The 127,581-nt window shown below is 45.0% G+C and overlaps 1 protein-coding gene across 6 annotated transcripts; it reads left to right on the top strand.

Moving 5' to 3' along the window:
- Nucleotides 1–54,358: 54,358 nt before the first annotated feature.
- On the top strand, nucleotides 54,359–126,071 carry ZBTB8A (zinc finger and BTB domain containing 8A). 6 transcript variants are annotated; one of them, XM_033227268.1, is made up of 7 exons: nucleotides 54,482–54,782; nucleotides 55,543–55,667; nucleotides 56,114–56,170; nucleotides 71,949–72,026; nucleotides 113,956–114,779; nucleotides 118,662–118,831; nucleotides 124,194–126,071. In XM_033227268.1, the coding sequence occupies exons 5-7, from the start codon at nucleotides 113,957–113,959 to the stop codon at nucleotides 124,524–124,526; spliced, it is 1,326 nt and encodes a 441-aa protein (XP_033083159.1). In that variant the 5' UTR covers nucleotides 54,482–54,782; nucleotides 55,543–55,667; nucleotides 56,114–56,170; nucleotides 71,949–72,026; nucleotide 113,956; the 3' UTR covers nucleotides 124,527–126,071. The 6 variants fall into 6 exon arrangements, with proteins under 6 accessions (XP_033083164.1, XP_033083158.1, XP_033083161.1 ...); XM_033227270.1 differs by lacking the exons at nucleotides 55,543–55,667; nucleotides 56,114–56,170 and adding an exon at nucleotides 76,907–76,958 and having other exon boundaries at nucleotides 54,386–54,782; XM_033227272.1 differs by lacking the exons at nucleotides 54,482–54,782; nucleotides 56,114–56,170 and adding an exon at nucleotides 76,907–76,958 and having other exon boundaries at nucleotides 55,086–55,667.
- The last annotated feature ends 1,510 nt before the right edge of the window (nucleotides 126,072–127,581 follow it).

Raw genomic sequence — 127,581 nt, 5'->3', positions numbered from 1 at the left:
TAAATGACCTCTGATGTTTTAATGATTTTTCTACCTCATAGTTCAACCTCTCTGCCTGCTTTCTCTAGTGGAGCTATGATCCTCTTCAGTGATTCCGTGACCTATTCATATCACTGGGTAAAACATTTTACATTAGAGATTTCCCTGTAGGATAGTGATTCTCGGTTGGGGGCAATTTCGTGCCTTGCAGGTGGCTACTGGCATCTAGTGGGTAGAGGCCAGGGAAGCTGCCTAACATCCTAAAATGCACAGGACAGCCCCCACAATAAATAATTCTCCAATTCAAAATATCAGTAACACCAATGTTGAGAAACTCTGCGGTAAGATAAAGTAGGATTTTTTTAAGGATCTTTAATCAGTGGACTTAATGTTGTGTTATAATTTAAGCTACCTTTTGCTTTCATAATATTTATTTATTTATTTATTTATTTATTTTTTTTTTTGAGACGGAGTCTCGCTCTGCCGCCCAGGCTGGAGTGCAGTGGCCGGATCTCAGCTCACTGCAAGCTCCACCTCCCGGGTTTACGCCATTCGCCAGCCTCAGCCTCCCGAGTAGCTGGGACTACAGGCGCCCGCCACCTCGCCTGGCTAGTTTTTTGTATTTTTTAGTAGAGATGGGGTTTCACCGTGTTAGCCAGGATGGTCTTGATCTCCTGACCTCGTGATCCGCCCATCTCGGCCTCCCAGAGTGCTGGGATTACAGGCTTGAGCCACCGAGCCCGGCCTATTTATTGATTATTTTATTTTATGTATTTATTTATTTATTTATTTTGAGATGGAGTTTCGTCCTTGTCACCCAGGCTGGAGTGCAATGGCACAATCTCGGCTCACTGCAACCTCCACCTCCCAGGTTCAAGCGATTCTTCTGTCTCAGCCTCTTTAGTAGTTGGGACTACAGGCACATGCCACCACACCTGGCTAATCTTTGTATTTTTAGTAGAAATGGGGTTTCACCATGTTGGCCAGGCTGGTCTCAAACTCCTGACTTCAAGTGATCCGCCTGCCTCAGCCTCCCAAAGTGCTGGGATTACAGGCATGAGCCACCGTGCCTAGCTGACCTTCATAATATTTAATGGGCCCTTATGTTCTCGCAAATTTTAGGAAATAGTGGATTAGTAAAATGAGGAGCTGAGGCCAGATGGTTCACAGCTTGTCTAAGATCTGATTTAGGTTTATAATGTGAAAACTTAGAAAATTCTGACTCATTCATACCCAGAATCATTACTAGGTTCTGATCATTTTGTTAATTTTTAAAATAGCAGAATCACTGGGAAGAAAACAGAATGTGACACCTAATATTTAAATGATTCTCTTTCTTTCGTAATATCTGATTGTTGCATTTCTGGTGGACCGTTTGGAGTTTGTGTATAGGCATTGGCAATAACTAGATCACTGAATTCTATCACTTTTACAGGAGATACTTCCTTTGTCTAGACTATCAGATCATAAATTGGTCCTCTTTTAAATTTATGTTCACATTAGGTGGTCAGTATTTATAATCGCAGTGTCTTTGAGGTTTAATTTGTGGGGTTGGTGATATTTTTATACTAAGTAAATTTACAGTTGAGCCCAACACAGACCGTTAGTGGTTTAGTTTCTATTCTGGCACATTCCACCCAAGTTCACAAAGGGATATTTTTGTCTCACATTAGATATTGCATGAATAGGAACAGGACTCTTACTTGTAATGGAATTCCAAAATGGCATTCTTGGGAAGTTATTTATCTTGGGGGATGAGTACCCCCTTCTCTGAAGTTGAGAAGGAATGTAAATAGGGCCTTACCTATTTCTTACCTAAGAAACGACATAGTGCATCATGATTCTGATCATTTGGCAGAAAGATGCCATTCTGATGTAAATATTTTGGTGGCCACCAGACTTTGAATATTGCTTAAGGAAGCTGCCGACCTAGTGGTCTGCAACATGTTGTAGAATTGAGTATTCTGGTGGTTTTGTTATTGTTCATTGATGTCGTGACAAACCCCAGAGAGAGAAAGGCAACAGGTAGGTCTGCATGCACTGATTCTGTGAGCCGTAGGAAAGAGTGGAGTGGCCTTTGGTTAACTGAACTCAGACTGTTTTATTTGGAACTCTAGATTTTTCTTGTGTGTGTCCTTTGTGCATTAAGAGAATGATCTCTGTGAAGTCTAGTGTAATGGGGTAGGGAGGGGCAAAGGGTTGGGGTGGGTGAGAAGTTCTTATTATGCTCTGTTTTGAGCATTCCCACTGTGCTTCCTGTTGTTGCTGGTCTCTTGTAGCTTGCCTTGTGTTTTGATGTGATCACACTGTCTTCTAACCTGATAAGGCGGCACTTTATTCAGGTGCATATGATGGGCACTGTTTTCATTGATTTCTGTTGCTTTTGTAGTTCTCTCCACTCAACAGTACTGTGTTCCACAAACCTTTCATTGTAGTGCTGGAAATTTGAATTCTTTTCTTCAAATGATGCTTCTGTAGAGAAAAATGAAAAGTGTTTTGGGGTCAGTAGTAGTTTGGTTGGTTCCTAAACATGTCCTAGTTTTAAAAGGTGACAGTAACTCACACGACTGCATGATCCGATGATATGGAAACTTTGTAACTGAAGGAGAACATTTAGCATCTGTCTTGACCCTCCAGGTAGATTATTTTGCTACTGGCAATCCTTCATTGACAATTGTGGTTTTGTGGGGGGGAGGGCAATTTTTATATCCATCATTTGATTTCTGGACGTTTGTCAGTTAATCAGTGGAGGTTAGGGCAGGGATTATGTGCTCTGATGAGGAAGGTTTAGTAGTAACAAGCTTGGGGATTTTGAGGGAAGGCATCAATTTCATATACAGGTCTTGGTGACATGTAATGGATATGGATTATCTGTCATGCAGACAGTGAAGGGTATGGTCAGGATTTTTTTGAAAGTAGGAAAACATACCAAACAGTTTCACATCTTTTACCATCCATAGGCCCTGAGGAGCATCTACTGCCATCAGAAAAACATGCAAATAGTAGTGCAACGCCCTCCAAGGGCCTTAGGCCCAGCTGAAGGTTTAGAAACATTCAAATTTGGCCAGGCGCAGTGGCTCACGCCTGTAATCCCAGCACTTTGGGAGGCCGAGGTGGGCGGATCACAAGGTCAGGAGATTGAGACCATTTTGGCTAAAACTGTGAAACCCCATCTCTACTAAAAATACAAAAAATTAGCCGGGTGTGGCTGGGCGCGGTGGCTCACGTCTGTAATCCCTGCACTTTGGGAGGCCGAGGCAGGTAGATCACGAGGTCGGGAGATCGAGACCATCCTGGCTAACACGGTGAAACCCCGTCTCTACTAAAAATACAAAAAATTAACTGGGCGTGGTGGCGGGTGCCTGTAGTTCCAGCTACTTGGGAGTCTGAGGCAGGAGAATAGTGTGAACTCGGGAGGTGGAGCTTGCAGTGAGCCGAGATGGTGCCACTGCACTCCAACCTAGGCAGCAGAGTGAGACTCTGTCTCAAAAAAAGAAACATTCAAATTTATAAACTGCCACACTTGGCCTCAGATTCACTTAGAAAGATATAGAATGGGAAGTGCTACTTACCAGCAAGGCAGACCAGTTGCCCTTCTCTGAAAGTCTCTGCAGCTGCCTGTGTGGTATAACGCAGGTGCAAGAAGACAGATCTACATGGGGCAAGTATGGGAGCTGCCCCGGCTTAAGAGCCCCTTGCCCCACAGGAACAAGTATTTCTTATAACAGCTTCATAGACATGGCCTCCAGTGTCCCTGTAAAAGACATGCCTGTTCCAAGCAGCACTGTACTTAGGGAAGCCCAGAGCTGAGGCTTCCTATCAGGCGTTTGTAGTTCTCCCAGTCCAGATGCAGTTTACCAGTTGGGTGTTATGTCTACCGTATGTAACATTGCCTAGCAGTTGACATATGTATTTTTATTAGGTTGCCAGGGGAACAGAGCTAGAAAGTTAACAAAAGGTAAAATTCTCATGCAGAAGGGAAAGAGGCTTTGTTAATCCTTTATCAAACACTATGCTAAGCAATTGCATAACAGATATTGCACCTAATTCCTATAGAATATAGCCAGAGGAATTTCCTAGTAAAATATAACCCACTCTAACTCATTTTTCCTTTCTTGAATAGTGTTCTTGGTGCTTAGTTGCTTGTGATTAATAGGCGGTTTGCAAGTTTTGGTAAGGTGTGTGTAAGAGTTGGCTTAATAGTCAAAATGATCGCAGCCAACATACCATGTATCTTTTGGTGTCACTCATAGTAGGCGAGTATAGTATGTAGGGACATTATTGAATGGACATGTCTGAGTATTCCATCAGTCATACTTTGATGGGAGCCTTTGTCCACCTGGCAAACACCAAACACAAGGCTCTTGGTAACTGTGACTCTTTTTTTTTTTTTTTTTTTTTTTTTTAAGATGGAGTTTCACTCTTGTTGCCAGGCTGGAGTGCAGTGGTGTGATCTTGGCTCACCACAACCTCCGCCTCCAGGGTTCAAGCAGTTCTCCTGTCTCAGCCTCCCAAGTAGCTGGGATTACAGGCACCCACCACCACGCCCAGCTAATTTTTGTATTTTTAGTAGAGATGGGGTTTCACCATGTTGGTCAGGCTGATCTTGGCCTGACCTCAGGCAATCTGCCTGCCTCGGCCTCCCAAAGTGCTGAGATTACAGGCGTGAGCCACCACGCCCGGCCTGCTCTTGGAAACCGTGCCTCTTATTCCTGCGTCATGTGGTACTACTCTTGCCTGTTTCTGTTGCTCCCAGCAGATCAATGAGTGAAGATGGCTGGTTATTCATTCAGTAGTTATCAAACAGTTATTTATGGAGTCCTGACTGTATGTCAGGCATGAAGGGTACTTCGGAACCGGCACAATCCCTGCCCTCAAGGAGCCTGCAGTGTGTAATCACAGAGACTAGCAGTTAACCAGTTATAACACAGCATGTTGGGTGTGACAATAGGAACAAGTGCAGGGTACTGTGAGAATGCGTCAGTCGGGTACCTAGCCAGCCACAGAGCCTCAGAGATGCTTTCTGTCTAAGCTACTCTTCCTATCCAGTAAACTTCCAGCTTTGGCATACTATATTTATAAGCAGTTTAAACGGTTGCTGAAATTTCTTGCCTTTTCCCAAACATAGTGGCTTCGGTCACTAACAGTGTTTAAATTACGTGTTTTATTCAGGTATGCAAAAATATATACTATACATAGAATACAGAATATTGTAGTCTTTAGAAAATATGCATCAGGTTTTTTGTTTTGTTTTGTTTTGTGACGGAGTCTTGGTCTGGCGGCAGGCTGGAGTGCGGTGGCGCGATCTTGGCTTACTGCAACCTTCGCCTCCAAGGTTCAAGTGATTCCCCTGCCTCAGCCTCCCAAGTAGCTGGCACTACAGGCGTGTGCCACCACGCCCGGCTAATTTTTTGTATTTTATTAGAGACAGGGTGTCACCATGTTGACCGGGATGGTCTCGATCTCCTGACCTCGTGATCTGCTTGCCTCAGCCTCCCAAAGTGCTGGGATTATAGGCATGAGCCACTGTGCCCGACCGAGTGGTTTTCTTATTTAAAAAATAATATGATTTTCTGGCCGGGAGCAGTGGCTCACGCCTGTAATCCCAGCACTTTGGGAGGCCAAGGCGGGTGCATCACCTGAGGTCAGGAGTTCAAGACCAGCCTGGCCAACATGGTGAAACCCCGTCTCTACTAAAAATACAAAACAGGAGAATCGCTTGAACCTGGGAGGTAGAGGTTGCAGTGAGCTGAGATAGTGCCGCTGCACTCCAACCTGGGCAACAGAGTGAGACTCTGTCTCAAAAAAATGAAAAATAAAAATAATATGGTTTTCTTATTTAAAAAATAATATAATATGTAAATTATTTTTCAAGTAAAAATGAAATAACAACAGATAACTTCCCATTATGTTGATCCAGTGTACTGTGACAGATGAGGAGGAGCCCCACTGCATCTGGAGTGGGTCTTGGCTGGCCATGTGAACTAATTAATACCTCAGAAATCAGGATACATGCCAGGCACAGTGGCTCACACCTGTTATCCTAGCACTTTGGGAGGCTAAGGCGGGTGGATCACTTGAGGTCAGGAGTTTGAGACCAGCCTGACCAACATGGTGAAACCCCGTCTCTATTAAAAATATACAAAATTAGCCTGTAATTCCAGCTACTCAGGAGGCTGAGGCAGGAGAATTGCTTAAACCCGGGAGACGGAGGTTGCAGCGAGCCGAGATCACGCCACTGCACTTCAGCCTGGGCAACAAGAGCAAAACTCCATCTCAAAAAAAGATAAAAAAAGAAAAGAAAAGAAATCAGGATACATACAGGACAGAACCATTAAGTCAAGAGATTTGAAAGTTAGAAGGGACAGGAGAGCTAGTCTAGTCCAACTCCATGTGACAGATGAAATGACGTTTCTAGTTCTCACACAGCTGGTTAGGATCAGAAACCAGGTCCTGTCAGGCCAGTGCTGATAATAGACAGACATGTTTGGGCAGGCAGAAAAGACCATTCATAGATAACATTTGTTTCCCTGGGTATCCATCAGACCAGAGGCGCAGGAGAGGAAAATGCTGTTTTGGCCTCATATGATAAAGTATGCATTGTGTGATAATGGTCTGCATTCTTGCAATGCTTAGACAGGGAGGGGGAAATCACATTTTGAGCATGGGGAGTTAATTTCTTTGTCCTATAATACCCACACATGTCTGAAACAACATAAACCACCATGGAACACACTCACACTCACACACAAAAGGCAAATTAAAATATTCATCGTCCACTTGCTTAATATGTGTTCTGTATTGATTGTAATGTATTCGTTTTACTTGTAAAAAATTTCAAAAGTAAAAATATATATATTATTAACTTGAAGTGACTTTTTCCAACCGCTCTGATTTTTTTTTCTTTCTTTCTGTTTTGAGACAGAGTTCCACTCTGTCACCCAGGCTGGAGTGCAGTGGCGAAATCTCGGCCCACTGCAACTTCCACCTCCTGGGTTCAAACAATTCTCATGCCTCAGCCTCCTGACTAGCTGGGATTACAGAGGTGCGCCACCACGCCCGGCTAATTTTTGTATTTTTAGAAGAGACGGGGTTTCACCATTTTGGTCAGGCTGGTCTCAAACTCTTAACCTTAGGTGATACACCTGCCTCAGCCTTCCAAAGCGCTGAGATGATAAGTGTGAGTCACCATGTCCTGCCTCTGATTTTTGAAATATAAATTGGGTATGATTCAGGGAATGTAACAAGAACAATCTTATTTGAAACGGAAAACCACGTATTTTTATGTCATCAGCCCACATGATAAGATGGTATTGAGTAAAAATGTATTCTTAGGTATTTCTTGACTCAGTGGACTTTAATCAGTCTACTGTAAAAGCTAGTTTTATTTAAAGGTCTGTAATTATATATAAGAATTATTAGCAAAACAGATTAGCCACTTAATCTAAAAATACCTAGATACAGTATTCCCGGTTTTTTTTTTTTTTTTGAGACGGAGTCTTGCTCTGCCGCCCAGGCTGGAGTGCAGTGGCCGGCTCTCAGCTCACTGCAAGCTCCGCCTCCCGGGTTCACGCCATTCTCCTGTCTCAGCCTCCCGAGTAGCTGGGACTACAGGCGCCCGCCTCGTCGCCCGGCTAGTTTTTTGTATTTTTTAGTAGAGACGGGGTTTCACCGTATTAGCCAGGATGGTCTTGACCTCCTGACCTCGTGATCCGCCCGTCTCGGCCTCCCAAAGTGCTGGGATTACAGGCTTGAGCCACCGCGCCCAGCCCAGTATTCCCGGTTTTTAATGAAATATTTATCTAGTTTGGGATTAAAATGAACTCAGGGCCATCAAAAATGCAAATTATCTTTAATTTGGTTAAATCAACCTGGGTGTAAATGGAAATAATCTCAAGCTACATTTTTGTTTTGATTTCTATAAAGTCAGATTGAAACATCCTAGTTACAAGTTTAGAATAGGAGGGGCCTCAGCTAGGTTCAAGAAAAAAAATCCTTTGTTCCTCTGTTGCTTATTTTGTCCTCAGAAACAAATACAATTTAACTGTTTTCTGTACCTTCCCAAATTTGAAGCTGACCTGAATTTGGTACCTGCAAATTTAAAATGGCTAAGGTCAAAACAGTTAAATCAGTTTCTTTAGAATGAGTGTGTTAGCTGGGTGTCGTGGTGTACACCTGCAGTCCCAGCTACTCGGAGAAGCTGAGGCAGGAGGATTGCTTGGGCCCAGAAGTTCAAAGTGCAGTGAACTAGGATCATGTCACCACAACTCCAGCCTGGGCAACAGAATAAGACCCTGTCTCAAAAACAATTTTTTTTTTAATTGAATGAATGCAATAAGGAATTGAGGATCTTCTCACATTAATGAGTTAATAACCCTTCATAATTTAAGTTTAGTTAACTGTTTTTCTCAGGGCAATTATTTTATATAAAATTCTAGTGGATAATTTTATAGACAAGATTTTAGTTAAGGGAAAAAAAAATAACCCCACAAAATAAAGAGAATTATTAGATAGAGCTCTAAACAGAAGACACTTCCATCAAACCATTTTTCCCACTTTTTTGTCCCCCGGTGTTAGGACCAACCATTTAGTTACATGAGACAATTTCTGGCAGACTATCCCAAGCTGGGACATTTTAGATCCTGTGGAAGACGACTGACTACTGTCTGATGAATGGGTAATTGATGATGCAACGTATGGAAAACGTAAGGCAGACAACACAAAAATCACAGGAAGCGCAGCCGTTCTACGTGCTGAGCTCTACAGTTACACACTGTCCAGCAACTCTTGGAAGAAAAATAGAAACCGACTTTATCTCTGCCTGCCAAGTTTGCAAATGGATTAGTTCATTACAAAGGCACTTGTCAAAACATATTTATTAAAAAGAGAAGCCAGAGTTGGAAATCTTGACCATTAAAAAAATAGCAACTGATACCTTGTTTAAGAAGCAAGAAAGCTTCTGTATTGAGGACCGCGCCGGGGATGGTGGAGAATGAACAGACACAAGAGACAAAGACAAACAGAGAACATGGCGGCTGCCCCCAGAGTCTCCGCCTCACTTTATTTATACTCCATAAACCCCACCTCAGCAGAAATAACACAATGCAAAACAAACTTTCTCTGCCCAGATGTAACCTTCTGCTTAGTTCCTTGTCTCTAGGCTCTCCCTCATTTGTCCGCCTTCTTGGCGCCTACTGGAGTTCATTAAAAGTTCAACTGGAGATACTGTCATTGAGCCCTATCTATTCTTAGCATATTGTTTTAATGGCCCCTGCATTTCCCCCTTTTTGTTTTGCCTCAATCCTAGAAAGGTAGCCTATACTTGTTCCTGTGTTTTCCTTTGTTTTTGGATGCGACGGAGGGAGCATCGGATCACCAGGAGAAGTAGACCCAATCCGAGCGCCCAAAGCAATATACTTTCAGAGATTGTAGAAATCTATGTTTTCATCTGGGTCCATGGGTTAAGGGCAGCAAGGCGTTGACCCAGCTCCTGCAGGGTAGCTGTTTCGGACAATACATGCAATTGTTGTCAAAATGTTTCGGAAATGTTTTGAGTGAGTTCTTGGATGTCCAAACTAATATTTTTATGGCCTACTAATAATTTTTGGATTTCGGTCCAATTCTGAGAGACATTAAAAGGCACAGGCGTTACACAAAATTGAGTAGAGTTCCAATCACATTGCAATGTTATCCGAGTACTGAGGACAGTAAGCTGATCTCCAAGCCACGTTAAGGCTTGTTCCATGTTGTCCAATCTTTCAACAAGTTGAGAGTCAATGTTTCGTTGTTGAAGCCACAACCGGTGAGATTGCTCGTGCCATTGCTGCACAAATTCAGCATTTTGTGTGCTTTGATGTAGAGCGAGCCCTGCCATGGCTGCAGAGGAGGCGATGGCGACAAGGCCCATCACCGAGGCAATTATAAGTCCAAGGGCACGGCGGGTCCGCTGGAGGGAAGTCCAAATATAAGTCTCAAGAGGTGATGCCCCCCACGGTCACGTAAGGTTGACAGGTAGCCAAATTTCCTTACGAGTCCTGAGGATATAAATATCCCCAGTAAAGTTGTGCCACCAGGAATGATTGAGGCAAGACAAAAATGTACACGTATCTGTACAATTAACAATCCCCGTATCATTATCCCATGTCAAATTCTCCGCTAATAATAGGTAAGGCTTTCGGACACAAGCAATAATATATTGGGAGGTATTCCGATGAAACTGAATATGAAAGGAGTTATTCGGGTTAGAAAGATTAAGGGACATATTCCCCACAAAAGTACTAACGGCATCACCTGCAGCTAATAACTTCCAAAGATGACCCTGTACTTGTAAAGAGTGTCTAAGATGAGGCATAGGTGGCGACAAGCCTCCTTCACGCCATACCAAGGTTTCATTACCGTCAGTGGCAATACTTTTATTTACCTGGTGCCATTTCAAAGGTATGTGACTAAATTTTGTTTGAAAATCACCGTGCACACTCCAATTAGTTACTTGCAGCCCATTGTATTCTAATAAAATCCGGGGCTTAGTTCCCCGACAGTGCTGCCACTCCAGCACCTCAATATTAGGGGAAACCTCTGGGATAGGACAAAAAGGTAAGGAACTAGGAATAGTCTCATTACTATATACAGTATGGTTATACTGAAAGCTTCTAGTTACAATAATAACAGTATTAGCAGCCACATGGCTATGATTATAGCGAACAGCCCAAGCTTCATGCGATTTCCGGAGACAATGAGGACTATTTCCTATGCAAATGGCAAGTCTTTCCACTCCAAATTGGTATGTGCTGTTTATTATTCCCGTTTCCCGTTCTATGTTGTTCTTGTCCATATAGGGGGACGGCATCCAAGTAGTGTCATTGGTGAAAACCTTAATTTCCGCCTCCCGCCATGCGACTCCCTGATACAAGGGTGGAAAGGGAATATAAGTCCAATATTCATACAAAGCCTCATTAAGGGAAATAAGTCCCCTGCCGAGGCACATCCAACAAAGGAAGAGGTGCATGCTGAGTCCAGTTTTCTTTTCAACAGGGTTTCAATCGCCTTGTAGGAAACCACTCAGGTCTGCTCCCTGTAAGGACAAGAGCATAGCCCCGTCCCTGTTTTAGAACTTGCCCTTGAGCATACTTACCTTCTTCATTAGGATACCAAACCCTTAAATTGTCGGCAGGGACTATCACCGAGGGAGGTGAGGAAAGATGGGTTACGGCAGCGGAGTCCTGCAATTGTCTCCATTGATTCAAAAAATTTGAGGTAAAAAGAACCTTCAGAATCTGGTTTCTGGGGGACTCATTTCCCCCTTTTTGTTTTTGCAGCTGAGTTTTTAAGGTTAAATTTGCGCGCTTAATGATGGCTTGACCTTGACTGTTGCCCGGGATATTGGTGATATGTTGAATATTGTATTGTTGTAAGAAAACTTGTAATTTACGAGAGACATAGGCAGGGGCATTATCAGTTTTAAGTATAAGAGGAATGCCCATGATGGCAAAACAAGCTAAGAGATGAGTAATAACAGAATCAGCTTTTTCAGATGGCAACGGAGTTGCCCACTGAAAATGAGAAAAAGTATCAATGGTATGATGAACATACTTTAATCGTCCAAAAGAAGGGACATGTGTGACATCTATTTGTCAAATCTGATTAACTTGAGTACTTCGTGGATTAACCCCAGGATGGAAAGATGGAATGCTCAAAGGAGTACAAGAAGAACAAGCTCGAATAAGAGAACGAGCTTGTTTATGAGTCAATTGAAACCGTCGTTGAAGGCCAGAACTATTAGTGTGATGTAGAGTGTGTTCTTGTTCTGCAGCCTGCAGGTGGCCGATTAAAAGTGAATCAATCTGAGTATTACCATGAATTAACGGTCCAGGAAGTTGAGAATGAGAACGAAGATGAGTGATGAATAAAGGAACTCGATGTTGGCTCAAAGTAGAGGATAATAAAGAAAAGAGTTTTTGAAGAGAAGTAGCACAAAGAGGTAAAGTGGCCTGAGAAATATAAGAAGTAACATAAACGGCGTATTGAGAATCACTAACAATGTTACAACTGGTGGTAGGGAAATCAAGTAATACCATGAGAATAGCAAACAATTTTCCCTGTTGTATCGAGGGATAAGGATAAAATGTAACTCGAGATTGATGAACACTTCAATATCCAGCTTTACCATTGTTACTAGCATCAGTAAAAATGGTAGGACCGGCTGGGCGTGGTGGCTCAAGCCTGTAATCCCAGCACTTTGGGAGGCCGAGACGGGCGGATCACGAGGTCAGGAGTTCGAGACCATCCTGGCGAACACGGTGAAACCCCGTCTCTACTAAAAAATACAAAAAACTAGCCGGGCGAGGTGGCGGGCGCCTGTAGTCCCAGCTACTCGGGAGGCTGAGGCAGGAGAATGGCGTAAACCCGGGAGGCGGAGCTTGCAGTGAGCTGAGATCTGGCCACTGCACTCCAGCCCAGGCGACAGAGCAAGATTCCTTCTCAAAAAAAAAAAAAAAAAAAACGGTAGGACCTTGAACAGGAAAAACAGATATTGGTGAGAAAGGCAACACAGAATGTTGCCTGAAAAATGAAAAGATCGGAGACTTAGGATATTGGGTAGAAAATTGTCCAACAAATGAGGCGCAAGCAACTTGTCAAGAATCAGAAGTTGCAAGAAGATAAGTAATCTGATTATGAGTGAATTGAGAGATAATTAAGGAAGGATCTCCTCCCTAAAGTTGTCGACAGCGATGCCATCCTTTGATGATCAGTTCAGCTAAACGGTCGATATAAGTAGTCAAGCGTTTAGATGTTTTATTGGACAAAAAGATCCATTCTAACGGCCGATTGGTTTGATGAATCATTCCTGTGGGAGAATGTAAAGTGTGAAACAAACAAAAGGAAAGGGGAACGTCGGGAAGGATATAATGTAAATGGGCTTTTTGAAGTTGTTCTTCTACAAGCTGGAGTTCCTGTAAAGCCAAAGGCGTTAAATGACGTGAGCTGTCCAAGTGACTGTCTCCTTCTTTTTTTTTTTTTTTTTTTTTTTTTTTTTGAGACGGAGTCTCGCTCTGCCGCCCAGGCTGGAGTGCAGTGGCCGGGTCTCAGCTCACTGCAAGCTCCGCCTCCCGGGTTTACGCCATTCTCCTGCCTCAGCCTCCCAAGCAGCTGGGACTACAGGCGCCCGCCATGTCGCCCGGCTAGTTTTTTGTATTTTTTAGTAGAGACGGGGTTTCACCATGTTAGCCAGGATGGTCTCGATCTCCTGACCTCGTGATCCGCCCGTCTCGGCCTCCCAAAGTGCTGGGATTACAGGCTTGAGCCACCGCGCCCGGCCGGCTTTTTTTTTGTTTTTTTTTTTTTTTTTTTTTTTTGTTTTTTTGTGTCTCCTTCTAGAATAGAAAAAAGATGTTGTAATTGATATGTTGGTATTCCTAAAACAGGACGCATCTAATTAATGTCTCCTAAAAGCTTTTGAAAGTCATTTAATGTTTTTAAATGATTGCATCGGATTTGAATTTTTTGGGGTCGAATATTTCGTGCTCCCAAGGTATAACCTAAATATTGAATAGGAAAATCCATTTGAATTTTTTCGGGGGCAATATTAAGTGAATAGAAAGAAAGCTGAGTTTGTAACGCTGCAAAAGCATCTTGCTGCTTTTCTTTTTTTTTTTTTTTTTGAGACAGAGTCTTGCTCTGCCGCCCAGGCTGGAGTGCAGTGGCCGGATCTCAGCTCACTGCAAGCTCCGCCTCCCGGGTTCACGCCATTCTCCTGTCTCAGCCTCCCGAGTAGCTGGGACTACAGGTGCCCGCCTCGTCACCTGGCTAGTTTTTTTGTATTTTTTAGTAGAGACGGGGTTTCACAGTGTTAGCTAGGATGGTCTCGATCTCCTGACCTCGTGATCCGCCCGTCTCAGCCTCCCAAAGTGCTGGGATTACAGGCTTGAGCCACCGCGCCCGGCCTTGCTGCTTTTCTTTGGTGGGTGCAGCAAGAAGAATGTCATCCATATAATGATATAAAAGAACAGAGGATGACGCTTTCGAACAGGATCCAGGGCCCGGTGGACAAATTCTTGACACAAAGTAGGCCTGTTTAACATACCTTGAGGTAAAACCTCCTACTGATATCGAAAAAGTGGCTGAGAATTATTAAAAACAGGGACAGAAAAGGCAAAACGCTCACAATCCTTTTGACCCAAAGGAATAGAAAAAAAACAATCCTTTAAATTAATAACCATGAGCAACCAATCTTGAGGAATCATAGAAGGGTTAGGAAGGCCAGGTTGTAAGGATCCCATGGGTTGAATACATGCATTAATAGCACGAAGATCTGTTAATAGTCTCCATTTACTGCTTTTTTTCTTTATCACAAAAACAGGGGAATTCCATGGAGAAGTACTATGTTCTATATGACCTAAGGATAATTGTTCCTGAACTAAGTTTTCCAAGGCCTTAAGCTTCTCACGTGTTAAAGGCCACTGTTCAACCCATATAGGAATATTAGTTTTCCATGTCAAGGGAAGGGCTTGAGGCTGCTGAACAGTGGCTATATGTTTAAAGACTTTTCAAGGGGATTGTAGCCCATGCAGAACATCATATTCTTGGCAGAATTAGAGACATGAGGAATAGAAACAAAAGCTCCAAATTGTTGTAATAAATCTCGCCCCCATAAATTTAGGGCAATAGGAACAATATAAAACTGGACTTGGGCCGTTTGACCATCCGGCCCTCGACAACTCAAGGATTGAGAACTTTGATACACCTCAGAGGCGGAACCTAATCCGGTAAGAGAAACAGCAACAGGCTGTTTAGGCCACTGTAAAGGCCATTGGTCGGAGGCAATAATGGAAACGTCAGCTCCAGTGTCGACCAAGCCCTGAAAAATTTGTCTCTCTACTTTGAGGGGAAACAAGAGTTTTTGTTGAGTTACTAAGGTTTCCCAAAAAATATGTTTATTCGTGTTTCTAAAACCTCCGGTCCTTTCTTGCCTCCGTGAAGGAAACAAAATAGGGTAGTAAAAGAAGTTGTACAATCCGCTGCCCCTCTTTAAGGGATATGGGTTTATGAGCCTGTGCCATAATTTGAATTTCCCCTTTATAATCAGAATTTATAACACCCAAATGAACTTGTAAACTCTGCAGAATACTACTACTGCATCCTATAAGCAATCCAACAGTATGTGGAGGTAATGGCCCAAAAACACCTGTAGCCAATTTAACAACTCCCATTTCTGGAGTGAGTTCGACGGCTTGTAAAATTGCCACATCAGCAGCGGCGCTACCAGAAGTAGCAGAGAAAAGCTGAGCTACTGAAAATTGGGGGTTAACATTGACTGACTGGCCTGCTGATGCTGGACCCCCGAGCTGCCTGGAAATTGTAAATGAAGAGGGCTTGTATTGTTGCTGGGGCCCCAAGCTGAAGGGCCCCTCTGCAAGTTTCCCGATCCAGAGGTTAGAGGATTATCGTTTTTGTCCACTTTAGAGTGACATTCGTTAGTCCTTTGCCGCAACGACGACAGGGCTCAGTGGGAAGGCTTTTAGATCCTACTTTGGAGGAGTCATTCTTATTAGATAACTTATGGCACTCTTTTTTAAAATGACCAGTCTTTCCACATTGGAAGCAAACTCCCCTTTTTCCCATAAGTGCCTTAGATAAAGCTCCAGCAAACAATTGTGCGTTATAGGCAGCCCCTCCCACTCCTGCACAGGCTCTAATAAAATCTTTTATTTGTAAATTTCCAACAGCCTTTAGAGGACGCAACAACCTCTGACATTCCTGATTAGCATTCTCGAAAGCTAATGTGGTTACCAGGATTTTGCCTGCTGCCGCATTACCCACAGTCTTTATTACAGCATTTTGGAGCCGAGCAACAAAATCAGGATAAGGTTCATTGGCACCCTGCAAAACCTTAACAAAAGACAAGGCAGTTTTTCCCAATGGTTCTACTTTACACCAAGCCTTTAAAAAAAGTCTTTTAACTTGTGATAATGCCACGTCATCGAGTCCAGATTGAGCCGCTACGGTAGCAAACTGACCAGTACCTGTTAATTGCTCCTCTGTTGGTCGTGGAGGATTTCTAGCGGCATTGTGGCGGGCCTGTTTTTTGGCATCTTCCAGCCACCAACTGCGTAACTGAAGCCACTGAGAGCAGTCCAAAACAGCCTTCCCCAAAGTCTCCCAATTAAGAGGCAAAAACGTTCTCAGAGGAGAAAGAATCTAGAAGCCCCATGACAAAAGGAGATTGAGGGCCATAATTAGCAACAGCTGCCTTCATTTCTTTAAGGAACTTAAATTGAAGGACATTATACTGCACATTCATACCTCCTTGAGGAAATTGATCATTAGGGCCAAAAGGTTGCCTAGTAATGGGGAACAATTGTAGAGGATCCTCATCCTCTTGAGAATCCAATACCTCAATTACAGCTTTAGCAGTAGAAGCAGGGACAGCAAAAACCGTGCCTGAACGAGGCAGCATTTCCACCGGCGGTGGTGGTGGTGGAAAACTATCCTCCTGCTCCGCCTTGGGTGCCGATGGGGGTGGATGAACCACGGGAAAAGTAAAAACAGGAGTGGGTGGAGGAGAAGGTTGAGGGGGAGATAACTGCAATTGTAAAATTTGTTGTAGCAATTGAACAACCGGTTGAAGCTCCTTTTGAATTTCTGATTCCTTTTCCTGAGACACATCATTATACAAAGGACCTTCTCCACAAGTTACAGGATTATCTAAAGGAGGGGAAATGGCTATCGGAGACTTCGAAGACTCCTCATCCCCACCTTCCCCTTTTTCAGAGTCTGTCTCTAAGAGCTCCAAGGCCTGAGTAATAGAGGCACAGAGGGCCCACAAAGGTGCCGACATTACATCGCCACGCTGGTGTGCTTGACGAAGGGTCTTAACAACCTGTTGCCAATCTCGTTTATTTAATTGCACTTTAGTTTGATATTGAAACCAATAGCAATGTTGTTCCACATGAGCAAACAATTTCCACAAAGTTTTCTCTTTTGTATCAACCCCAATCGAAAGTAAAAGCCCTTGTAATAATCTCAAATATTCTGAGGCCAAGGCACTAGAATTCCCCATAATGAAAGCTCAAGAAGGTTCCCCTTAACAATCTCCGGGTTTTACCCGCTCCTAGGGGGTTCCCCTTCTTGTTCCCCGCTACTCACCCGTGTGGATCCTGCTCGCTGCGCCACTTATTGAGGACCGCGCCGGGGATGGTGGAGAATGAACAGACGCAAGAGACACAGACAAACAGAGAACATGGCGGCCGCGGGCAGAGCCTCCGCCTCACTTTATTTATACTCCATAAACCCCACGTCAGCAGAAATAACACAATGTAAAACAAACTTTCTCTGCCCAGATGTAACCTTCTGCTTAGTTCCTTGTCTCTAGGCTCTCCCTCATTTGTCCGCCTTCTTGGCGCCTACTGGAGTTCATTAAAAGTTCAACTGGAGATACTGTCCTTGAGCCCTATCTATTCTTAGCATATTGTTTTAATGGCCCCTGCACTTCTGCTTTTTGGAATTGAAATGGTTTTTACGTTAAAGTAGTAATGTACCAGGTCTGTTTATATAGGTCAGTCTTGCCCAGGTTGTATTGTTTTGCTGTTTTTACTTTTTTATATATAAAGAACTAAAATTACGAGAGAATAAATTCATGGATATAATCTAAATCTGATTTCTCCTTTTGGTTGTTTGGCATTCCATTTTTTATATAAATCTTTAAGACATATGTGCATATTTTTATTTTAAAAATTATTTCTGCTTAACAACAGTTTCAAATATTTCTCTTTTGAAGACAGAAAGTTGGTTTAGTTTCAGCAATGTATTGATAAAATTTTACATTTTTTTAAATGTTGAGGCTGGGTTTATTTAAGATTAGCTGGGCTCGCTGCCTGCTCTTAAGAAAAACATGTATAGCCTATAAATTTTTAAACGATTCCCATAATAATATAGAACTGCTAACACTAAATACGTTTTCCATCTGGTTAAAGACTCATTAACTTCATTTAGTAATAGGGAAAAAAACTACTAGGTAGAACAGGAGTTAGGTTAAATCCTGCTTGCTGCCTGGTTTTTTTTTTTTTTTTTTTTTTTTGTAAATAAAGTTATATTGGAAGACAGGCACATCCATTCCTTTTTGTCATTGTTTATGCTATCATTGACGAAGTTGAGTGGTTGCTACAGACACCTTTATCCACAAAGCCTGACATATTTACTATCTGGCCCCTCACAGAGAGTTGCCTACCTATGACGTTGGACGGGACAGGAGATCTTTTATTCCTTATGTAGGGATGATGGAGGTAGAGTAAGTCCCTACTTTGGACCAATCTGTGAGCATCACTAGGATTTAAATATGTCTGGTATGTATGAAGGTCAGTGGAGCGGGCACCGCTGATCTGTATGAAGTTTTTTTAGAGAAGTCACTAGAAGGATCTGGCCAGGAGAAAGATGGTCACTTGGTTCAGCTCCAAGGAAGTATGCCTGAGCCTTCCATTTGAGAGCTATATGCAGAAACTGAGCATGACCTATATAATCTTGGTGAGATGCTGGGAGTTCAAACTGTACTGCTTTGTTTTCTTTAATACTGCTGCACTGCTTTAAACACCTGATGCCAGGTGGGAGGGCAGGGGCATTGCCCTGCAATTCCGCAACACTGCATGTCCTCAGGGTGTTCTCAGTAGAGGTGTGGCCCAGGCAGGGGCAAGAGAGGTTGAGTCCCTGCTGGATGGGCTCTAAGAGTGAACACTAGAGGCAGGTAGGATTTCAGTTTTCCTGACACCTGCAATTTAGCACCAAACCTCACAGAGGGAATCCAGAGAACCTGTCTTGGTCAGGGCACATTTGGCTTCAAGGAACAGACACTCAAAGAAGCTTAAAGCAATGATTCATAAAGTGTGGTCTTGGAACCAGCAGCACTGGCATCATCCAGGGAGATTCTGATGCAAACTAAAGTTTGAGAATAGGCTGGACACAGTGGCTCATGCCTGAATCCCAGTACTTTGGGAGGCCGAGGCAGCCTGATCGCATGAGCTCACCAGTTCAAGACTAGCCTGGACAACATGGTGAAACCCCGCCTCTACAAAAAATATAAAAATTAGCTGGGTGTGGTGGTACGTGCTTGTAGTCACAGCTACTCTGGAGGCTGAGGTGGGAGACTCGCTTGAGCCCAAGAAGTCGAGGCTGCAGTGAGCCATGATTGTGCCACCACACTCTAGCCTGGACAACAAAGTGAGACCCTGTCTCAAAAACTAAAAATAAGGCCGGGCGCAGTGGTTCATGCCTGTAATCCCAGCACTTTGGGAGGCCAAGGTGGGTGGATCACCTGAGGTCAGGAGTTCAAGACCAGCCTGGCTAACCTGATGAAACCCCGTCTCTATTAAAAATACAAAAAAAATTAGCTGGACATGCTGGCGGGAGCCTGTAATCCCAGGTACTTGGGAGACTGAGGCAGGAGAATCACTTGAACCTGGGAGGATTTTAAGAGGATTTGTTTCTAATTCAAGTGAGTGACTTTATGAACATTCTGGGAGAGGAACTCAGCAGATGACCTGGAATTGGAAAGCAGGAGTGAGGCTGCTCCTGGTCAGTCATGTGCCTTTCCCATGTTTCCTGCCCACTTCTCTTTGAGCCTGTGTGGGGTCCCTGGCCACTCTCAGAAGACCACCTTTCTCCCACCCATTCCTCAGCTCAAAAGTGCTGCCCAACCCCGACCTAATCACTGTCCTGTCCTTCAGTCCCAATCTTCCAAAGGAAGTTTCTGCCCAGCAAAAGATCAGTTCCCTCAGATCACACATGACACCCCTTGGGTCAGGAAGCAGGGAGCTCTGACTGAGGATGAGTGGTGGCCGTGGGGACAGGTCCCCTGAGAAGCGGCCCTGGAGAGGGACAGGAAAGTTGACCTGCGTGTCTCCTAAATAAATAAAATCATGGCTAGCAGGAAATTTGAGAGGAATGCACATGATATACTTCCAGGAGCTCCCAGAATTAATGGGGGAAAAAACTGCAGGTGGCTGTAGGGTTTTCCATTAGAAGGGGAGTAAAGTTAGTTATTTGAAAACAGGTGTTCAAACAGAAACTTGTATACAAAGGTTCATAGCAGCTCTGTTCACAATAGCCTAAAGGTGGAAATATCCAAATGCCCATCAACTAATGATTGCATAAACAAAAACGCCACACACACACGTGCACACACACACAGGTGGAGTATTATTCATCCATTAAAAGGAAGTTCTGATGCCTGCTACAACATGGAGGAACCTTTAAAACATTGCTTCAGGTGAGAGAAGCCAGTCACAAAGGACCACATATTGTTTGATTCCATTTATATGAAATATCCTGACCCGGTGCGGTGGCTCACGCCTGCAATCCCAGCACTTTGGGAGGCCGAAGCGGGCGGATCACAAAGTCAGGAATTCGAGACCAGCCTGGCCAACATAGTCTACTAAAAATTAACCAACTTAGTGGGGCCTGGGGGCGGGCGCCTGTAATCCCAGCTACTTGGGAGGCTGAGGCAGGAGAATCGCTTGAACCAGGGAGGCGGAGCTTGCAGTGAGCCGAGATCGCGCCATTGCACTCCAGCCTGGCGACAGAGCAAGACTCCGTCAAAAAAAAAGAAAAGAAAAATAAGGGAGGAAGGGAGGGAGGGAAAGAGGGAGGGAGGAAGAAAGGAAAGAGAGAAGAGAAAGAAGGAAGAGAAGGAGAAAGATCCTGAATAGGCAAATCCATGAAGACAAAAAGCCCAGTGGCGGTTGCTGGAGGCCGAGGGAAGGAGGGAATGGGGAATGACTGACTGCTCATGGGTGCCGGTGCCTTTGGGGCGATGAGAAAGTTTTGGAACTATATAGTAGTGATGGTTGCACACCACGAATATCTTTAATGTCCCTAAGTTGTATTTTTAAATGATATTGTTATGTATTTTACAATTTAAAAATAATCTAATTATTGTTCTTGGGACGCCCGTAGGTCCCCTTGGCAGGAGGGGTGGAGGGGGAATAATTGTGGCTGCGCGCAGAGCGGGCTGAGGGCGGGAGGGCGTCGGGGCTGCCTGGGACCTGCAACCAGCCTGGCAGCGGGCGGCGGCGTTGGGATGCGGGCCACGGGCGCGCGGCCCCCAGACGTCTCCCGGCCGGGAGCGAAGAGGGAGACGCCAAGGCGAGCGGGCGCCATTTGCAGCCTGGGACACAGCAGCTGCAGCGCCGGCTCCGAGGGGTTGGGAGCGGCCAAGGAGGAGGCGCGGGCGGCGGCGGCGGGCGTTGGCGGGCACCGGCTCCCGGCCGCCCCTCCCCGCCCCCGGCCGGCCGGCCGGCAGGCCCCTCCTGCGCACCCGGGAGGGGCTGCGGAACAATGGCCACGCCGCCTTCGCCTCCCGGCCCTGCCCGGGGAAAGGCGGGAAAGCGCGCGGAGCCTCCTGCTGGCGGCGGCGGGAAGGCGGCGGGGGTCGGCAGCGGGAGTGTCTGGAGCAGTCCGGCGCCGCGGACTGCCGGGAGGCTTGGTCTGCGCAGCGCAGGGACTGCAGCCGCCGGGGGGCGGGGCGCGGGCCAGCGAATTTGCAGAACTTCCCTCAGTTGAGTTTTGTCTTTCTCATTTCGACTGGATTCAGGTTCTGCATCCTAGACAGGACTGTCACAGAAGGGCTGCTGCGATCTTCTCAATACAGCACGTCAAGTGGCACACGATTTCAACTTGTCAATTTGTCTCATCACTGATGATGCTCAGTTTTATCTTTAAGATGCTGTCTGTAGGCTTCTCCGCTGTAAGGTCACGCTCACTTTGCAGTTACAGTAAATAAAAGTATTTTGTAGGGTAGTACTTTGAAATTTCATGAATCACCCATTTCTCATCAAACGTTTTAAACTTTTTGTTTTTGAGATAAGGTGTGGCTCTGGCACCCAGGCTGGAGTGCGGTGATGCGATCACGGTTCACTGCAGCCTCAACTTCCGGATTCAACCAGTCCTCCCACTTCAGTCCTCTGAGTAGCTGGGACTACGCGGGTGCCGCTGGCTTTGGCCGCCCAAAGTGCTAGGATTACTGGTGTGAGCCACCGTACCCGGCCCATTTATTTTTTCATACTTATGGATACATGGTTTTCTTTTTCTTTCTCTCTCTCTCTCTCTCCTCTCTCTCTTTTCTTTCTTTCTTTCTTTCTTTCTTTTTCTTTTTTTTTAGCTGATGGGGAGTTCTCACTATATTATATTGCCCAGGCTGGTCTTGAACTCCTGGGCTGCTGCCTTAGCCTCTGGCATAACTTGGCATTACAGGCACAACACTGGGCCTGGCTGTTAGGTTAAAATATGTTGCTGTCATTTATTTTATTTTATTTTTATTTTTTGAGATGGAGTGTCACTCTGTCACCCAGGCTGGAGTGCAGTGGGCCTGGCTGTTAGGTTAAAATATGTTGCTGTCATTTATTTTATTTTATTTTTATTTTTTGAGATGGCGTCTCGCTCTGTCACCCAGGCTGGAGTGCAGTGGCACGATCTCAGCTCACTCCAACCTCCACCTCCCGGGTTCAAGCGGTTCTCCTGCCTCAGCCTCCCGAGTAGCTGGGATTACAGACGTGCGTCACCATGCCTAGCTAATTTTTGTATTTCTAGTAGAGATGGGGTTTCACCATGTTGGCCAGGCTGGTCTCGAACTCCCGACCTCAGGTGATCCACCTGCCTCGGCCTCTCAAGGTTGCATGGGCAACCCTGTCTCAAAAAAAAAAAAAAAAGAGCAAAAGATTTGAACCTCACCAAACAAGATATATGGATGACAAAGATAGCATTAATGATTGGGAAAATGCAAACTGAAACAGCAAAGCAAAATAAAACCACCATACCTACTGGAAAGGCTAAAAAACAAAAACAAAACAAAACAAAAACCAGCAGTAGCAAGCACTGGCAAGGATTCAAAACAACGGAACTCTCACAAATTGCTGATAGGAAAGCAAAATTATACAGTTACTTTGGGAAACAGTTTGGCAATTTCTTATTTATTTATGAATGAATGAATTAATGCATGAATGAATGACAAGGTCTCACTCTGCCACCCAGGCTGGAGAGTAGTGGTATGCACACGGCTCACTGTAGCTGTGACCTCCCAGGGATTCAAGCAATCCTCCCACCTCAGCCTCCCGAGTCCCTTTGACTCTACGCATGCACAAACACACCCAGCTAATTTTTTATTTTTTGTAGAGGTGGGGTCTCCCTATGTTGCCCAGGCTGGTCTCAAACTGCTGGGCTCAACTCATCCTCCTGCCTCAGCCTCCCAAAGTGATGGGATTATAGATATAAGCCACCACCTGGCCATTTCTTACAAATTTAAATGTACACTTAGCATATGACCCAGAAATCCCACTCCTAAGTATTTACCCAAGAGAAATGAAAACTTATATTTACACAGAAATCTAGACATGAATTTTTTTTTTTTTTTTTTTTTTTTTTTTGAGAGGGAGTCTCGCTCTGCCGCCCAGGCTGGAGTGCAGTGGCGGGATCTCAGCTCACTGCAAGCTCCGCCTCTCGGGTTTACGCCATTCTCCTGCCTCAGCCTCCCGAGTAGCTGGGACTACAGGCGCCCACCACCTCGCCCGGCTAGTTTTTTGTATTTTTTAGTAGAGACGGGGTTTCACCGTGTTAGCCAGGATGGTCTCGATCTCCTGACCTCGTGATCCACCCGTCTCGGCCTCCCAAAGTGCTGGGATTACAGGCTTGAGCCACCGCGCCCGGCCGAGATCGCACCATTGCACTCCAGCCTGAGTGACACTGCCATACTCCGTCTAAAAAAAGAAAAGAAGGCCGGGCGCGGTGGCTCACGCCTGTAATCCCAGCCCTTTGGGAAGCCGAGGTGGGCAGATCACGAGGTCGGAAGATCGAGACCTTCCTGGCTAACACGGTGAAACCCCGTCTCTACTAAAAATACAAAAAATTAGCCGAGTGTAGTGGCGGGCGCCTGTAATCCCAGCTCCTTGGGAGGCTGAGGCAGGAGAATGGCATGAACCCGGGGCGGGGGGGGGGTGTGGGGGTGCGGAGCTTGCCGTGAGCGCCACTGTACTCCAACCTGGGCGACAGAGCAAGACTCCATCTCAAAAAAAAAAAAAAAAAAAGAAAAGAAAAGAAAAGAAAAGAAAAACTCTAAATAACAACAACAACAACAACAAAAGACAAAGGCTATGGACAGGAATTTACAGGAGAAGAAATGAACACCTAATACCCAATAACATATGAGGTTCAGCCTCACTGGTGAGGGGAGGATGCAAGTCAAAACAATAGATAGGCCGGGCGCGGTGGCTCAAGCCTGTAATCTCAGCACTTTGGGAGGCCGAGACGGGCGGATCACGAGGTCAGGAGATCGAGATCATCCTGGCTAGCACCGTGAAACCCCATCTCTACTAAAAATACAAAAACTAGCCGGGCGAGGTGGCGGGCGCCTGTAGTCCCAGCTACTCGGGAGGCTGAGGCAGGAGAATGGCGTAAACCCGGGAGGCGGAGCTTGCAGTGAGCTGAGATCCGGCCACTGCACTCCAGTCCGGGCGACAGAGCGAGACTCCGCCTCAAAAAACAAACAAACAAAAAATAGATAGTTGCTTTTTTTAACCAATCAAATTAGCAACAATTGGCCGGGCGCGGTGGCTCAAGCCTGTAATCCCAGCACTTTGGGAGGCCGAGACGGGCGGATCACGAGGTCAGGAGATCGAGACCATCCTGGCTAATACGGTGAAACCCTGTCTCTACTTAAAAATACAAAAAAAAACTAGCCGGGCGACGAGGCAGGCGCCTGTAGTCCCAGCTACTCGGGAGGCTGAGGCAGGAGAATGGCGTAAACCCGGGAGGTGGAGCTTGCAGTGAGCTGAGATCCGGCCACTGCACTCCAGCCTGGGTGGCAGAGCGAGACTCCGTCTCAAAAAAAAAAAAAAAAAAAAAAAAAAAAAAAATTAGCAACAATTAAAATGATTCATAATATCCAGTTGATAAGGTTTTTTGTTTGTAGTTTTTTGTTTTTTTTTTTGAGACAGAGCCTCACTCTGTCACCGAGGTTTGAGTGCAATGGTGCGATCTCAGCTCACAGCAACCTCTGCCTCCTAGGTTCAAGTGATTCTCCTGCCTCAGCCTCCTGAGTAGCTAGGACTACAACCACCCGCCACTATGCCCATGGTGTATTTTTAGTAGAGACGAGGTTTCACCATTTTGGTCAGGTTGGTCTCAAACTCCTGACTTCAAATGATCCACCTACCTCGACCTGCCAAAATGCTGGCATTACAGGCATGAGCTACCACACCCAGCTGGTAGAATATGAATATATATATATACACACATATATATATATATTTTGTTTTTTTGAGATGGAATTTCACTCTTGTTGCCCAGGCTGGAGTGCAATGGTGAGATCTCGGCTCACCACAACCTCTGCCTCCTGGGTTCAAGCGATTCTCCTGCCTCAGCCTCCTGAGTAGCTGGGATTACAGGCATGCACCACCACTCCCAGCTAATTTTGTATTTTTAGTAGAGACGGGGTTTCTCCATATTAGTCAGGCTGGTCTCCAACTCCCGACCTCAGGTGATCCGCCTGCCTCAGCCTCCCAAAGTGCTAGGATTACAGGTGTGAGCCACCACACCCAGCCCGGGTAGAATATTTTAAAAGGCAATTTGTTGGCCAGGTGAGGTGGCTTATGCCTGCAATCCCAGCACTTTGGGAGGCTGAGGCAGGCAGATCACTCGAGGCCAGGAGTTCGACACCATGGCAACATGGCAAAACCTCGTCTCTGCTAAAAAGACAATAGCTGGGTGTGGTGGCACACACCCGTAGTCCCCACTATTTGGAAGGCTGACATGGGAAAATCACCTGAGCCCGAGCAGTAGAAGCTACAGTGAGCCTTTTTTTTTTTTTTTTTTTGAGACAGAGTCTCGCTCTGTCGCCCAGGCTGAAGTGCGGTGGTGTGATCTCAGCTCTCTGCAAGCTCTGCCTCCAGGGTTCACGCCATTCTCCTGCCTCAGCCTCCCAAGTAGCTGGGACTACAGGCACCCGCCACCACGCCCGGATAATTTTTTATATTTTTAGTAGAGACGGGGTTTCACCGTGTTAGCCAGGATGGTCTCGATCTCCTGACCTTGTGATCTACCCACCTCGGCCTCCTAAAGGGCTGGGATTACAGGCGTGAGCCACCGCACCCAGCCAGTGAGCCATGTTTACACCACTGCACTCCAGCCTGGGTGATGGGAGTGAGACCCTGCCCCCTGCCAAAAAAAAAAAAAAAGTTGTTAGCACAGTATGTCAAATTCTAAAATATAAATCCCCTTTGACCTAGCAATTATACTTCTAGTGAGTCTCTTCTGCAGAAATGCAGGCAGGCAGCTGGGCGCAGTGGTTCATGCCTGTAATCCCATCACTTTGGGAGGCAGAAGCATGTGGATCACTTGAGGCCAGGAGTTTGAGTCCAGCCTGGTCAACGTAGGAAAACCCATCTCTACTAAAAATACAAAAATTAGCTGGGCATGATGGTGTGCACCTGTGATCCCAGCTACTCGAGAGGCTGAGGCACGAGAATTGATTGAACCTGGGAGGCAGAGGTTGCAGTAAGTCGAGATCATGCCACTTCACTCCAGCCTGGGCAACAGAGGAAGACTCTGTCTCAAAAAACAAAACACAAAAATTAGCTGGAATAGTGGTTTGCACCTGTAATCCCAGCTGCTTGGGAGGCTGAGACAGGAGAACCCCTTGAACCGGGGAGGTGGAGGTTGCAGTGAGCCGAGATCATGCCACTGTGCTCCAGCCTAGGTGACAGAGCAAGACTCCATCTCAAAAAAGAAAAGAAAAGAAACACAGGCAGGCAATGAGGAAGGGAGGATGGACGTAAGTGGGGAGATGAGGAGCAGGCTGGGACCCACAGGTGCAAGTGGGAACCCCACCGAGATGGACTGGAACCCATGTCAGTTTATACTGCTTCCAATCCAACCTTGCTGATGTGGGTGTCTCACAGAAGTCAGGGCCCTTTGTTGTAGAGCAAAACATGTTCACCTGGCTCATGAGTCAGAGAAGCTGAAGGAGGATCCAGGAGAAGTAGAGAAGTTTCAGGTCCAGCTGCTGCTTCACATCCAAAGGACATGAGTCAGCAGATTTTCTGCCCTTCAAATATCCCCCAGACCTCCCTTATGGTCCACCCTAAAGGAAACATGCAAGAAAGGAAATTCTGGGAAATGTCATTTAGTCCAGCCAAGTTGACGCGCGGCAAATTGAACATATGTGCAGATACATGTCCATTCATCATTGTTCGTAATAGGAAAAATAATGTCCACTGATAGGGGAATAGTCAAGAAAATTATAGTGTATGGTATACACACACACACAATGCATACTATAGAATCCTATGGTAAATATATCCTATATATATACTATGATATAAATATATTCCATACTATGGAATGATATGGTATGTGCACACACACACAGTATACTATGAAATACTATGCAGCCTTTACAATGAATGAGATCAGCTTTTTTTTTTTTTTTTTGAGATGGTCTCATTCTGATGCCCAGGCTGGAGAGCAGTGATCACTGCAGCCTCAACCTCTGGGGTTCAGGTGATCCTCCCACCTCAACTTCCTGAGTAGCTGGGACTACAGGTGTACACCACTATGCCCGGCTAAATTTTTGTATTTTTTTGTAGAGATGGAGTTTCGCACCATGTTGCCCAGGGTGATCTCAAACTCCTGGGCTCAAGCAATCCACTTGCCTCGGCCTCCCAAAGTGCTGGGATTACAGACATGAGCCACCATGCTCAGCCTAGATCAGCCTTTAAAATGAACATGACTACACACCTACTGCAATGGCTAAAATGAATAAAACTGACAACACCAAATTTGGAAAAAATGTGTAGTAACTGGTACTTTTTTTCCTTTTTTTTTTTTTAAGTGTAAAATGGTACAGCCACTTTGGGGGAAAAAATGTGGCAGTTTCTTTTTTTCTGGCTTTTTTTTTGGCTTTTTTTTTTTTTTAATGTGGCAGTTTCTTATAAAACTAAACATATGCCTACTCTATGAACCAGCAATTCCACTCTTAGGTATTTACTCAAGAAAAATGAAAATATGCATGCATAAAAACACTTGTACAGAAATGTGTATAGCAGCTCTCTTCATAATAGCTAAAACCTGGAAGCAGATCAGGTGTCCATCAATAGAATATATATAATCTTGTATATTCATACAATGGAATACTCAACAATGTAAATGAATGAACTACAGTTACAAGCAACAACAGGGATGATTCTCAAAAACATTATGCTGACTAAAATAATCTTTACACAAAAGAGCACATGAATGGCCAGGTGCGGTGACTCACATCTGTAATCCCAGCACTTTGGGAGGCTGAGGCGGGCAGATCACTTGAAGTCAGGAGTTCAAGACCAGCTTGGCCAACATAGTGAAACCCCATTGCTACTAAAAATACAAAAAGCCGGGGATGGTAGTGGGCGCCCGTAATCCCAGGGAGACTGAGGTAGGAGAATTGCTTGAACCCAGGCGGTGGAAGTTGCAGTTAGCCGAGATCGCACCCCGGCACTCCAGCCTGGGTAACACAGTGAGACTCTGTCCCAAAAAACAAACAAAAAACGTGTTTTATAGTTCCATTTATATGAAGTTCTAGAACAGGCAAAACTAAACTTTGTGGAATCAGAGTTGAACAATGTTTGCCTATAGGAAGTTAAGGAAAGAAATTGAGGGGCATGAGGGAATTTGCTGGGGTGATGATAAAGTTCTGGGCTGAGTGTAGTGGCTCCCATCTGTAATCCCAGCACTTTGGGAGGTCGAGGCAGAAGGACTGCTTGAAGCCAGGATTTCAAGACCATCCTGGCCAACATGGCAAAACTCTTGTCTCTACAAAAAAAAAAAAAAAAAAAAGCCAGGCATGGTGGCACATGCCTGTAATCCCAGCTAATGGGAGGCTGGGACACAAGAGTCTGTTGAACCCAGGAGGTCAAGGCTGCAGTGAGTCATGATTCTGCCATGCACTCCAGCCTGGGCAACAGAGCAAGACTCTGTCTCAATCAATCAATCAATCAATAAAAAGTTCTGTGTCTTCATAGAGGTTTTGGTGACACAGGTATATGGATTTTTAAAAACTCAGCAAAAGTTGACTTAAGATGTGTGCATGTCATTGTATGTAAATTTTACCTTGAAAGAAAAAAATATATATAAACATTGAACTTCAATTAATTATATATGTGCCCTTTTTAAGGGGGAAGTATACTGATGCCTGCAATTTGCTTTGCATCAAATTGTATCAAATTTACAATGCATCAAAAAGGAAAATGAATGGATGAATAGACAGAGTGATAGACAGATATGAGATAAAGCAAGTCTAGTAAACTCACGCCTGTAATCCCAGCACTTCGGGAGGTTGAGGCGGGCAGATCACCTAAGGTCAGGAGTTCGAGACCAGCCTGGCCAACTTAGTGAAACCCTGTCTCAACTAAAAATACAAAAATTAGCCAGATGTGGTGGTGGGCGCCTGTAATCCCAGCTACTTGGGAGGCTGAGGCAGGAGAATCGCTTGAACCTGGGAGGCAGAGGTTGCAGTGAGCTGCAATTGAGCCACTGTACTCCAACCTGGGCAACAAAGCAAGACTGCACCTCAAAGGAAAAAAAAAGAAAAAAGAAAAAACACAACAACAACAAAACAGAAACATAATAGTTGTTGTGTAATACTTTGTAACCAATACAGTATAGAAATAAATAAAATGAATTGTGGAAACACTAGCCTAATATTACATTACCAATAATTTTTTTTTTTTTTTTTTTTTTTTTTTTAGTAGAGACGGGGTTTCACCGTGTTAGCCAGGATGGTCTCGATCTACTGACCTCGTGATCCGCCCGTCTCGGCCTCCCAAAGTGCTGGGATTACAGGCTTGAGCCACCGCACCCGGCCCAACATTACCAATAATTTTGGGCAAGATATTTTAGCTAAAACAACATTAGATGAAACTAAGTGATATTTAATGTGATTCCCTTTGTAAAAGTTTTCATGAAAATAAATATAGGCTGGGCACGGTAGCTCACACCTGTAATCCCAGCCCTTTGGGAGGCCAAGGTGGGAGGATCACTTGAGCCCAGGAGTTCTTGTTGGAGGCGACTCTCTGAAGAGTCTATAGGCAGCACAGATCTCACTGCCACCCTGGAAACATAGTAAGACCCTATCTCTACAAAAAAATTTTAAGGCCAGATATATATATAAATATAAATATATAAATATATATATAAATATAAATATATAAATATATATATAAATATAAATATATATATGAATATATATAAATATAAATATATATATATATGAATATATATTCTACCAGCTGAGTGTGGTGGCTCTCACCTGTAATCCCAGCACTTTGGGAGGCCGAGGCAGGCAGATCACTTGAGGTCAGGACTTCCAGACCAGCCTGGCCAACATAGTGAAACCTTGTCTCTACTAAAAATACACAAAATAGCCCAATACACATTGGGAGGCTGAGGCAGGAGAATCGCTTGAACCCAGGAGGTGGAGGCTCCTGAGTGAGCCGAGATCATGCCACTGTACTCCAGCCTGGGTGATAGAACGAGACTCTGTCTCAAAAAAATAAAAAATCGTCAGGCATGGTGGCACACACTTGTAGCCCCAGCTACTTTGCAGGCTGAGGTGAGAAGATCGCTTGAGCCCAGGTAGTTGAGGCTGCAGTGAGCCATGATCATGCCACTGCACTCCACCCTGGGTGACAGAGCAAAACCTGTCCAAAAAAAAAAAAAAAGGAAAATAGTATTTTATCATTTAACAATGGGATACATTCTGAGAAATGCATTATTAAGTAATTTCATCTTTGCATGAACATCATAGAATGTACTTACACAAACATAGATAGTATAGTCTATTATACAACTAGGCTATATGCTATGGCCCTGGGGTCCACAACCCCTGGGGCACAGACTGGTATCAGTCCCTGGTCTATTAGGAACTGGGCTGCACAGCAGGAGTAAGTGGCTGACGAGCAAGCATTACCGCTTGAGCTCCACCTCCTGCCAGATCAGCAGTGGCATTAGATTCTCATAGGAGTGGGAACCCTACTGTGAACTGCGCGTGTGAGGGATCTAGGTTGTGCGCTCCTTATGAGAATCTAATGCCCAATTATCTGAGGTGGAGCAGTTTCATCCCAAAACCATTTCCATCCCTGCCTTCCATGGAAAAATTGTCTTCCACAAAACTGGTCCCTGGTGCCAGAAAGGTTGGGGACCACTACTATAGCCTATTGATCCTAGACTACAAACTTGTGCAGCATGTTACTGTATTGAAAACTGTAGGCAACTGTAACACAATGGTATGTATGTATGTATGTATTTATGTATGTATGTATTTGACGGAGTCTTGCTCTGCCCAGGTTGGAGTGCAGTGGTGCTATCTTGGTTCACTGCAACCTCCGTCTCCCTGGTTCAACCAGTTCTCTGCCTCAGCCTCCCAAGTACCTGGGATTACAGGTGCCCACCACCACGCCTGGCTAATTTTTTTATTTTTAGTAGAGATGGGGTTTCACCATCTTGGCCAGGCTGGTCTTGAACTCTGGACCTCAGGTGATCCACCTGCCTCGGCCTCCCAAAGTGCTGGGATTACAGGCATGAACCACCGCACCCAGCCAACACAATGGTATTTCTATATTGAAACATAGAAAAGGTACAATAAAAATGTAGTATTGGCTGGGCATGGTGGTTCACGCCTGTAATCCCAGAACTTTGGGAGGCCGAGGTGGGTGGATCACCTGTCAGGAATTCGAGACCAGCCTGGCCAACATGGTGAAACTCTACCTCTGCTAAAAATACAAAACTTAGCCGGGTGTGGTGGTGTGAGTCTGTAATTCCAGCTACTTGGGAGGTTGAGGCAGGAGAATCACTTGGACCCAGGAGGGCAGAGGTTGCAGTGAGCAGAGATTGTGCCACTGCACTCCAGCCTGGGAAACAAGACTGATACACCGTCTCAAAAAAAAAAAAAAAAGTATCAAAAATTAACAAAATGGTACACCTATAATGGTACAACTAATGGCACTTACTATAAATGGAGCTTGCAGGACTGGAAGTTGCTCTAGAAGGGCCAGTGAGTGAGCGGTAACTGAATGTGATGGCCTAGGACATTATTGTACACTACTGTAGACTTTATAAACACTGTACACCTAGGCTAAATGCATTTATTTATTTTGAGACAGAATCTCGCTCTGTTGCCCAGGATGGAGTGCAGTGGCACGATCTCGGGTCACTGCAACCTCAGCCTCCTGGGTAGCTGGGTCTACAGGCACACGCCACCATGCCCAGCTAATTTTTGTATTCTTAGTAGAGATGTGGTTTCACCATGTTGGCCAGGCTGGTCTCGAACTCCTGACCTCATGTGATCTGCCCACCTCGGCCTCCCAAAATGCTAAGATTACAGGCCTGAGCCACCGTGCCCAGCCGGCTAAATTTATTTTTTAAAATTTATTTCTTCAATAGTGAATTAACTTTAGCCTGCTCTAACGTTTTCACTTTATACAGTTTTTAATTTTTAAAAAACTTTTATGGCCGGGCGTGGTGGCTCATGCCTGTAAACCCAGCACTTTGGGAGGCCAAGGCAGGCGGATCACGAGGTCAGGAGATCGAGACCATCCTAACACAGTGAAACCCCGACTCTACTAAAAATACAAAAAATTAGCTGGGCGTGGTGGCGGGTCCTGTAGTCCCACTTACTTGGGAGGCTGAGGCAGGAGAATGGCGTGAACCCGGGAGGCAGAGCTTGCAGTGAGCCAAGATCGTGCCACTGCACTCCAGCCTGGGCGACAGAGTGAGACTCTGTCTCAAAAAAAAGAAACTAAATAAAAATAAAAATAATTTTAGGCCAGGTGTGGTGACTCAGGCCCATAATTCCAACACTCTGGGAGGCTGAGGCAGGAGAATTGCATGAGCCTAGGAGTTAAGACCAGCCTAAACAACTTAGTGAGATCCCATCTCCACAAAAAATAAAAAATAAGCTGGGCATGGTAGCGCCCATAGTCCCAGTTACTCTGGAGGCTGAGTGGGGAGATAAGGGAGACCTTATCTCAAAATAAAAGACAAAAACCAAAAAACTCCACTTTTGACTCTTTTGTAATAACACTTAGCTTAAAACACACGTTCTACAGCGGTACAAAAATATTTTCTTTCTTTATATCCTTATTCTATGAGCATTTTCCTATTTAAAAAAATTTTTTGAAACACCATGACTGGCTAATTTTTGTGCTTTTTTGTAGAGACAGGATTTCACCATGTTGCCCAGGCTGGTCTTGAACTCCTGAGCTGAAGCAATTTGCCCACCTTATCTTCTCAAAGTCGCTGGGATTACAGGCGTGAGCCACCTCACGCCTGTAATCCCAGGCTAATTTTTTTACTTTTTAAACTTTTTTTGTGAAAAACTAAGACACATACACACACCAACACACACATACACTAGACTAGACTAGGCCTACACAAGGTCAGGATTACCAATATCACTGTTTTCTATCTATACATCTTGTCCCACTGGAAGGTCTTCAGGGGTAATAACACACATGGAGCTGCCATCTCCTATGATCACAGTATCTTCTTCTGGAATTCCACCTGAAGGACCTGCCTGAGGCTGTTTTACAGAAAATTTTTAAAAATATAACTAGGAGTACATTCCAATAATGATAAATAGTATAGTATTTAAACACACAAACCAGTAACATTTTTTTTTTTTGAGATGGTGTCTTGCTCTGTTGCCCAGGCTAGAGTGCAGTGGCACGATCTCAGCTCACTGCAGCTTCTGTCTCCCGGTTTAAAGTGATTCTCCTGCCTCAGCCTCCCAAGTAGCTGGGATTACAGGCACGTGCCACCATGCCTGGCTAATTTCGCATTTTTAGTAGAGATGGGGTTTCACCATGTTGGCCAGGCTGATCTTGAACTCCTGACCTCATGATCCTTCCACCTCAGCCTCCCAAAGTGTTGGGATTACAGGCGACAGCCACCGTGCCCGGCCCATAGTCATTTATTATCAAGTATTCTGTACTGTACATAATTATGTGTTCTAGATTTTTGTATGACTGGCAGCACAGATTTGTTTACACCAGTGTCACCACAGTGCTAGAACGCTACAGCAGCTACGACATCACTAAGCAATAGGAAGTTTTCAGCTCCATTATAATCTTAGGGGACCACTGTTGTATATGCAGTCTATTGTTGACCAAAATGTCATTATGCGGTGCATGCCTGCAGTTATTGTTAGATGACGTGTTTTGAATTGTGGTACGGGAACTATGGTCACTGGAATAATAAACATATAAAGTATAGGTTTCTAATTCTGAGATGAGTAAGATGAGGGTAAGATCATTACATTTGTTAAGGAGCTGGTACAAATTCACAGGTATCTGTTCTAGCTTCGTTTCCTCTTTGCTTGCCTTTTTTTTGTTGTTGTTGTTTTTGAGAGGGTCTCACTCTGTTGCCCAGGCTGGAATGCAGTGCCATGATCTTGGCTCACTGCAACTTCTGCCTCCCAGGCTCAAGGAGTCCTCCCGAGTAGCTGGAACCACGGGTGTGTACCACCACGCCTGGTTAATTTTTTGTATTTTTTGTAGAGATAGGGTTTTGCCATGTTGGTCAAGCTGGTCTCAAACTCCTGAGCTCAAGTGATCTCCTGCCTTGGCCTCCCAAAGTGCCGGGATTACAAGTGTAAGCCATGACACCAGGCCCCCCCTCTTTGCTTTCTATTAGTCTTTTATTTCCCTGGTCACCAGCGGTTTGTCCAACAGCCTATTTTCCCCTTTTCTTCCAATGAAGAGTCCCACATCTTCATTAAATTTAAATGTTTTTCTCACTTGAATATCTCAGATAACCGATGATCCTTGTAGTTACAGTTTTGGTGATGAAGACATTCATTTGTTCCTCAAATGTATGCAAATTATCAATTTATCATCACTTAACTTCAAACTTAAGCTTTTTTGCCCTGCTTTGTGCAATCAGTTGACTCTATACATTTCTTCTTTCCTAGCTAGAGCAGTGTTAGGCCCTGTCAATAAGAGGGCGCCAGAGAGACACTGCAATAGCAGAGGCAGGGGCTCAGTGGTTTCAGTGTTAACTTTTTTTTTTTTTTTTTTTCCAGACAGCTTCACTCCTGTTGCCTAGGCTGGAGTGCAATAGCGTGGTCTCAGCTCACTGCAACCTCTGCCTCCTGGGTTCAAGCAATTCTTCTGTCTCAGCCTCCCAAGTAGCTGAGACTACAGGCACCAGCCACCATGCCGGGCTAATTTTTGTATTTTTAGTAGAGGCGGGGTTTCACCATGTTGGCCAGGCTTGTCTCCAACTCCTGACCTCAGGCAACCCACCCGCCTCAGCCTCCCAAAGTGCGGTGATCACAGGCTTAAGCTACCGCGCCCGGTTTCAGTGTAACTTTCTTCTTGATCCTACAGTGCAGCTCCATGGGGAATGGTGCCCACCCTGCAGTGAGTTTGCTGGCACCCTGGTGGGTGGCCACAGATGTTCCAGCCCACACCTATGGCACCTCAACAAACTTCACCATCCAGCAGGCTGCAGACATATCCTCTCTGAAGAGGTCTAAATCTCAGTCTTGGTGGGGCATGGGAAAGGAAGTCCTCTAGCAAGTTTCTTCGTTCTTTGAGTACTCTTCTTCAAACTTAAAGGTAATAGCTGGTCCTGTTTTCTTTGCCATTTGCTACATTTGCTATTTCTGTTTATTTGAGACAGGGTCTCACTCTGTCCCTCAGGCTGGAGTGCAGTCGTGCAATCATGGCTCATGGCAGCCTCAACTCCCAGGCTCAGGTGATCCTCCTGCCTCAGCCTCCTGAGTAACTGGGATTACAGGCATGCACCACCATGCCTGGCTAATTTGTTGACCAGGCTGGTCTCAAACTCCTGGGCTCAAATGATCCTCCCACATCGGCCTTCCAAAGTGCTGGGATTACAGGCATGAGCCACCATGCCTGGCTGTATTCCTGTTTTCTTTGGAGCTCTGTTTCCATTTTAGTAGATAACTACCTGTGCTGGTCAATTTTGTGGGTCAAATTGGAGGGTGTTTTGATGAGATTAACATTTAAATCTGTGAACTCTGAGTAAAGCAGATTGCCTTCCATAACATGGGTGGGACTCATCCAATCAGCTCAAGTCCCAAATAGAACACAAAGAGCAACCTTCCTGAGGGGATTCTCCAGCAGACTCTGTGGACTAGAACTGTACTGTCAGCTCTCCTATGTCTCCAGCCCGCCCACACTGCAGATTTGGATTTGTGAGCCTCCATAATCACATGAGCCAACTCCTTGTAAGAAATCTCTCTTGGCTGGGTGTGGTGGCTCATGCCTGTAATCCCAGCACTTTGGGAGGTAGAGGTGGGCAGATCACCTGAGGTCAGGTATTCGAGACCAGCCTGGCCAATATGGTGAAATCCCGTCTCTACTAAAAATACAAAAATTAGCTGGGCATGGTGGTGGGTGCCTGTAATCCCAGCTACTTGGGAGGCTGAGGCAGGAGAATCATTTGAACCTGGGAGGCGGAGGTTGCAGTGAGCCAAGATTGCACCATTGCACTCCAGCCTGGGTGACAAGAGTGAAACTCCGTCTCAAAAAACAAAACAAAAAACAAAAAACTCTCCCTCCCCACCTTTTACTAGTTAATAATTCTTTTTTTCTAGACTGGGCATGGTGGCTCATGCCTGTAATCCCAGCACTTTGGGAGGCTGAAGTGGGCAGATCACGAGGTCAAGAGATCGAGAACATCCTGGCCAACATGGTAAAATCCCATTTCTACTTAAAAAACAAAAATTAGCTGGGCTTGGTGGTGTGCACCTGTAGTCCCAGCTACTCGGGAGGCTAAGGCAGGAGAATCACTTGAATCCAGGAGGCAGAGGTTGCAGTGAGCTGAGATTGAGCCACTGTACTCCAGCCTGGTGACTAAGCGAGACTCCGTCTCAAAAAAATAAGAATGAAAACAATAATTTTTTTCTTCCCACCCCGCGCCCGCCTCCCTGAGACAGAGTCTCACTCTGTCGCCCAGGCTGGAGTGTAGTGGTGTGATCTTGGCTCAGCGTAACCTCTGCCTCCCAGGTTCAAACGATTCTGTCTCAGCCTCCCAAGTAGCTGGGACTATAGCCACGTGCCACCATGCCTGGCTAATTTTTCTGTTTTTAGTAGAGACAGGGTTTCACCATGTTGGCCAGGCTGGTCTTGAACTCCTGACCTCAGGTGATCCACCTGCCTTGGCCTCCCAAAATGCTGGGAATACAGGTGTGAGCCACCACAGCTAGCCTCTTTTTTTTCTTTTTTCTGTTTTATTAAGATGGAGTCTTGTCGCCCAGGCTGGAGTGCAGTGGCACGATCTTGGCTCACTGCAACTACCATCTCCTGGTTTTAATTGATAATCCTGCCTCAGCCTCCCGAGTAGTTGGGATTACAGGTATCCACCACCACACCTGGCTAATTTAGTATAATTCTTTATATTAAAGTTTCTATGTTCAAATTCGTGGCATGGTTTATGTCTCTGGGCTGTACACTACTGACATCAGCAGTGGACTTGACACAGGGCACATACATGTGACTTCAGCAAACTAAGAAGAAATGCCTGTCCTCCACAATTGAAGAAATGGACAGTGGAAAAGTCAAGAACATTTTTCATAAGAACAGTAGTGCAGATGTTTGTTTAGAGCCCTCCAGAAGCAGAGAGGAGGGATGCCGTAAGGCTTCCCAGGAGAGTTGATGTCTGAACTAAATATTGAAGGAAAAATAGGAGTTTTCCTGGCCAGGCGTGGTGGCTCACACCTGTAATCCCAGCACTTTGGACTTCTGAGGCGGGCGGATCACCTGAGGTCCAGAGTTTCACACCAGCCTGGCCAACATGGTAAACACTGTCTCTACTGAAAATACAAAAAAAAAAGAAAAAGAAAAAAAAAAGGATACAAATATACAGTTAGAAAAAATAAGACCTGGCATGTTTTTTGTTTTTGTTGTTGTTGTTTTGAGACGCAGTCTCGCTCTGTTGCCCAGGCTGGAGTGCAGTGGCACGATCTCAGCTCACTGCAACCTCTGCCTCCCAGGTTCGAGCAATTTTCCTGCCTCAGCCTCCTGAGTAGCTGGGATTACAGGTACACACCACCACGTCCAGCTAATTTTTGTGTATTTTTAGTAGAGACAGATTGGCCAGTCTGGTCTCGAACTCCTGACCTCAGGTGACCCGCCTGCCTCAGCCTCCCAAAGTGTTAGGATTACAGGCGTGAGCCACCGCACCCAGCCAACTCTGTCTCTTTAAAAAACAAAGTAAAAAAACATACGAGGGCCGGGCGTGGTGGCAGGCACCTGTAATCCCAGCTACTTAGCAGGCTGAGGCAGGAGAATCACTTGAACCCAGGAGGTGGGGGTTGCAGTGAGCCGAGATAGCACCATTGCACTGCAAACTGGGTGACAAGAATGAAACTCTAAATAAATAAATAAATAAATATTTAAGGGAATGGCTATCCCGATTATCCTGACTCAATCTTTACGTGACACAAATATATCAAATTATCATATGCACCCCAAAAATATGTACATCTATTACATATCAATAAAAAAATAACAAAAGGGAAAAAAACAGAGCCAAGAAGAGGCTCCAATTAAACTTAAAAGAGAGAGGGAGAGGCAGTAAAGCCCAGGCTGCCAGCACTGACAGAGTAAAGTCAGGGCAGCACCGAGTCCTGCTGGAAGAATGGGGAAAGTGTGAGTGTAAGCAGGTGGGCATTCACTGCCAGCCTCTCCTCCAAATACCCAAGGCTAAGGAATTACAAGCCAAGACACTGCCTCATCCCAATGCTACTTCCTCCGAGGAGTTTAAAGGTAAAAGCTCAGAAGGGCCACCTGACCACAGTGAAGGCCAACGGGAGTGAGCCAGAGTGGTTTTGTGGTGCCTGGCACTCCCTTCTCTGGGGCTACTCCCTCTCTCTCCTTAAATTCGTCTTGACTATGTTAGTCATCTTTGCTGAGGTAACAACCAACCTCAAAATCTCTTTAGCTTACAACAGAGGCCAGCAAATGTTTTCTGTAAAAGGCCAAACAGTAAATATCTTGGGCTCTGTGGGATAGGCATATCGTCTCTGTTGCAACTACTCAGCTCTGCAGTTACAGCGTGAAAGCAGCCACAGACAATATATAAATGAATGAGCATGGCTGTGTTACAATAAAACTTTATTTATGAATACTAACAATTTGAATTTCATAGTTTTAATATCTCAAAATATTATTTTGATTACTTTTCCAAAGTACAAAAATGCAAAAAAAAAAAAAAGGCCAGGTGTGGCTGCTCATGTCTGTAATCCAGCATTTTGGGAGGCCTAGGCTGTTGGATCGCTTGAGCTCAGGACTTTGAGACTAGTCTGGGCAACATGGCAAAACCCCATGTCTACATAAAAATTTAAAACATTAGCTGGGCATGGCAGCATGCACCTATAGTCTCAGCTACTTGAGAGGCTGACGTGGGAAGACCGCTTGAGCCCAGCAGGTAGAGGCTGCAGTGAGCAGTGATTGCACAATTGCACTCCAGCCTGGGCAGTGGAGCCAGACCCTGTCTCACACACACACAAAAAGCAAACAAACAAACAAAAATTCTTAGCTTACATATCTTACAAAAACAGAGAGTAGACTGGGTTTAGCCCATAGACTGTAATTTGGCAACCCTTGCTTTACAAAAACCGTCTATTTCTTGCTTACATTACATGTTGGTGACTACAGGGCAGCTTCCATGCTCACCCCACGACCTAGGCTGAGCTGCAAGAGCAGCCCCTACTTGGGTCATACTGTTTTTGCAGCAGAGAGGAAGAATAAGATTGCTGGTGAAGATGCATCATGCCTCTTAAAGTTCCTGCTCAGAGCTGACATGTTGTCACTGCTTACATTCCATTGGTCCAAGCAGGTCCCAAGGCCAAGCCAGCCACTGGGGCAGGGAACTGCACTCTGCCTACAGAGAGTCATTGAAAGTCATAGCAATGGGTGGAAATGTATAATCCTCTCGGGGTGAAGGAGGGAACATTTGGAAAGACTAATACAGTATACCATCCTGAATAACACCTTCTCCCAACACACATTAGGACAATACTAGTCAAAGTGTGGTCCAAGGAATGATGTACATAGTCTATGGTGAGTATAGAAAGCGAGAGCAAGCATTTTAAAAGTTTTATAGAGGCCGGGCGCGGTGGCTCAAGCCTGTAATCCCAGCACTTTGGGAGGCCGAGACGGGCGGATCACGAGGTCAAGAGATCGAGACCATCCTGGCTAACATGGTGAAACCCCGTCTCTACTAAAAAATACAAAAAACTAGCCAGGCGAGGTGGCGGGCGCCTGTAGTCCCAGCTACTTGAGAGGATGAGGCAGGAGAATTGCTTGAACCCAGGAAGCAGAGGTTGCAGTGAGCCGAGATCGAGCCACTGCACTCTAGCCTGGGCGACAGAGTGAGACACTATCTCAGAAAAAAAAAAAAAAAAGATATACTTAAAGAAGAGATTATGTTGACAATCTGAGGCAATAAGAGAAATTGTAAAAAAGAACCAAGAATAAATATTAGCATTGAATAGATGAAAGAAAGAACAAAGAGATAGAATAATGGCAGGATGAATATAGTTGAATAACAAATTAGTAAATTTCAATATTATATTTAGGACCTTTCCCAGAAGACAGCAGGAAAGGACAAAGAACTAGAGAATATAAAAATAAATCCCAGCTGGATGCAGTTGCTCATGTCTGTAATGCCAGAACTTTCAGAGGCCAAGGCAGACAGATCTCTAGAACCCAGGAGGAGTTTGAGACCAGCCTGGGCAACATGGTGTAATCTCATTTCTACAAAAAAATACAAAAATTAGCCGGGCATGATGACATGTGCCTGCAGTACTAGTTACTTAGGAGGCTGAAGTGGGAGGATCACTTGAGCCCAGGAGGTTGAGACTGCAGTGAGCTATGATCATGCCACTGCACTCCAGCCTGGGCAATAGAGGAAAACCCCATCTCAAAACAAAACAAAACAAAACAAAGAAGTGCCCATAGACTGCCAAACAGGATAGTTAAGAAAATATCTACACTTAGTAAAATTACAATAAAATGTAAGAATAGCAAATACAAAATGTAAGAATGTCAAAGACGGCCAGGTATGGTGGCTCACACCTGTAATCCCAACACTTTGGGAGGCTGAGGCGGGTGGATCACCTGAGGTCAGGAGTTCATGACCAACCTGGCCAACATGGCGAAACTCTGTCTCTACTAAAAAATACAGAAATTAGCTGGGCGCGGTGGCAGTCGCCTGTAATCCCAGCTACTCAGGAGACTGAGGCAGAAGAATTGCTTGTACCCAGGAGGCAGAGGTTGCAGTGAGCCGAGATTGCTCCATTGCACTCCAGCCTAGGAGACAGAGCAAGACTCCGTCTCATTAAAAAAAAAAAAAAGAACGTCAAAGACAAAGACAAAGAGAACATCCTATAGGCTCATATAGAAATAGCAATTGATACCACACTACTCAATAGCAACACTGGATGCAAGATAAAAATAGAGCCATATGGTTTTTCTGTTTTGTTTTTGGTTTTGGCAGAACACTTCTACAGTAGAGCAATATGTTTTAAAGTATCCAAGAGCACATTGAATTTAGAATTTTTTTTTGTTTTTGAATCTAGAGTTTTATATCCATTCAAATTGTCATTCAAATGTTAGAGCATAATAAAAATATTCTCCAGCACACAATGCCTTATAAGCTTTGTTACACAAAGACAAACATTGAAAACAACCTTGAAGAGAGTACTCAAGATGAGAAACATATCCAGGAGATGCTGCAAGGGAGGAAAAACAAAAGTGTTCAAATACTTTGGTAAAGTTTGTTCTTGTCTGTATTTGCTCTTTCTTTCTTTTCTTTTTCCTGACAGCATCTTGCTTTGTCCCCCCAGCTGGAGTGCAGTGGCATGATCTCGGCTCACTGCAATCTTCACCTTCCGGGTTCAAGCAATTCTCGTGCCTCAGCCTCCCAAGTAGCTGGGATTGCAGGCACATGCCACCACGCCTGGCTAATTTTTGTATTTTTGGTAGAGGTAGGGTTTCGCCGTGTTGGCCAGGCTGGTCTCGAACTCCTGGCCTCAAGTGATCTCCCCACCTCAGCCTCCCAAAATGCTTGCTGGGATTACAGGTGTGAGCCACTGTGCCCAGCCCATCTTTGTTGTTAAATAAAAAGGTTTCTATTAAAGAAAATAAAAGGGGCTAAGAGTGTTGGCTCATACCTATAATCCCAGCACTTTCGGAGGCTGAGGCGGACGGATCACTTGAGGTCCGGAGTTTGAGACCATCCTAGCCAACATGGTGAAACTCTGTCTCTACTAAACATACAAAAATTAGCTGGGCATGGAGGCTGGGCACCTGTAATCCTAGCTACTCGGGAGGCTGAGGCAGGAGAATTGCTTGAACCCAGGAGGCGGAGGTTGAAGTGAGCCAAGATTGTGCCACTGCACTGTAGCCTAGGCGACAGAGCAAGACTCTATCTCAAAAAAAAAAAAAAAAAGAAAAGAAAAAAAGGAAAAATACATTAACAACAAGTAATACCTATACTGAAGGGGATGGAGAAGAGACATGAAGATATGCTTAAGTATATATATATATTTTTTACTTTATTTTTATTTTTATTTTTTTTGAGACGGAGTTTCATTCTTGTTGCCCAGGCTGGAGTGCAATGATGCGATCTCGGCTCACAGCAACCTTTGCCTCCTGGATTCAAGTGATTCTCCTGCCTCAGTCTCCCAAGTAGCTGAGATTACAGGCACGTGCCACCATGCCTGGCTAATTTTTGTATTTTTAGTAGAGACAGAGTTTTACCATGTTGGCCAGGCTGGTCTCGAACTCTTGACCTCAGGTGATCCACCTGCTGCGGCCTCCCACAGTGCTGGGATTACAGGTGTGAGTCACTGTGCACAGCCTTAAGTATATTCCTATTAAGGGGAAGAAATAGATATCAATGCATTTGTTATATCCAGAAAGGCAAAAACCATGAGTATAAGTAATAAAGGCAACTACAATCAGCAAAATATAAATGTATAGCAGAAGAAAATCTAGCCAGTGGACTACAAGGAAGAACAACAGAAAAGCAATAAAACAACCAATATAAAATACAAAAGAACAGGTCGGAAGTAAATTTAAAATTAATTGTAAATACAATAATACAATTGGGTTAAATTTAAAACTAAAAAGCAGAGCCTCTCAGAACAGATTTTTTTTTTTTTTTGAGACGGAATCTCACTCAGTCACCCAGCCTGGAGGGCAGTGGCGCCATCACAGCTCACTGCAACTTCCGCCCCCCAGGTCCAGGTGATTCTCCTGCCTCAGCCTCCTAAGTAGTTGGGATTACAGGCACCTGCCACCGCGCCCAACTAATTTTTGTATTTTTAGTAGAGATGGGGTTTCACCATCTTGGATAGGCTGGTCTTGAACTCCTGACCTTGTGATCCACCTGCGTCAGCCTCCCAAAGTGCTTGGATTACAGGCATGAGCTACTGCATCAGCCAGAAATTTTTTTTTTTTGTTTTTTGAGATAGGGTCTTACTCTGTTACCCAGGCTGGAGTGCAGTAGTGCAGTCATGGCTTACTGTAGCCTTGACTTCCTGGGCTTAAGCAATCCTCCAACCTCAGCCTTCCAAGCAGTTGGGATCACAGGCATACACCACCATACCCAGCTAATTTTTTTTTTTTTTTTTGAGACGGAGTCTTGCTCTGCCGCCCAGGCTGGAGTGCAGTGGCCGGCTCTCAGCTCACTGCAAGCTCCGCCTCCCGGGTTCACGCCATTCTCCTGTCTCAGCCTCCCGAGTAGCTGGGACTACAGGCGCCCGCCTCGTCGCCCGGCTAGTTTTTTGTATTTTTTAGTAGAAACGGGGTTTCACCGTATTAGCCAGGATGGTCTCGATCTCCTGACCTCGTGATCCGCCCGTCTCGGCCTCCCAAAGTGCTGGGATTACAGGCTTGAGCCACCGCGCCTGGTTTTTTTTTTTTTTTTGAGACGGAGTCTCGCTCTGTCACCCAGGCTGGAGTGCAATGGCCGGATCTCAGCTCACTGCAAGCTCCGCCTCCTGGGTTTAGGCCATTCTCCTGCCTCAGCCTCCCGAGTAGCTGGGACTACAGACGCCTGCCACCTCGCCTGGCTAGTTTTTTGTATTTTTTAGTAGAGACGGGGTTTCACCGTGTTAGCCAGGATGGTCTCGATCTCTTGACCTCGTGATCCGCCCGTCTTGGCCTCCCAAAGTGCTGGGATTACAGGCTTGAACCACCGCGCCCAGCCTATACCCAGCTCATTTTTAAATTTTTTTGTAGAGACAAGGTCTCCCTATGTTGCCCAGGCAGGTCTTGAACTCCTAGGCTCAAGCAATCCTCCTGCTTCAACCTCCAGAATGTTGGGATTATAGATGTGAACCACTGTGCCCAGCTTAGAACAGATTTTTTACAATTCCAACAATATGATTTATCAAAAGATATTTAAAACAAAAAGAAATAGAAAAGATGAAAACAGAAGGATAAAACATATATAACAGGTAAATATAAAAAAGAATCCAGGCCAGGTACAATGGTTCACACCTGTAATCCCAGCACTTTGGGAGGCCAGGGCAGGAGGATCACTTGAGGCTAGGAGTCCAAGATCAGCCTACGCATCATAGTGAGACCCTCTATATTTAAAAAAAAAAAAACAAAAAAAAACAAAGCCAGGTGCGGTGGCTCACACCTGTAATCCCAGCGCTTTGGAAGGCAAAGGTGGGTGGAACAACTGAGGTCAGGAGTTCAAGACCAGCCTGGCCAACATGGTGAATCCCTGTCTCTAGTGAAAATACAAAAATTAGCCGGGTGTGGTGGCATGTGCCTGTAATCCCAGATATTTGGGAGGTTGAGGCAGGAGAATCACTTGAACCTGGGAGGCAGAGGTTGCAGTGAGCAGAGATCACGCCATTGCACTCCAGCCTGGGCAACAAGAGTAAGACTCTGTCTCAAATAAATAAATAAAGTAAAATAAAATAGACATTAATCTTCAAAATGGGGGGAAACGCAGGCACAAATGAAGCACTGGTCCATCCATAGCAATTCTGAAATCCAACTGGGCAAGTGTTGGAAATCCTTGATTAAGATCCAGGGCCTGGGCCGGGTGCGGTGGCTCACACCTGTAATCCCAGCACTTCGGGAGGCCAAGGCAGGTGGATCACCTCAGGTTAGGAGTTTGAGACCAGCCTGACCAACATGGAGAAATCCCGTCTCTACTAAAAATACAAAACTAGCCGGGCGTGGTGGCACATGCCTGTAATCCCAGCTACTCAGGAGGCTGAGGCAGGAGAATCACTTGAACCTGGGAGGCAGAGGTTGCAGTGAGCAGAGATCACGCCATTGCACTCAAGCCTGGGCAACGAGAGCAAAACTCCGTCTCAAAAAATAAAATAAAATAAAATGATCCAGGGCCTGGGAATAATTATTCCTGACTTTTGGTTCTACCTTCTGGGCTCTTATTTCTGCCCTCTGAATCACCCTTCCTTTTGCGTGAAAGGTGGCCCATATTTTGGATCACCTGAGGCAGGAGATTGAGACCAGCCTGACCAACATGGAGAAACTCCATCTCTACTAAAAATACAAAAAAAGAAAAAACAAACAAACAAAAAAACACTTTAACCAGGCGTAGTGGCGGGCGCCTATAATCCCAGCTACTCAGGAGGATGAGGCAGGAGAATCACTTGAACCCAGGAGGCGGAGGTTGCAATGAGCCGAGGTCGCACCATTGCACTCCAGCCTGGGCAACAAGAGTGAAACTGTATCTCAAATTAAAACAACAACAAAAAAAAGAAAGGTGGCCCATATTTACAGTTGTGCAGTTTTCACAGATTGTATTCTGCCAGAATTTTTGGGGTACATTTTCTACCATTTTGTAGTGCCTCTGGCCATTTCAGTCCAACCTGACAGTGCTCCTCGGAACACTTCCTTTATTGTTATTTTGTTTGTTTGTTTGAGACAGGGTCTCACTCTGTCACCCAAGCTGGCGTGCAGTGGTGTGATCGCGGTTTACTGCAGCCTTGACCTCCTGCCTCGGCCTCTGGAGTAGCTGGGACCACAGGTGCATGCTACCATGCCTGGCTAATTGTTCTTTATTTTTTATTTTTTGTAGAGATGAGGTCTCACTATGTTGCTCACTATGTTGCTCTTGGGCTGAAATGATCCTCCTGCCTTGGCCTCCCAAAGTGCTGAGATTACAGGCAAGAGCCACCATGCCCAGTCCTGAACACTCTCTTTGAAACATAGTAGGTGTCTTGTGAATCTTCTTGGGGTTCACTCGATTAGACAAAAGACACCCCCAAAAATCTCTTCAAGATAAGCTCTTCTCTACCTTGGGCCTCCACTGAGGAATAGCCCTTAAGCTGACCTGGGCCCAAGCCTCAAGCCTCCTTAGTAGCTGGGACTACAGGCATGAGCCACCAGGTCCCGCTAATTTTTTTGTTTGTTTTTGTAGAGACAGGGCCTCACTATGTTGCTCAGGCTAGTCTCGAACTCCTGGCCTCAAGCAATCTGCCTGCCTTGGCCTCCCAAAGTGCTGAGATTACAGGCGTGAGCCACTGTGCCCAGCCCCCTTAAGCTTCTTAGAAGCTCTACTGTTTGATTGAGATGATCTATAAGTCACATGCTTACATTCTTTATTTTTATTTATTTAAAATTTTAAATTTTTTGGTGGAGACGAGGTCTCACTGTGTTGTCTAGGCTGGTCTCAAACTCCTAGACTCAAGCAATCCTCCCGCCTCAGCCTCCCAAAGTGTGGGATTACAGGTGTGAGTCACCACACCCAGTCTCTTAAATTCTTCAAAACTTTTTGTCTAACTGAATGGTATTCTAAAGTACCATCTATGATCTTTCTGAAAACTTAACGAAGGATCTTACAGCCACATCCTTGACTTCATCTTTAGACTTGTTTTGCTGACATTACCCTGAATTTAAACTTTGCTCAGAAGTCATTTCTTTTTTTTTTTTTTTTTTGAGGCGAAGTCTCACTCTGTCGCCCGGGCTGGAGTGCAGTGGCCGGATCTCAGCTCACTGCAAGCTCCACCTCCCGGGTTCCCGCCATTCTCCTGCCTCAGCCTCCGGAGTAGCTGGGACTACAGGCGCCCGCCACCTCGCCTGGCTAGTTTTTTTGTATTTTTTAGTAGAGACGGGGTTTCACAGTGTTAGCCAGGATGGTCTCGATCTCCTGACCTCGTGATCCGCCCGCCTCGGCCTCCCAAAGTGCTGGGATTACAGGCTTGAGCCACCGCGCCTGGCCAGAAGTCATTTCTTAATCGTACCATCATTTGCCACCTTAAGAGCCTGGAAATTTTCCAAGCCAGCAAACTTTGGCTTCCCTTTGTCTAACAGTCCTTCCTTTAGCTTACCTCTCTCCTCTCACATTTTACTACAAGCAGCAAGGAGAAACCACCTGTTTCCTTCAACACTCTGGGAGAAGCTTTATAGCTAGATCACCAAGTTCAACTTCCTTAGCTAGATCACCAAGTTCAAATATTTTCTACTTTTCACCTTATTATAGACAAGTGTGTTGCTTCCCCCTGCATCCCCAACCAATACCTATCAAGGACTCCCTTTCCTCCAGTTTTCAATAAGATTTGTAGATTTTTCTGTAAGCCCTCACTTGCATCTTCCTCAAAGACCATTAGAATTTGTCTTTTTTTTTTTTTTTTTTTTGAGACGGAGTCTCGCTCTGTCGCCCAGGCTGGAGTGCAGTGGCTGGATCTCAGCTCACTGCAAGCTCCGCCTCCCAGGTTTACGCCATTCTCCTGCCTCAGCCTCCTGAGCAGTGGGACTACAGGCGCCCGCCACCTCGGCCGGCTAGTTTTGTATTTTTCAGTAGAGACGGAGTTTCACCGTGTTAGCCAGGATGGTCTCGATCTCCTGACTTTGTGATCCACCCGTCTCGGCCTCTTAAAGTGCTGGGATTACAGGCTTGAGCCACTGAGCCCTGCCTTTTTTTTTTTTTTTAATGGAGTCTCAGTCTGTCATCAAGGCTGGAGTGCAATGGCACAATCTCAGCTCACTGCAACCTCCACCTCCTGGCTTCAAGCGATTCTCCTGCCTCAGCCTCCCAAGTACCTGGGATTACAGGCATCTGCCACCACGCCTGCCTAATTTTTGTATTTTTGGTAGAGATGGGGTTTCACCATGTTGGCCAGGCAGGTCTTGAACTCCTGACCTCGAGTGATCCACCCACCTTGGCCTCCCAAAGTACTGGGATTACAGGCGTGAGCCACTGCACACGGCAAGAAGTTGCCTATTTTTTTTAGAAGATTCTTCAAGCTTTCATTAACACCTCAAAGCCCTTCCACCTACTGTCTAGTTCCAAAGTCACATTTTCAGGTTTTTGTTATGGCAGCACTTCTAGCTACCATAATCTGTATAAGTGATCTATTGCTGTGTAATAAATTACTGGCTGGGCTTGGTGGCTCACACCTGTAATCTCAGCACTTCAGAAGGCTGAGGTGAGAGGATCACTTGAGCCCAGGAATTTGGGACCAGCCTGGGCAACACAGGGAGATCCCCATCTCTATATAAAATTAAAAAATTAGTGGCCGGGCGCGGTGGCTCAAGCCTGTAATCCCAGCACTTTGGGAGGCCGAGACGGGCGGATCACGAGGTCAGGAGATCCAGACCATCCTGGCTAACATGGTGAAACCCCGTCTCTACTAAAAAATACAAAAAAAACTAGCCGGATGACGTGGCGGCACCTGTAGTCCCAGCTACCCGGGAGGCTGAGGCAGGAGAATGGCGTGAACCTGGGAGGCGGAGCTTGCAGTGAGCTGAGATCCGGCCACAGCACTCCAGCGTGGGTGACAGAGCGAGACTCCGTCTCAAAAAATAAAAAATAAAAAATTAGGCATGGTGGTGTGCACCTGTAGTGCCAGCTACGTGGGAGGCAGAGGCAGGAAGATTGCTTGAGCCTGGGAGGTCAAGGCTGCGGTGAGCCGTGTTCATGCCATTGTACTCCAGCCTGAGCGACAGCTGTCTCAAAAAATATATATATTCGGCCGGGCGCGGTGGCTCAAGCCTGTAATCCCAGCACTTTGGGAGGCCGAGGTGGGCGGATCACGAGGTCAGGAGATCAAGACCATCCTGGCTAACACAGTGAAACCCCGTCTCTACTAAAAAATACAAAAAACTAGCTGGGTGAGGTGGCGGGTGCCTGTAGTCCCAGCTACTCGGGAGGCTGAGGCAGGAGAATGGCGTAAACCCGGGAGGCGGAGCTTGCAGTGAGCTGAGATCCGGCCACTGCACTCCAGCCCGGGCCACAGAGCGAGACTTCGTCTCCAAAAAAAAAAAAAAAAATATATATATATATATATATTCTTTTACACAGATCCCTGTCTAGCTACCACCGTCTCTCTTTGCCTGTAATAATTCTAAAACATTACCCTAAATTATCTGACATTCTGTCCATTAGAGATAGCAACTATGTCCCCCTTCTGCTTGAATCTTAGTAGGCTGTGACAACTTCCATAGACAAGCAGAAAAAGTCATGCAGCTCCCTCCTACCTGTCTTGGACACACTCTCTCAGAACCCAGCTGCCATGCTGCAGGAAGCCCCAGCCCCACAGAGAGGTCAAGGGTAGGTGCTCTAGATGACAATCTCAGCTGAGCCAACCTTTGAGTGATCCCAGCCTAGGTGCCAAAACTTTGAGCGAAGAAACTTGCACATGGTTCCAGTTCTTAGTAGTTCAAGTCACCCCCAGTCATTTAAGTCTTCCCAGCTAAGGCTCCAGACAACAGAGGAAAAAAAAAAAACAAGCCACCCCTGCTGTGACCTGACCCATAGAATCCAGGAGCATGATAAAACAGTTTTGGTTTTCTACTAGTACATTTGGTTTGGTTTATTACACAGTAAAAATAACTGGAACATCCCCTTTATAAACCAGTTTCTGAGAGGAATTGTCTGTTCTCATCATTTCTATTCCTTCATTCTCCACTTATTCCTCTAATCTGGATATCCACTCCATCTTTTAAGCTTAATCATATTCTCTAAAGTCAATGATCTCAAATTGACTTGTCAATGTCAACTTGTCAAATGTCAATGATCTCCAACTTGTCAAATGTAATCAAACGTAATTTTCTTTTAGATTTGTTCTCTTAGCAATATTTAGCACTACTAGCCAATTCTTCCTTTTTTCCTTATTTTTATAGTTGAGTTCTCACTGTCACCCAGGCTGGAGTGCAGTGATGCCATCATGGCTCACTGCAGCCTAAACCTCTTGGACTCAAGCGATCCTCCCACCTCAGCCTCCCAAGTAGCTAAGACTACAGGCACAAACAACCAAGCCCAGCTAATTTATTTTATTTTTTTATAGAGACCGAGTCTCGTTATATTGCCCAGGCTGGTCTGGAACTCCTGGCCTCAAGCCAACCTCCTGCCTCAGCCTCCCAAAGTGCTGGCATTACAGGAATGAGCCACTGTGTCCGGACTCTTCTCTTAGTTTTTTTTTTTTTTTTTTTTGAGACGGAGTCTTGCTCTGTCGCCTGAGCTGGAGTGCAGTGGCCGGATCTCAGCTCACTGCAAACTCCGCCCCCCGGGGTTTACGCCATTCTCCTGCCTCAGCCTCCTGAGCAGCTGGGACTACAGGCGCCTGCTACCTCGCCCGGTTAGTTTTTTTTGTATTTTTAGTAGAGACGGGGTTTCACCGTGTTAGCCAGGATGGTCTCGACCTCCTGACCTCGTGATCCGCCCGTCTCAGCCTCCCAAATTGCTAGGATTACAGGCTTGAGCCACCGCGCCCGGCCTCTTCTCTTAGTTTTTATGCCACCACATTATCCCAAGTCTCTTCCTTCCTTTCCAGTCTTCTCACACTCAATTGCAATTTCACCTTCCTCTAACCACCCACTAGATGAGGAAATAGCTCAATGTTTGGTCCTAAGCCTTCTTTTCTTCTCATTTTATATTCTCTATCCATATCCATGGTTTTAATTCCTGTCCCACCTATAAGACTTTGATGATGAAATTTCTTTTTTCTTTTCTTTTTTTTTTTTTTTTAGACAGAGTCACACTCTGTTGCCCCGGCTGGAGTACAGTGGCATGATCTCGGCTGTCTGCAACCTCCACCTCCCGGGTTCAAGTAGGAGTTTTTTAATTTAAAATTTTAAAAAATTCTGGCCTTCTAGTCCTTTCTCTCTCAGTGAACAGAACCACCATCCATCCAGTTCCAAAAGGCTGGGAGTTGTCTTTGACTCTTCCTTCTCCCTCATTTCCCAGAGTCAACCTATTATCTCTAATGTTTAACTCTCCACCTCACTTGATCTCCCCACTTCTATCTACCTCCTCTATCTCCACTCTAGTTCAAGATTCTACCATCTCTTAGCTAGGCCACTGTGATCCACTCTTCCTTCCCTCTAAATTATCTTCCACAGTCATCTTTTCAAAATGCTTACCTCATCATAGCACACACACCCCATGCAGCTTAAAACACATTAATGGCTCCCGAAGTTCTTAACCTGGCCCCATAAGGCCCTGATGGTCTGACCCCTGCCTCCCTCTCCCATCTTATCTCTTGTCTCTCCCCCTCACCTTGTACTCCAGCCTCATCAGCCTTTTATGTCATATCCCATCTACCAAGCACCATTTTGCTCCCTCTATCTGGAATGCTCCTCACCACTCACACACTTGCCTATTAATTCCTACTCCAGATTTCCAGTCAAGATAACCTCAAGGAAGCCCTCCTTATACAAACCCCCTCCCTCATGAGACGGGTCCCCACTTCATCAATATTCTCATCACACAACATACCTTTCCTTCAGACTTATACAATTTTCAAATTATACATTTATTTGATTACCATCTGTCTCCCCCACTAGACTGCAAATCCCATAAAAGCAGGGACTTGGTGAATTTTTTGCTCACCACTGCATTCCAAGAGCCTAGAGCAAAAACTTCACCCTTAGCAGGCACTGTTTTTTTTTTTTTTTTTTTTTTTTGAGACGGGGTGTCACTCTGTGGCCCAAGCTGGAGTGCAGTGGCCAGATCTCAGCTCCCTGCAAGCTCCGCCTCCCGGGTTCACTCCATTCTCCTGCCTCAGCCTCCCGAGCAGCTGGGACTACAGGCGCCCGCCACCTCGCCCGGCTAGTTTTTTTTTTTTTTTTTTTGTATTTTTTAGTAGAGACAGGGTTTCACCGTGTTAGCCAGGATGGTCTCGATCTCCTGACTTTGTGATCCGCCCACCTCGGCCTCCCAAAGTGCTGGGATTACAGGCTTGAGCCACCGCGCCCCGCCAGCAGGCACTGTTAAAATCTGAATGGGGCCGGGTGCAGTGGCTCAAGCCTGTAATCCCAGCATTTTGGGAGGCCGACGCTGGTGGATCATGAGGTCAGGAAGTCAAGACCAGCCTGGCAACCTGGGGAAAGCGTCTCTACTAAAAATACAAAAATTAGCCGGGCGTGGTGGCGGACACCTGTAATTCCAGCTACTCAGGAGGCTGAGGCAAAGAATTGTTTGAACCTGGGAGGCGGAGGTTGCAGTGAGCCGAGATCCTGCCACTGCACTCCAGCCTGGGCACGGAGATCCTGCACTGCACTCCAGCCTGGGCAGCCGAGATCCTGCCACTGCACTCCAAACTCTGTTTGGAGACTCTGTCTCCAAAAAAAAAAAAAAAATTGGAATGGATTATCTTTCTCAAGATTTGAACTGAAGTGGTGGAAACAGGGATGGGGGTGGGGTAGGGTGGCAGTCAGAGTTTAAGAGACTAGCACTGGTTAATGATGGAGCCCCAGAATAGAGAAACAAGCTCCCAAAGCTAGCAGAATGAAGATGAGGGACGAAACTCTCATTACCTCTTCCTTGCAACAAAGAGTTTTTTTGTTTTGTTTTGTTGTTTCTTTTCTTTTTTTTTTTTTTGAGATGGAGTCGTGCTCTGTCACCCAGGCTGGAGTGCGGTGGCACAATCTTGGCTCACTGCAACCTCCACCTCCTGGATTCAAGCCATTCTCCTGGTTCAGCTGCCCCAGTAGCTGGGATTACAGGCGCGCACCACTATGCCGAGCTAATTTTTGTATTTTTAGTATTTTAGTAGAAACAGGGTTGCACCATGTTGGCCAGGCTGGTCTCGAACTCCTGATCTCGTGATCCGCCTGCCTCGGCCTCCCAAAGTGCTGAGATTACAGGCGAGAGCCACCGCGCCCGGCCACAACGAAGAGTTTATCACCAACCTGATGTGCTCTCTTGAGGAATAAGTTTGTGGAACTCTTTTTTTTTTTTTTTTTTTTTTTGAGACGGAGTCTGGCTCTATCGCCCATGCTGGAGTGCGGTGGCCGGATCTCAGCTCACTGCAAGCTCCGCCTCCCGGGTTTACGCCATTCTCCTGCCTCCGCCTCCCAAGTAGCTGGGACTACAGGCGCCCGCCTCGTCGCCCGGCTAGTTTTTTGTATTCTTTAGTAGAGACGGGGTTTCACCGTATTAGCCAGGGTGGTCTCGATCTCCTGACCTTGTGATCCGCCCGTCTCGGCCTCCCAAAGTGCTGGGATTACAGGCTTGAGCCACCGCGCCCGGCCAAGTTTGTGGAACTCTTTTGCATTAATCTTTAATTAAGGCTAAAATCAAACCTTTGGCTATAACCATGTCCAGGTCTTTCTGGGGGAATTCTCAGTGGGGAGCGCTAGGAGAGTAATCTGAGTACATCCAACACACCTGACACCTAATGGTTTTCAAATATGTTTCTACTTACCTGTTCAGAAGGCGAGGAAACACAACTAAATAGCAAAGCACCTCTGCAGTGACACAGAAGTGACATTAAGAGACAATTGTGAATATCTTGCATCCTCAAAGTGCATAATTATTCCTGAAATCAAAATTATAAACTGTCCAATATGACTGATTATGAACAGGAGAGGAATCCATTAAAAGCTAAACCCAAGTTTTGACAATTTGAACCTTTTTCCTCCAGTTTTACTATAACACAGTACTTTTCAGTACCTGACCCCAGCATAAGGAACTAGGAAACTAATTTATAGAAGTAATGCTTCTATAGTAAGTGAAAATCCATTGATTTACTATTTTAGCAAATGTATAACCTGATATCTGTACTCTAAATATTAGAGACGTAAATTTGTCAGAGGAAGCTTGGTATACAATGAATGCTTGTATTGGAAAAGACAGAACTTGCTGATTTTACTAATTTTGTATTTCTCTGGACTTAACTAAGAATTATGTTCTCTCAGCTTCTCTGGGTTTTCCTCTTCAAATGAAATGCTTCTGACCTGTAGAGGTTTAGAAAAGGTTATCCTCAACTAAAATAACTGCTTCAATACAAGGGAAAATTCTGTGGAAATCTTTTGCATTTGACGTTGCTAAACTTAAGTACAATAATGTCACATGTACTTATACAGTAATTGTGGGCACGCCTAAGTCCCTCCCTCTTTCCTAAACCAAATTCCCCAGATCCTAGAAATCCAGCCCTTCTGCCCTCCGGAGGCGCCTTTCCCAACAACGTAAAGTACAATTTTAAATTTCAGCTCCTGACTAAAATCATGATCCGCAGTCAACTGCTAGAGAATCTGGGCACCCCGGTGCCTCTGGAGCGTGCAGCGGGTGTGGGCAAGGGCAGGGGGAGTGGGCGCTGCTGGTTGGTGCCTGAAATCTGTGCGTTGCCCCTTTAATTGTGTCCCCAGCCCTCGGGCGTTTCTGTCCAACGCCCACGTCAGCAAATACCTTTTGTTTCTCTCACGTTGGGGCTACTTGTTTTAGGGCGCAAAGGAACGGCCTCGAAAGGGGGTCCTTCCCCAGCCGAGAACCAGGAATCTTCCCCTGGCCCGCGCGCGCGACCGGCCGGTGCGCCGCGGCCCGCGGTAAGTGGCGGCGCGCGGCGCCGGCGGAGGGAGGGCGGGCGGGCGTCGGGGCTGCCCGGGACCCGCCGGGAGCCTGGCCGCGGGCGGAGGCGCCGCGGGCTCTGACGGCCCGGGCGGCGGTGGTGCTGGGATGCGGGCCCTGGGCGCGCCTCCCCCAGACGTCCCCGGGCCGGGAGCGCGGCGGGAGGCGCCGAGGCGAGCGGGCGCCATTTGCAGCCCGGGGCGCAGCGGCGGCGGCGGCGGCGTTGGCGCCGGCTCCGAGGGGCTGTGGGCAGCCACGGAGGAGGCGCGGGCGGCGGCGGCGGGCCCAGCCCGGGGAAGCGGCGGGCGTTGGTGGGCACCGGCTCCCGGCCGCCCCTCCCCGCGCCCGGCCGCGCCGCCCAGCCCGCCAGGCCGGCCCCTCCTGCGCGCCCGGGAGGGGCTGCGGGACAATGGCCGCGCCGTCGCCGCCCGCGCCCGCCTAGCCGCCCGGCCCGGCCCGGGGAAAGGCGGGAAGGCGCGCGGAGCCTCCTGGCGGCGGCGGCGGGAAGGCGGCGGGGACGGCGCCGGGCGTGTCTGGAGCCGTCGGGCGCCGCGGACTCCGGAGGGGCTCGGGCTGCGCGGCGCAAAGACGGGCGACCGCCGGGGGGGGCGCGTGGGGAGGGCAGGGCCGGGGCCGGAGCCTCTGCGGGCGCGGCCAGGGGCGCTGCTGGTGAGCCTGCCTCCCAGGGCAGTAGCCCGAGTTTCTCGGTACAGCCTCCATCCTTGGTTTTATGTCAAGATGCGGCATCTGGGCTTAGAAAACCGAGGGCGAACTCACCGCGCCTAACCAATGTTGAGCTCCAACTATTTGCTTCTGGACGGAACCGTACATGCTCATCTCTACCCATGCGGATCGCCTCTTTTGTGAGTTAGTCAGCGGCTTGTTCCCTTCCCCTTCAGATGCGCTTATTTATCGCTGATTGTTCCAATGGCCCTACTCCACATCATTCTGAGACGCGTTTGGAAGCGGTAGATTCACACACACCTGGTGGGCTTCTAACCACACGTCAGTCACCTCCATGCTTGATAAACCTTTATATTTGCACAACTTTAAATGGAGTGCTTTCACCTATATGAATTATTTCACTTAATTTCACATAACCACTTAGGCTGACGGGAATTCCACTTTGCAGATGAGGAAACACGTGTGAAGCATGGCGTTTCACCTCTAGGCCAGGGTGACCATAGCCACCCAGGACCTCCTGTTCCCGTCCTGCCTTCCCTCCTAAGGTACCTCCAGAGGAGTCTTTAGAAGGGCCAATCTTACACAGCGCTTCCCTGCTCTAAAAATCTTAACTGATCTTTTTCAGGAAAGCCTCCAAAATCCCCAGCAAGCTTCTGCTCCAGTCTTAATCTCCATGCCTCAGGTACGGATGCATTTGTAGACTGGAGCAAGAGCCCCCACTGATAAGCAGGGATCAGATGTCTTTATTCCTGGGAACCTCTCTGGCCACACAAGTGGCAACTGGGAAGTGAGAATCTGGCTTAGGGCCCTTGACCAAATGGGTGTCTGGGTGGATTGTGCTAAAAAATGTCAGCAGGAGGCATAATGAGTAGGGACTCCAGGAAGGAGGCCAAGCCACTAACCCTTATCTCCAAGCCCTGAAATCACCAGCTTTGCTGTTGATAATGATTTGAGGCCATCAAAAACTTTGTAAAGATAGAGTAATATTGATTCATTCTGTATCATTTAAATCTAATTTTTAGATAAAACTATGTCTAATAGACTTAACTCAGTGACACAATGATATGTTAATCGTGAAGGATTTGATGTGTTTGATTCCCTTGAATGAAGCTTTTGTTACTTTTGTTCTCTAAATTGGTCAGTGGCTTCCCATCTTAACGCAGTTTAAAAGCGAAAAGCTCCATAATAGTCTATGCAGCCTTACAGCATCTGGTCTCACTATGTCCTACTTCTCTCATGATCTGCTTTCCCTTTCTGACTCCATATCCCATTGCTTCCCCACTGCTCACCTCAGGGCCTTTGCACTTGCTTTTCCCTTTGCCTGAAATACTCTTTCCCCAGACACCCACATGACTCTCTTACTTCCTTTGGACTTTACCCAAATACCATCTTCTCAATGAGGCTTTCCCCAACTATAGTTTTGATTCTCTTAAGTGTTTTTATTCTAAATCTTTTCTGTCTCATGCCATTTGTGCAGCTATAAAAATACTTTGGGACTGGGTAATTACACAGAACAGAAATTTATTTCTCACACTTCTGGAGGCTGGGAAGTCCAGGCAGTTTGGTGTCTAGTGAGGGCTGCTCTTTGCTTCCAAGATGGCACCGTGTTGCTGCATCCTCTGGATGGGAGGACTGCTGTGTCTTCACGTGGCAGAAGGGATAGAAGGGCAAAAGGGGCCAAACTCATTTCCTCAGGTCCTTTTATAAGGGCGTTAATTCCATCCATGAGGGCAGAGCCTTTGTGGCCCAATCACCTCCTAAACGTGATACTGTTGCAATAGGGATGAATTTTTTTTTTTTTTTTTGAGACGGAGTCTTGCTCTGTCGCCCAGGCTGGAGTGCAGTGGTGCTATCTCGACTCACTGCAAGCTCCGCCTCCCGGGTTCACGCCATTCTCTTGCCTCAGCCTCCCCAGGAGCTGGGACTACAGGCGCCCACCACCACATCCGGCTAATTTTTTTGTATTTTTTAGTAGAGAAAGGGTTTCACCGTGTTAGCCAGGATGGTCTTTATCTCCTGACCTCTGATCCGCCCGCGTCGGCCTCCCAAAGTGCTGGTATTACAGGCGTGAGCCACCGTGCGCGGCCTTGGGGATGAAGTTTCAACATGAATTTTGGAGGGGATACAAATGTTCAAACCACCACTGTTTTGTTTTTTGTTTTTTGTTTTTTTTGAGACGGAGTCTCGCTCTGTCTCCCGGCCTGGAGTGCAGTGGCCGGATCTCAGCTCACTGCAAGCTCCGCCTCCCGGGTTCCCGCCATTCTCCTGCCTCAGCCTCCCGAGTAGCTGGGACTACACGCGCCCGCCACCTCGCCTGGCTACTGTTTTGTATTTTTTAGTAGAGACAGGGTTTCACCATGTTAGCCAGGATGGTCTCGATCTCCTGACCTCGTGATCCGCCCGTCTCGGCCTCCCAAAGTGCTGGGATTACAGGCTTGAGCCACCGCGCCCGGCCCAAACCGCCACTGTTAAATATTTTTAATACAGACGATCACTGACTTAACAGTGGCTTAACTTATGATTTTTTGACTTTACAGTGGGTTTAATGGGGTATTAAAGGCATTTTAAACTTATAATGTTTTCAACTTAAAATAGGTTTATTGGGATGTAACCACATCATAAGTTAAGGAGCATCTGTACTTAATTCTAAATCTTCCCAAAGCTAAAGGATCGTTTATCCATCAAGGAATACAATTACCACTCTAGTTAGCTGAAGTTCCTTATGACTCAGGAATGTTTGCTAAGCAGGCTAACAAGATAAGTTTTGCTGACACTGGTGGGACATATTAAATTTTAGATTAATGACTCTATATCTTAAAAGAGTTGATCTTCTCAGCCGGGTGTGGTGGCTCATGCCTGTAATCCCAACACTTTGGGAGGTTGGGGTGTGGAGGGAGGCATCGGTGAATCACGAGGTCAGGAGTTCGAGACCAGTCTGGACAAGATGGTGAAACCCCATCTTTACTAAAAATACAAAAATTAGCAGGGCACAGTAGCAGGCACCTGTAATCACAACTACTCGGGAGGCTGAAGCAGGAGCATGGGTTGAACCCGGGAGGCAGAGATTGCAGTGAACCAAGATCACGCCACTGCACTCTAGCCTGGGTGACAGAGCAAGACTCTGTCTCAAAAAAAAAAAAAAAAAGAGAGTTGATCTTCTCAACCACAACCTTAGTTCCAGTTATACTCGCTACCTAAATCTTCCGTCTACTCATAGAAATACATGTCTTTTGCTTCTGTTCCAAAGACCTTCGAACTTAATGGTTCCTAAAATGTGTAATTGTCTTTCCCAACCACCTTTTTAAAGATCATTGAACTTGATGGAAGTCTTGAATTCTGTTATATTCTTGGGACTATTATAATATTTAACTCTTACAGATATTTAAAATGTTTCCATTTGGATTTTGGATGTCCCATATAAATTGATCTAACTTGCTGTTTCAGCATATAAAGTCACTCTACTGGAAGAAGAAAATCTGAAATGTATTACCCATTTCCATTACCTAATCACATAATTCTGAAAATAAACCTTTTGTGATGAGTCAAGAGTACTGCTATGAATGCATGTTACATAAAAATCCTTTCAATGTGAATATCAAGTTGTAACTGACCCCAATGTATAGGACAATTCCTATTTTTTTTGAGATATAACTGGTTTTTTTTGAGACGGAGTTTCACTCTTGTTGCCCAGGCTGGAGTGCAATGGTGCGATCTGGGCTCATTGCAACCTCGCCTCCCAGGGTCAAGCAATTCTCTTGCCTCAGCCTCCCAAGTAGCTGGGATTACAGGAGCCTGCCACCATGCCCAGCTCATTTTTTGTACTTTAATAGAGATGGGGTTTCACCATGTTGGTCAGGCTGGTCTTGAACTCCTGACCTCAGGTGATCCACCCACCTTCGCTTTCCAAAGTGCTGGGAATACAGGTGTGAGCCACCGCACCTGGCCTGAGATGTAACTCTTTTTTTTTTTTTTTTTGAGACGGAGTCTTGCTCTGCCGCCCAGGCTGGAGTGCAGTGGCCGGCTCTCAGCTCACTGCAAGCTCCGCCTCCCGGGTTCACGCCATTCTCCTGTCTCAGCCTCCCCAGTAGCTGGGACTACAGGCGCCCGCCTCGTCGCCCCCTAGTTTTTTTTTTTGTATTTTTTAGTAGAGACGGGGTTTCACCATATTAGCCAGGATGGTCTCGATCTCCTGACCTCGTGATCCGCCCGCCTCGGCCTCCCAAAGTGCTGGGATTACAGGCTTGAGCCACCGCGCCCGGCCGAGATGTAACTCTTATACCATAAAAGTTACCCCTTTTAAAGTGTACAATTCAGTTTTTTGATATGGTCACAAAATTGTGCAACCATCACCACCCTCTTAACTCCAGAACATTTTCATCACTTGCATAAAGAAACCCCATGCCTGTTAACAGTCACTCCCCACTCCCATGTCTCCCTAGCTCCTGATAACCCCTTATCTACTTCCTATGTGGATCTACCCATTCTGGGTATTTCATGTGAATAATAATCCTAAAATCTGTTTTTTATGACTAGTTTCTGTAACTTAGCATGAGGTTTTTTTTTTGTTTTTTGTTTTTTTTGAGACAGAGTCTTGCTCTGTCACCCAGGCTGGAGTATAGTGGCACAATCTCAGCTCACTGCAAGCTCCGCCTCCCGGGTTCACGCCATTCTCCTGCCTCAGCCTCCCGAGTAGCTGGGACTACAGGCGCTGGCCACCATGCCTGGCTAATTTTTTGTATTTTTAGTAGAGACAGGGTTCACCATGTTGGCCAGGATGGTCTTGATCTCCTGACCTTGTGATCCGCCCACCTCGGCCTCCCAAAGTGCTGGGATTATAGGCATGAGCCACCATACCTGGCCTTGTTTGTTTTTTAGAGACAGGATCTCACTGTCACCCACACTGGATTGTGGTGGCATAATCCTAGTTCACTACATCCTTGACCTCCTGGGCTCATCCAGTCCTCTGCCTCAGCCTTCCGAGTAGCTGGGACTGCAGGCTCATACCACTGTTCCCAGCCAGCATGAGGTTTTTAAGGTTCACCATGTTGTAGTATATACAGTCGTATGTCACTTAATGATGGGTATATGTTCTGAGAAATGTGTTGTTAGGTGATTTTGGTCATTGTGTGAACATCATAGAATGTGCTTACACAAACCTAGCTGGAATAGCCTACTACACACCTAGGCTGTATGGTATAGCCTATAACTCCTAGGCTACAATCTTGTATAGCATAATACTACAGGCATTTGTAAAACAATGGTAAGTATGTGTCTAAACATATCTAAACACAGGAAAGCTGGGCGCGGTGGCTCACTCCTGTAATCCCAGCACTTTGGGAGGCCAAGGTGGGTGGATCACCCGAGGTCAGGAGTTCAAGACAAGGCTGGCCAACATGGTAAAACCCCGTCTCTACTAAAAATACAAAAATTAGCCCAACATGGTGGTGGGCGCCTGTAATCCTGGCTACTCAGGAGGCTGAGGCAGAAAAACTGCTTGAACCCAGGAGGCAGAGGTTGCAGTGACCCAAGATCGTGCTACTGCACTCCAGCCAGGGGGATAGAGCAAGACTTTGTCTCCAAAAATAAATAAACAAACAAACACAGGAAAGGTACAATAAAAATATGGTGTTATAATCTTATGGGATCACTGTCGTATATGTGGTCAGTTGTTGACCAAAATGTTATGCAGCACATGACCATATCAGTACTTCATTCTTTTTATGGCCGAGTTACATTCCATTATATGGGTATACCACATTTTGTTTACCCATCTGTCCATCGATGGACATTTGGGTTGTTTCCACCTCTTAACTGTTACAAATAATGCTACTATAAACATTCGTATATCAGTTTCTGTGTAGACGTATGCGTTCATTACTCTTTGATATATACTGAGGAGTGAAATGGCTGGGTCATATGATAACTCTATGTTTAATCATTTGAGGAACTCCTGGACTGTTTTCTAAAGTCGCTGTACCATTTTATATTTCACGAGCAGTGTATGAAGATTTTCGTTGATCTATACTCTGGCCAACACTTAGTATGTTCATGTTTTTAAAAAAATTATTGTATCTCTGGAAAAACATAGAAAAAAAATATAGAAAAAGAAGAAGAAAAAAATTAAAAAGAAATATTATTGTAGCAAACTATCCCAGTGAGTATGAAGTAGTATCTCATTGGGATTTTGATTTGCATGTCACTAATGATTAATGATGCTAAACATCTCTTCATGTGCTTATTTCTATTTGTCTTAGTCTTATTTATTTTAGTGATTATCTTATTTAATCCTCTTAACATACTTCCTTCGAGCCTCTTAACAGTCAATAACCTCATTTTACAAAAAGGAAACCAATGCTTATAGTTAAGTAACTTGACAAAGTCACACAGCTAATGATTGGTAGACGTATAATCCTGTGTTTCTTCTTTTTAAAATCCTTCAAAAGTGCTCCAGAACCCACAAAAGTGGAGGGGCTTCCAAGATCTAGCTCTTACATACTTTTCTAGTTTAATCTGCCATCCTTCCATAGGCCCGCAGTCTCTAGCTATAGCAAACTTCTTACCATCCCTGAGGAGGCCATGCTGTTTAATATACTGTTTTTGCCTTCCCATTTGGTGCTCTCTCTGGCTAGAATGCCTTTTGCCCTCTTTCTCATGTATAAACTTCTTTTCATCCTTCAAGACTCAACCTAAACGTTGAGCCTTTTGGAAACATTTCTCAGTACTCCCAGGTACAATAATTTGCTTTCTTTGTTTTACAGTTTCCTTCTACTATGAGTATTTTCTTCATTGTATTGTCACTTTGTCTAAAAGTCTCTCCTCTTCCTGTCTCTTTGCTTTCTCTGACTCTCTCCTAATAGTGAGCTGCTTAAGAGTGAGCACTGACCTTTGACATGTCATCACCTCTGTATTCTCAGGACCAGGTATAGTCTGGTGTAGAGTAGTTGCTCAGTAAATAGGTCTTGAATAAATGCGTTTCACCTGTCAATTTGAGTCTCTGCCCTTCTCATAAAAATTGAATAAAAGGGCCAGGTACAGTGGCTCACATGTGTAATCCCAACACTTTGGGAGGCCAAGGCAGGCAGATCACTTGAGGCCAGGAGTTTGAGACCAGCCTGATCAACATGGCGAAACCCCGTCTCTATTAAAAGTACAATAATTAGCCAGGTGTGGTGGTGCGTGCCTGTAATCCCAGCTGCTCAAGAGGCTAAGGCATGAGACTCGCTTGAACCCAGGAGTGGGAAGTTGCAGTGAGCCGAGCTCCTGCCGCTGCACTCCAGCCTGGGTGACAGAGTGAGACTCTGTCTCAAAAAAAAAAAAAAAAAAAAGAATAAAATATTATTCTGGGAAAATATAGAAAGAGCCAGACATGGTGGTGCACTGCTATAGTCCCAGCCAGCCATGTGAGAGACTGAAGCAGGATCACTTGAGCCCCGGAGGCCAAGGCTGCAGTGAGCCAAGATCATACCACTGCACTCCAGGCTGGTGAGACCTTGTCTTAAGAATTTAAAAAAGGAAAATATACCTCTATGAAGTTCAGAACAATGTAAAATTAATTATTGTATCAAAAGATGAAGTTGCTTTCTTTCACCTGTTTTTCTGACCCTTCAGAAAACCTCCACTGCTTTGAATCCTGTGGCTCTCAGCAGCATGTGAAATACCGAGGGCATAACGGATACTGTGTATCACTTTCAGTTCCCTCTGTCTTCCTGGCACTGTTGGACTAGGTCCAACATAAAATTCTTATAGTTCCAGAATATCTGGGGGAAGTTTTTTGTTTTTGTTTTTGAGACAGGGTCTCGCCCTGTTGCCCAGGCTGGAGTGTAGTGGCACAATCACAGCTCACTGCAGCCTCAGCCTCTCAGGCTCAAGTGATCCTGCCACCTCAGCCTACTGAGTAGCTGGGACCACAGGCATATACTACCACACACCTGTCTAATTTTTTAATTATTTGTAGAGACGCGGTCTCACCATGTTGCTCAGGCTGGTCTCGAACTCCTGGGCTCGAGTGATCCTCCTGCCCGGGCCTTCCAAAGTGCTAGGATAATAGATATGAGGTACCATGCCGGCTGCGGGAAGTTTTATTCCAAAATCTGCAATGTATTTTCATCATCAGAAGATACTTCAGCGAACCAAACCAAGCCATAATTTTTTTTTTTTTTTTTTTTTTTTTGAGACGGAGTCTCGCTTTGTCACCCAGGCTGGAGCGCAGTGGCCGGATCTCGGCTCACTGCAAGCTCCGCCTCCCGGGTTTATGCCATTCTCCTGCCTCAGCCTCCCGAGTAGCTGGGACTACAGGCGCCCGCCACATCGCCTGGCTAGTTTTTTGTATTTTTTAGTAGAGACGGGGTTTCACCGTGTTAGCCAGGATGGTCTCGATCTCCTGACCTCGTGATCCACCCGTCTCGGCCTCCCAAAGTCCTGGGATTACAGGCTTGAGCCACCGCGCCCGGCCATAATTTTATCTATGACTTTTTAAATATATACATTAGTATTCTAAGTATAAACACTTAAATTTTCTCTTTTTTTTTTTTTTTTTAATAGAGATGAAGTCTTGCTCTATTGTCCAGGCTAGAGTGCAGTGGCATGAGCATTGCTCACTGCAGCCTCGAACTCCTGGGCTCAAGGGATCCTCCCTCCTGCCTCAGCCTCCCAAGTTGCTGGGACTACAGGTTTGAACCACTGTACTCAGCAATATTAAAACATAAACTTTTAGGTTGCAAATCTTATTTTAGGTTGTAGATCTCATTCTCTGGCAATTGCTTCTGTGGTAACATTTTCTTAGTTTGAATAACAAACACCCTGGTTGACAGAGCATCATTAATGAGGTAATGATTGAATGGAAAAATGGCAAAAATTGCCCAGGTGCAGTGGCTCATGACTGTAATCCCAGCAGTTTGGGAGGCCAAGGAGGGCAGATCACTTGAGGTCAGGAGTTTGAGACTAGTCTGACCAACATAGTGAAACCCTGTATTTACTAAAAATACAAAAATTAGCTGGGTGTGGTGGCGCGGGCCTGTAATCCCAGCTACTTAAGAGCCTAAGGCAGGAGAATCGCTTGAGCCCAGGAGGTGGTGGTTGTAGTGAGCCGAGGTTGCACCACTGCACTCCAGCCTGAGCGACAGAGCAAGTCTCTATCTCAAAAAAAGGAAAAAAGGTAAAAATGGTTTCTCAAGAATAATTTGGCACACACTTGTACTTGGGAGGCTGAGGTGGGAGGATCACCTGAGCCCGGGGAGGTCAAGGCTGTAGTGAGCTGTGATCTCACCAGTGCACTCCAGCCTGAGCAACAGAGAAAGATTCTGTCTAAAACAAACAAAACAAAACAAAAGACCAGGCGCAGTGGCTCACGCTTGTAATCCCAGCACTTTGGGAGGCCAAGGCAGGCGGATCATGAGGTCAGGAGTTCGAGACCAGCCTGGCCAATACAGTGAAACTCTGTCTCTACTAAAAATACAAAAACTAGCTGGGTGTGGTGTCGGGCACCTATAATCCCAGCTACTTGGGAGGCTGAGGCAGGAGAATCGCTTGAACCTGGGAGGCAGAGGTTGCAGTGAGCCGAGATTACCACTGCACTCCAGCTTGGGCGACAGAGCTAGACTCCAGTCTCAAATTAAAAAAAAAAAAAAAAAAAAAAGAATAATCCTTCCTTAAGGTGAGGTCTACAATTGACTAGTTGGAGTAGAGGGTTGCTATTCCCAGGTACACATGTAGTTTTGAAATGATCACTCTCAGTCTCTCTAGGTTCACAAATATGATGAAAGCAGTCCGGGCGCGGTGGCTCAAGCCTGTAATCCCAGCACTTTGGGAGGCCGAGACGGGCGGATCACGAGGTCAGGAGATCGAGACCATCCTGGCTAACACAGTGAAACCCCGTCTCTACTAAAAAATACAAAAACTAGCCGGGCGAGGTGGCGGGCGCCTGTAGTCCCAGCTACTCGGGAGGCTGAGGCAGGAGAATGGCTTAAAACCCGGGAGGCGGAGCTTGCAGTGAGCCGAGATCCGGCCACTGCACTCCAGCCTGGACGATAGAGCGAGACTCCGCCTCAAAAAAAAAAAGAAAGCAGTCCAAAAAAAATTTTTTTTTCTGTATCCACTTTTTTTTTTTTTTTGAGACGGAGTCTCGCTGGAGTCGAGTGGTGCAATCTTGGTTCACTGCAACCACCATCTGCTGAGTTCAAGCAATTCTCCCGTCTCAGCCTCCCGAGTAGCTGGGATTACAGGCACCCGCCATCATGCCCGGCTAATTTTTGTATTTTAGTAGAGACGGGGTTTCGCCATGTTGGCCAGACTGGTCTTGAACTCCTGACCTCAAGTGATGAACCGCCTCAGCCTCCCAAAGTGCTAGAATTACAGGCTTGAGCCACCCTACCTGGCCTTCTGTATCCACATTTGTATAAGACAAGAAAATATGTTGTAATAAAATTCTAAAATGTTTACATTTTATACTCAGTGAAAGCAGTGTTTTTAAATGTTTAGATAATTAACAATAATAATAATAGCTGACATTTATCAAAGGCTTGTTATAAACCAGCCACTGTTATAAGCATGTTGCTTGGATTATCTTCTGATTTCTCCATCTCACAGCTCTATAAGCCATAGGTATTATTATTATCCCTGTATTAGTCCATGCTCACATTGATAAAAAGAAATACCTGGCCGGGCGCGGTGGCTCAAGCCTGTAATCCCAGCACTTCGGGAGGCCGAGACCTGCGGATCACAAGTTCGGGAGATCGAGACCATCCTGGCTAACACGATGAAACCCCGTCTCTACTAAAAAATACAAAAAACTAGCCAGGCGAGGTGGCGGGCGCCTGTAGTCCCAGCTACTCCGGAGGTTGAAGCAGGAGAATGACGTAAACCCGGGAGGCGGAGCTTGCAGAAAAAAAAGAAAAGAAAAAGAAATACCTGGCTGGGGCCAGGCACCTTGGCTCATGCCTGTAAATCCCAGCACTTTGCGAGGCCGAGGCAGGTGGATCTTGAGGTCAGAAGTTTGAGACCGGCCGGGCGCGGTGGCTCAAGTCTGTAATCCCAGCACTTTGGGAGGCCCAGACGGGCGGATCACGAGGTCAGGAGATCGAGACCATCCTGGCTAACACGGTGAAACCCCGTCTCTACTAAAAATACAAAAAACTAGCCGGGCGAGGTGGCGAGCGCCTGTAGTCCCAGCTACTCGGGAGGCTGAGGCAGGAGAATGGCGTAAACCCGGGAGGCGGAGCTTGCAGTGAGCTGAGAGCCGGCCACCGCACTCCAGCCTGGGTGACAGAGCAAGACTCCGTCTCAAAAAAAAAAAAAAAAAAAAAAAAAAAGAAGTTTGAGACCAGCCTGGCCAATATGGTGAAACTTCATCTCTACTGAAAATACAAAAATTAGCCGGCTGTGGTGGCCCGCGCCTGCAGTCCCAGCTACTCCAGAGGCAGAGACAGAATCGCTTGAACCTGGGAGGCAGAGGTTGCAGTGAGCCGAGATCACGTCACTGCACTCCAACCTGGAGGACAGAGCGAGACTCCGTCTCAAAACAAAACAAAACAAAACAGAAAACTCCTGACCGGGTGCTGTGGCTTACACCTGTAATCTCAGCACTTTGGGAGGCAGAGGCGGGTGGATCACCTGAGGTCAAGAGTTCGAGACCAGCCTGGCCAACATGGTAAAACCCCGTCTCTACTAAAAATATAAAAATTAGCCAGGCGTGGTGGCACATTACTGTAATACCAGCTACTTGGGAGGCTGAGGCGGGAAAATGGCTTGAACCCAAGAGGTGGAGGTTGCAGTGAGCTGAGATCACGCCATTGCACTCCAGCCTGGGCAACGAGTAAAACTCCGTCTCAAAAAAAAAAAAAAAGACTGCTTAACAGGCGCCCCAGGGAGGGAATCAGGAGGCTTCCAATGACATTGCTAGTGTAATTTAAGGGTCAACTAACTGCTATAGGCAGTGTGCAGTGTAATCTAGCACTTTGAGAGGCCAAAGTGGGAGGATCCCCTTGAGCACAGGAGTTCAAGTTTACAGTGAGCTATGATTGTACCACTGCACTTCAGCACTTCATCCTGGATGACAGAGTGAGACCCTGCCTCTGAAAATAGCTAAATAAAAGGAAACAACCCTGCTACCCCTGAACTTCCCCTGAACTCCTACCAAATAGTGATTCCTGTCTTCACCATGTTTGTCTCTTGCCAATCATGAAGCTTTTGACACTGGAATGCTGCTATGAGAAAAAAATGCAATGTTTCCATAAATGTGCTTGCCCGCATTAACAGCCAAAACAGAAGGAAGATGGTTCCCACCTCATTTCTGCCTTCCGGATCTCACAACATCCCACTGATGGGCCACATTTCACATGGGGAAACTGAATTGTAAAGGAGTCTGGGAAATGTGCTTTTTAGTTTTCCAGAAGGAAGTTAGAAAGGATGCTGATGCTGGGCGTGGTGGCTCATGCCTATAATCTTAGCACTTTGGGAGGCCGAGGTGGGTGGATTTCTTGAGCCCAGGAGTTCAAGACCAGCCTGGGCAATATATCGAGACCCTTTAAAAAAAAAAAAAATGGATCCTGAGTGTTCAGAGTGTTTATCCACAGATCTACTCTAATATCTGCTGGAGTGGACCTTGGTGGTTATCTGAAAAAATAGCATTCCATCAGTATGTAAAAACTGTTGAGGGCACAGACTGTGCTCAGAAATCAGTTCTTTTGACCAGATGCGGTGTCTCACGCCTGTAATCCCAAATCTTTGGAGGCCAATGTGGTGGGTGGATTGCTTGAGTCCAGGAGTTCAAGGCCACCCTGGGCAACATGGCGAGACCCCATCTCTACAAAAAATACAAAAAAATTAGTCAGGTGTGATGGTACATGTCTGTGGTTCCGCTTCCTCAGGAGGCTGACATGCAGGCATCCTGAACCTGGGAGGCAGAGGTTGCAGTGAGCCAAGATCGTGCCTCTGTACTCCAGCCTGGGTAAGAATGAGACCCTGCTGTAAAAAAAAAAAAAAAAAAAAAAGTTCTCTTAAAAAGCCGAGCTTTATATTAATTAGGATATTAATTAGAATATTAGGCCGGGCACGGTGGCTCACACCTGTAATCCCAGCACTTTGGGAGGTCGAGGCAGGTGGATCACAAGGTCAGGAGTTTGAGACCCGCTTGGCCAATATGGTGAAACCCCGCTTCTACTAAAAATACAAAAATTAGCCTGGCATGGTGGTGGGCTCCTGCAGTCCCAGCTACTCAGGAGGCTGAGGCAGGAGAATCTCTGGAACCCGCAGGCGGAGGTTGCAGTGAGCCAAGATCGTGCCATTGCACTCTAGCCTGGGCAACAGGAGAGAGACTCCGTCTCAAAAAAAAAAAAAAAGCCACAAGTTACCACTGTACACACCTAGTACACTGGACAGTAGTTAATATGCCCTTTAGTGGCAGTGTTGAAACAGTGAAGCAATCCAAGTAAATGCCATTCTCTGAATGCCTTTCTAACTCATTAAGGCTAGGTGACAGATGAGCTTTTAGAGTGGCAACAAGTTGTTCTCAAAAACTATTAATTTGGGGCCAGGCACAGTGGCTCATGCCTATTATTCCAACAAGGTGGGAGGATCACTTGAGCCTAGGATTTCAGGACCAGCCTGGGCAACATGGGAAAACCCTGTCTCTACAAAAATACAAAATTTAGCCTGGTAAACCTGTAGTCTCAGCTACTTAGAAGGCTAAGGCTGGAGGATCACTTGAGCCTGAGAGGTCAGGGCCACAATGAGCCATGGTCACACCACTGCATTCCAGCCTGAGTGACAGAGTGAGACTGTCTCAAAAAAAAAAAAAAAACAAGACTGGGCACGGTGGCTCACGCCTGTAATCCCAGCACTTTGGGAGGCTGAGGCGGGCTGATCACCTGAGGTCGGGAGTTTGAGACCAGCCTGACTAACATGGAGAAATCCCGTCTCTACTGAAAACAGAAAATGAGCCGGGTGTGGTGGTGCATACCTGTAATCCCAGCTACTCGGGAGGCTGAGGCAGGAGAATCACTTGAACCTGGGAGGCAGAGTTGGTGGTGAGCAGAGATTGCACCATTGCACTCCAGCCTGGGCAACAAGAGCGAAACTCCATCTCAAAAAAAAGAAAAAAAGTTATTTCGGTTTGTTTTCTTATTTATTTATTTAGAGAGAGGTCTCACTATGCTCCCTACGCTGGTCTGGAATTCCTGGCTTCAAGTGACCTTCATGCCTCTGCCTCCTGAAATGCTGGGATTACAGGTGTGAGCCACTGGGCCCAGCTCCTCTTCTTTATGCTTGCCTGTATTTTTTTGTTTTTTTTCCAAGATATGTTGAATTTTTAAAGCTATGGTGTTCAGTTTTCTTCCAAAACACATTGATGACATTTGGAGGAAAAGAGCAATAGGACTTACTATCTTGGTATCATCTACTGGCCTGCCTTTGAATAGTGTTGTCTTAAGTTTATTTTCTTGTCAAAGTTAAAAAGTATGTTTGGGCTGGGGACAGTGGCTCATGCCTATAATTCCAGCATTTTTGGAGGCCGAAGTGGGGGGATCACTTGAGCCCAAGAGTTGGAGACCAACTTGGGCAGCATGACGAAACCTCGTCTTTCTAAAAAATACAAAAATTAGGCCGGGCGCGGTGGCTCAAGCCTGTAATCCCAGCACTTTGGGAGGCCGAGACGGGCGGATCACGAGGTCAGGAGATCGAGACCATCCTGACTAACACGGTGAAACCCCGTCTCTACTAAAAAATACAAAAAACTAGCCGGGCGAGGTGGTGGGCGCCTGTAGTCCAGCTACTCGGGAGGCTGAGGCAGGAGAATGGCGTAAACCCGGGAGGCGGAGCTTGCAGTGAGCTGAGATCCGGCACTGCACTCCAGCCTGGGCGACAGAGCGAGACTCCGTCTCAAAAAAAAAAAAAAAAAAAATACAAAAATTAGCCAAACTTGGGATGGGTACTTGTAGTCCCAACTACTTGGGAGACTGAAGAGGGAGAATCACATAAGCCTGGGAGATCAAGGCTGCAGTGAGCTGTGATTGTGCCACTGCACTCTAGCCTGAGTGACAAAGTGAGACTGTCTTAAAAAATAAACCAAATGGCCAGGCGCAGTGGCTCATGCCTGTAATCCCAGCATTTTGGGAGGCCCAGGCGGGCAGATTGCCTGAGATCGGTCAGGATTTCGAGACCGATCTGGCCAACATGGAAAAACTCCGTCTCAACTAAAAATACAAAAAAATTAGCCACGCGTGGTGGTGTGTGCCGGTAATCCCAGCTACTCGGGAGGCTGAGGCAGGAGAATTGCTGGAACCAGGGAGGCGGAGGTTGCATTGAGCCGAGATCACACCACTTCACTCCAGCCTGGGCAACAGAGTGAGACTCCATCTCAAAAAAACCAAACCAAAACAAAAAAAGGATTGCTTTTGATTTGCCATAATATATTTTAATATTGGAAATCTCTTCTTATAAACTTTAATATTAAGATTGAGGTTAAAAAGTTATATATAAAAAACATAAAAATATGTATATAAAATGTATGTATTTCTTTAAAAAGAGTTCCAAGCCAATTTGAAGCCAAATGATTTTTCTATTAATATTAATGATTTATTTATGTTGTATATTTTATATCATTATATATTATATACATATTTGTTATGTATTATATATTATTCATATTATTAATGGTTTTATATTAACTATTATTAGCTATTATTAATAATAATCTGTGCCAGATAATCTATTTTTATATGTTAAAAATGATATCTGGCCACGCATGGTGGCTCAAGCCTGTAATCCCAGCACTTTGGGAGGCCGAGGTGGGCGGATCACGAGGTCAGGAGATCAAGACCATCCTGGCTAACACGGTGAAACTCTGTCTCTACTAAAATACAAAAAAATTAGCCGGGCATGGTGGTGGGCGCCTGTAGTCCCAGCTACTCGGGAGACTGAGGCAGGAGAATGGCGTGAACCTGGGAGGCGGAGCTTGCAGTGAGCTGAGACCGCGCCACTGCACTCCAGCCTGGGGGACAGAGCAAGACTCTGTCTCAATAAAAAAAAAAAAAAAAAAAGATATCTGACAGCGGCTCTTATATAATTTTTGTTTGTTTGTTTGTTTTGAGACAGAGTCTCGCTCTGTCACCCATGCTGGCGTGCAGTGGCACAATCTCGGCTCACTGCAGCCTCCACCTCCCGGGTTCAAGCAATTCTCCCTCCTCAGCCTCCTGTGTAGCTGGGATTACAGGCACCTGCCACCATGCCTGGCTAATTTGTGTATACTTAGTAGAGATCGGGTTTCACCATGTTGGCCAGGCTGGTCTCAAACTCCTGACCTCAGGTTATCTGCCTGCCTTGGCCTCCCAAAGTGGTGGGATTACAGGCATGAGCCGCCATGCCTGGCCCTTATATAATTTATTTAAATAAATATTGTGTACCTTAGCACATCTTTCTGCCTCTTATTACAAAAGTACATTATAAATATCTCTTTTCTCTCTCTACAGGACAATCCTCCAAACACAGACTGACTTAGAATCTTCTCTTTTTTACTCCATTCAAGAGCAGCATTCATAAATTTCCAGGTATGACAAATTTTAATTCTTGATCTTTCTCACTTAAATGCATACATTAAAAAGTAAAATTCTGGGGCCGGGTGCTATGGCTCATGCCTGTAATCCCAGCACTTTGGGAGGCCGAGGCAGACAGGTCACCTGAGGTCGGGAGTTCAAGACCAGCCTGACCAACATGAAGAAACCCTTTCTCTACTGAAAATACAAAATTAGCCGGGCGTGGTGGCACATGCCTGTAATCCCAGCTACTCGGGAGGCTGAGGCAGGAGAATTCCTTGAACCTGGGAGGCAGAGGTTGCGGTGAGCCGAGATGCCGCCATTGCACTCCGGCCTGGGCGACAAGAGTGAAAGTCCATCTCAAAAAAAAAAAAGTAGAATTTTGGGCTGGGTCAGGTAGCTCACGCCCGTAATCCCAGCATTTTGGGAGGCCAAGGCAGGCAGATCACCTGAGGTCAGGAGTTCGAGACCAATCTGGTCAACATGGCGAAACCCCATCTCTATTAAAAATACAAAAATTAGCCGGGCGTGGTGCTGGGAGCCTGTAAGCTGCTTGTGAGGCTGAGGCAGGAGAATCACTTGAACCCAGGCAGCAGATGTTGCAGTGAGCCGAAATCACGCCAGTGCACTCCATCCTGGGCAACAGAGCAAGACTGTGTCTCAAAAAAAAAAAAAAAAAGGTAAAATTTTGTAGTTGTAGATATTATATATTAGAGAATGGATTTATTTCTTGGAAATTCACTGTCTTAAGATGTTCAGCATTCTGATCTTTTTGGTCTCCCTGTTCACTGACTGCTAATTTTTTTTAATGACATCTTTATTTTGAATTCTCTCTTAAGGAAGTGTAGTGTATCCTTGTGAATGTGGGCCGAATTCTTTTTTTTTTTTTTAACATCCAGGATACATATTTGAATTACATTTTAATCTTTTACTTATTTATTTATTTATTTTTAATTTTTTTGAGATGGAGTCTCACTGTATCGGCTAAACTGGACTGCAGAGGCAACCTCCGCCTCTTGGATTCAAGCACTTCTGCCTCAGCCTCCAAAATAGCTGGGATTACAGGCACCCGCCACCACTCCTGGCTAGTTTTTGTATTTTTGGTAAAGATGGGGTTTCACCATGTTGGTCAGGCTGGTCTCGAACTCCTGACCTCAGGTGATCCACCCGCCTTGGCCTCCCAAAATGCTGGGATTACAGGCCTGAGCCACCGCACCCGGCTTTTATCTTTTTTTTAAACTGGGATCCAGGCAATTGTATGGAACTACATTTTTTAATTCGTTGCCTCACTTGTGTATATATTTCTCCCATTCTAGCTTGATCACATACTCATATTATTAAGAACTGGAGGCCGGGTGCGGTGGCACAAGTCTGTAATCCCAGCACTTTGGGAGGCTGAGACGGGCGAATCACAAGGTCAGGAGATCGAGACCATCCTGGCCAACACGGTGAAACCCCGTCTCTACTAAAAAACATACAAAAAATTAGCCAGGCATGGTGGTGGGCGCCTGTAGTCCCGCTACTCGGGAGGCTGAGGCAGGAGAATAGCGTAAACCTGGGAGGCAGAGCTTGCAGTGAGCTGGGATCCGGTCACTGCACTCCAGCCTGGGCAACAGAGCGAGACTCTGTCTCAAAAAAAAAAAAAAAAAAAACTGGAGATTATCTAGACCAGTCCTTTTAATTTGCAGAGAAGGATGTTAAGCCTAGAAACATAAGTTACTTGCCCATGGACATAATACTAATTTAGTGGTAGAACCAGTGTCAGAATTCTGACCTCCCACAGCTACATCATGCAGCCTTGGAGTCACTGTCTGGGTTAACTCCCTTTTCTGTAAAATGGAGATAATAATACCATCTCCCGGCAGGGCACAGTGGCTCACACCTGTAATCCCAGCACTTTGGGAGGCCAAGGCGGGTGGATCACGAGGTCAGGAGATTGAGACTATCCTGGCTAACACAGTGAAACCCTGTCTCTACTAAAAATACAAAAAATTAGCTGGGTGTGGTGGCGGGCGCCTGTAGTCCCAGCTGCTCGGGAGGCTGAGGCAGGAGAATGGCATGAACCCAGGAGGCGGAGCTTGCAGTGAGCCGAGATTGTGCCACTGCACTCCAGCCTGGGCGACAGAGTGACAATCCGTCTCAAAAATAATAATAATAATAATACCATCTCCCCGATAGGTTGCATGTGAGGATTAAATGAGACAACGCAGGTAGTTACTTTAATACTGCCTGTTGGCCCTTTAACCCCTTCACTGCATTTTTCTTGAAATTCTCCACCGTTGGCTAATGTGTCACGAAGCTCTCTTAATTCTCCCTGTAATTCCTTATCTGTAACACTGGCTTCTTTTCCCCATCCTGCTCCACAATCATGGGTAATCCTCCAGGTTCCCCTCTCAGCCCTTGTTTCCTCTGAGCCCCTTCATTTCTGCTAACAACTTAATCACTATTTGCAGGTTCTCTTGCTCCTCTATCTTCAAGTCTGAGTGTCCCTGTGAACTTCAGACCAGCATTTCCAGTGGCCTCCTGGCCATATCTACCTGATTTCCCATTCCTCTCAAATCCACCATACATAAAACCAAAGTCATTGCTTTTCTTCTAAACCAATTATTTCTCTGGACTCTGGACTTCCCAATTTCTTGTTTCAATTTTTTTTTTAATTTTAATTTTATTTTTATTTATTTATTTTTTTTGAGACAGCATCTGTGTGCCCAGGCTGGAGTGCAGTGGTACAATCACTGTTGCTCACTGTAGCCTCAACCTCCTGGGCTAAAGTGACCCTCCCACCTCAGCCTCCCAAGTAGCTGGGACTACAGGCACATGCAATTTTTTATTTTTATTTATTTGTTTTTTTTTCTGAGACAGAATCTCGCTATGTCCCCCAAGCTGGAGTGCAGTGACGTGATCTCAGCTCACTGCAACCTCCACCTAACTGGGTTCAAGTGATTCTCCTGCCTTAGCCTCCTGAGTAGCTAGGATTACAGGTGTGTACCACTGTGCCTGGCTCATTTTTGTATTTTTAGTAGGGACAGGGTTTCACCATGTTGTTCAGGCTGGTCTTGAACTCCTGACCTCATGATCTACCTGCCTCGGCCTCCCAAAGTGCTAGGATGACAGGTGTGAGCTACCGCGCCTGGCCACAATTTTTTATTTTTTAGAGGCAGGGTCTTGCTCTGTTGCCCAGGCTGACATACAGTGGTATTACCATAGCTCACTGCAGCCTCCAACTCCTGGGCCTAAGCAACTACTGCCTCTGCTTCCCAGGTAGCTGGGACCACAGGCATGCACCATCATGCCCAGCTGATTTTTAAAAATCTATTTTGCCATCCTGGTCTCAAACTTAATTTAAGAAAAAGCAAGGTATAGGACCAGGCACTGTGGCTCACGCCTGTAATCCCAGCATTTTGGGAGGCCGAGGCAGGTGGATCACGAGGTCAAGATATCAAGACAATCCTGGCCAGCATGGTGAAACCCAGTCTCTACTAAAAATACAAAAATTAGCCAGGTGTGGTGGGGGTGCCTGTAGTCCCAGCTACTTGGGAGGCTGAGGCAGGAGAATCATTTGAACCTGGGAGGCGGAGGTTGCAGTGAACCAAGATTGTGCCACTGCACTTCAGCCTGGCGACAGAGCAAGAGTCTGTCTCAAAAACAGAAAAAAGAGGCCGGGCGCGGTGGGTCAAGCCTGTAATCCCAGCACTTTGGGAGGCCGAGACGGGCGGATCACAAGGTCAGGAGATCGAGACCATCCTGGCTAACATGGTGAAACTCCGTCTCTACTAACAAATACAAAAAAACTAGCCGGGCGAGGTGGCGGGTGCCTGTAGTCCCAGCTACTTGGGAGGCTGAGGCAGGAGAATGGCATAAACCCGGGAGGTGGAGCTTGCAGTGAGCTGAGATCTGGCCACTGCACTCCAGCCTGGGCGACGGAGCGAGACTCCGTCTCAAAAAAAAAAAAAAAAAAAAAAAAACAAACAGAAAAAAAAAAAGCGAGGTATAGACCAATATATATAATACAAGGGAACTTAACTTTCTTAACTTTCCACATCAGTAGAGTGTTTTCTTATTTTTGAATCGTACGCATTCAAGGGTGAAAGGGAAGGGGAAAAGATCAGTTGCAGTGGCTCACACCTGTAATCCCATCACTTTGGGAGACCAAGGCAGGTGGATCACTTGAAGTCAGGAGTTCGAGAACAGCCGGGCCAACATGGTGAAACCCTGTCTCTACTAAAAATAGAAAAATTAGCCGGGCGTTGTGGCGTGCGCCTGTAGTCCCAGCTACTTGGGAAGCTGAGGCAGGAGAATCACTTGAACCTGGGAGGCAGAGGTTGCAGTGAGCTGAGATGATGCCATTGCACTCCAACCTGGGCGACAGAGCCAGACTGTCTCAAAAAAAATGATGTGCGAACTATATAAATAATTTGTGTTTCTCTGGGATTTTGTTTTTGTTTGTTTTTGTTTTGCCTTGGATTCCAGGGCAAATAATGCTAAATGTAAATGTATAGAAACCATCTCATTAATATTTTGTTTAATTTAAATAAAATGTTGCTTGCTCTGTCCCTGAGGCTAAAGGGCAGTGGCATAATCCGAACTCACTGCAGCCTCCAACTCCTGGGCTCAGGTTATCCTCCCACCTCAGAACCCAAATAGCTGGGACTACAGGCCCAAGCCACCATACCCAGCTAGTTTTTATAATTTTTTGTAGAGATGAGGTTTCACCATGTTGCCCTGGCTAGTCTCAGACTCCTGAGCTCAAACATCTACCTGCTTCAGTCTCCCAAAGTGCTGGGATTATAGGTGTGAGCCACTGCGCCCAGTCCATTTTACCAAACTCTTATCATCAGTTATTAAAACTTTCAAATGCCACCCTCTGTTGATGATTTCTAAATCTTTATCTCCAGCCTAGATTTCCTGAGCGTATATCCAGACATCCTTATACTGACTTCATGCTCGGTGAGCAACATTTTGATGACTGACTTTCCATATCACTTCCTCATAAGGAAAGGAGAATATGTTGGTCAGTGGAAAACAAATATCTGTCCCTTTGATGTTTACATTTTTCATCGTAATTTATAAAATGGCCTTGTGTCTCTTTTGTATATATGGTATATCTGACATATCACATACACATATATAATATATATAGACCTATGTACAAACTCTGTGAGCTTGATTAAAGATAGAGGAAGGGGGAAAAGGAGGGAAGTAGGAAGGCATTTGCCTCTAAGAAAGAGATCATCTTTTTGTGGAACAAAATCACATTTCTGATGAGTTTCTGAAAATCAAACCTTAAATAAGACGTAACAGTGTAAATGCTGCCAATCATTTATCTTAGCACCTAGCCAGCTGGCCATTTTCTTCCTTGCTCACCCCTCCCTCCTCCTTATCTACAGTAGTTAGCTACTTAGGGAAAAATTTAGGTCTTCTCATCACACAGTACACCAAATATATTCTAGAAGAGAAGTATTACACACACACACGCAAATGGAAGTAAATATTCATCAAACATCTGGAGGAGGGAAGATATCCTGAGAGTAGAACACACTGAAAACAAATCACGTAGGGAACTTTCAACATGTGCCATTCATTTACTTATTCGTTTATTAGTCTCCAAGTCTAAAGGATGCAGATATGGGCTGAGAAGGGAAAGGTTTGGCCTGGGACAGTTCCTGGGTCCTGGATTAGCCACTATAGGGAGATAATGGTATTAATTCCCAAGAAAGGAGACACAGATGAAGGAGTAAATTTCAGGGGTTAAGAAAAGGCAGCAATAGTAAGTTTGGAATTCAGTAAGTTTGAGGTTATCTTCTGTATCTAACTGGTGATGGATAACAATGATGATAAGAATTATAACAGCGGCTCATTTATTATTGAGCAGCTACAGTGTCCCAGGCACCTGCAGAGTTCTTGACATTTGCAATGTCGCATTGAATCTACAATTCCATGAAGTAGGTACTGCACTCTTATAAACCCCCATTTATAGGTGAGGAAATGGGTGTGTAAACCACAGCAGAGCCAGGGCTTAGATTCACTTTGATGGCATAGCCCATGTGTTTACCCACTGTTATTTATGCTGCTTCCAAGTCCTGCTGATTCTACCTCTTTGGCTTATCTCTATCTACTTCTTTTCTTTCTTTCTTTCTTTCTTTCTTTCTTTTCTTTCCTTCTTTCCTTCTTTCTTTCCTTTCTTTCTTTCTTTCCTTCTTTCCTTTCTTTCTTTCTTTCTTCTTTCTTTCTTTCTTTCTTTCTTTCTTTCTTCTTTCTCTTTCTCTTTCTCTCTTTCTCTCTTTCTTTCTTTCTTTCTTTCTTTCTTTCCTTTCTTTCTTTCTTCGGTGTCTGGCTTTGTCACCCAGGCTGCAGTGGCGTGATCTTGGCTCATTGCAACCTCAGCCTCCCGGTTCAAGCCTTTTTTGTGCCTCAGCCTCCCAAGTAGCTGGAATTACAGGCACCCACCACCACTGGACCTGGCTAATTTTTCTATTTTTAGTAGAGATAGGGTTTTACCAAGTTGGCCAGGGTGGTCTCCATTGAGCCACCTGCCTTGGCCTTGTCTACTTATTTTCATCACCACTACTGTGGTTTAAATGTTGGTCCCTTCAAAACTCATTTTGAAACTTAATCCTCAATTTAAAAATGTTTTTTTCTTTTTTTTTTTGTTTTTTGAGACAGGGTCTCACTGTGTCACCCAGGCTGGATGGAGTGCAGTGGCACGATCACAGCTCACTGCAGCCTCAACCTCCCCAAGCTCAGGTGATCCTCCTACCTCACCCTCCCGAGTAGCTGAGACTACAGATGCATGCCACCATGCCTGGCTAATCTTTGTATTTTTTGTAGTGATAGAGTTTCGCCATGTTGCCCAGGCTGGTCTCCAACTCCAGGGCTCAAGTGATTTGCCTGCCTTGGCCTCTCAAAGTTCTGGGACTACAAGCGTGAGCCACCATGTGTTGCACCATGTGGCAGTATTGAGAGGTGGGGCCATTAAGAGGTGATTGGGTTATGAAGGATTAATGGGTTATCATGGGAGGAACTGGTGGTTTTATAAGAAGAGGAAGGGAGATGTGAGCATGCTCAGCCCCCTTGCCGCCTGTACTAGTCCGTTCTTGCATTGCTATAAAGAAATACCTGAGACTGGGTAATTTATAAAGAATAGAGGTTTAATTGGCTCACAGTTCTGCAGGCTGTACAGGAAGCATAGTAGCTTCTGCTTCTGGGGAGGCCTCAGGAAGCTTCCAGTTATGGTGGAAGGCATAGGAGGAGCAGGCATCTTCACATGGCTGGAGTAGGAGGAAGAGAGGTGCCACACACTTTCACACAACAAGATCTCATGAGAACTCACTATACAGTATCAAGGAGGGGATGGTGCTAAACCATTCATGAGAACTCTGCCCCCATGATCCATTCACTTCCCGTCAGTCCCCACCTCCAACACTGGGGATTACAACTCGACATGAGATTTGGCCAGGGACACAGATTCAAACCGTATCACTGCCGATCCTTCTACACTGTCCCAGGACTCTGCAAAGAGTCTCCACCAGCAAGAAAGCCCTTACCAGGTGTAGACCCTTGACCTGGAATGTCTCAGCCTTCAGAACTGTAATACATACATTTCATTTATTTGTCTTTTTTTCCTTTATCTTTTTCATGATGTTATTTTTTCCTTTTTTTCTTTTTCTTTATAAATCACCCAGTTTCAACTTTTTGTTGTTGTTGTTGTTACAAGTAACAGAAAACAGACTCATACCACCCTACCACTACCCACAACTACTTCCATTCTTTTCTTTTCTTTTTTTTTTTTTCTTGTTGTTGTTGTTGTTTTTGAGATGCAGTCTTACTCTGTCACCCAGGCTGGAGAAGTTCAGTGGTGCAACTTCAGCTCATTGCAACCTCTGCCTCCCAGGTTCAAGTAATTCTCCCACCTCAGCCTCCTGAGTAGCTGGGATTACAGGAGGCACATGCCACCATGCTTGGCTAATTTTTGTAATTTTAGTAGAGATGGGGTTTCACCATGTTGACCAGGCTGGTCTCAAACTCCTGACCTCAAGTGATCTGCCCACCTTGGCCTCCCAAAGTGCTGGGATTACAGGCATGAGCCACCATGTGGCAGCCCAACCACTTCCATTTCTACCCCTACCATTTTGTCTAGATTACAACTGCCTCCTGCCTGGTCTCACTGCCGATGACATTCTTACTGCTCTCTGATTTGATCAAATACTAAATCACCTCTCTCCTTTGCATAAAACCCCTAATGTCCCCCTGCCCCTGCCCCAGTGCTTACAGGGTCTAATCCAAACTCTTTTTTTTTTTTTTTTTTTTTTTGAGACGGAGTCTTGCTCAGTTGCCCAGGCTGGCGTGCAGTGGTGTGATCTGGCTCACTGCAATCTCCACCTCCCGGGTTCACGCCATTCTCCTGCCTCAGCCTCCCGCGTAGCTGGGACTACAGGTGCCCGCCACCACGCCCGGCTAATTTTTTTTGTATTTTTAGTAGAGACGGGGTTTCACCATGTTAGCCAGGATGGTCTTGATCTCATGACCTCATGATCCGCCCGCCTCATCCGGATTCCAGGCCTTTGGGAGGCCAAAGGGCTGGAATTATAGGCGTGAGCCACCACACACGGCCCCAAACTCTTTAATAAAGCAAATAAGGTGCTCCATCCATCTCTCACCATCTCTTTTGCACCCTGTGCTCCAGCCATATTGAACAACTTACTTCGTATTTTCTGATTATACCAGTCCGTGCCTTGGCTCAAACTCTTATCTTCTGCCTAGAATGCTTTTCTCTCTTTTTTTTTTTTTTCTGACTGAAAACCTACTTGCCTTTCAAGCATCTGCCCTGGCATCACATCACCTACGAAGCAAAGTACATTGAGTCTTCTCCCACAGTTCTGGAGGCTAAAGTCTGAAATCAGGGTGTTGACAGGGCCATGCACCCTCTGAAGGTTGTAGGGCAGAGTCCTTCCTTGCCTCTTCCTAGCTTCTGGTGGGTGCCAGCAATCCTTGGCATTCCTTCTGTTGTAGCTCCATCATTCCAGCCTCTGCTTCTGTCTTCACGTAGTGTTCTTCCTTCTCTGTGTGTGGTTTTGTTTTTTTGTTTTTCTGAGACCAGCCTGTTGCCTAGGTTAGTCTTAAACTCCTGGCCTCAAGCAATCTGCCCTTCCTTGGCCTCCCAAAGCGCTAGGATTAGAGGTGGGAGACACCGCATCCAGCCCCTGTGTGTGTCTTCTCAGTGTCCTCCTTTCTCCAGATCTTTCCTTATAATGATACCACCCTAATCCAGGATGACCTCATCTGAAACTTGATTGTATCTGCAAAGACCCTATTTCCAAATTAAGGTCTCCTGTGGAGGTACCAGGGTTTAAGACTTCAGCATATAATTTTGGGGGGACAACTCAACCCAATGTCTCGCATGCAGGAGCAGGAGCAAGAGAGAGAGTGGAAGAAGGTGGTACATACTTTTTTATTTATTTTTTATTTTTATTTGAGACACAGCCTCACTCTGCCACCCAGGCTAGAGTGCAGTGCTGTGATCATGGCTCACTGCAGCCTCGAACTCCTGGGCTCACACGAATCTCCTGCCTCAGTCTCCAGACTATAGGAGGCAACTATACCCAGCTAATTTTTTAATTTTTTTTTTTTCTTTGTAGAAACAGGGTCTCACTATGTTGTTCAGGCTGGTCTTGAACTCCTGGGCTCAAGCAATCCCTCTGCCTCAGTCTCCCAAAGTGTTGGGATTATAGACATGAGAGCCATTTTTTTAATTTTTATTTTTTTAGATGGAGTTTTGCTCTTATTGCCTAGGCTGGAGTGCAATGGCACGATCTCAGCTCACTGCAACCCCCGCCTCCTGGGTTCAAGCAGTTCTCCTGCCTCAGACTCCCAAGTAGCTGGGATTACAGGCATGCGCCACCACGCCCAGCTAATTTTGTATTTTTAGTAGAGACGGGGTTTCACCATGTTGGTCAGGTTGGTCTCAAACTCCTGACCTCAGGTGATCCGCCTGCCTTGGCCTCCCAAAGTGCTGGGATTACAGGCCTGAGCCACCACGCCCGGCTTTTTTTTTTCTTCTTTCTTTTTTTTTTGTGAGACAGAGTCTCTCTCTGTCGCCCAGGCTGGAGTGCAGTGGCGCGATCTCAGCTCACTGCAGTCTCCGCCTCCGTGATTCAAGCAATTCTCCTGCCTTGCTTCATCCTCCCGAGTAGTTGGGATTACAGACACCCACCACCACACCCAGCTAATTTTTTTGTACTTTAGTAGAGATGGGGTTTCACCATGTTGGCCAGGCTCCTTTCAGACTCCTGACCTCAAGTGATCCACCCACCTCGGCTTCCCAAAGTACTAGGATTACAGGCATGAGCTACCACACCCAGCCCTGAGCTATTTTTAAGTACTGAAATATTTTTATGTATAAACTGTTATTTTGATGTTATAAAATGTAAATCATTTATGTTATAAGACATGTCCACAGAGTTATATACTACATTTAGGTTTCATATCAAACAAGGGTACATTTTTAAAGTAGGTATACTGAGTACCTCATTCCTTATTTCATATCCTTACAAAGTACTTTATTGTTTTAACTCTTATTTTCTATTTCTTATAGGATTAGTTCTCTTTTTCAGGGATTATTAGTTGTTTGCATTTCCCCCAGAGGCAAATCATCTATTGCCAGAGGCTCCTGATGGAATCAGGTTAGAATGAGGTTGGGGGTGGGAAGACGTTAAGAGAAGCAAGACAAGGCACCGTGGCTCGCCCTGTAATCCCAGCAGTTTGGGAGGCCAAGGCGGGAGGATCCCGTGGGCCCAGGATTTTGAGGTCACAGTGAGCTATGACACCAAGGAAAGGGAGTTAATGAGGAAAAGTTATAAGACCTGATTCCCAGCCCTAGAGGACTTCTCTCCTTTTCCCCCCTAGGGCTGACACCTTTGTCTTTTTCTTTCTTTCTTTTTCTTCTTTTGAAATGGGGTCTCACTTTGTCACCCAGGCTGGAGTACAGTGGCATGATCTCAGCTCACTGCAGCCTCTGCCTCCTGGGTTCAAGCAGTTCTCTTGCCTCAGCCTCCCAAGTAGCTGGGATTACAGGCCCCCATCACCACACCCAGCTAATTTTTTTTTTTTTTTTTTTTTTTTTTGTCTTTTTAGTAGAGATGGGGTTCATCGTCTTGGCCAGGCTGGTTTCGAACTCCTGACCTCAGGTGATCTGCCCACCTTGGCCTCCCAAAGTGCTGAGATCACAGGCATAAACCACCAAACCCGGCCACCTTCTTCCTAAGGATAATTTATTTTAGACAGACTCTTCTTCCCCAGTCATCTCACCCTCAAGCCAGAGGAGTTGAGGAAGCCCCATGATGGAACCTGGTCATTTCTGAGGTGGAACGGCCTCTGAGACAAAACATTAAAGAGGATAGGGAGTACAACTCACTTCTTAATAATGTTATTGATACTGAGATGCCAGGAAGGTCATTTCATCTCAGTTTTGCAACAGCTAATTTGAAACGATGGGCACAGTGAGCAGTCAGCATGCTGTCACTGGTCCCGAGGACATTGCAATATTTGAATGGTGAGAAGTGACAGCACTCAGAAAAGGACACACCAGATTTCTATGGCTTTTTTACCCTAGGATCTCAAAGGACATTACTGCTTTATTACTCATTCCTTAGAAAATAGTGCACTAGAATAACTCATCCCTAAGAACGCTAGGTGATTGGTATTTTGCCATTTTTACTCCATCCCAGTGCCAAGTTTCAGTGTTTTCTAGTGTGATTGATATATTAGAATTTTTACTTTATAAGCTGTGATAACACCATAATACTTTTCGGCCACTTTAAGTCTGGAGCTTTTATGATTTCACATTGAAAAAAAGTCTGAAGCTTTATTAGGTAAGTGGAAATGTAACACAGATGTCTGGGTAATGGAAGCCAATAGCCTGTTTTTAACAGAATTATTCTTTAAAGCAGAATGAAATTCTCTCTCTAGAATTTAGGGGTACAAATTCTCTACCCTCAGCCTTTGACCTATAACCTCTTTAGGAAAAAGGATCATCTCTCTGTCTCTAATCTTTCACCAAAATACCAAATAATTAAGTGCACATGTTCCATAGCAAAATATACCTAAAACAATTAATGCACAAAGTAGAACCAATAGTTTCTCTCATTTTTAGAGTATCTAAAAAAAAAAACCCCAACAACTTATGCTGGCATTTTATAGTATAACTTGATTTATTTCAGGATCTCATTGTAAGAAACAGGAACATATGTAGTATATCATTTAACTGCAACAAAATAGTTTTGAAATGTTGAAGTTGGAACAATCCTGAGAGATCATACAGTCCCACCTCCTACCAAATGCAGTCACCCTAAATCAATGACATTCCGCCTCTGCTACAATGGTAGCATAGAAAGTGTTACTTTGCAAGGTGACTAATACTGTTGTTAATCAGTTTAGCCCAGTGTTTCTCAAATTTGTCTTACCGAAACCCACAGTAAGAAATACATTTTTGCTGGGCGCTGTGGCTTATGCCTGTAATCCCAACACTTTGGGAAGCCAAGGTGAGTTGATTGCTTGAGCTCAGGAGTTCAAGACTGCCTGGGTAAGATGGCAAAACCCCATCTTTACAAAAAAACACAAAAATTAGCCAGGCGTGGTGACATGTGCCTGTAGTCCCAGCTGCTTGGGAGACTGAGGTTGGAAGATGGCTTGAACCCAGGACGTTGAGGCTGCAGTGAGCCGTGATCACACCATTGCACTCCAGGCTGGGCGACAGGGCAAGAACCTGTCCCCTCCTCCAACAAAAAGAAAAGAAAAAAAGAAATCCCTTTTAAGGCTTGGCACGGTGGGTCATGCCTGCCCATAATCCCTGCATTTTGGGTGGCCGAGACTGGAGGATTGCTTGAGGCTGGGAGTTAAAGATCAACCTAAGCAACATAGCAAGACCGTGTCTCTACAAAACAATTAAAAAATTAGCTGGGCATGGTGGCGTGCCCTGTAACCCCAGCTACTCAGGAGACTGAGGCGAGAGGACCTCTTGAGCCCAGGAGTCTGAGGCTGCAGTAAACTGTGATCACCTACTGCAGTCCAACCTGGGTGACAGATTGAGACCGTCTTTAAAAAAATTTTTTTTAATTAAAAATAAATAGCTATTCTGTATGAGCTCAAATTCATTCATTTCTCTTTAGTCCTATATTTTGGTCCATTTGCATTTTAGTGAATATTTATTCATTGAATAAATACTGACTGAGCACCTATGTGCTGGACGTTATACACTGTGCTAGGGATGCTGAGGTGGAAAAAAACAGAGACTCATAGCTTTTGGAGGTTAGACTCTACTTCTTAGTCTAGAAACCTAGTCTACTAGACCTATTAAGAGAATAATTCTGGCCGGGCACGGTGGCTCACGCCTGTAATCCCAGCACTTTGGGAGGCTGAGGCAGGTGGATCACAAGGTCAGGAGATTGAGACCATCCTGGCTGACACAGTGAAACCCCGTGTCTACCAAAAATACAAGAAAAGTAGCCAGACATGGTGGTGGGCACCTGTAGTCCCAGCTACTCGGGAGGCTGAGGCAGGAGAATGGTGTGAACCCGGAAAGCGGAGCTTGTAGTGAGCCGAGACTGTGCCACTGCACTCCAGCCTGGGCGAGACAGCAAGACTCCATCTCAAAAAAAAAAAAGAGAGAGAGAATAATTCTACAGCTGGGCACAGTGGCTCATGCCTATAATCCTAGCACTTTGGGAGGCCAAGGTAGGCGGATCACTTGAGCCCAGGGGTTTGAGACCAGTGTAGGCAAAATAGTGAGACCCTAATCTCTACAAAAAGAAAGAAAACATTAGCTGGGCATGGTGACGCATACCTCTAGTCCTAGTTACTCAGGAGGCTGAGGTGGGAGGGTCACCTGAGCCTGGGAAGTCAAGACTGCAGTGAGCCATGGTAGTGCCACTGCACTCCAGCTTAGGCAACAGAGCAAGACTCTGTCTCAAACATAATAATAATAAAAAATACATAATAATAAAAACAAAATAATTCTAGTTCTTCCACATAATTGCCTTTCAGTATTGGAAGACAACTATCATGTTTCCTAATCTATACCTCATATGATGTAGTTTCTGTAACAATAGCTATTGAGCCATAGTGATTAACTAAAGCTCCCCATACTATAGGTGGGCTTGTCAAGGAAACCTCTGTTGAAGTGACATTTAAGTAAAGACTTGTGTAGAGTTGGGGAACAAGTTATGTGAAGATCCTTCACTCTTGGGTGAGGAATGTTCCAGACACAAGGGACGTCAGGAATGAGCTTGGCACTTTGGGAGGCATCAAAAGCAGTAAGGTGAGAGCTGCAGGTAGGGGAGATCTTTCGGAGATCTGGCAGCACTTTTAGACCAGGGTAAAGACTTTGGATTCTTTCTTTGTGAGATGGGAACCACTGGAGGTTAAAGTATTTAACTTCATTTATTTTTGTGAAAGGGATTTTATTAGTCAATTCTCGCATTGCTATAAAGAACTCCCTAAGACTGGGTAATTTATAAAGAAAAAGGTTTCATTGGCTCACAGTTCCACAGGCTGTAAAGGAATCATGACTGGGTAGGCCTCAGGAAACTTAACAGTGATGGCAAAAGGCAAAGGGGAAGCAGGCGCATCCTACATGTCTGGAGCGGGCGGAAGAGAGTGAAGGAGGAGGTGCTACACACTTTTAAACAACCAGATCTCGTGAGAACTCACTATCACAAGAATAGCAAGAGGGAAATCTGCCCCCGTGATCCAGTCACCTTCCACCAGGTCCACTCTCTAACACTGGGGATTACAATTCAAAATGAGGCACAAATCCAAACCATATCAGGGATCTTCTCTCGTATCTGCCACCTAGCTATTTTTGTGTATTAATTTTATCATAAACTGGCTCTTTTACCAAATTCTTTTGTTTCTAGGTTTATTTAATTGGCTTTATTAAGATATAATTTAGACCGGGCATGGTGGCCCACGCCTGTAATCCCAGCATTTTGGGAGGCCGAGGCAGGCGGATCATGAGGTCAGGAGTTTGAGACCAGTCTGGCTAACATGGTGAAACCCCATCTCTACTAATAATACACAAAAATTAGCCAGGTATGGTGACACACACTTGTAATCCCAGCTACTAGGGAGGCAGAGGCAGGAGAATTGATTGAACCTGGGAGGCAGAGGTTGCAGTGAGCTGAGATCATGCCACTGCACTCCAGCCTGGGCAACAGAGCAAGACTCCGTCTCAAGAAAAAATTAAGATATAATTTACATGCAATAAAATGCCCCCATTGTAAATGTACAATTTAATGTTTGACATATATTCATATGTAATAATCACCACAAATAATGCATGAGACATTTTCATCACCTACAATTTCCCTCATGCCTTTTTTTTCTTATGCCATTTTGTAGTAGAGCCTCCTGTTTCATTCTTGAGTTTCAGGCAACTGTAATCTCCCTTATGTGACTATAGATTAGTTCTGCCTATTCTAAGATTTCATATAACTGGACTCACACAGTAGGTGTTCTTTGGTTTCTGGCTGAGTTTGAGAGTCATTCACATCATTGCTTGTGTCAGAGGTTTGTTTGCTGTATTGTTCAGTAGTATTCCATGGTATGGATATACTACAGTTTATTTATTCACCATCAGATACACATTTTCTTTCCAATTTGGGGCTAATATGAACAAAGCTGCTATGAAAACTTCTTGTAGAAGTCTTTTTGTAGTCATGTGTTTTCATTTCTCTTGGATAAATACCTAGGAGTGGAATTGCTGGGTCTTAGAGTGGGTATAACTTTATTAGAACTGCTAAATAGTTTTCCAAAGTGACTGTAGCATTTTACATTTCCACCAGCAATGCATGAGAGAACCAACTTCTCCACATCCTTGCCAAGATTTGGTGTTGTCAGTCATTTTGTTTTTGGCCGTGATGGTGGGTGTGTAATGACATTTCCTCCTGGTTTTAATTTGCATTTCGCTGATGAGCAGTGGCATCTTTTCATATGCTAATTTTGTTTGTTTTCTATTATGAAGTATCTGTTCAAATCATTTGCCCATGAGTTGTTTGTCCTATTGTTGAGTTCCTCTTGTTGAATTTTTCTTGTTTCTTTTCTTTTCTTTTTTTTTTTTTGAGACAGAGTCTTGCTCTGTCACCCAGGCTGGAATTCAGTGGCTCGATATCGGCTCATTGCAAGCTCTGCCTCCCGGGTTCATGCCATTCTCCTGCCTCAGCCTCCCAAGCAGCTGGGACTGCAGGCACCTACCACCACGCCCGGCTAATTTTTTGTATTTTTAGTAGAGATGGGGTTTCATTGTGTTAGCCAGGATGGTCTCGATCTCCTGACCTCGTGATCCACCTGCCTTGGCCTCCCAAAGTGCTGGAATTACAGGCGTGAGCCACCGCACCCGGCCCAAGAAGATTCTTTAGAGGATTTTCTGTGTACATGATTGTATCATCTATAAGCAGCAACAGTTTTTCCTTTTCTGTGTACATGATTGTGTCACCTGTAAACAATGTTTTTCCTTTTTATTCTTTATGCCTGTTATTTATTTATGTATTTATTTTTTTGAGACAGAGTCTCGCTGTGTCACCCTGGCTAGAGTACAATGGCGCGATCTCGGCTCACTGCAACCTCTGCCTCCTGGGTTCAAGCGATTCTCCTGCCTCAACCTCCTGAGTAGCTGGGATTACAGGTGCCCACCATCATGCCCAGCTTATTTTTGTACTTTTAGTAGAGATGGGGTTTCACCATGTTGGTCAGGCTGCTCTCGAAGTCCTGACCTCATGATCGGCCCTCCTCGGCCTCCCAAAGTGCTGGGATTACAGGCTTGAGACACTGTGCCCAGCCTATGCCTGTTATTTCTTTAACATCTCTTATTGCACTGACCAACACCTCCAGGACAGTGTTGGATGGAAATAGCTGAGAGCACAAATCTTTGCCCTGTTCCCTGTCTTAGGGGGAAAGCACTTGATCTTTAACAGTTAAGTAAGATATTAACAGTTGGCTTTTTGTAGATGACCTTTAGCAGCTGAGGAAATTTCCTTCTATTTCTATTTCACTAGAGTTTTTACTATGAATAAGTGTTGGATTTTTCAGATGTCTGTTCTGTGTCTGTTGAGATAGCCTTGTTTTTTATTGTTGTTCTGTTAATGTGCTGATTGACTTTCTTTTTTTTTTTTTTTTGTTGAGACGGAGTCTTGCTCTGTCGCCCAGGCTGGAGTGCAGTGGCCGGATCTCAGCTCACTGCAAGCTCCGCCTCCCGGGTTTACGCCATTCTCTCGCCTCAGCCTCCCGTGTAGCTGGGACTACAGGCGCCCGCCATCTCGCCCGGCTAATTTTTGTATTTTTTTAGTAGAGACGGAGTTTCACCGTGTTAGCCAGGATGGTCTCGATCTCCTGACCTCGTGATCCGCCCGTCTCGGCCTCCCAAGGTGCTGGGATTACAGGCTTGAGCCATCGCGCCCGGCCTGATTGACTTTCAACTGTTAAATGTCTTGTATTCCAGTGATAAACTGCACTTGGTATTATCCTTTCATATATATTTGATTTACAATTTTTTCTTTTTTTTTTGAGACAAAATCTCGCTGTCACCCAGGCTGAAGTGCAATGGTGCAATCTTGACTCACTGCAACCTCCACCTCCTGGGTTCAAGCAATTCTCCTGCCTCAGCCTCACAAATAGATGGGATTACAGGTGCCTGCCACTACACCCAGCTAATTTTTTTGTACTTTTAGTAGAGATGGGGTTTTGCCATGTTGGCCAGGCTGGTCTCGAACTCCTGACTTCAGGTGATCCACCCACCTTGGCCTCCCAAAGTGATGGGATTACAAGTGTGAGCTACTGCACCCGGCCACAGATATATATTAAGTTGTTTTTGTTGTTGTTGTTGTTGTTGTTGTTTTGAGACAGAGTCTCACTCTGTCACCTGGGTAGGGTGCATTTGAACAACCTTGGCTCACTGCAACCTCTGCCTCCCAGGTTCAAGTGATTCTCCTGTCTCAGCCTCCTCAGTAGCTGGGACTACAGGTGCACGCCACCACACTCAGCTAATTTAGGATTTTTGTGTCCATGTTTACAAGGGATATTGGTCTGTAGGTTTCTTTTCTTTCTTTTTTTTTTTTTTGAGACGGAGTTTCGCTCTTGTTACTCAGGCTGGAGTGCAATGGCGTGATCTCGGCTCACTGCAACCTCTGCCTCCCCGATTCAAGCAATTCTCCTGCCTCATCCTCCCTAGTAGCTGGGATTACAGGCATGTGCCACCACGCCCGGCTAAGTTTGTATTTTTAGTAGAGATGGGGTTTCTCCATGTTGGTCAGGCTGGTCTCGAACTCCTGACCTCAGGTGATCTGCCTGCCTCGGCCTCCCAAAGTGCTGGGATTACAGGCATGAGCCACCACACCTGGCCTTGTAGTTTTATTTTCTTTTTCTTTTTTTTTTTTTTTTTTTTTTGAGGCAGAGTCTCGCTCTGTCGCCCGGGCTGGAGTGCAGTGGCCAGATCTCAGCACACTGCAAGCTCCGCCTCCCGGATTTACGCCATTCTCCTGCCTCAGCCTCCCGAGTAGCTGGGACTACAGGCGCCCGCCACCTCGCCCGGCTAGTTTTTTGTATTTTTAGTAGAGACGAGGTTTCACCGTGTTAGCCAGGATGGTCTTGATCTCCTGACCTCGTGATCCACCCATCTTGGCCTCCCAAAGCTCTGGGATTACAGGCTTGAGCCACTGCGCCCGGCCGTAGTTTTTTTTTTTTATTTTTTTTTATTTTATTTTTTTTTTTTATTTTGAGACGGAGTCTCGCTCTGTCACCCAGGCTGGAGTGCTGTGGCCGGATCTCAGCTCACTGCAAGCTCCGCCTCCCAGGTTCACGCCATTCTCCTGTCTCAGCCTCCCGGGTAGCTGGGACTACAGGCGCCGCCACGTCGCCCGGCTAGTTTTTTGTAGTTTTTAGTAGAGACGGGGTTTCACCGTGTTAGCCAGGATGGTCTCGATCTCCTGACCTCGTGATCCGCCCGTCTCGGCCTCCCAAAGTGCTGGGATTACAGGCTTGAGCTACCGCGCCCGCCCCGGCCGTAGTTTTATTTTCTTATTATGTCTTTGGTTTAGGAATCAGAGTAATAATGGCCTCATAAAATGATTTGAAAGTTTTTCTCTTTGTCTATTTTATGAAAGTGTTTGTATAGATGAGTATTATGTCTTTCTTAAATGTTTGATAGAATTTAACACTAAAGACATTTGGGTCTGGAGTTTTCTTTGTGAGCAGTTTTAAAATTATATTTTAAATTGATTTAATACAATTTAATTTTTAAGTTTGATATATGGCTATTCAGATTTTTAATTTTTTTTCTCGTACTAGGTTTTTTTTGTTTGTTTGTTTGTTGGAGACAGAGCCTCACTCTGTTGCCCAGGCTGGAGTACAGTGGCCTGATCTCACCTTACTGCAACCTCCACCTCCTGGGTTCAAGTGATTCTCGTGTCTTAGCCTCCTGAATAGCTAGGATTATAGGCACACACCACCACACCTGGCTAATTTTTGTATTTTTAGTAGAGATGGAGTTTCACCATGTTGGCCAGGCTAGTCTTAAAACTCCTGACTTCGGGTAATCCATCCCAAAGTGCTGGGATTACAGCCCTGAGCCACTATGCCTGGCTTCTTGTACTAGTTTTGATCACTTATATCACTCAGGGAATTCATCTATTTCATTTAATTTGTTGAATATATTAGCATAGAGTTCATAATAGTTTCTTTTTATTCTTTCAATGTTTGTAGAATCTGTAGTGATGCTTCATTCCTAATACTGGTAATTTATGTCCTTCTTTTTTTTTTCTTGGTTGATCTAGCTAAAGGTTAATAGATCTTTATTGATAATGATTGATTTATTGACATTGATATAGATAACCAGCTTTTGGTTTCATTGATTTTTCTCTGTCATTTCTTTGGTTTCTATTTTGTTCATTTCTGATCTTGTCTTTATTATTTCCTTCCTTCTACATACATTGGGTTTAATTTAATTTGATCTCCTTTTCTCTGGATTTTTTTTTTTTTTTGAAATTGGGTCTCCCTCTGTCACCCAAGCTGGAGTGCAGTGGCTTGATCTCGGCTTACTGCAACCTCCCCATCCCGGGTTTAAGTGATTCTCCTGCGTCAGCCTCCTGAGTAGGTGGGATTACAGGTGCGTGCCACCATGCCCAGCTAATTTTTTGTGTGTTTTTAGTAGAGATGGGATTTCAGCACGTGAAAATCCTAAAATACTTGGAAATTAAACATTAAACTTCTAAATAAATAGACATTTATAGAACACTCTACACAAATCAAAATTTGTTGTTTGCAGTTCAAGCAGTTTAGAGGAAAATGTATATTTTAGTTTTTATTTTATTTTTTATTTTTTGAGACATAGTTTTCACTCTTGTTGCCCAGGCTGGAGTGCAATGGTGCGATCTCAGCTCACTGCAACCTCCGCCTCCCAGATTCAAGCGATTCTTCTGCCTCAGCCTCCCAAGTAACTGGGATTACAGGCATGCACCACCACGTCTGGCTAATTTTTTGGATTTTTAGTAGAGATGGGGTTTCACCGTGTTTCAGGTTAGTCTCGAACTCCCGACTTCAGGTGACCCGCCCGTCTCGGCCTCCTAAAGTGCTGGGATTACAGGCGTGAGCCACTGCACCCGGCCTGGAAAATGTATAGTTTTAAATTCTTATATTAAAAAAAAAAAAAAAAAAAAAAAAAAAAAAAACTAGAGTCAGACTTCTAGTTTGATTCCATATGGTCAGAGAACATACTCTGTGTGATTTTAATCCTTTAAATGTTCTAAAAACTTGGGCTAGGTGTGGTGGCTTATACCTGTAATCCCTGAGGCTGAGGCAGGAGGCTAACTTGAGGCCAGGAGTTTGAGACCAGCCTGGGCAATGTAAGCAGACCCCTGACTCTATAAAAACCTTAAAAATTAGCTAGGTGTGGTGGCACGCACCTGTGGTCCTAGTTACTTGGGAAGATGAGGCTGGAGGATTGCATGAGCCCAGAAGTTTGAGGTTATAGTGAGCTATGATTGTAGTCCTGCACTCCAGACTGAATGACGGAGCAAGACCCTGTCTCTAAAATTAAAAAATAAAAAATTAAAAAAAAATTATAACATGTTTTATGGCTCAGGGTATGGTCTATCTTGATTAATGTTTGCTACGTACTTAAAAAGAATGTATATTTTGCTTTTGTTGTGTAGAGTGCGCTATAAATGTAAATTTGTCCAAGTTGGTTGATAGTATTGCTCAAGTGTTTTATTTAATTTATTATTATTATTTTGAGACAGGATCTCACTCTGTTACCCAGGCTAGAGTTGCAGTGGTAATAACATGGTTCACTGCAGACTTGACTTCCTAAGCACAAGTGATCCTCACAACTCAGCCCCATCAGTAGCTGGGACCACAGGTGCATGCCGCCGTGCCCAGCTAATTTTTAAATATTTTGTAGAGATGGTTGTCTCTCTCTTTTGCCCAAGCTGGTCTTGAACTCCTGCCCCCAAGTAGTTCTCCCACTTTGGCCTCTCATAGTGCTGGGATTACAGGCATGAGCCACCATGCCTGGCCTGATAATGTCCTTTTTAAATGGAGCTCAGACTATTAATATTTAATATAATTATCAATATAGTTGGATTTAAGTGTACTATCTTGCTATTTGTTTTCTGTTTATGCCGACTTTTTTAATGTCTTTTGTTCCTTTTCTCTTCTTTTTTTTTTTTTTTTTTTGAGACAGAGTTTCGCTCTTTCACCCAGGCTGGAGTGCAGTGGCACAATGTCAGCTCACTGCAACCTCTGCCTTCTGGTTTCAAGCAATTCTCCTGCTCCAGCCTCCTGAGTAGATGAGATTACAGGCGCTCGCCACCATGCCTGGCTAATTTTTTGTATTTTTAGTAGAGATGGGGTTTCACCATGTTGGCCAGGCTGGTCTTGAACTCCTCTCTTTGTGATCTGCCCGCCTCAGCCTCCCAAAGTGCTGGGATTACAGGTGTGAACCACCACGCCCGGCCCATCTTTTGTTCTTTTTCTTTTCTTTGTCCTGCCTCAGTGAAAGAATATTGAGGTGGTTCACACCTATAATCTCAATACTTTTGAGGGTCTGTGGTGGGAGGATCGCTTAGGGCCAGGAATTCAACACCAGCCTGGGCAACATAGCAGGACCCCATCTCTGCAAGAAATTTTTTAAAAAATTAGTTAGGCATGATGGTGGTCTCCCGTAGTCCCAGCTACTCAGGGGGCTGAGGTGGGAGGATCACTTGAGGCCAGGAGTTGAAGGTTGCAATAAAGCTATAATCATGCCACTGCACTCCAACCTGGACAACAAACTGAGACCTTATCCCGGAAACAAACAAACAAAAAGAATATTGAGCACTTTTTTAGTATTCTGTTTCATCTCCACTGTTGGCTTATTAACTTAATCTCTATCTTATTTTTAGTAGTTGTTCTCAGGGTTTTAATATGCATTTTCCCTCATCACAATATGCACTTCACTTATTACTCATCACATATTATAGAGCTTCATATATAGCAGGTTTTACAAACTACAGCCTTCAAGCCAAGCCTGAATACCTACCTGCTTTTGTAAATAAAGTTTTATGGGAACATAGCCATGGTCATTCATTTACATATTTCTTCATCAAGTCCAAAATGTCTACATAAATATGACACATTTTGTGCTGTAAGGACAGAGTTGAGTAGTTGCAATGGAGGCCACATAGCCTGTAAAGCCAAAAGTATTTACTGTGTGGTGTTTTAAGTAAAAGTTTGCCAACTTCTCATATTTATTATAAGAAACTTACAGTGGTATATTTCTGTTTTTCACTTTCTTCAAATATTTTTTCTGTCCCTACCTTTTCTGGAACCGCAGTTACAAATATATTAGACTATTTGATATTGTTCCACATTTCACTAAAGCTCTGTTCTTTTTTTTTTTTTCTTTTTCTTTTTTTTTTTTTGAGACAGTTTCGCTCTTGTTACCCAGGCTGCAGTGCAATGGCGCAGTCTTGGCTCACTGCAACCTCTGCCTCCCGGGTTCAATTCTTCTGCCTCAGCCTCCTGAGTAGCTGGAACTACAGGTGCCCACCACCATGCCTGGCTAATTGTTGTGTTTTTAGTAGAGGTGGGGTCTCACTGTGTTGGCCAGGCTGGTCTCAAACTCCTGACCTCAGGTGATCTGCCTGCCTCAGCCTCCCAAAGTGCTGGGATTACAGACCTAAGCCGCCACAACCAGTCTAATTTTTTTTTTTTTTTTGAGACGGAGTCTCGCTCTGCCACCCAGGCTGGAGTGCAGTGGCCGGATCTCAGCTCACTGCAAGCTCCGCCTCCCGGGTTTACGCCATTCTCCTGCCTCAGCCTCCCGAGTAGCTGGGACTACAGGCGCCCGCCTCGTCTCCCGGCTAGTTTTTTGGGGTTTTTTTTGTATTTTTTTTAAGTAGAGACAGGGTTTCACCGTATTAGCCAGGATGGTCTCGATCTCCTGACCTTGTGATCCGCCCATCTCGGCCTCCCAAAGTGCTGGGATTACAGGCTTGAGCCACCGCGCTCGGCCCTAATTTTTGTATTTTCCATAGACACATGGTTTCACCATGTTGGCCAGTTTGATCTCCGTCTCCTGACCTCAAGTGATCCGCCCGCCTTGGCCTGTCAAAGTGCTGGGATTACAGGCATGAGCCACCATGCCCAGTCTCTTTTTTTTTTTTTTGAGATGGAGTCTCGCTCTGTTATCCAGGTTGGAGTACAGTGGCATGATCTCAGCTAACTGCAACCTCCACCTTCTAGGTCCAAGCGATTCTCCTGGCTAAGCCTCCCTAGTAGCTGCGATTACAGGTATGCACCAAGACGCCAGGCTAATATTTTGTATTTTTTAGTAAAGACAGGGTTTCACCATGTTGGCCAGGCTGGTCTCAACTCTTGACCTCAGGAGATCTGCCCGCCTTGGACTCCCAAAGTGCTGGGATTACAAATGTGAGCCACCACGCCTGGCCTTTGTTCATTTTTTGTCAGTCCTTTTTTGTTTTCTTTTTGAGAGAGTCTTGCTCTGTTGCCCAGGCTGGAGTGCAGTGGCACAATCTCAGCTCACTGCAATCTTTGCCTCCCAGGTTCAAGCGATTCTCACGCCTCAGCCTCCTCAGTAGCTGGGATTACAGGTGTGTTTCACTATGTTGCCCAGGCTGGTCTTGAACTCCTGAGCTCAGGTAATTCACCTGCCTCAGCCTCCCAAAGTACTGGGATTACAGGCGTGAGCCACTGAGCCCTCCCATTAGTCTTTTTTTTTTAACTTTAGTTCAGATAATTTCCACTGTATGTCTTCAAATTCATGGAATTGTCTTCTATAGTTTATAATCCGTTATTAAGCCCATCTAGTGCATTTTTAATTTCAGATACTGTATTCTTTTCTTTTTTTTTTTTTTTTTTGAGACAGAGTCTTTCTCTGTCACCCAGGCTGCAGTGTAGTGGCACGATCTCAGCTCATTGTAGCCTCCACCTCCCAGGTTCAAATGATTCTCATGCCCTAGCTTCCCGAGTAGCTGGGATTACAGGTGTTTGCCACCACCACTGCTAAAATTTTTATACTTTTAGTAGAGAGGGAGTTTCACCAAGGTGACCAGACCAGTCTCAAACTCCTGGCCTCAAGTAATCTGCCTGCTTCAGCCTTCCAAAGTACTGGGATTACAGGCATGAGCCACTTCACTTAGCCCAGATATTGTATTTTTAAATTTCTATAATTTTTTTTTTTTTGAAAGGGAGTGTTGCTCTATTGCCCAGGCTGGAGTGCAGTGGTGTGATCTCAGCTCACTGCAACCTCTGCCTCCTGGTTCAAGTGATTCTTCTGCCTCAGCCTCCCCAGCAGCTGGGATTATGGGATTACACTTACATGCCACCATGCCCAGCTAATTTTTTTTTTTTTTGAGATGGAGTCTCGCTCTGTCGCCCAGAATGGTACAACCCCGGCTCACTGCAACCTCCACCTCCCGGGTTCAAGCAATTCTTCTGCCTCAGCCTCCCAAGTAGCTGGGATTACAGGAGCATGCCACCACTCCTGGCTCATTTTGTGTGTGTGTGTGTGTGAGTGTGTGTTTTTGTAGAGCTAGGATTTTGCCATGTTGGGCAGGCTGGTCTTAAACTCCTGACCTCAGGTGATCTGCCTGCCTTGGCCTCCCAAAGTGCCGGGATTACAGGCCTGAGCTACCATATCCAGTCTAATTTTTGTATTTTTAGTAGAGATGGGGTTTCACCATGTTGGCCAGTCTGGTCTCCATCTCCTGACCTCAAGTGATCTGCCTGCCTCGGCCTCCCAAAGTGCTGAGATTACAGACGTGAGCCACCAGGCCCGGCCCTAATTTCTAGAAATTTTATTTGACTATTTTTATATCTTTCAATATGTTCATTTTTAAAAAAAATCTTTGAGTATATGTATAGTTAATGCTTTTACATCCTTCTTTGCTAACTCTAGCATCTCTTTCTAGATCTGTTTCTATTGACTAATTTTCCTTCTGATTTAAAAAAAAAATTTTCTGGCCGGGCGCGGTGGCTCAAGCCTGTAATCCCAGCACTTTGGGAGGCCGAGACGAGCGGATCACAAGGTCAGGAGATCGAGACCATCCTGGCTAACACGGTGAAACCCCGTCTCTACTAAAAAAATACAAAAAGCTAGCCGGGCGAGGTGGCGGGCGCCTGTAGTCCTAGCTACTCGGGAGGCTGAGGCAGGAGAATGGCGTAAACCCGGGAGGCGGAGCTTGCAGTGAGCTGAGATCCGGCCACTGCACTCCAGCTCAGGCGACAGAGCAAGACTCCGTCTCAAAAAAAAAAAAAAAAAAGAAATTTTCTTTCTTTATTTATTTATGGAGACAGGCTCTCACTATGTTATCCAGGCTGGAGTGCAGTGGTTATTCACAGGTGTGATCATAGCATACTGCAGCCTCTAACTACTGGACTCAAGCAATCCTGCTGCCTTAGCTTTTCAAGTAGGTGGGACTACAGCCTCACACCATTGTGACTAATCATTTTGTTATGGAATGATGGACACTATAAATATATATTTTTGAGTGTCTGGTTTTTGTTGTCTGTCTTTAATTGAATTTTGGTTTACTTATTAATTTGTTAATGAATCAGCTTGATTTTGAGGCTTGTTTTTAAGCTTTGGGGCAGTTCTAGAGTTATCTTTACTGTTGTGTTAGGTTAGTCCTATTACTAAGATATTATTCTTCCAGGGTCTTTACTTTGTGCCCTGGATGTTCAGCTTCAGCAAACAATGTTTACTCTGACTGGTCAAAACTTAAATATCAGCCAGGCACAGTGGCTCACACCTAAAATCCCAGCACTTTGGGAGGCTGAGGCGGGTGGATCACCTGAGGTCAGGGGTTCAAGACCAGCCTGACCAACATGGTGAAACCCCGTCTCTACTAAAAAATACAAAAATTAGCCAGGCGTGGTGGCAGGCGCCTGTAATCCCAGCTACTCAGGAGGCTGAAGCAGGAGAATCACTTCAACCTGGGAGGCAGAGGGCTGCAGTGAGCTGAGATCAGGCCATTGCACTCCAGCCTGGGCAACAGAGCAAGATTCCATCTCAAAAACAAAAAAAAAGGGGGGGAAAAAAAGAAAAAAAATCCAACAACTTAAATATCTTCCAACTCTGTATCTGAGCTCTGGGAATTTTTCTGCTCGTAGAAACTCAGGACTCCTGTGAAGAGTTATTGATCTCTTTGCATAGTTGCTTCTTCTCTGGTACTTTGCCTCAAACTTCCAGGCACCTCATGCTCCTGAACACTGATCTCTGCTCCATTCAGTGTGATTTTTCTCTTCCTGTATTCCAGTGCAGAAAGCCAAAGTGACAGTAGGACATACCTCACTTGGTTCCATTCTCTCAGGGATCACAGTCCCATACTCCCTGATTTCATTGTCTGAAAATAATTTTTTTCATGTATTTTGTTCGGTTTTTCTAATTGTTTATAGCAGAAGGCCAATGTGGGTACCAGTTACTCCAACGTGGGAAAAGAATTTTATTTTTATGGTTTTCTAATTTTACTTTACTTTATAGATATACAGTATCACCTGCAGTAATAATAATTTATTCTTTCTAATATTCACACGTTGTAGTTAGTTAACTTGTCTAATTCATTGGCTAGTACTTCCAGGACAATGTTAAATAATAGTATTGATATTTTCCTGGTATTTTTCTGTACGGGTAGATGGGGCAACATTTTAAAGGGAGGCTGGGCATAGTGACTCACGCCTGTAATCCCAGAACTTGGGGAAGCCCAGGCGGGTGGATCGAAGAATCGCTTGAGCCTGTGAGGTGGACATTGCAGTGAGCCAAGATGGTGCCATTGCATTCCAGCTTGGGCTACAGAGTGAGACTCCATCTCAAAAAAACAAAAAACAAATAGAAACAAACAAACAAAAAATTTTAAGAGAGCATTGACTGGGCACAGTGGCTCATGCCTGTATATAATCCCAGCACTTTGGGAGGCTGAGGCAGGCAGAACACTTGAGTCCAGGAGTTCGAGACAAGCCTGGCCAACATGGTGAAACTCCGTCTCCACTAAAAATACAAAAAATTAGCCAGGCATGGTGGCACATGCCTGTAGTCCCAGCTACTAGGGAGGCTTGAGGCACAAGAATCGCTTGAACCTGGGAGGCAGAGGTTGTAGTGAGCCAAGATCGCACCACTGTACTCCAGCCTGGGCAACAGAGTAAGACTCTGTCTAAAAAAAAAAAAAGAGAGAGAGCAAGAAAATTTTCAGGGTTAATGAAAATACTGGGGAAAAGGGCACTGTCCTATGGTGTTGACGGAGATACAAATTGATAGTGTTTTTGGAAGGCCGTTTGTCAGTACCCACTTAACAACTGGACTTCTAGGAATCAAATTATGTCCTAAATGCTTGTCTTAGTCTGTTTCTGTTGCTATAACAGAATACCACAGACTGGGTAATTTATAAAGAACAGAAGTTTATTTGACTCACAGATCTGATGCCAGCATCTGGCAAGGATCATCAGATGATGGAAGGCATCCCATGGCAAGGAAGCACAGGAGCAACACAGAGAGACAACAAGGGGGCCAAACTCTTAGCAGGAGCCCACTCCCATGCTAACTAACCCACTCCCGAGATAACGGCATTAATCCATGCATGAATGAGGTGCCCACATGACCTAATTAACTCTTTAATCTACCTCTTAATACTGTTCCATGAGTTTGTAGCGACATTAAAACCATAACAATGCTCAAGGATGTATATGCAAAAAAAAAATTTTTTTTTTTTTTGAGATAGAGTTTCCCTCTTGTTGGCCAGGCTGGAGTGCAATGGTGAGATCTCAGCTCACTGCAACCTCCGCCCCCCAGGTTCAAGCGATTCTTCTGCCTCAGCCTATCCCAGAGTAGCTGGGATTACAGGTGCATGCCAATACATTTGGCTAATTTTTGTATTTTTAGTAGAGACGGGGTTTTGCCACGTTGGCCAGGCTGGTCTCAAACTCCTGACCTCAGGTGATCCACCCACCTCAGCCTCCCAAAGTGTTGGGATTACAAGCGTGAGCCACCGTGCCTGGCCTGCAAAAATATTTGTTGCAGCATCATATTAGTCTGTTCTCACACTAATCCAAAGAAGTACCTGAGACTGGGTAATTCATAAAAGAAAAAGGTTTAATTGACTCAGTTCTGCATTGCTGGGGAGGTCTCAGGAAACTTACAATCATGGCAGAAGGTGAAGGAGAAGCAGGCATCTTCTTTATAGGGCATCAGGATGGAGTGAGTGCCAGCAGAGGAAATGCCAGATGCTTATAACACCATCAAATCTCGTGAGACTCACTCATTGTCATGAGAACAGCATGGGGGAAACTGCGCCTATGATTCAATTACCTCCACCTGGTCCCACCCATGAGGATTACAATTCCAGATGAGATTTTGGGTGGGGACACAGCCAAACCATATTAAGCATTATTTATCGTATCAAAAAAATGTAGTCATGACCCAACTACCTTGTCTCAAAGAGAACAGAGGAATTATTATATTTTAACCAAGGGGATATGCTAGTACAGGTTGAGTATCCCTAACCCGAAAATTCGAAATCTGAAATGCTTCAAAATCTAAAACTTTTTGAGTACTAACCTGATGCTCAAAGGAAATGGCTCATTGGAGCATTGTGGATTTTGCATTTTCCAATTAGGGATGCTGAACCTAAGTATAATGCAAATATTCTAAAATCAAAAAAAATATGAAATTCAAAATGCTTCTGGTCCCAAGCATTTTGGATAAAGGATACTCAACCTGGCTGGGCACGGTGGCTCATGCCTGTAATCCCAGCACTTTGGGAGGCCGAGGCGGGCAGATCACCTGAGGTCAGGAGTTCGAGACCAACCTGACCAACATGAAGAAACCCCGTCTCGGCCGGGCGCGGTGGCTCAAGCCTGTAATCCCAGCACTTTGGGAGGCCGAGACGGGCGGATCACGAGGTCAGGAGATCGAGACCATCCTGGCTAACACGGTGAAACCCCATCTCTACTAAAAAATCCAAAAAACTAGCCGGGCGAGGCGGCGGGCGCCTGTAGTCCCAGCTACTCGGGAGGCTGAGGCAGGAGAATAGCGTGAACCGGGAGGCGGAGCTTGCAGTGAGCTGAGATCTGGCCACTGCACTCCAGCCTGGGCGACAGAGCAAGACTCCGTCTCAAAAAAAAAAAAAAAAAAAAAAAAGAAACCCCGTCTCTACTAAAACTATAAAAATTAGCTGGGCATGGTGGCGCATACCTGTAATCCCAGCTACTCGGGAGACTGAGACAGGAGAATCGCTTGTACCCAGGAGGCGGATGTTGAGGTGAAATCATGCCATTGCACTCCAGCCTGGGTAACAAGAGTGAAACTCTGTCTCTAAAAAAAAAAAAAAGGATAGTCAACCTGTAAAAGATTAAGCATTGATTTAATGCTTCCGTAGCAATATTCCCAGATGTCTTGTTTCACACTTGTCCGACATAACCATGCATATATTATGTCTCTGTTAGCGCAGTATCCTGGGTTTGTCTGTACTCCAGAAACAAGGTCATATAAGCACTCAGCAAAAGCTGGGTCTTGGGGCACATAATGATAATGTGAAGGTCCAATCCCTAGCTAAGTGACTCAGTCTTTTTTATTTAATAATTTCTGGGAGATTTGGGATTTTGAAGCCCATTACTAGTAGAACCTGGCCTATATTAAACATGGAAGAAACTTCATTATAGACAGAACTCCTTGAGAACTAATTCATTATAGGGTCTTCATCTCTATATATGTTCATATTTATAACTTCCATACAGTACTGAGTAGTAGTTAATGTATTTCTAAAATAACCACTCAGGCCAGGTGCAGTGGCTCACTCCTGTAATCCCAACGCTTTGGGAGACTGAGGCAGGTAGATTGCTTGAGCCCAGGAATTTGGGACCAGCCTGGGAAACATAGTGAAACCCCATCGCTACTAAAAATACAAAAAATTAGCCAGGCATGGTGGTGCACGCCTGTAGTCCTAGGTACTCTAGAGGCTGAGGTGGGAGGATTGCTTGAACCTGGGAAGCAGAGGTTATAGTGAGCCAAGATTGTGCCACTGGCACTCCAGCCTGGGTGACAGAGTGAGACCCTGTCTCAAAAAAAAAAAAAAAAAAATCAGGTTAAGTGACTGAATCTGATGGTGGTCTGGGGTGGGAGTTCAGATGGTGAGGCATTAATATAGTCTTACTCATAGGTAAAGACTGGATTAGATTATTCCAGTAATACAAAGGTCATTCATCATCCAAGAAATCCATTAATGTAATATACCATTTTAACAGGTTGTTGTGGGTTAAATTTGTTCTCCCAAAATGATATGATTAAGTCCTAATCTACAGTCTTTTATTTGGAAATAAGGCTATTGAAGATGTAATTAAAATGGTCACTAGGGTAGGGTGGGCCCTTAATCCAGTATCACTGGTGTCCTTAAGAGAAGACAGTGTGAAGATGTGAGGAGAGAATACTTTGGGTTTTGTTTTGTTTTGTTTTTGAAACAGAGTCACACTCTGTCACCCAGGCTGGAGTGTGGTGGCGGGATCTTGGCTCACTGCAACCTCTGCCACCCAGGTTCAAGCGATTCTCCTCCCTCAACCTCCTGAGTAACTGGAATTACAGTTGCCTGCCACCATGCCCAGCTAATTTTCGTATTTTTACTAAACACAGGGTTTCACCATGTTGATCTCGAACTCTTGACCTTAAGTGATCCACCTACCTTGGCCTCCCAAAGTGCTGGGATTACAGGTGTGAGCCACCACACCTGACCAAGGAGGACAGAATACTTTGTAATGATAGAGAGACACACACGCAGGGAGAAGATGGCCATATGAAGACAGAGGCAGAGATTGGGGATAAGCTGCTTCAAACCAAGGAACACCTAGGGCCACCAGAAGATAGAATGAAATAAAGAAGGATTCCTCCCTTACAGGTTTCAGAAAAAACATGGTCCTGTTGACAATTTAATTTTGGATTTCTAGCCTCCATATTGCAAGACAATAAAATTATATTTTTTTAAGTTACCTAGTTTGTGGTACTTTGTTTTTTTTTTTTTTTTTTTGAGATGGAGTCTCGCTCTGTCACCCAGGCTGGAGTGCTGTGGCCGGATCTCAGCTCACTGCAAGCTCCGCCTCCCGGGTTTACGCCATTCTCCTGCCTCAGCCTCCCGGGTAGCTGGGACTACAGGCGCCGCCACGTCGTCCGGCTAGTTTTTTTTTTGTATTTTTTAGTAGAGGCGGGGTTTCACCGTGTTAGCCAGGATGGTCTCGATCTCCTGACCTCGTGATCCGCCCGTCTCGGCCTCCCAAAGTGCTGGGATTACAGGCTTGAGCCACCGCACCCGGCGGTACTTTGTTAATGGCAGCCCTAGGAAACTAATATACAAAGAGGGGAAAACATATAAATGCAGAATAAACATTTAATACATTTTAGCTCTAATTTATGATTTTTTAAGTTTTAGCAAATTGAAAACAAAGGGTACCAATCGAATTCCTGTACTAAACGTTATCATTCTTTTTTTTTTTTTTTTTTTTTTGAGATAGAGTCTGTCTCTGTTGCCTAGGCTAGAGTGCAGTGGCACAAACAAGGATCACTGCAGCCTTGACCTCCTGGGCTCAAGGGATCCTACCACCTCAGCATCCCGTGTAGCTGGGACCACAGGTGCATGTTACCATGCCCAGCTACTTTTGTTTTGTTTTGTTTTGTTTTTAGAGACAGAATCTCACTTTGTTGCCTAGGCTGGTCTCAAACTCCTGGCCTCAAGTGATCCTCCTGCCGTGGCCTCCCAAAGTGTCCAAATTAGAGATGTAAGCCACCATGCCCAGCCTAAGCATCATTATTAATAGTTAAATTTTAGCAGTGTTTCCATTCAGCAAATGACACCTGCTGTCATGGCCTCTGTTCCATACTTTATGGGAGATCCTAGCCCATGCAGTAGGACAAACATAAGAAATGAGGCAGAAAAATGGAACTACATGAAATAAAACTCCTTATTTGCAGACACATAATTATCTACGAAGAATATTTCAGACAATCTTTGGGTTATTTTCTTTCTTTTTTTTTTTTTTTGTGAGAAGGGTCTTGCTCTGAGGCTCAGCTGAAGTGCAGTAACTTACTGCAGCCTCAACCTCCTGGGCTCAAGCAATCCTACCTCAGCCTCCCAAGTAGCCAAGACCACAGATATGTGCTATTTTCTTATTTTTGTAGAGACAGAGTCTCCCTATGTTGCCCAGGCTGCTCTTGAACTCCTGGGCTCAAGTGATTCTCCCAACTTGTTTTCCCAAAGTGCTGGGATTATAGGTATGAGCTATAGCACCTGGACTCAGAAAATCTTTGGATAAACCATTAGAATTAATAAGAGACTTTAGCTAATAAGAGAGGTTGCTACATACCAGATTAATATACAAATATGAATAGTATGCCTATAAACCAGTAATAATGCAGTAGGAAAAAAAGTGCCCATTCATTATAGCAATCAAATCTATGAGCAGTAGGAATAAATCTAACAAAAATATGTAAGATCTTAACAGAGAAAATAACATTGAAGAGTATGAAATACCTGAATAAATGGAGAATTATACCATGTTCATGGATGGTGAGACTCAACATTATAAAGATGTGAATTCTCCCCTAAATAAATCTAGAAGTTCAATAATGAAGCTTGTCAAACTGATGCTAATGTTTATGAGGTAGAAGAGTCAACATCATTTTTGAAAAAAATGTTACTTGAGGCCGTGCCTGGTGGCTCAACACCTGTAATCCCAGCACTTTGGGAGGCCAAGGTGGGTGGATCACGAGGTCAGAAGTTCGAGACCAGCCTGGCCAACATAGTGAAACCCCACCTCTACTAAAAATACAAAAATTAGCCAGGCATGGTGGCGTGTGTCTGTAATCCCGCTACTCAGGAGGCTGAGGCAGGAAAATCGCTTGAACTTCGGAGGTTGGAAGATGCAGTAAGCCGAGATTGTACCACTGCACTCCAGCCTGGGCAACAGAGAGTGAGACTCCCATCTCAAAAAAAAAAAAAACTTGAGGAGGTGGGGCAACTCATTTTAAAGTTTTGATAATACTGTGAGGTATTGGTGCAGAGACAGGCAAATTGAGAAAGTGAACTGAATAAAAATTTCATCAATAGATCCATGAATTATGGACACTAGATGTATAACAGTAGTACCATTACAAATTAGTGGGGAAGGCTGGGTGTGGAGGCTCATGCCTGTAATCCCAGCATTTTGGGAGGCCAATTTACAAAATAAATTTAAGTAAATTAAAGCCCTAAAAGTGAAAAACAGAACTTTAAAAAATTATTTATGTCTTTGAGATAGGAAAGGATTTCTTACAATACAGAAGAAGTGTACCATTAACTGATTGATAAATTTGACTCTATTAAAACTAAAATCGGTGCTGGGTGCGGTGACCCATGCCTGTAATCCCAGCACTTTGAGAAGCCAAGGTGGGCTGACCACCCGAGGTCAGGAGTTTGAGACCAGCCTGGCCAACATGGTGAAACCCCATCTCTACTAAAAATACAAAAATTAGCCAGGTGCCTGTAATCCCAGCTACTTGGGAGGCTGAGGTAGGAGAACTGCACAAACCCAGGAGGCCAGGGTTGCAGTGAGCTGAGATTGTGCCACTGCACTCCAGCCTGGGAGACAAAGCAAGACTCTGTCTCAGGAAAAATAAATAAATACATAATAAAAATACAAAAATTAGCCAGGCATGGTGGAGATGAGGTTAAAGAAGTACTGGGATGGAAAGCATGCAGATCATATAGGGCATTTTAGCTTATGAGAAGAACTTTGGAGTTGGATGATAAACCATTGGAAGGTTTTGTGTAGAGGAGTAATGTGATTTCACTTATGTTTTAGAAGGATCTCTCTGGCTGCTGTATTCAGACTAGACTGAAGTTGCAAGGAGGCTATTAAAATAGCCTTTAGGGCCAGGTGCCACTTTGGGAGGCCAAGGCAGGCAGTTGAGGTCAGGAGTCTGAGACCAGCCTGGCCAACATGGCAAAATCCATCTCTACTGAAAGTACAAAAATTAGGCCAGGCGCAGTGGCTCACGCCTGTAATCCCAGCACTTTGGGAGACCAGGGCAGGCGGATCATGAGGTCAGGAGATCAAGACCGTGCTGGCTAACACAGTGAAACCCCGTCTCTACTAAAAATACAAAAAAATTAGCTAGGTGTGGTTGCAGACGGCTGTAGTCCCAGGTACTCGGGAGGCTGAGGCAGGACAATGGTGTGAACCAGGGAGGCAGAGCTTGCAGTGAGCCGAGATTGTGTCACTGCACTCCAGCCTGGGCAACAAAGCGAGACTCCATCTCAAAAAAAAAAAAAAAACAAAAATTAGCTGGGTGTGGTGGCGGGCACCTGTAATCCCAGCCACTCAGGAGGCTGAGGTAAGAGAATCACTTGAACTCTGAAAGCGGAGGTTTCAGTAAGCCGAGATCGCGCCACTGCACTCTAACCCGGGCAACAAGAGCAAAACTCCATCTCAACAAATAGCCTCTAGATGATAAGTGATGGTGACTTGGATCAAGGTGGCAGCAGCAGCCGTGGAGAGAAGTGGTGGGATTTTGCTATTCTGAAGGTGAAACCAACAACATGGAGTCAAAGATGACACAATGTCTTTGATCTAAACAGCTGGTAGAATGGAAGTTATGTTTCCTAAGATGGATAAGACTGTAGGAAAGGTAGATTTAGGTTGGAGGTGAACAAAAATATGGTTTTGCACGTGTTAAGATGCTGTGATTGGCTGGGCGTGGTGGCTCATGCCTGTAATCCCAGCATTTAGGGAGGCGGAGGCCAAGGCAGGAGGATCGCTTCAGCCCACCAGTTTGAGACCAGGCTGGGCAACATAGTGAGACTGTGTCTCTATTTATTTAAAATAAATAATTTTTTAAAAAGATGCTATCATATTATGAAATATGTGTTTGGTCTTCATCCCTCTTCCCTGGTATACTAAATCGTTAGAATCTCCAAAGTGATGTCTTTTTGTATGCTCATGAATTGACTGCTGGCTGACTGGCAGCCTCTAGGTAGCTTCAGGTTTGGGACTGACCACCAGAAAGGTCAAGCAGGAGTAGGGAGGTAGGACTTTCAGCCCACCCTCAGCCTATGGGGAGGAGAGAGAGGCTAAAAGTTAATTTGATCACCAATGGCGAATGATGTCATCATTCATGCCTACATAATGAAGTTTCCATAAAACCCAAAAGGCCTGGGTTTGGAGTGCTTCCAGATAGCTGAACATGTGGAGGTTCCTGGAGAGTGGTGCACTTGGGGGGGGCGTGGAAGCTCCAAGCGCCTTCCCACGTGCCTTGCCCTATGCATCTCTTTATCTATATCCTTGTAATATCCTTTATAAGAAACCAAGAAACTTAAGTGTTTTCCTAAGTTCTGTGAGCTACTCTAGCAAATTAATCAAATTTAAGGAGGGCATTATGGGAACACCAGTTTATAGCTGGCTAGTCAGAAGCACACATAAAACAAGCTGGGGCCTGCAATTGGCATCAGAAGTTGGGGGATGCCTTACGGGACTGAGCCTTCAACCTCTGAGATCTGATGCTCTTTCCAGTTACATAGTGTTGGGATTGAATTGAATTACAGGACAACTCGCTGGTGTCAGTGCAGAACTGATTGCTTGCTTGATGTTTGAAACTATGAGCCTGGATGGGATCCTAAGTACTAGGGAATGATATAGGTAGAGAAGATGTTTGAGGCCTGAGACCCTGTACATTCCAAAATCTGTAGATTAGGAAAATAGAGAAGAACCAGCAAAGGAGACTGAGAAGGAGTAGCCGGTGAGGTAGGAGAACCATGAAGGAGTAGTGTCCTGGTGGTCAAGTGAAAAGGTGTTTTAGGATGAAGACAATGACCAACTGTGTAGGCAAAATGAAGACAAAGAAATGATCATTGGATTTGACAACATGCAAGTTACTGATAACCATAAAAAGGATGGTTTTGGCCAGGCCCGATGGCTAACGCCTGTAATCCCAGCACTTTGGGAGGCCGAAGCGGGCAGATCACCTGAAGTCAGGAGTTCGAGACCAGCCTGACCAACATGGTGAAACCCCATCTCTACCAAAAATACAAAAATTAGCTGGGTGTGGTAGCACGCACCTGTAGTCCCAACTACTCAGGAAGCTGAGGCAGGAGAATCTCTTGAACCCAGGAGGCAGAGGTTGCAGTAAGACGAGATCGCGCCACTGCACTCCAGCCTAGGTGACAGAGTGAGACTCTAACTCAAAAAAAAAAGAGTGGTTTTGATGGATGGTGATGAAAACCTGATTGGAATGGGTTCAAGAGAGACAGGGAGACAGCAAATACAAACAAAACGAGCAAAACCATTTCAATGAATTTTGTGTAAAGGGAGTTGAAAAGAAAAATGGAATAGAAGCCAAAAGTAGATGTGAAATCAAGGGGAAGTTTTTTGTGTTTTTTGTTTTTGAGACGTGTCACCCAGGCCAAAGGGGAAGTTTTTGTTGGCACATCTGTTTGTTTGTTTTTGAGTTACAGTCTTGCTCTGTCGCCTAGGCTGGAGTGCAGTGTCGCAATCTCGGCTCACTGCAGCTTCTGCCTCTCAGGTTCAAGCGATTCTCCTGCCTCAGCCTCCTGAGTAGCTGGAATTACAGGCGCCCACCACCATACCCAGCTGATTTTTGTATTTTTAGTAGAGATGGGGCTTCATCATGTTGGTCAGGCTGGTCTAGAAATCCTGACGTCAAGTGATCCGCCCGCCTCAGCCTCCCAAAGTGCTGGGATTACAGGTGTGAGGCACTGCGCCCAGCCTGTTTGTTTGAGGTGCAGTCTTATTCTGTTGCCCAGACTGGAGTGCAGTGGCGCAATCTCTGCTCACTACAACCTCCACCTCCCAGGGTCAAGCAAATCTCCTACGTCACCCTTCTGAGTAGCTGGGATTACAGGTACGCTCCACCATGCCTGGCTGATTTTTTGGTACTTTTAGTAGAGATGGGGTTTCACCATGCTGGCCACACTGGTCTTGAACTCCTAACCTCAGGTCATCTGCCTGCCTTGGCCTCCCAAAGTGCTGGGATTATAGGCATGAGCCACCACGCTCGGCCTCTGTTTTTAAGATAGGAGATACTTGATATCATGTTTGTACAATATTTGCAATTACCCACTTTGTGGCCGGGCGCGGTGGCTCAAGCCTGTAATCCCAGCACTTTGGGAGGCTGAGACGGGTGGATCACCAGGTCAGGAGATCGAGACCATCCTGGCTAACATGGTGAAACCCCGTCTCTACTAAAAAAAAAATACAAAAAACTAGCTGGGCGAGGTGGTGGGCGCCTGTAGTCCCAGCTGCTCAGGAGGCTGAGGCAGGAGAATGGCATGAACCCGGGAGGTGGAGCTTGCAGTGAGCTGAGATCCGGCCACTGCACTCCAGCCTGGGCGACAGAGCGAGACTCCGTCTCAAAAAAAAAAAAAAAAAAAAAAAAATTACCCACTTTGTGTACAGAGGGGAATGATTTTGAATTCAGCTTAAGCACAGCTTATTTCTACCTGGCTTGGGTTCAGAGACCCACCCTTCCTGAGCAATGTCACATTTGCTTCTGCAAGGTGCCCTGAAGGCACTACCAGCCTGGGACCAATTTTCAGGTTGATTTCTCTTTTTTTAAACTTTATTTATTTATTTATTTATTTATTTATTTATTTTTATAGAGATGGGGATCTTACCATGTTGCGCAGGCTGATCTCGAACTCCTAGGCTCAAGCGATCTGTCCATCTCAGCCTCCCAAAGTGCTGGGATTACAGGCATGAGCCACTGTGCCCGGCCTATGTTAATTTTTCAGGTTGAGATTTCCCACACCAAGCAGGTAAAGTAAATCTGGTCTCCAGAATCTCACAAGGCAAACCACTGGGCTTCAGTATTTCACGTAGGGCCTTTTTTTCCATACCCAGGGCCCTGCAAAGACAAACTTTCTTTACCTTCTCATTGGACTTAGTCAGAATTTTTAGTTCCTTTTCACTAAGGTTGTGGTCCTCAGAGGGTTCTAACTTCCCAGCTGTCAGCTCTAATAGATCAGAGTTTGGTACTGGTAAGGACCTAGTCCCTTAGCCATTACTGGCCCACAGCTCAGGCTGTGCTGCCTCTGCTTAGCTGGCATCTAGGGATTTCTACATCTTTCTTGCAAGCTCAGCCACATCTTTAAAAAAACTTCAGCTGTATTTTATCCAGCATCTCTAGGGATTTGTGGCAGAAAAGTTTTCACCACTATTTTGCTGGAGCCAGAAATTTTTCTCCTCACTCTACCGGGCTAATTCCTGCTCACCTTTGAGGTCTCAGTTTAAATGTTACTTCTAAAGAGGTATCCCCAACCTTCTCCATCTCAGTCTAAGCTAGGATACTACTCATAGCCCCTTTGTACTACTCATAGCACCTTCTTGCTTTCTTAGCACTTAACTTGTCATTGTAACTTCATACAAGTCTTTGTTGAATTTAATTAAATTTAACTCTCTCTCTATATATACACACACACATATATATATACACACATATATATATGGAATCTCACTCTGTCGCCCAGGCTGGAGTGCAGTGGTGCAATCTCGGCTCACTGCAACCTCCACTTCCTGGGTTCAAGCGATTCTCCTGCCTCAGCCTCTCAAGTAACTGGGATTACAGGTGTGCACCACGATGCCCAACTAATTATTTTTTTTTTGTATTTTTAGTAGAAATTGGGGTTTCACCATGTTGGCCAGGCCGGTCTTGAACTCCTGACCTCAAGTGATCCACCTGCCTCAGCCTTCCAAAGTGCTGGTATTACAGGTGTGAGCCACCACTCCCGGCCTAATTTAACTTTTTTAGAGACAGAGTCTTGTGGCCCAGGCTGGTGTGCAGTGTGTGTTGTGATCATGGCTCACTGCAGCCTCCACCCCCTGGACTCAAGTGATCCTCCTGCCTCAGCCTCCTAAATAGCTAGGACTACAGGTGCTCTTCATCACACCTGGCTAATTAAAAGATATCTATCTATCTATATATATTTTTTTTTGTAGAGATAGGGTCTTGCTATGTTGAATAGCCTATTCTCTCACTCCTGGGCTCAAGCTGTCCTCCTGCCTCCGTCTCCGAAAGTGCTGGGATTACAGGCATGAGCTACCACCCTGGGCTGGAGTCTTTGTTTAATGTCTGATAACCCTTTTAGATTAAAAACAACATGAAGGCAAAAATCAAATGTGTTGGCTCAACATATAGTAAAAGGCCTGATTTATTGAACATGCTCATGCCTGTAATCCTAGTATTTTGGAAGGCTGAGGCCAGAGGATCTTTTGAGCCTAGGAGTTCAAGACCAGCTTGGGCAACATAGTGAGACTTCATCTCTATATTTAAAAAATGGAAGAAGGCTGGGCATGGTGGCTCACGCCTGTAATCCCAGCACTTTGGGAGGCCAAGGCAGGTGGATCACGAGGTCAGGAGTTCAAGACCAGCCTGGCCAAGATGGTGAAACCCCATCTCTACTAAAAATACAAAAATTAGCTGGGCACGATTGTGGGCGCAATGGTGGGTGCCTGTAATCCCAGCTACTCGGGAGGCTCAGGCAGGATAATCGCTTGAACCTGGGAGGTGGAGGTTGCAGTAAGCTGAGATCGCGCCACTGCACTCTAGCCTGGGTTACAGAGCAAGACTCTGTCTCAAAAAAAAAAAAAAGAAGCTCAATAAATTTTGCTAATAAAACAAGTAATTTTCTAAAAAATCTAGTAACAGTCTCGGTTTTTTTTTTGTTTTGTTTTTTGTTTTTGTTTTTGTCTGAGACAGAGCCTTGCTCTGTTGCCAGGCTGGGGTGCAGTGCTGTGACCTCAGCTCACTGCAACCTCCACCTCCCAGGTTCAAGCGATTCTCCTGCCTCAGCCTCCTGAGCAGCTGGGACTACAGGCATGCACCACCACGCCCAGCTAATTTTCGTATTTTTAGTAGAGACGGGGTTTCATCATGTTGGCCAGGATGATCTTTGGCTCTTGACCTTGTGATCTGCCCACCTCAGCCTCCCAGAGTGCTGGGATTACAGACATAAGCCACCGCGCCCAGGCAATAACAGTCTAGTATTTTTTTTTTTTTTTTTGAGACGGAGTCGCGCTCTGTTGCCAGGGCTGGAGTGCAGTGGCCGGATCTCAGCTCACTGCAAGCTCCGCCTCCCGGGTTCACGCCATTCTCCTGCCTCAGCTTCCCGAGTAGCTGGGACTACAGGCGCCCGCCACGTCGCCCGGCTAGTTTTTTGTATTTTTTAGTAGAGACGGGGTTTCACAGTGTTAGCCAGGATGGTCTCGATCTCCTGACCTCATGATCCGCCCGTCTCGGCCTCCCAAAGTGCTAGGATTACAGGCTTGAGCCACCGTGCCCGGCAAACAGCCTAGTATTAAGTGATGTGTTGAAACCTATTATCTTCTGTGTCTTGGCAATTATATTCTCCAACAAGAAAGAGTTCTTAATGGAATAAAAGAGGCTTCTGATTATTATTTTAGTTGACTCACCTTAGAAAAGGATTGTTCACGGCCGGGCGCAGTGGCTCAAGCCTGTAATCCCAGCACTTTGGGAGGCCGAGACGGGTGGATCACGAGGTCAGGAGATCGAGACCATCCTGGATAACACGGTGAAACCCCGTCTCTACTAAAAAAATACAAAAAATTAGCCGGGCGATGTGGCGGGCGCCTGTAGTCCCAGCTACTCGGGAGGCTGAGGCGAGAGAATGGCGTAAACCCGGGAGGCGGAGCTTGCAGTGAGCTGAGATCCAGCCACTGCACTCCAGCCTGGGCGACAGAGCAAGACTCTGTCTCAAAAAAAAGAAAAGAAAAGGATTGTTCACTTTGGGAGGCTGAGGCAGGAGGATTGCTTGAGTCCAGGAGTTAGAGACCAGCTGGGATAATGTAGCGACACCTTAATTCTATTAAAAAAAAAAATAGCCAGGCATGGTGGTGCACACCTGTAGTCCCAGCTACTTGGAGGCTGAGGTAGGAGGATCACTTGAAACCAGGAGTTTAAGGTTGCAGTGAGCGTTTTTTATTTGTTTGTTTTTTGGGTATTTGTTTGTTTTTTGAGATAGAGTCTTGCTCTGTGGCCCAGGCTCGAGTGCAGTGGTGCAATCTTGGTTCGCTGCAACCTCTGCCTCCCAGGTTCAAGCAATTCGTCTGCCTCAGCCTCCCAAGTAGCTGGGATTACAGGCACCCACCACCACACCCAGCTAATTTTTATATTTTTGGTAGAGACAGGGTTTTACCATGTTGTCCAGGCTGACTTCGAACTCCTGACCTCAGGTGATCCCCCTGCCTCAGCCTCCCAAAGTGCTGGGCTTACAGGAGTGAGCCACTGTGCCTAGCCACAGTGAGCTTTGATCACACCACTGCACTGCAGCCTGGGCAACAGAGCAAGATCCTGTCTCAAAACAAAATAAAATAATTGTAATGTAGGTTTTGGTAACCACACATGTCTTTTCCTCTTCAGAATGGAGATCTCCTCTCATCAGTCTCACCTCCTGCAGCAACTGAACGAGCAGCGCAGGCAAGATGTATTTTGTGACTGCAGTATTCTAGTTGAAGGGAAGGTCTTCAAAGCACATCGAAATGTATTATTTGCTAGTAGCGGCTACTTTAAAATGCTTCTTTCTCAGAATTCAAAGGAGACAAGTCAGCCAACCACAGCTACATTTCAGGCTTTCTCCCCTGACACTTTTACAGTTATCTTGGACTTCGTATATTCTGGCAAACTGTCTCTTACTGGTCAGAATGTTATAGAAGTGATGTCGGCTGCTAGCTTCCTTCAGATGACTGATGTCATAAGTGTATGTAAGACTTTTATTAAATCTTCCTTAGACATTAGTGAGAAAGAAAAAGATCGCTATTTCAGTCTCTCAGATAAAGATGCCAATTCTAATGGTGTAGAACGTTCCTCTTTTTATAGTGGTGGCTGGCAAGAAGGAAGCAGTTCTCCACGTTCTCACCTAAGCCCAGAGCAAGGAACAGGTATAATAAGTGGAAAATCTTGGAATAAGTATAATTTTCATCCAGCCTCCCAGAAGAATACTCAACAACCCTTGGCCAAGCATGAACCAAGGAAAGAGTCCATTAAAAAGACCAAACATTTGAGATTGTCACAGCCTTCTGAAGTTACTCATTATGAGTCAAGCAAACGAGAAGCACGAACATCTAATTCTTCCAGCCATGTTTCCCAGTCTGAAGAACAAGCACAAATTGATGCTGAAATGGACTCTCCTCCTGTTGGCTATCAGTACGGTCAAGGATCTGATGTCACATCCAAAAGTTTTCCAGGTACCCAAGAAGAGCATAAGTCCCCTCATCCAGGTTCTAAAGTGCTATATAAATCGGTCTTCTGTCAAAACACCCTTAGTTTCAGGTGCTCTAAGCAGTTGAAGCAAGTGATTTTTTTCAAAAGTTCTATTTCTGTAATGAAATTTATTTAGTAAGGACAGGCGTGGTGGCTCACGCTTGTGATTCCAGCAGTTTGGGAGGCTGAGGTGGGCAGATCACCTGAGGTCAGGAGTTCAAGACCAGCCTGGTCAACATGGCAAAACTCCGTCTCTACTAAAAGTACAAAAAAATTAGCGGGACATGGTGGTATGTACCTGTAATCCCAGCTATTCAGGAGGCTGAGGCAGGAGAATCACCTGAACCCAGGAGGCGGACGTTGCAGGGAGCTGAGATTGCGCCACTGCACTCCAGCCTGGGTGACAGAGCGGGAGTCCTTCTCAAAAAACAAAAAAAATTAGCCAGGCATAGTGGTGCACACTTGTAGTCTCAGCTACTCAGGAGGCTGAGGCAGGAGAATCACCTGAGCCTGGGAGGCAGAGGTTGCAGTGAGCTGGGATTGCGCCACTGCACTCCATCCTGGGCAATAGAACGAGACTCTGTCTCAAAAAAAAAAATGAAGAAGAAATTTGTTTCATAAAACGTGGATTTAAATTTTTTCAAAATAATATTGAATAAATATAATGACAGTCAAAATAATAAGAGTACTAAGGGTCAAAACCCATGATTTTTCAAACCTGTATCTATGGGTGGTTAGATTACTCTTAAATGTTTAAAGCTCTTTTCTAAATAGTTCATTCTCTAAGACACATATTTTCACTTTTAAATAGTCTTTTTTTTCTGTGTATTTACTCAGAGGAATATTTAGCTTATTAAGATACAAACACAGGTTGGGCGCGGTGGCTCACGCCTGTAATCCAGCACTTTGGGAGGATGAGGCAGGCGGATCACAAAGTCAGGAGTTCAAGACCAGCCTTGCCAATATGGTGAAACCCCGTCTCTACTAAAAATACAAAGTAAATAAGCTGGGCGTGGCACATGCCTGTAATCCCAGCTACTCAGGAGGCTGAGGCAGGAAAATTGCTTGAACCCGGGAGGTGGAGGTTGTGGTAAGCCGAGATCACGGCACTGTACTCCAGCCTGGGTGACGGAGATTCCATCTCAAAAAAAAAAAAAAGATACAAATACATTGCTTTTTTTTTTTTCTTTTTTGAGACGGAATTTTGTTCTTGTTGCCCAGGCTGGAGTGCAATGCGCAATCTCGGCTCTTTGCAACCTCCGCCTCCCGGGTTCAAGCAATTCTCCTGCCTCAGCCTCCGAAGTAGCTGGGATTACAGGCATCTGCCACCATGCCCAGCTAATTTTTTGTATTTTTAGTAGAGACAGGGTTTCTGCATGTTTCCCAGGCTGGTCTTGAACTCCTGACCTCAGGTGATCTGGCCTCCTTGGCCTCTCAAAGTGCTGGGATTACAGGCATGAGCTGCTGCGCCCAACACATCATTTTTTTTTTTTAAGGAATGCCTGTAGTCCTAGCTACTGGGGAGGCTAAGGCAGAGCATCACTTGAGCCCAGGAGTTAAAAGACCAGCAGAGGAAACATAGAGCCCATCTCCCACCCAAAAAAGAACACCTCACATACAACCCATGACACTGATCCTGTAAGTCTACCGTGGACCAATGTATAACATGAGACACATCTCATTTTCATGATAATAGTAAAACGCAGAAAGATCATGTAAATTGACAGTTTCAGAATAATCCTCCCTCACTCTGGAAGTAGAGAATAGGGATAAGAAATGCATATCATACAATTTTCCCCCCAATTAATCAGTTAACAAATTTGCTTAATAGTTTCCATGTAAATTTAAAGGAAAATTATATTAAAATGAAACTCCTCAAGGTTGTAAGATATAGATTACATATTTATTTTATTTTATTTTATTTTGCTATTTTGTAGAGATGGTGGGTCTCATTATATTTCCCAGGCTGGTCTTGAACTCCTGGCCTAAAATGATCCTCCCACCTCAGTCTCCCAAAGTGCTGGGATTACAGGAATGAGCCACTGTGTCCAGCCTGATTTTTATTTTAGATAAGTTTCAAACATATACAAAAGTAAAAAGAAAATGGTATAATTAACCTCCATGCATCCATGACCTAGTCCCACAACCTCCAACTCATGGCCTGTCTCATGTCTGTATCCTTATCCCTAACCCACTCCCTTTATTACTTTTAAACCAATCTCAGACATCATATGTTTTCACTTGTAAATCGTTCAGAATGTGTCCTTAAAATAGTATAGAAAAAAACTACAATACTATTGTCATACCTAAATTGAACAATATTTTTTTTTTTTTTTTTTTGAGATAGGGTCTCACACTGTTGCCTACACTGGAGTGCAGTGGCGCAATCTTGGCTCACTGCAACTTTCACCTCCCGGGTTCAAGCGATTCTACCACCTAAGCCTCCCAAATCGCTGGGATTACAGGCATGCGCCACCACACCTGGCTAATTTTTTTATTTTTGGTAGAGATGGGGTTTTACCATGTTGGCCAAGCGGGTCTCAAGCCCCTGACCTCAAGTGATTTTCCTCCAAGAAAAAAGCTTAAATATTAAATACTTTTACTTTGAAATTGTGTACAGTTTTAAAATATAGTACTATTTTACATTTAAAATCTAATGACCCTACTGCATTAAATTAAAAAAAAAAAAAACATGGCGGGCCGGGCGCAGTGGCTTACGCCTGTAATCCCAGTAATTTGGGAGGTAGAGGCGGGCGGATCATGAGGTCAGGAGTTCGAGACCAGCCTGACCAACATGGTGAGACTCTGTCTCTACTAAAAACACAAAAATTAGCTAGTCGTTCTGGTGCGTGTCTATAATCCCAGCTACTCAAGAGACTGAGGCAAGAGAATTGCTTGAACCCAGGAGGCAGAGGTTGCAGTGAGTGGAGATTGTGTCTTGCACTCCAGCCTGGGCGACAGAGTGAAACTCCATCCCAAAAAAAAAAAAAAAAAAAAGCATGGCAGTCTGTATCAGTCTGAATTTACTCAACTTGCTTTTTTTTATTTTTTATTTATTTTTTTAGACAGAGTCTCGCTGTGTCGCCCAGGCTGGAGTGCAGTGGTGCCATCTCAGCTCACTGCAAGTTCCACCTCCTGGGTTCACACCATTCTCCTGCCTCAGCCTCCCTAGTAGGTGGGACTACAGGCGCCTGCCACCATGCCCGGCAAATTTTTTGTATTTTTTAGCAGAGATGGGGTTTCACTGTGTTAGCCAGGATGGTCTCAATCTCCTGATCTCATGATCTGCCCGCCTTGGCCTCCCAAAAGTGCTGGGATTACAGGCGTGAGCCACCATGCCCGGCCGAATTTACCCAACTTTCTAAATATATCAAATACTGAAGTTAAAGTTCTTTTTTTTTTTTTTTTTTTTTTTTTTTGAGACGGAGTCTCGCTCTGTGGCTGGGCTGGAGTGCAGTGGCCGGATCTCAGCTCACTGCAAGCTCCGCCTCCCGGGTTTACGCCATTCTCCTGCCTCAGCCTCCCGAGTAGCTGGGACTACAGGCGCCCGCCATGTCGTCCGGCTAGTTTTTTGTATTTTTTAGTAGAGACGGGGTTTCACCGTGTTAGCCAGGATGGTCTTGATCTCCTGACCTTGAAGTTAAAGTTCTATACTTAGAATTACATTGACAATCTAGTCTTAATAAAATTTCTTTCATCTGTTGTTTTTTGGGCTCACCAACTCTTTGTACATTCTTTTTATTTCATAATTTTTTTAAGTTTATTTTTTTCTTTCTTATTTCCAGTGGGGTTGGATTGGATTCTTTCTGTTATTAGAATTGTTGTTATGAACTTTGCAATGATTTAATCAAAGCATCTCTTGACAGATGATCTGCCCCGGATGCGATTCAAGTGCCCGTACTGCACACATGTGGTGAAGCGGAAGGCAGACCTAAAGCGCCACCTTCGCTGTCATACAGGAGAAAGGCCCTATCCATGTCAAGCCTGCGGAAAAAGATTTGGCAGACTAGACCATCTAAGTAGCCATTTTCGAACAGTATGTATGACTTTTTTCATCGTTTTACTAATTCTTTTTTGTTTTCTTTGTTTGTTTGTTTGTTTTGAGATGGAGTTTCGCTCTGTCACCCAAGCTAGAGTGTAGTGGCGCGATCTCGGCTCACTGCAACCTCTGCCTTCTGGGTTCACGCCATTCTCCTGCCTCAGCTTCCCTAGTAGCTGGGACTACAGGTGCCTGCCACCATGCCCAGCTAATTTCTTTCTTTTTTTTTTTTTTTTGTATTTTTAGTAGGGACAGGGTTTCACTGTGTTAGCTAAGATGGAGTTTTTGTTTTCTTGAGATGGAGTTTCACTCGTTGCCCAGGCAACAATCTCAGCTCACTGCAACCTCTGCCTCCAATTCTCAAGCAATTCTCCCGCCTCAGCCTCTTGAGTAGTTGGGATTACAGGGGTGTGCCACCACGCCCGGCTAATTTTTGTATTTTTAGTAGAGATGGGGTTTCACTACATTGGCCTGGCTGGTCTCGAACACCTGGCCTCAGGTGATTCACCTGTTTTAGCCTCCCAAAAGTGCTGGGATTACAGGCATGAGCCACCACGCTCGGCCTTGTTTTGTTTTGTTTTGTTTTTTTGAGACAGGGTCTCTCTCTATTGCCCAGGCTGGAGTGCAGTGGCACCATCTCAGCTCACTGCAGCCACAACTTCTCAGGCTCAAATTATCCTTCCTCCTCAGCCTCCTGAGTAGCTGGGACTACAGGCCTGCACCAACACACCAGGCTAATTTTTGTATTTTTGTATTTTTTGTAGAGATGAGATTTCATCATGTTGCCCAGGCTGGTCTTAAACTCCTGGGGTCAAGTGATCCACCTGCCTCGGCCTCCCAAAATGCTAGGGTTACAGGCATGAGCCCTCGCACCTGACCCATCATTTTACTTCTTAAGAAATATGTACATTTGGCCAGGCGCAGTGGCTCACACCAGTAATCCCAGCACTTTGGGAGGCCAAGGCGGGCAGATGGCTTGAGGCCAGTTCAGTTCAAGACCAGCCTGGCTAAAATGGTGAAACCCCATCCACCAAAAATACAAAAATTAGTGCAGTGTGGTAGCTCACACCTGTAATCCCAGCTACTCAGGAGGCTGAGGCACAAGAATTGCCTGAACCCGGGAAGTGGAGGTTACAGTGAGCTAAGATCAAGCCACTGCACTCCAGCCTGGATGACACAGTGAGACTCTGTGTAAAAAAAAAAAAAAAAAAAAAAAAAAAAAAAAAGTGCATTTATGGGCTTTAGGATCACCTCATTTGCTGAGGGAAATATTTTCACACAACTCTACCATATTTAAAATTCCTCCAACTTAGTGTTTTTACTTTGCACATAAAGCATAATTATATATATTGATTTTTATTGTCCTTTTAGACCTTGAAGTGGGGTATATTCTTTTCATGGTAATTTTATATTTCCGTTTTAATTCACTTAGTCTAACATGTTTTTATATACCGGTCTGTTCAGAGCCAAAGATCATGTAAACTGTGTAAATGTTTTAAGTGTCTAGGTCAGAATCACCACTGCAGATACTCAGCATCTACCAGTGATTACTGAATCCTTGTCTGGAAGGATCTCAGTCTAGTTGCTGCTGTCCAACCAAAGAGGGTCTTCACTACACCTGCTTTCTTTCTTTCTTTCTTTTTTTTTTGGAGACAGAGTCTTGCTCTGTTGCCCAGGCTGGAATGTAATGGCGTAATCTTGGCCCACTGCAACCTCTGCCTCCCAGGTTCAAGCAGTTCTTCTGCCTCAGCCTCCCAAGTAGCTGGGACTACAGGTGCCCACCTAGTTTTTGTATTTTTAGTAGACATGGGGTTTCACCATGTTGGCCAGGCTGGTCTTGAATTCCTGACCTCGAGTGATCCATCCACCTCGGCCTCCCAAAGTACTGGGATTACAGGCGGAGCCACCACACCTGCTGGTCTTATATTTTTAGATATCAGATGGTCTCAGGAATTTGTATTGGTTTATTATGTCTGGATCCACAATTATTATTCTTTTTGATACTCAAATTTTCAGTTTTATCCATTGAACAGTCTCTACCTTGACACTGGCTCTTGTCTCCTTTTGTCACAACTCCATTAAATTTTGAAAGTGTCCTTGTTCTCTGACTCCAAAAGAGGCCAAGACTCACTTTGTACTTTCCCTACGACAGAGCTGGAACCAGCCATTTCTCAATCCATTTCCTTTAATGGAAAGTGAAATTAGAGCTCAAAGTCTGGGCAGTCATTGTTATGGAGGTGTCATTTCTTTTACACTATTTCAGTGGATAGAGTTAGAAGATATATATTTTGGAGGGATGGACATGAATCTGTATCAGAGCTTGTAACAAAAACAGTACCACATTTGATACCCATAGTTTTTTGTTTTGTTTTGTTTTTGAGACAGTCTCGCTCTGTCATCCAGGCTGGAGTACAGTGGCATGATCTCGGCTCACCACAACCTCCACCTACTGGGTTCAAGAGATTCTCCTGCCTTGGCCTCCCGAGTAGCTGGGATTACAAGCACACGCCACCATACCCAGCTACTTTTTTTTTTTTTATTTTTAGTAGAGACAGTGTTTTACCATGTTGGCCAGGCTGGTCTTGAACTCCTGGCCTCAAGTGATCCACCCACCTCCACCTCCCAAAGTGCTGGGATTACAGGTGTGAGCCACCATGCCCAATCTAGTACACATAATATTACTATCTCAGGAGAAATCAGGATTCATTCAAATTGTGTACTTTCAGTGTTTACTGATTAATATGTCAACAGCTATGCACAGGATAATAACTGTACTAGTGGTAGTTACATACGTTTTCCTACGTATTTTACCAGACTATATTAGCTTGCTTGGATTTTTTTTTTTTTTTTTTTTTTTGAGATGGAGTCTCACTCTGTCATCTAAGCTGGAGTACAGTGGCGTGCACGATCTCAGCTTACTGCAACCTCTGCCTCCCAGGCTCAAGTGATTCTCCTTCCTCAGCCTCCTGCATAGCTGGGATTACAGACATGTGCCACCATGCCCAGCTAATTTTTGTATTTTTTTTTTTTTGTAAAGATGGAGTTTTACCATGTTGGCCAGGCTGGTCTCGAACTCCTGACCTCAAGTGATCCAACCACCTTGGCCTCCCAAGTGCTGGGATTACAGGTGTGGACCACCGTGTCCAGCTTCTTGGATATTTTTACTGTGTTTGGTGGCCTACTTCTACACTGTCCTGACTTTATTTATTTATTTATTTATTTTTGAGATGGAGTCTTGCTCTGTCGCCCAGGCTGGAGCGCAGTGGTGCGATCTCAGCTCACTGCAAGTTCCACCTCCCAGGTTAAGGCCACTCTCCTGCCTCAGCCTCCCGAGTAGCTGGTACTACAGGCACCCGCCACCAGGCCTGGCTAATTGGTTTTTTTTTTTTTTGTATTTTTAATAGAGACGGGGTTTCACCGTGTTAGCCAGGATGGTCTCGATCTCTTGACCTCAAGCGACCCGTCCACCTCGGCCTCCCAAAGTGCTGGGATTACAGGCGTGAGCCACCGTGCCCGGCCTATACAATTAATTTTTATGATTTTTAGATTAGAACCCATAATCTACTGTTCTGACAGCTGTTGAACAAAGTTGTTTATTACTAATTATAATACCTAATTATTCCTCAACTACAACTGTTTACCAAAGCATTTCACACGTTAACTCATTTGGTCCTCATGTTAGCCCTGTGAGTGATATTCCCATTAGCCATAGGAAGCAAGCAAAGATAATACTAGGCTGATACGTAGAAGCAGCACCATAGTAGTTGTTTATGACGAGTGTCCAGTAGAATTAGTCAGGTTTCTCATCTGTCTGGGTGGTGCCCATATCTTACCAGTTAAATATTTTAACTGTTACCCTAAAGCAGGTTTATATAATGTTTTAAATTACTTGCTCCGGCCGGGCGCGGTGGCTCAAGCCTGTAATCCCAGCACTTTGGGAGGTCGAGACGGGCGGATCACGAGGTCAGGAGATCGAGACCATCCTGGCTAACACGGTGAAACCCCGTCTCTACTAAAAAATACAAAAAAATTAGCCGGGCGAGGTGGCGGACGCCTGTAGTCCCAGCTACTCGGGAGGCTGAGGCAGGAGAATGGCGTGAACCCGGGAGGCGGAGCTTGCAGTGAGCTGAGATCTGGCCACAGCACTCCAGCCTGGGCGGCAGAGCGAGACTCCGTCTCAAAAAAAAAAAAAAAAAAAAAAAAAAAAATTACTTGCTCCAAGATACATGGTTAATAAGTGATGAAGATAGTAAATGACTAGAACCCCAAGCCTTCCAATCCCTGTGTGGTCCTCTCTCCACCAGATCTTTTATTAATAAAAATGGCAAGTACTCCTTCTATCTAAAATATTGATACATTTAAATTTTTACAATATTTATCTTTCTCTAGTAAAATAACAAAAAATTAATACACAAAACAAGAGAGATTCCACCCCCACCACCACCTCAAATTAAGATATGTTCAGACTGGACAACATAGCAAGACCCTTTCTCTAAAAAATTTTTTTTTTTGTTTTAACTAGCCAGGTGTGGTGGCATGCATCTGTAATCCCAGCTCCTTGGTAGGTTGGGATGGGAGGATTGCTTGAGCCTGGGAGGTTGAGGCTGCAGTGAGCCATGGTCACCACTACACCCCAGCCTGGGTGACAGAGGGAGACCCTATCTTAAAAATAAAAAGTATGCTGGACACAGTGGCTCACGCCTATAATCCCAGCACTGTGGGCATCCGAGGCAGACGGATGACAAGATCAGGAGTTCAAGACCAGCCTGACCAACAGCCAGACCAAGACCAGCCTGACCAACATGACCTATCTCTACTAAAAATACAAAAATTAGCTGGGCATGGTGGCGTGTGCCTGTAATACCAGCTACTCAGGAGGCTGAAGCAAGAGAATTGCTTGAACCCGGGAGGCGGAAGTTGTAGCGAGCTGACATTGCGCCACTGCACTCCAGCGTGGGCAACAGAGTGAGACTCTGTCTCAAAAATAAATAAATAATAAAAATAAATAAATAAATAAATAAGTGCATGGTGCATGTAAGTGTTTGCAATTATTATTATCATAGGAAGTATCCTGTTGTTAGTTCAGATACCCAAATGCTATTGGATTAAGGGATAAGTGAAATTATTATGTAATATTAATAATAAAAAACATGATAGCCACTATTTAGAGAAAGCTGATGTTTAATATTTCTGTGACATCAATTTGCCACTAAAACCCTTGATCTTTTTCTAATAATAGATGTTAATTTGAGTTTAATGCATGGCTTTGAACATCTTAAGTTTATGAACTGGTACCTAAAATATCAAACTGTCCTGCTTTTGAAAAATCACTTTTATCACTATTTAAATCTCTACACAGATTCACCAGGCATGTAAACTCATCTGCAGAAAATGTAAACGTCATGTGACAGATCTAACAGGGCAAGTGGTACAGGAGGGAACCAGGCGCTACAGACTGTGTAATGAGTGTCTTGCAGAATTTGGCATAGACAGCCTCCCCATTGACTTGGAAGCTGAACAACATCTTATGTCCCCATCAGATGGAGATAAGGATTCCAGATGGCACTTGAGTGAAGATGAGAATAGATCCTATGTGGAGATTGTAGAAGATGGGTCTGCTGATCTGGTCATCCAACAGGTTGATGATAGTGAAGAAGAAGAAGAAAAAGAAATTAAGCCCAACATTAGGTAGCTGTAATGTGAAACAACAGAGCTGGCATGTCTGCAATTTACATTGACTTCCTGTATCTCTCTCTTTCTGTGGTCGGAGTCTAGTTAACAAATTTATCATACTGACTTTAAAGAAATGATCTGATATAACTTGCATGCTTTCTGAACAGGCCATTGTATCCATTCTGAACTTTGTTGCCCTAAAATGTGTTGCTGCACTGGAAAGAAAGAACTAGCTTGAGTTGGCATGATGGATGAACAATTATCCTCTTACTTTCATTACAATCCTCTTACTTTATTACAGAGATACCCTTTTTCTTTTAATATTGGAAGATCTACTTAGCAAACTTTTTTCAAAGAAAATACTTTAAATAAATTCATCACATCCAAACTTTAAGACAATTTCAAGGTGTTTCAAAAACACATATACAACCAATGTTTAATATCACAGGAAACCAGTTAAGAGCACATTTAAGGATCTGGCAACCCACCTGACTAGACAAATTAGTCTTTGTATTAATTTGAGATCTGAAACAATCTGTCATTACTCTGATATCCTGAACGTTTAAGGTGGAAGAAGACTAAAATGTTTGAAATCATTCATATTGACATTTTTATCATTAGGTTAAAATTACTCTCAGTATTGTTAAAAACAAAACAAACAAACAACAAAAAAAAATGAAAGTAGAGGCTGACCAAAGATTAAATGCAGATATTTTCTTAAAGCAGGAAACTAATGTTGCCTAAAAGTCAAGGCAGTTTGTGAAGACGATCTGTCAATATGGTTATCCATCTCTCTAAAGAAAAACAGGCCAGGCACGGTGGCTCACGCCTATAATCCCAGTACTTTGAGAGGCCAAGGCAGGCGTATCACCTGAGGTCAGGAGTTTAAAACCAGCCTGGCCAACATGGTGAAACCTCATCTCTACTAAAAAATACAAAATTAGCCAGGCATGGTGGCGCATGCCTATAATCCCAGCTACTCGGGAGGCTGAGGCAGGAGAATTGCTTGAACCTGGGAGGCAGAGGTTGCAGTGAGCCAAGATCATACCATTGCATTCCAGCCTGGGCAACAAGAGAGAAACCCCCTCCCAAAAAAAAAAGGAAAATAAACTAGGAGATTCTTACCATATTTGAGTGATTTCTAATATTATGTAGTGCTATATTACTTATACAGTACTCTCTCACATATTTTCTCAATCAGTGAGGTGGATACTATCCGATTTACAAATGAGGAAATTAAGATCAGAAAGTTTGAGAGAGAAAGCTGATGACTGGACAGGGTCTGATTTTAAACAATTCTCTTTCAACATTCTCTCACTGTATGTCTCCTGAAATGGCAAAGAATAGAAGTCAAACCTTACCAGTTGGCAGTAATTATAAAAATAAGCCAATCAGAATTAGAAAGTATGAAAGGAGGAATTGAATCATTTTCAACAACATATAATATCTTGATCTAGAGATTTTCAAATAGTGCTAAGTAATGTCCCTACAGTACCTATTGGTATGTTTTTATGTCAAGTTATTTATATGTAAATTTAAAATATAAAACTATTTGAACAAATTATTTAAGTACGTTGAACATTTTTGCTTCTCGTTTATATGATATTTTCAAGACAAATTTTCTCCTAATATACAAAGTTTAAACTTCTCCCCTTTGGGCTGGGCACGGTGGCTCACACCTGTAATCCCAGCACTTTGGGAGGCTGAGGCGGGTGGATCTCCTGAGGTTGGGAGTTTGAGACCAGGCTGACCAACACAGAGAAACCCCATCTCTACTAAAAATACAAAATTAGTCCGACGTGGTGGTGCATGCCTGTAATCCCAGCTACTCGGAAGGCTGAGGCAGGAGAATCACTTGAACCCAGGAGGCAGAGGTTGCGGTGGACTGAGATTGTGCCGTTGCACTCCAGCCTGGGCAGCAAGCGTGAAACTCTGTCACAAAAAACAAAAAACAGAAAACAAAAAAACCAAAAAACTTCTCCCCTGCCTAAATTATGAAACATTCCAAAATTACAGCTAAATTAGAGAAGCATTGTTTTAGTTCTAAAGGTAAAATCTAAATATCTGAAGTAAAGAGCTGAACTTCATAAAGGCCTCTTCTGCAAGTTATCACAGTGAAGCTTGATAGAATTTCATTGTATATGGAGAGGCACCATCTATTTTACTGTATTTTTAAATGCCTTTCTTTTTTTTTGAGACGGAGTCTCGCTCTGTCGCCCAGGCTGGACTGCAGTGGCCGGATCTCAGCTCACTGCAATCTCCGCCGGCCGGCTTACGCCATTCTCCTGCCGCGGCCTCCCGAGTAGCTGGGACTACAGGCGCCCACCACCTCGCCCGGCTAGCTTTTTGTATTTTTTGGTAGAGACGGGGTTTCACCGTGTTAGCCAGGATGGTCTCGATCTCCTGACCTCGTGATCCGCCCGTCTCAGCCTCCCAAATTGCTGGGATTACAGGCTTGAGCCACTGCGCCCGGCCTTAAATGCCATTTTTAAATGACATACCTCAAAATGATACTTTTTATGTTATTATTTTCTCTTATTCTTTCATTAATTATTGTCCTTGATACCGATTTCTAGGCTAAATTGGTTACTTTCTTTTAAAAATTTTAAAAATAGATGAATAACCATTTGTTTCATGGTACTTAATTGAGACTTTTTCAAGATTCCCTTGATGGCACATTTCCAGTTGCTTCAAGACTGGATGATATGCATTCAGTTCTCTGTTCTCCCAACATGGCTGTTCCTAAATCAGGATTCTGGTTTTTTTTTGAGACGGAGTCTCGCTCTGTTGCCCAAGCTGGAGTGCAGTGGCGTGATCTCGGCTCACCTCAACCTCTGCCTCTTGGGTTCAAATGATTCTCCTGCCTCAGCCTCCTGAGTAGCTGGAACTACAGGCACGTGCCACCATGTCGGGCTAATTTTTGTATTTTTAGTAGAGATGGGGGTTTCACTATGTTGGCCAGGCTGGTCTCGAACTCCTGACCTCGTGATCCACCCTCTCCTCAGCCTCCCAAAGTGCTGGGATTACAGGCGTGAGCCACCACGCCCAGCCTAAATCAGGATTCTTAACAATTA

This window comes from Trachypithecus francoisi, unplaced genomic scaffold, assembly GCF_009764315.1.
Source record: "Trachypithecus francoisi isolate TF-2019V2 unplaced genomic scaffold, Tfra_2.0 Lachesis_group12, whole genome shotgun sequence".
NCBI classification, from domain to species: domain Eukaryota; kingdom Metazoa; phylum Chordata; class Mammalia; order Primates; family Cercopithecidae; genus Trachypithecus; species Trachypithecus francoisi.
This window is presented reverse-complemented; position numbering and strand designations above follow the sequence as displayed.

Coding starts and splice junctions, on each gene's coding strand:
- ZBTB8A (XM_033227267.1), top strand. CDS start 113,957: ATGGAGATCTCCTCTCATCAGTCTCACCTCCTGCAGCAACTGAACGAG. Junction 114,780..118,661: donor CACATCCAAAAGTTTTCCAG/GTACCCAAGAAG, acceptor ATCTCTTGACAG/ATGATCTGCCCCGGATGCGA. Junction 118,832..124,193: donor TAAGTAGCCATTTTCGAACA/GTATGTATGACT, acceptor ATCTCTACACAG/ATTCACCAGGCATGTAAACT.